The sequence below is a fragment of the Thermothelomyces heterothallicus genome (genome assembly GCF_042370625.1).
Source record: "Thermothelomyces heterothallicus CBS 202.75 unplaced genomic scaffold P884_scaffold_33, whole genome shotgun sequence".
Lineage (NCBI taxonomy): Eukaryota > Fungi > Ascomycota > Sordariomycetes > Sordariales > Chaetomiaceae > Thermothelomyces > Thermothelomyces heterothallicus.
Genome location: NW_027192594.1, coordinates 1 through 101,661, shown reverse-complemented (window position 1 = coordinate 101,661; position 101,661 = coordinate 1). Strand labels below are relative to the sequence as shown.

Below are 101,661 nucleotides of genomic sequence, written 5' to 3'. Positions count from 1 at the left end.
GGGGGGGGGGAGGGTAGGATAGACTGGCGCAATCGGTTCTGTTTTTGTTTCTTCATAGGTACCTTGTTGTTGCAATGGTCATAAGGTAGGATCCGGTTTCCTTCAGGGTCTGAGGTAATACCCCTGAGGGGGGTTCTCGCTACGGGGCCCTCGCCTTATTGACATCGGACAGTAATAGACAACTTATGTATTCCTGGACGATTGATTCGTACGGCATGCAGCAGGCTTGTCAATCAAATATTGTAAAAAGGGAAGAAGACAATAAAGACTGGATCTGCTGGACCGTCCAACCTGAAGCTATCACAGGGTTAGGGTCTTGGCTCGGAGAACCCCACATTATTTCTTGCTCGGCCTTGAGGACTAGCGATCCGGGCGGAGGAGGAATCGCATTCCCAGACCGCGACCCTGATCGCGACGACGAATTGCGCCGACTCCGATCTTTGTGGCGATTGACGAGCCTCCCGGTTGCAAACGAAGCGAGAGAGCCCTGCCGATCGAACACGGAAACAAAAGGAAAGCTTTGAATCACTATCCCAAGATGAGGCTCACGGCAGACCTCATCAACAACTCCCTTTCCTACCTCAACCCGCTCAAGGAGCGGGAGCTGGATCTACGAGGTGCGTTGAAAAGAACAGATACTTGCACATTGATCTTTGTTCCAATCAAGGCTTTCCGAGCTGTGACCATCAAAGAAAACCCAATCATGGACGGATAATCTCAACGTTGTGTTTATCTTCGGTTCGCGCCGCAATACAGGTCATAGAATACCCGCGATCGAGAACCTGGGTGTCGCCGGCGTAAGTTGTCTTCCTTTCCCTCCCCTCCATTTTCTCCGTCTTTCTCTCTTCCCTCTCTGCTCGACTGCTTTCCCCCCGGAGACCGAATGCGGAACAGAGACACGTCTGACCAACCTCTTCTACTCCTTTTTAGCCGCACGACGCGATAGACCTGACCGACAACGACATACAAGTGCTGGGCAACTTCCCGCTGTCGCCGCGCCTGCGCACGCTGCTGCTCGCGCGCAACCGCATCACGACCATCCAGCCGACCCTGCCGAACGCCATCCCCAGCCTGCGCAACCTCGTGCTGACGAGCAACAACCTCAACGAGCTGGCGGACCTGGACGTCCTGGGCAAGTTCCCGCGGCTGACGCACCTCGTGCTGATGGACAATCCGGTGACAAAGAAGGAGGTACGTGGCGCTCCGTTCTTTTTCTTTTTCTTCTTCTTCTCTCTTTTCATTTCCTTCTTCTTTTGGAAGCCGGGTTCGTGGCTTGAGGACAAATAGGCGAGACGGAGTCGGCTGACCAGTGTCTATCTATCTGACACAGCATTATCGGTACTGGGTCCTCTGGCGGTGCCCCACGGTCCGGTTCCTCGACTACCAGAAAGTCAAGGATGCCGAGCGGAACAAGGCAAAGGAGCTGTTTGGGACGGCTGAGGCGCCGACCGAGTTGGCTTCACAGGTGAGAGAGAAAGATTGGCTGTTTTTCTTTCCGGAACAAAAATGAGGGTATGAGAGGGGGGCGGAATGCTGACAATGCCATACAGATCATGGGCATCAAGACCAAGACGTTCGACGTGGGCGCGACGAACGGCCCGGCCCCTGGGCAAGGGTCGAAGCTGTCGCGGCTGAAGCTTACCGACAAGGAACGCAAGAAGCTGCAGGAGATGATCAAGAAGGCCGACAGCCTGGAGGAGATCATCAGGCTGGAGAAGGCGCTCAATGAAGGGCGGCTGCCGCCGGGAGTCATGGTGGAGGACTCGATGGAAGAGTGAACGAGTGACATGGCCATGATGAAAAAGAAAAAAAATTTGGGGGGGGGGGAGAGGCTTGGGGATTGCGTGACAAAGGTAACGAAGCACATTTGTCGGGTTTACGCGTCTACATTATGTTTTTGGAGTTGGCTGTATGGATTGAAAACTTGGGAGAAGGAAAGGAAGGAAGAAAGAAAGAAAGAGGCAGGGGCGTAGTCGACGAATAGCCCTCAATTTAATCCTGAAGCCGGACAACGCAAAGGCGTTACGCTGGCATTCTAACCCGTCATGTCCACATCCCCATCGTGATGCTGCTGTGCCTGCCTCATCTCCGTCTCTAGCTGATCGCTAGGGTCCGCGGCGTCAGAGGACTGAACCCTCCCCCGCGATGCGCCGTTGGCTGTTGCCGAGGGCGCGGAGCCGTTAATGGTGGACTTTGACCTCTTGCCGTTGGGCAAGCCGTCTGTCGGCCGGTCCGTCTCGGCCGACGCTGTCGCGGCGGGCGTTTCGCCGTTGATTCGTGCACGCGCCGCTGCGGCCTTGCTCTTGACTTCCTTATATGAGGCCGTCTTGGGAATCACGTCCTCGAGAAACTCGAGGTTGTCTTTGTGGGCGACTGCATTGGCTGTATGTTTTTTTTCCCTCCTCGTCAGGATGGATACTGAGCGAGAGGCGGGGAGGTAAGGCGAGAAGGGGGGGGGGGGGGGGGGGGCCCTTACCCATGTCCTTGTACTGGATATTCCGTCGAGGCTTACGCTCCAGCTTGGCCATGTTCTGGGCCTCGCCAGTGAGGTACTGGACGAACATCTCCTATTCGATCCCCAGGATCAGCCATCGCGTCGCCGGTGCGACCACCAAAAAATAATGGGCTGGCTTACCGTCGCCAGGGTAATGACAAAGGCTGCATTGTTTGAGCAGACGGTGATGTCAGGGTCGACTGCAATGATCTTCTTCACTCTCGTAACTGGGGACATGCGTGTGTCAGTCAACAAAAGGTTCGCCAGGCTGGCACTCGGTCGATACCCACGCGGCAACTGGGTCTGGCCCGTCACTTCTTTCCGAGGAGGGATCGCCGTTGTGTTGTATGGCATCGTGCTTGATGGATTTAGGGAACCTCCGTCAAAGAAGTCGATTCGGAGAAGTCTCGAAATTCAACTCAGACGGTGATCAAGAGTCCCCTGCTGAGTGTGACGACGTTATCTTCAGGCCGTTTGAAGCTGGTTTAGGAAATGGAAGGGGTCCAAGAACTATTTCATTTAAAGTGGACGCGGTGAGACGCGGTTGGAATGGGACCCACATGGCTTAGTTACTCTACTTTATGTCCGGGCGGGTTTGCCTGCCCCCACGTTGACTTGCCCGGGTTCGCTACGCTAGTTAGTGTTACAGTACATACATACAGGTACTGTACATACATCCTCCGGAGCAAGGCGAGCGACAAAGCCAAGCTGTTTTCATAGGCCGGCTGCCAGAGCTGAGCAACAAGCCGTCTTTCTTTCAGCCTCGCGGCAAGCAGCGAGGTCGGTGCGATCGACGGTGACTCGGATACCGCTCGAGAACCAACGGCGACAGCGCCAAGGCCGGCCGAATCAAAAATACACTACCAATGCGACACCCGTGAACAAAACACCCGACAGGCGGCCAGAGGAGGGGCGCCATGGATGTCCCATCGCGCTCCACATCGCTTTCCGTCGTTGTCCCGCACGAGCGGCCGCGGACCTCGGTGAGCTCTCTACGGCCATCCGTGAGCTCTCGACTTTCGTCCGCCGTGTCCATCGCCGAGCGCGGCGAGATTGCCGATGGAGAAGGCGTTGCAGCACAACACGAGATAGAGGAGGAGATCGCAAAGATCAAACGCTACGAGGTGCGAGACTGTCTTTCTCCCTTTCTCCCTTTCTCCCTTATTATCGGCGGGCGGGAAAGGTTCAAGAGGGTTCAAGAGGGTTCACCTCGACTGACAGCTCTCGCCGTTGCTAGGACTTCACCACCATCGGTATGCCCGGCCTCTGACTCCCCCTCTTTCTCTCCTTCCCCCCTCCCCAGCTCGGACGGACGGACCGGCTAATGCGATACGACCAAAGACTGGGTTCAGGATGCCGCGCGGGAGCAGCTGCGCAGGGAGGCGCGGAGGAAACGGCAGGCCGGTCTCTACGGGCCCGGGCGCTCCGGCTGGAGGCAGAAGATATGGGAAGCCTACGACGCGGCCCAGGGATGGATTGTCGTCACCATAATAGGTGCCGCGATCGGGCTGAACGCTGCCTTCCTCAACATCATCACCGAATGGCTGGCTGACATCAAGCTTGGCTACTGCACCACCAAATTCTACCTCAACGAGGACTTCTGCTGCTGGGGCGAGGAGAACGGTACGGCGTCCCCTGCCCCCGGTCGAGTTTCGCTGGGAGATTGGGAGATGTGAGTGATGTGAGTGATGTGAACGAGGAACGCTAACGTTCATCCACGCTCAAGGCTGCGCCGACTGGCATCGGTGGGCCGGCTTCGAGCCCATCAACTATCTAATGTACATCGTCTTTGCGGTCGGTTTCCCCCGGTGTTTCCCATCATGATCCCGGCACGACACACCTAACTTTCTCTCATAGACCCTATTTGCCCTCACCGCTGCCAGTCTCGTCAAGTCGTATGCGCCGTATGCCGCCGGCTCGGGCATCTCCGAGATCAAGTGCATCATCGCCGGCTTCGTCATGAAGGGCTTTCTTGGCTTTTGGACCTTGGTTATCAAGTCTCTGGCCTTGCCCCTGGCCATCGGGTCTGGTCTCTCCGTCGGGAAGGAAGGCCCCAGCGTCCACTACGCTGTCTGCACCGGAAACGTCATTTCTCGCCTCTTTGCCAAGTACCGCCGGAACGCGTCCAAGACCCGCGAGGTGCTGAGTGCTTGCGCTGCCGCGGGCGTGGCCGTCGCCTTCGGCAGTCCCATCGGCGGAGTCCTCTTCTCGCTCGAAGATATGTCGAGCTACTTCCCCCTCAAGACGATGTGGCGTAGCTACTTCTGCGCCCTGGTTGCCACCGCTGTCCTAGCCGCCATGAATCCCTTCCGGACCGGCCAGCTCGTCATGTTTCAGGTCAAGTATGACCGGTCGTGGCACTTCTTCGAAGTGCTCTTCTACATCCTCATCGGTGTCTTTGGCGGTCTCTACGGTGCATTTGTGATCAAATGGAATCTGAGAGTCCAGGCCTTCCGCAAGAAGTACCTGGCCAATTACGCCGTGCTCGAGGCGACCCTGCTGGCCGTTGCCACCGCCATTGTCTGCTACCCCAACGCCTTCCTCAGGATTGAAATGACAGAGAGCATGAAGGTCCTCTTCCGGGAATGCGAGGGTGCCCAAGACTACCACGGGCTGTGCGACCCCGAACGTCGCCTCGGGAACGTCGTCTCCCTCATCTTGGCTACCATCATCAGGATATTTTTCGTCATCATCTCTTACGGCTGCAAAGTCCCGGCCGGCATCTTTGTTCCCTCGATGGCCATCGGCGCCTCCTTTGGGCGGACCGTTGGAATCATTGTGCAAGCGCTGCACGAGGCGAGCCCAAAGAGCGTCTTCTTTTCTTCCTGCGAGCCCGATGTCCCTTGTATCACACCTGGGACGTACGCCTTTCTCGGCGCTGCCGCGGCCCTCAGCGGGATTATGCACATCACGGTCTCCGTCGTCGTCATCATGTTTGAACTGACAGGAGCGCTCACCTACATCCTCCCTACCATGATCGTTGTTGGCGTCACCAAGGCCGTCAGCGAGCTGTTTGGCAAGGGCGGCATCGCCGACCGCATGATCTGGTTCAGCGGCTTCCCTTACCTCGACAACAAAGAGGAGCACAACTTTGGCGTGCCCGTCTCGCAGGCCATGATCTCCGACGTGGTGTCGATACCCTCTACCGGTATGACCCTCAAGGCCGTGGAGCGCCTCCTCACCAGAGACAACTACCAAGGCTTCCCCATCATCGAAGACGAAACCTCTAAGATCCTCCTCGGCTACATCGGCCGCACCGAGCTTCGCTACGCTGTCGACCGCGCAAAACGCGAGCGCAACCTCAGCCCGCTCGCGAAATGCACCTTTGCCGTGCCCTCTCATTCCTCGACGACGACGACGACGACGACGACGACGACGACGATAACCAACCCCGTCCTCACCCCAGTCACGCCGACCGCCCCACAACATCCAGCTTCTCCCCTAGACTACGCCACCTCCGCCTCTACCACACTCGACTTCACCCCTTACGTCGACACCACCCCGCTGACCGCCCACCCGCGCCTCCCCCTCGAGACCGTGATGGAGCTCTTCCGCAAGATCGGCCCGCGCGTCATCCTCATCGAGCACCGCGGCCGGCTGGCGGGGCTCATCACGGTCAAGGACTGCCTCAAGTACCAGTTCAAAGCCGAGGCGGCCGAGGAACAACAGCACCACTACCACCACCAGCAACACTCGCGAGACGGCGATTCGGGCGGACCGGCGTCGCAGCAGCAGCGGCGGCGGCGGCGGCGGGCGGAGGATGAGTTACCCCAGGAGGAACGCGTGTGGGAGCTGATCAAGGCTGCGGCCGGCTGGGTGTCGGATGCGGTCGGGAGGGTGAGCGGAGGGAGGGTGAGGTTGAGGGATTCCTGGGAAGGAGAGCGGGATGACGCCGCGAGCCAGGGGGCGAGAAGCAACAACGGGTTTGGGCGAGAGCAGGGGCGAGCGCAAGGGCAGAGGCATGGGCAGGGACAGGGGCAGGGACAGGGGCAGGGGCAAGGCCAAAGACAAGGAGCCATATTGGATGGGACGGAGGAGGTGACGGGGGATGATGAGGATGGGGGATTGGAACTGGAGGACAGGCGATGATGTGCATTCCCGAGAGAAGAGCGGCTTGGCGATCGCAACGATGATAAGGATAGATGGGAGAAAATTCATTCGCAAGGCGAGCGCTGGGTACTACACTACACTACGAGCAGGGGCTTGCTGGATTGAACGAGCATGCTTTTTTTTTTTTTTTTTTTTTTTTTTTTTTTTTTTTTTTTTTTTTTTGGACGATGCAGACCAGGCGTAAACATGTGCCCAAGATCATGTCGGTGCCTCGTCAGCCCGCGAGGTACATACATACACGCCACTTCGAATGCTTCTCTCTCTTCGTCTCCAATGTTGGATTCTCTGCTCGGAGGATCCTCGTTGTCGTACAGAATGCCTGCACATCATTCCTTCTCGGTTACTGCTTCATTTCTCAGTTCGAGATTGGAACGCCTATGATACGCACGATTCGTAAATGGCATTGAACTCATCAAGTCCCGGACGGCTGGGCAGCAGATTGCGAGCATCGCGGGAGCGCGGCGAAGCCTATGAAACTGCTACACCTGATCGAAAACGCCGGGTGCATGTACCTAATTTTTTTGACTTGCAAGGCAGCTAGGTGAATTCCATAACAACCACCACGAGTGTCGCTCTTCCGGAACTGGGTAACCGATCCATGTCCTCAATTGATGCATCAGTGACTAGGAGTGCCGATTCTGGCGATGCTCAACCTCTGCAGCCAAGGTGCCGAGAAAATCGTCGCTGCATCGTGCAACACGCCAGCTGCTGATGCTGCAAGATTTGCAGTTTCCGTTATTCACGCCAATCCGCGTATCGACTCCCCGTTGTCTGACTTCCAGGGCTTTCCGCTAGGTCACATGGTTGCGGTGCAGGTGACGGGACCCACCAAGATCGGTGCGGGCAGCGCCGTAGCTCCGGATGACCTCGCGTGCGTGCGAACACCATCGGAAAGGCTTAGTCGAGAATTCTCTTCCGACACCGCCAGTCTCCAGCCCTCAAGCTCCTCCACGCATCCCCATCTCTCCAGCATTCCATCTCAATAACCACCTCTATCCTCCACAGAACAGCCACTTGGGAGGCATCACGACATCGATAGCAGCAGTCCGTAACCAACGCTTCGGCATTCATCGGCGGCCATCGACCCACAGAACCTGAGCTTGGACCCACCGAACCCGGAAATCATTGGCGTCCCAACAACCAGAGTCTTTCCCTTGCACCATTGTTCCATCAATAGGCTGAGGTACCATGAACATGGCGGTTGGTCTCATCAAGAACTCCGTGTCGACGAGCGAACCTGTGGCGTTCGCCTGCCGCGGCACTGTCGACACCAACCGGTTTGACGACCTCGTACTCGCTTTGAAGGAGGCCTTGGGACCCAGCTCGGGCCTCACTTCGGACGATGTCGACGTCGGCCACCTCACCCGATTGATGCGGGAGTATGACTCGGATCCGAGAGAATGGTCCAAGTTCGCCATGGGCGATGAGAGCCGTGGATACACGAGGAACTTGGTCGACGAAGGAAACGGCAAGAGCAACCTGGTAGGTCTGGAGCAGAACGGCGGCCTGGCCCGGGTCGACCCTTTTGTTTACTTTTGCCCCTGACTGACCAAAACAGCTCGTCCTCGTCTGGACTCCTGGCAAGGGGAGCCCAATCCACGACCACGGAAATGCGCATTGTCTGATGAAGATCTTGCGCGGAAATCTGACGGAAACCAGATATGAATTCCCCAAGGGGGATGAAGAGAAGCCGATGCGCGTCATCTCAGAACGGGTCCACAAGGAGAATGAGGTGGCATACATGGCAGACGAGCTGGGCGTGCACCGGGTTACGAACCAGGGCAGCGACTTCGCCGTCTCCCTGCACTTGTACACGCCGCCAAACGTTGCCAGAGGGGGGTGCCATATCTTCGATCCCGAGACAGGCAGGAAGAGCCATATCAAGAACTGCGGGTACTACTCCACATATGGGAAGAAGTCGGGATGAGAGAGGCGAGACGGGGTGTGGTCTCGGAGGTTTGGCAAGAGAAAAACGGGAAGCAGGCGACTTCGCCAGCGGAGTCTGGGTTGTTTTTGGGAAGCGGGATCTTGGTATGAAGGGTATGAGAGGTATCATGAAAGAACTGCAGTGTGTAATGCGAGACAGCAAACAGAATGAGATGGCTACTTTCCTTTTGCACAGCGTCCGTCCATCGACCACAGCAAGATGCAGTCGTCGCTGCGAATTGTCACGCTATGGTGTCTGGCGGGACTCTGCTTCTCCTCCAAAAACGGTAATAGGGGCCACTTGCGTGGACTCGACGTTGGACGACCCGGCCGGCATCCGGATTTCGAGAGAAACCGCCCGCGCAACACGGCAAAAGAGAACTCGAGAAAATGCGATGGTCAAGGACGACAGTCGGTGATTCAAGGTTCTCAAAGGAGAATGAGAGGAGGAGAGATTAATGTCGTCAACGCCGTGAGGAATTGCTTTTCAACCTAATGCCACTTTAGGACTAGCGTGGATTGCACCATTTGATCCGCATTCTATTGGCCGTCAGAAGGAGCGGGTTATGGAGAACAAAGCTTGGATCACGTTACTCTTCACGTGATAATTCACGTGCTCTACAGCCCAGAGGAGTCGGTATTGCTGGTCCACGCTACACCTAGGATCCGAATCTGAGAAGCCATCCATCCCTGCTACACAATCGGAAGTGGCTGATTATACGGACGTATAACTTGGGTTGCGAGGTTTCGGCATCCTTCGGGCACTCCAATTGTGTATTACCAAGCGAGCTTCCACTACGACAACTGCCGGCGTACGGATTGCATTACCCTCCTGTGGGGAATAATCCGTACATTTTTGTGACTTGAATGGAAAAGTGTCAGCAAGATTAAGCACCTCGTTGTTCGCGCGTTGGCTTTCCGAAACTTTACGGAGTACTGGCCCTCCTTGGTTTGGATCCCCTGCTGAGTGTCGAGCCGAGCTCTCGCAAGCATCGGTTACGGGTGACGGATTACCCGTATACAATAGGTTTACAAAGTACGGATTACAATAGGTTGGGGTCCGGGCCCCCAGGTCCTTCGGCCCCTCATGAAACTACCTACGCATGCAATAACTACCAACTGTGCACCTTACGAATACGGAGCGAACCAGACTCTATAGTATAATCCGTACTCTTTGTGGATGCACTCCGTACTGCGTGCCTTCGACGTACATACACCAAGAGACTTGATAGTAGACTCATGAAGTGCACTGATAAATCTACATCGTGCAATGTTTCCACTATTGTACAGTACCACAGTCGAGTCTCTGTTGGGTCTGTGCGATCGCGTCCCTCCCCTGGTCTTTCGCTCCGGCCCCTGCTTAGTTAGTTATTCCGCCTAAAAATCCCTGCATGCTCCATCTCTCGCTGCAACACTCCGCACAGATTGCCCTTGTGATGAGCCAAGGCTACACTAGACTTCCAACAAATCGCCTTCTCCGATCGTCCCCGATGCACCGCCAGGGTCCGAGCAACGCACTAACTACAGATTACTGTGTACACAGACCGGCTGATGCTCGCTCAGCCATTTCCTTGCACGGTATGGACATATAACAGATTTCCATGGACCCAGCGCTTCCGACTCGTCGAGGCGGAGCTCCCTCAGGTTTCTGTTCGGAGACGGGTCAGCATTTTCGAAAAAGGGGCACATCCATGCTCGACCCGCCGCATGACTGCTAAACTCCGCCACCAACGTACACACACTACGGAGTAATCCGTAGTTATTTTTCGGGCTGGGAGTTGACGCAACCGACGCGTGCTTGTTGGCGGGTTACATGCATCCTTATCTCGTGTTCTGCTGCTTCTAGAAGCTCTAAAAACACTGATACATGCCCTTGGGCGTTCCCCAGATTTTTCTTGGACTTTGGATGTTTGGTCGATCGTGATCTTAAGCAACGCCCTTCCCCCGCGCTCCAGAGGGACGGAAAACAAAAATCAAAATAAAATAAAATAAAAAAATAGGTCGACCTGTTTTTGATCGTTTTCCCCGCGGGATCTCTGGCTTTCATCAGAGCACCAGCGTCCCAGGATGAGGGCGACGGGAGCCTGCCGAGCAGCTCCTGTCCGCGCGCGTACATGATGGCAGACGACGGTCGCCCTTCTCTGGACAGCGTGAGCGACGACCTCGACCCGCTCCCGCCCGTGTTCCGCCGGGGACTGACGGCGCTCGCCGTCATGTCGTGCCTCTCTTTCGTGTCTTCCCTAGTCGTCCTGGTCTATCTCACCGTCAAGCTCGTGCGATGGCATCTCCGGACCTCGAGGCGATCGCGCCATGCCGCCGCCGGCCCGGCCGCTCCGCCCGACCTGTCCCTGGGGCTTGCCGAGGGCCTCTACATGGGCGAGAGCGCCAAACACCAGCAAGAAGCGCTCGCCCGCCCCCGGAAACGGGGACGCCCGAACCAGTTCTTGGTCCTCATATACAACCTCCTCCTTGCCGATATCCACCAAGCTGCGTCCTTCCTGCTCAACGCCGTATGGCTGGGCCGCGGCGGCATCCACGTCCGGACGGCGACGTGCTGGGCCCAGGCCTTCCTTATCCAGGTTGGCGACCTGGCATCGAGCTTCTTCATCACCGCCATCGCCGTCCACACGTACCTGGCCATTGTCTGGAACTACACACCCCCGCAGCCGGCCGTCTACGCCGTCGTTGTCTTCTTGTGGGTCTTTAACTATCTCCTCATCATAATTGGCATTGCCGTCACCAAGAACGGCAACGAAGAAGGCGGTCTCTTCGTCCGGGCGACCGCGTGGGTACGTCTTTTTTACTTCTCTCTCTCTCTCACTCTCACACACACACACACACACACGTCTCCCAAGGGGTCTCCGAGCCGCTCACGCCTTCTTCTCTGCAGTGCTGGATCAATATCCGCTACGAAAAGCTACGCCTACTCCTCCACTATCTCTGGATCTTCCTCGCTCTCGCCATCACCGGCATCCTCTACACCCTCATCTTCCTATCTCTGCACAACAAGCGGTGCCGTGCCCAGCGGAGCGATAGACTGCACTCGGCAGCAGGTGCGGGAAAGGGGGCGGGTCCGACCGAATCAAGGACTAACATCCACAATCCCGACGACATCACCGCCGCCGCCGCCGCCGCCGCCGAGCAAATCCTCCCTGGCGTCGACCCGGGCGCCTTCGGAGGAGGGGGTGGCAGCGAACACGGCCGAGAAGAAGCGGCCGACGGGGCCGACGGGGCCGGGGGGGGCGGAGGCGGGGCCGGGCACCCCAAGGTCTTCCTGCTGTACCCGCTCATCTACATCGTGTGCACGGCGCCGCTGGCGCTGGGCCGCATCGCCAGCATGGCGGGGGTCGACGTGCCGCCGGCCTACTTCTACACCGCCGGCGCCCTCATCACCAGCAACGGCTGGCTCGACGTGCTCCTCTGGGGCGTCACCCGCCACCGGCTGCTCTTCGGCGCCGACGTCGACGCCCAGGACTCCGGCCTCGACACCTTCGCCTTCATGCGCACCCCGCACGGCCGCCGCTGGGGGAACATGGTCTGGGTCGAGGGCGGCGGGGGCCACCGTCGACCGGCCGGTGGCGCCGCTGGCGGCGCCCGTCACGGGGAGGAGGCCGAAGGCGAGGCGGGGAAGCTGGGTGGTCTGGTGAAGAGACGGATGGGCTGGCGGCCGCTGTTCGGATTTGGCGGCGGCGGCGGTGGCGGCGGCGTTGGCGGTGGTAGTCATGGCGGTAACAATGGTTGTGGTGGTGGGGCAGGGCAAGGGGGGGAAGGACGGAGGAGGAGGGGGGCGGGCCATGACGGGGCCGAGCTGGCGGGGAGGGAAGACGGGTTGGCGATCCAGATGGACATGGTCACCACGGTCGTGGTTGAACAAGCAGAGGGCAAACAGTGGGAACGTTGGGAGCCGGGCAGGAGCACAGGGCATATCCCGAGCGCGTCGGCGGGGAGTATCAACAGAGCGTACGAGGACCTGGAGCTGGATGATACCCTTTTGAAAAACCTCGAGTAGATAGATACATGAATATGTATATGAATATAATTATAAGTCAACAACCGATGGCTGAGTGACGTATTCCCACCCACTCCTCCCCCCCCCCCCTTTTTACCCTCGCCTCCCCTCTGTGGACATCTGCGAGCTTCTGAGGAGACATGGAGAGCACCCCCATGGTCAATCTCTGCAGGGATATGTTTTCCATCCTCGAAAGCCACGAATGTTTCTCTTATTCTCGATCAAACGATCGGCCTCCATTGTTGAGGATCTCGTAACCCACTTAAGTGACCTGCTTGCAAAGGTATGCACCTCTTCAGCTATGATTATTTCAAGGATGCTGGACCTCCCCGTGGCCGCCGGCCTCGGTGCTATGGTGTTCTGCCATGTCCTGGTACCCTGGTATATGAAACCAACCCCCCTTTGTTCGAAACCTAGTTATCGACTCGGGACTTGGAAGATTTCGCAGTGATCGGTGGAGAAGGTGACGTTTTCTCTGCTGTCGCACGGGCCGTACCGCGAGCCGAAGAATCCCTGGTGGCTAACGGCGAGCCGGCATGGTGCGGGTCTTGATGGAGACGCGAGTAATAGTACACCTCCTCCAGGATAAATAATCCTAGTGCGATACACGCCCCACAACTAACGCAAATCAGAAAAGTGGCCAAGAAGTCCAGGTACACCCAACCCAATACAAATTTCTTTAATATAAAAGTATCAATACCTAGTCTTGCCCCCCTGGTTTTCAATTACCTTTGCAAGCCGTCGGGGCATTGAGTGTGCCAGGCACTGAAGAAACTCAGGGGGCACTGCCTCCCACGCCTCCAGAACAGCCAGTCGAAGCCCTGTAAGGCTCAGCGATTGAGTATCGTAGCGATGTTCAAGCCAATCCTTCATCCAGTGCCATACATTCTCAATAGGGCTCAAAACTGCGCTTCGAGCCAGCCACTATACTCAGCTCCTAACCTAGGGATTTTATCTGTAAGTACCTTTGTATAGAAAATTATTAGGAGAGTGACATGGTGTGATGATTGTGTAAGTGGCTTGCAAAAAGGTGAAGAAAAGTGGGGCATGTATCGCACTAGGATTATTTATCCTGGAGGAGGTGTAATACATCGCCGCCGGGGTCATGCAATGTGGGACCGATCTGAACCCACGTAAGTCCATAGTAGTTCGCCAACCGGTGCGAGGGCAGGCCCCCGGGTTGTGAGAAAACACCTGCTGATCCCACCAACTCATGCTTTGCTTTGACACGTCCCGACCTACAAGGTCACGGGCTAAGTTGTTGTGCTGGATGCAGGTATGTACATACATACCTACGTATGTACTCGTGCAATAGCAGCAGGTCAATCTGCCTTGTAATTGTTCTATATGAATCCTTTCAAGTCCTCGAAACAAGTTTACCCCTAGTTTTACTTGGGCATTTTGATTGTTTTCTCCAACCATCTCAAACGAGACCGTTCATCCTAGGTGCGACCTCTCTTCGCTGGATCTCGTTCATCGGAACGAGACTTTCCTGTGAATTCTGGGTTGCAATGTGCATCATGTAATTAACACAGCGACTGGCGTGAGACAGGAACGTATGAAGGCTGTCTCTGTTACATCTCGTTAGCAGAACAGGCAGCTCACCGGTTTGTTGACGCTTGGAAGACGCTCGTTTAGTCAACGATCACTGGTTTGTCCCCAGCCTTAGCCTCGCGGCCTATGGGTGCTAAAGACTGCACTAATTAATTAGAAGCCACCATCGTCCGTTATGCCACTCAATCTCCTTGAAATGCAACATAGACGGCCACTTGCTTGCTTGCTTGCTTGCTTGCTTGCTTGCTTGCCATGTCATAGAGAAGAGGCTAGCATTGCCCGCGCATACACTGCCTCAGAGCTCATTGTGATATGGCCAGGGTGGTTTGGTCAGCAAGTCATGGAGCATGCAGCCATGGCAGATTAAGACTCCCCGGTTGAGGATTTGAGGCCCAGCAAAAGTGTAAGTAGAAGAGGTTAGCCCAGCAGGGCGACGACTGTTATACCAGGCTCACTTAGCATCAACCTCTCCACCACAAAAATCTTCTTCGATCTGTCGAGCAGGCTAGTCAGTGATTCATTGCACACGGCCTATATCGAGCTGAGCAACGACAGCAACGAAAGCAAGCACAATAATGTTGACGTGTTCTCCTCTCCCCAGGGCCGTCAAGCTTGCGGTACCAGGGCAAGTCGAACTGCGTTCGCAGGATTTAGAGGATGGATCTTATGACACTGGTACACACCAAATAATTATAGCCGGTCCCAGCTAGACAAGAATCTCCTACCCGGAATGATTCCCGGGCAGACTCGGTTCTGAGATCCCAATTAATTTGTCCGTTTGCTACGCGTGGGCGCGACAATCAAATTGATCCCCAGATGCTGCGATCGCCAATTTGAAGGATGGCGCGTGCTCGTCAAGGTTGGGTAGCAATGACATGTTGAGAAAACAAATCAAGAAGAGAGAAGAAGAAAAAATAGCAGAAGCGGTGTAGAATGTGCCGCTGGGCTGCTTTGCAAGGCGCGGGATTGAAACGCGATGATAAAAAGGCGGTGGCTTCCTTCGGGTGCGCTGGAAGCTTTTCAGCCCGGTTCTAGCGTAGTTGCGGTCGTAACTTGCAAGTTGGAAGCATTGTCCGCTGACAAGCGTGCATGATTGTGCCGTATGACTGCTTGACTACTTGGGAGCATGCCATTTGCTTGTTCTTTCTTCCCTTTTTTTCTCTTTTCTCTGCCTTTCTTTCCCTTCCTCCTTCCGTGTGGTTTGCACTTGCTGCGGTTGTTGAATTCAATTCCTCCTGAGCGTGGAAGACCGGTTAAGCCAGTTGAGATTAACTCGTGACTGTATGTAATACGGATTACGGATTCTTACTCTCTTAAGCTTTCTCCTTTCTCCCACGATTCGTTGATGTTTGGGCATTGTGAACGTGACGTAATTCGTACATGCAAAAGTTGCGTTTGCCGTAGTTTCATACTGGCAACAATGATGAGCCATTGCAACTACCTACGTGTTGAAGCCGGGATGTATGTATGTACATATGTAATCCGTACATACATACAAGTACTGCGTACATAATGCAGTGTAGTACCAAATGCTGATCCCCAACTCGGCAGTGGCTGGTTCAAGATCCTTGGCAGAGAAGCAGCTAGGGCCTATGCAAACGATTGGTCAATCGGCCGGTTCGGTCGACATGAAACACTTAAGTCCGTCCCTTCCAATTTTCCAAAAATATTCCGTGCTCCGTGCGACAAGCATTTGAGGAGGGACCTGCACGCAATCGCCCAATCTGAAACAGTGGTCATGGCCCTCGATGCCCGATTGCAGCCTCGCCGCGGTGGTTAATTCAAACCACTCGAGCGGCAAAATTGCAAGAATCTTCCTCCTAGCAATCCCTAGCCAAACTCATCCGAGGCGGTCAACCGCGCAGGCGGGCAACATGGATCCAGAAGGACGGTTACTGCCGGATCTGATGTTTGGTGTAGAGGCACGGCCGAAGCGGGCCATTCCATCTTCTGACTTGTGCGGCTCAGTCAATGTTTTCCTGCTGTGCCACCACGGCGCGAGCTTGTGGCAGATGTCTTTTGCATTTTTGCATTAATTATTAGCGGCTGAAGGCGGGGGGACATGCAGGTGGAACCAGTCCCTGAGGCGGGGTGCCCAAGAGATGTGCGGAGTACACTACGGATTACTCCGTACATACGGAGTATCCAGATGATGAATTGAATCATCTAGTGTAAGAGGGCCAAGAAGCGGCCCCGTGTCGGGTTTGACGAACCACAGCTTGCGGTTTCCGGATTTCCGTCCGGATAAGTTAACGTTACCTCCTGGCTGTTCTTGGCATTGGACCGCATGCGGCGAGGGCCAACGAACATGGTGGGCTTCGATCCACGCGCTACAAGCCTCCAAACCACCACCACCACCACCACCACCACCAACCCCCCGCCGACGGCCGACTAACACGAACGTGCGCGGCGCGCCAACAACGCCGCCGCGAGGCCTGCACCGGACCCAATGACTGGTGCATTCGCATTCTGAGTGAAAACAAAGCACAAAAACAACGAGCTATTCCTCGGCCCGTGACCCGATTTGTCGTGCCTGACCACCAGACAGTCGTTTCCTTGTCGAACGGGCCGTTAAAGGCGGCCGCGCTCCAGTAGAATCTCGTCCAAATCATCCGGATCGCTAGGTCTTCTTCGGGCGGGCGGTCAACACAATAAACAACCTACATATCCGCTACAGATTACTTGACGAGAATTTGATGATAAGGAGCCAATGTTCCCCCTTCTCTGCCCGTCCATCTCCTACCCGCCTCCATCCAAGTAATCGCATCGGACCCCTGAATTGGTCAAACAACAGTGCGTCGATCTAACGCGGGTCGCTTCTCATCTCGCATCGGACCTCGATCCTCAAATCTCGGAGGGGCTGAGAAAAGCGGCAGAATAACAATAACTAAGCACTCGGTGCAAGGAGACACTGCGTCGGCGGGAAAATCTTGAACTCTTCAAAGCAAGCAATTAGGCAGTCGGCCACCACCATGTGGGATAGATTCAAGATTGTTCCCCAGAACGCGGGAAGACAGATCGACCACCCGCTCGACGACGACAGGATACGCGTGGGCCTCGGAATCGGCTACGGTGGCCAGAATGCACCAAAGGGATACAGCTACTCGATCAAGGGCGGCCCAGCCCCTCCGCGGCCACCTCGCGAATTCTTCGAGTCTCAATAGTGAGTGGCTAATTTTTTTTTTTTTTTTTTTGACTTGTTTGCTTGCCTGTCGCGAGGTTCTGCCATCCGGCGCCCTGGACTCCCTAGGTCTCAGCTCCTGTTGCTGCTGCTGCTACAGCAGCTGCAGCTGCACGGACATGCCACGGTGCCCGAGTCCATTGGAGCACCGCCTAGGTGCGGGGGCGCCTTTTTGTTGGTGGGGGGCGCTTTTAGGGCCGGAGTTCTAGGCTGTGCCGCAGTGGGCGAGCCTGCAGCTTGCCCGTTCGGGCAAGGCTTGGAACACTGCCAGCGACCCTCGAGTTATCCATCAACTCTCGTTCCCACCACCTGACCTGCAACCTGCCCTTCCGCAAGGCAAAACGGGCGACTTTGCAATCCAGGCGCGTGTCGGCTGCAGGGTTCGCACTTGGCTCTGCACGTCTCCTGCGCCAACGGCAACGGCTGCGCCGACCTGTTCCTGCCTGGCGCATTAGCACGCATCGATGTCCGAGTTGTTGCTAACATCGATCGTCACTTCGAAACTTGCAGCGAGACCGTGCCCGCAGTGAAGGAACCGCCTCGTTGCAGCCCAAATCGCATCGCGGCCCGGGCTGCGAATCTCCGCCCTACCTCCTCCGTCTATTCTCAGGACTCTCTCTCTCTACCATACGTTCCGAGCTACGCTGCGAACTACACCGCAACCGTGGCGACCAAATACAGCTATCGGTACGGCGGGGCCGACGAAATCTCGCCGCCCAGCTCCCCGGAGGCCGATGCCAGGCACGTCGATCGCTTCCTGCCGGGCGACGTCTCGCCGATAGACGAGGATGACGGGCCGGAATATCACCATACCGCGGGGATTCCTCCCGGCACGGGCGCCCCGATAAATGACAGGTCGGCTTGGTCGTATGCCCCGGACCCACGGCCGGCGCCCCAGAGCCCGCCGCGCAACCGTGGGACAGCCAGCATTCCGGCGATGCGCCGCGAGCGCAGGAGACAGTCGGACGCCGCCACGCGCGACTCGAGAGCGAACCAGCCCGGCGCGACGCCGCAGCAAACCCGGAATCCACCACCCGCCCGGGAAGCCCCCCGGTGGGACCCACTCACGGGGGAGCAGACCAACAGCGCCCGCGGCCGGCCGGCGCAGGTCAAGCCCGCCGAGTACGCTCAAGGCCCGGGCATCCCACCGCAGGCATGGACCGAGCCGCGGAAGAGCCCGACCGCGCCTCCGCCGTCCTTCACCGATCGAGTGAAGAGGATAGCCAAGAAAGCCGCGGCGGCGAGGGAGGGTAGCACGGAGCCCGCCGCTGGCGCTTTCACGTCGTCACGCCCCGGCTGGCGCGGCGCCAGCGGGCGCACCGCCATCGTCGACCCGGTATATGATAACCCCAATGTCCCCCCGCTGCAGATTCCCGAGAAGAGCAGCAAGAGGAACGTCGCGGTCGCAACCGGGCCCAAGTCCAACTTGACCCCAGAGGGTCCGGTCCGCCGCGATCAGACCCCGCCCGTCAGCTCACCCGCATCTGAAACACCAACCCGGTCTGCTGCGCGGGAGGCCATCAGAAGAATCCTGCCCAGCGCCCATTCCCCGGCCGCGACCCAGACTCAGCACCAGACCGGTCAGGGGTACCCTAGCCCCCCTCTGCCGGAAAACTCGGCGAGAGACGATACCCCCGCTGTTGCGGCGGCCCGGGAGCTCGTGCGTGATGGCCACTACGGCGCGCCCGCTCATCCCAATCCGCCCTTGCAATCACCCGACTCGTCGAACCAATTTCGCCGGAAACCGCCGCCGCCGGTACAGACAAACCCGCAGCACCAACACCAGGTGTCTGTCTCATCGGTCTACTCACAGCAGACCAACGCTCCCCATCCTTCGCCGCTGCCATTACCGGACGACCCGCATCCGGCGGAGAATACGGAAGAGCCCTACGTGCCCCCACCCTCCCGCTTCAGCATCACCACCTATGCCACCAGCAACACGGGCACTACCCGCGACGATGCCGACGAGCATCCCGACGAGGACCAGCCGCCCGTCCCATCTCTTCCAGCTGACTATCAGCAGCAGCAACACGCCGACGGCGACCGGCCCTCGTTCGACCATAATAGCCCCGCGACCTCGCCGCCACAGCCCATCCCCCGCAGTCATCCGTCCGCCACCGTCGCCCCCAACCCAGCCGTCGCCCGCGCCCTCGCCCAGGACCGCCCGTCGTCCCGCGCGTCGGACATCAACAAGACGCTGCCGCCGGCCCCGCCGGAGCAGAGCGCCGACCAGGCCCAGGACCGCGTGGGCCTGCTCAACGCGCAGCTCCGGTCGCTCGCGAACCGGCGCATCAACATCAACCGGTCCATCCAGCAGATGACGCAGCTGATGCCGACCGACAAGCTGATGAACTCGGCCGAGGTGGTGCGCAAGCGCGAGATCGAGAAGCAGAAGGTCGACGCCCTCCGCCAGGAGCTCGCCGACGTCCAGCGCGAGGAGTACGAGCTCGGCCTCAAGCTCCACCGCGCCTACAAGCGCCTCGACCGCGAGGCCGAGTGGGAGCCCACCACCCTCTGGGTCCGCAGGGTCACTGGGTAGTGGCAAGTCTGACGTGCGAGACCCGGACTTTTTCTTTCTTTCTTTCTTTCTTTCTTTCTTTAACTCGTCTTTTCCGGGTTTCTTCTTCTTCCTTTTTTTTTGATCTCCCTCCCGATTGGGGAGGAGACAGTACGTGGAGGCCGAAATTGTATGACGAAGCTGTGGAAAGGGGGGGGGGTGAGGGTGAAAGGGGAAAATGTCGCTGCCACGTTTATGTCCTCGCCTTTCCTGCCTTTATTTTATTACTCTTCTTCTGAGCGTGGGAGTTGTCGGCTCTTTTTTTCTTGTTTTCTGGCTTTGGAACCTCGTTCTTTATCCTGAACGAAGGAACGTAGATCGTGGAGCATTTGCGGTGCTTCTTCATTCTCTTCTTCATCTTGCCCTTCCCCCTTTTTTCCCCCCTCCCCTCTTCCTACTTGGCTCGCCACCACGCACATGCATTTTCCGGTCGGATGCGCGTGGACGAGTTACGGCTATGTATAGAGTACGTAAAAACATGACGCGGCGGTGTAGGACGGTACTGTACATATATACATACATACATACATACATACATACATGACCATGCCCAGACCTGAAAGCGAACAAAAAGTGTACATGCTTGCTCTCTTCTTGCTCGGACAGCTGGCAATGTGGGAAATGAGACAGCCTGATGCAAGCTGTCAGGGAGCTACCCGGCCATGCTTCCTGTCTCCGGCGGTTCGGATAAGCATAGAAGAGAGTCTCGTAGGACGAAGGACGAACGAGCCTTGCGGATTCACACCTTGTTCGTTTTTACCTTGGATTCACGACAGATGCTTTGAGCAAGGCCGGCGTTTTGGAAGGTGGACTCAGCAAACTGGCATTTGGCGTTGTATTTACAAGCCTTGGTTCCTCCGGCCCCGCCTTTCGCACAACGGCCAGCAAAGTCCACCCATACAAACCAATGAAAAAAGAGGTATCAACTTGCTTCTTCTATTCGATCTTTTCTACCTTCCCCAAATTCAGCATAGGTACCACTCGATTCGAACCCTCCCCGTAAACCACAAAGAAAAGGAAAAAGAAAAAGAAAAAAACACCAATAACTCCAGCTCGACGAGATCCGGGTGACCCACGGGGCAGCCCAGGCGAGCAAGCCGGGGGTTGCGCAGTGGGCAACAAACAGTGCAGGAAATCTAAGGTATTGAGCCGAATGCGAGGAGACGTGAGAATGCGGCCATGAGAGAAAAAACCGTAGAAGCCGTAGAAAGAGAGAGAGAGAGAGAGAGAGAGAGAGAGAGAGAGAGAGAGAGAGAGAGAGAAAATGGGAGAGAGAAGGGGAGGGAGCAAGGAGACCGATACTATACAGCAACGTAAGAAAGGCGAGGGGATATAGTTATGTAGAAGAGAAATGAAAGCGCTTAATTTATCGATTCGGTGTTCGAGCGCCGGTCGACCCTTGCGAGGAAACTCCCCCACTACGGAGTCTGCCGGCGCGGGGAGGTGGTGCTCTTCGACGCCAGGCTCTTCCGGACGTGGGTGGGCAACGTTGAGGGGATGTCCTCCTCGTCGTCGTCGTCGTCCGAAGACGAGACGTCGTCGATGACGACGGGCTGGTTCTCGGAGGACGGAGCGCGGGTGGTGGAGCCGGCGTCGCGTCCGTTAAAGGCTGCGCGGTCGGAGCCGTTCGGGGTAGCGGACTCGGGAGCTTGTCCGGCGGCTGACGGCCCGTTCGTGGGCTTGTCGGTCTCGGACGGCTCGTGGATCTCCACTCGGGCGCCCGATTGCTCGTAGACTCTTGTCGGCTGCGACGCGGCGGGGGCGGTCGGGTCCTGGGCGGAAGCGGGCGCAGATGAGCTCCCTCCGGCGGCCAGGGACCCTGACTGAGTCTTGCGCGTCGGCGTCTCATCGGCCAGGGATTTGTACGGCGACTGATAGCCGCCGCCGTCATCGGTCCGGCGGCGCTTGGCATCGTGCTCGTCCCAGGCGGCGTTCGCCCGCGGTGTGTTCGCCGCGGTCCACCCGCTGCTGCCTGCGGGGCGCGAGGCCGAGTCCGCGTTGGGCGCGTTGGGCGACGGACTCGAGGTGTGCGGCTGCTGCTGTGCGCCGCGGGCCGCCGCCCTGGCCAGCTCTCTCTCCTTCTCCTTCTCGGCCTTTTCGAGGCCGAGGCGCTCGCGTTCCGCAAGGATCTCTGCCTTGGTGCGTCTCTCGCGCAGGCGGACACCGAATTTCTTGCGGATCATGGATTGCTTGGTGCCGAAGCTGTTCCGGAGTCCCTCGATCCTTAAACGCCGCAAGTTTTCGTCGGCAATAAGGTTCGCCTCCGCAAAGCGGGGGGCGTACTTCTCCTCTGCCGCCTTCAGCTCCTCGTTCATGAGCCGGATCTGACGCTCGCTCAGGTGCCCATATGGGTCGGCGGCAATGCCGGAGCCCGCCGAGCCGGGGGTTGATGCCGCGGGCCGGGCCAGGCTAAAGTGCGTCGGAGTAGACTGCTGCAGCGTTCTGGGAGTCCCATTTGCGGGTGCCGGTCGGGCACCGGACGGAGTGGTAACTGTTGGTGGACCGGCCTGGAATACCAGCGACGATTTCGGCTTTCGGCCGCGGCGGGCCTGTTGTGGCTGCTCTGGGTTTCCGCAGACTTGGTGATGGAGATGCTATGGCAAATGTACGCGGCGGGGTTAGCCGTCAGGCATGCGAGACCATTCGCGGCAGGTGGTAAACGTTTTACGTACCCCTTGAAGTTCGACGATATTCGTGAAGCCCTGCCCGCAGTGAGGACACGAGTGTTCGAAGCCATTGGTTGTTGGCGGAATCTGGCTGCAGACGTCGTGTCTTGTATGCTGGATCCGAGGATCGAAAAAAAAAAAAAAAAACAAGGTAAGCACTCTGCATCTTCCGGGCTGCCAGAGACGTCAACTTACGTAGTCGAACGCCGAGGTGTGCACAAACGTCCGGAAGCACTTCGTGCACTGGAGCTGGGCTCGCCCAGGCTGCGGGTATAGAGGGTGCGCTTGAGCTGGGCCGGCGGGATGGCCATTGGCAGCGGCGGTTGCTCCAGGGTAGGCTTCCTGAGGCGTCGCCCGCTCGTGCTTCTCATCCTCAACTATGTCGCCAGGCTCGTACCCCAGGCGCTCGGCAGCGGCGAGAGCGTTGATGAGCGGTTTTGCCTCGATGGTCAAGAGGCGCTTCGCAAGACATTTGTCCAGAAAACTGTCGCTCGCTTTGCTGATGATGAGATCGGCGACCTCGTCCAGCGCTTCGGTGGTAAAATGGCCGATGATCTCGTGTTTTGACTCGGCGACCATCTTGCCTCCGAAGTCTCGAACTGCGCGTTGCGTAATGGAGGGGGTTGCATGGTGAATGGAAGCATTCAGCTTAAACCGGGTTAGCGGGCGCTTTGTAAGGGGGGGCATGAAGTACGGTGAGTCGCCCATGTCGGCGATTGACACAAGAAATGGAGATCCTGCTAGTATTGAGTTCGGTGCTGTTGCGTGTTCATCATTCTCTTTTTCGAAAGAAAAAAGAAAAAGGAGGAGAATGATATGCGCAACGCGAAAGAAACCCGGCGAGTTCGGCCACTTGGGATGAAATTGAGAACAATACACAAATCATAGTTCCCCCGCCCCCCTCCCTTTCCGTGACCAACTAATTGTCTGATGTATATATGCACCGAGCTTAGGGGGGGGGGGGGGGGACGAAGCAACCGCAAAGCGCGAGAAAGGGGTTAAGGAAGATGGCGACCGGGTAGTTCAGCAAAAAACATTGGGAAGCAGAATGAGACCGACGACTTACGATAAAGGCTTGGTGGAACTCGGAGCCGAGCAGACACTTTTCCCAGTGATCGCGGACGACACGACGAACAGCCTCGGGCACGCTCTGCTGAATGGCAAATTTGATGCGGGTGCAGTCATCGAGGAACTTGGGATTGAGAATGGCGTAGTCCTGTGTCGGCGAAGGGAAGGCCATGGCGGGGGCGCGGTACTGTGGCTGGGCTTGTTTCCGAGCCGTGGGTGGGTCCATGATGACCGGCTTCGAGATGATAGCGCGATTCACGTCATGTAACGAGTGCGACCTCTGCTGGGACTGGGACTGGGGCTGGGGTTGGGGTTGATGATGATGGTAAGAATGAAACTGTGGTGCGTGCGAAGGGTGCAAAGGTGCCGAGGGTGTGGAGGGCGTCACGGGCGCGGACGATGGCGGCGGCGGCGGCGGCGGCAGCAGTGGCGGTTGATGGTGATGAGGAGGATGGTGATGTTGATGTTCTTGAAGTTGTTGATGATGCGACTGCTGATGCTGAGGCGCAATTTGCATTTGCGCGTGTGCCTGTGGGTAGGGTGGGGCCGACTGTTGAATGTGCGACTGCGACTGCGACTGCGACGGCGACTGCGACAGCGACTGCGACGGCGATGCATGCGAATGGAGTCGCGCGTCGTGCTGCGGGTACTGGTGTGGTTGCGCACGCGGGAGCAGCTGCGGCGGTGACCGCGATCGCGGACGGGATTGTTGTTGCAAACCTGACCCGGGCTCCTGCTGGAAGGCCGGGGCCGGGGGCGGGGGTGCCGGCACCGGCAGGTGCTGGGGCTGCTGAAGATGGTGCTGTTGTTGCCGCAATTGTGGCGGCGGCGGGAGTGGCGGCCCCGGGGGTTGTTGTTGCTGTGCATGCTCCAGCGGCCGCTGTGGGGATTTGGCACGCTGAGAAGACTGGGCAGTTCCCGGCCCGTCGGCCGTAATCGTGATTGGGTCTATCCAGCGCAGCGCTTCTCTATTCGCAGCCTGGCCTTGAAAGCCCTGGCTTGCTTGGCTCCGGCTGGCTGTTGGCGGATTGGAACTCGGCGGCATCGGCTGGCCCGCGGAGGGCTGCTGCTCGTCTGAGGGTGTCTCCTCGCCCGCAGTCCGCGGACGGAGTGAGGGACTTGCGGGCGCCGTGTCCGTGGTGGTCGCCGGATCTGCTGGCCGGGCTTGCGGTGTCGCGCCATCGCCATCGTCCACGGCTGCCGCGCTCGCTAGCGGACTCGCGGCCGAGGTTGCAGCTTTCGGTAATGCCGCTGGCTCTCGCGCCGCGTCCGATGCGACCGCACCCGGCGAATCTGAATCGCGCTCCCGCGGCTCTCGAGTTGGCGGCGGCGGCGGCGGTGCTGCAGCGGCGGCCGCTTCCTGTTGCTCCCTTGTCTCGCCTTGTGCCGCTCCGTCCATTGTGACAATTTGGTGGTGTCGCCTCCCCCTTCCGTGTCGCTCAAGTGGCTCGGCAGACTCGGAGCAGAGGTTGTTAGTTCTACGGCGCGACCTCGGCAGCCAAACTTCGCCTGCCTACCTAGGCCTTCTTGGGCGGGAGGGCAGGTCCAAGGTTGGCCCTTCGCGCGACTGCAGGGTGATCGAACTCGCGCGCTTCTTGGCCCTGGAAACCAGGACCTTGACCCCGGGACCCGGAAGTGGTACCCGAGCGTGGTAGAAGGGGCAAGAGGCCGAGCAAACTCGCGCACACCCAAGTCGACGACCGGCCCTGTGAGAGAAAACCTCTTGGCCGATCTTGGAGGGATTGCAGCTGGCTTGCGGCGCAAGAAACCGTTCAGGGTTGTTCGGCGGCTTGGAAGAAAGTAAAAGTAAGAAAAGTACGACCAACGTTAAGCTAACAAGGTAGCGCTGCTAAACCCCCTTCTTCTGTCCCGCAAAACTTTTTCGGGTAAATGGGGGTACCAGCTCGTTTAATAGAAATTAACAAAGTTAATTAAACCTTGTCATCCAATCCGACCAACTTCCCCCAAGAGATGGTACACTAGACGTGCTAACGAATTACCAATACTTTGCTGACTCTTCTGGCGCCGGGCCGAGCCCCACAGTTTCGACCGTTTTCTCACATTAACTAGAGGCCCCACTTTCCTCTTTCGCACTTGCAAGAATGCGCTACCAATCGTTAGCGCGCTAGTTACGGGGTACGAATTAGATCAGGTAACTAGTTAGTTACACTAAGGTCTTGCTGAGCTCGTCTCCGCCCGGCCTGGCGCGAGCCCGAAAGTACCGAAAGTAATCCGTAGTAATTAATACGAATAACCAACGTTCCATTTCTCCAGTTCTGCAAGGTCTACTCTACGGACGTACATCGTGGATGCACAGTGCATAGTGGACCGGCTAACGCAGCTGATTGGAATGGCTGATGAGGATTTCTCTCCCTAACGTGAGTCTCGCATGCTGAGACGGCGTTCCGCGATAAGATGCGTGCTATGGCCTGCTTCGGAATCTGCGGGTGATGTTGCCTGGCTGCTGCGACTCGAGCTACTCTTTGGGCTGCCAGATCTCCCAACGCCAACTGTGGGCCGAAAATGAAGACGGAAGCGCCACCGGGAGACTCGGCCCGGACTGCTGACGGATCTGGAGTAGGGATACAGAGTACGGATTACGTCCGTATATACTGCGTACTGCGTCAGGACTACGGGTGCGGACTACGAAGTATAAGTAGTGGCGTGTACCGTACTGTATGTGTGTACATACATACATTCTCCCTTCATTCATGCTGCCGCGAACGCAATGCCGAGCTTTCCTGCCCGAGCCTAAACACGCTGCATTGATTGGATGCATGCATGTGGACATTGTTTGCCTGCGTGGCCTGCGGTCTGCAGCCAACCGTCTAACTCTGGAGTACTTCATGCGACTGGTTAAGACGAAAATTTGGGGACGCCGTTGGGTATTGTTTGCTGATGCTCCCGATGTTGGTTGGCTCGGCCCCGATGCATGTCGCTATATTCCATCGCAGTGAGAGGGAGTCTCGGAGCCGTGCCGCAAACCGCCCTTTTTACTGTCTCGAAGAAAAAAGCGAGAAAGAGGAATAAGCAAGACTAGAAAAGGAATTCGCCTTGCACACAGCAGGTCTTGCTTACCTGGATTACCAAGTACGTACCGGGAGCCTGACATGCAGCTCAAAGGAGTGTGGGTCCCTGTGGAATGAATGTTGCTCTCAAACTCCCGTCGCGCGCGGGTAAATGCGTCAAGGCACCGGAGGGGTCCCAGAGTTCGTGTGCCTTGCCCCGGGAGCACAACGCGGTCCGGGAATCGGATAGGCTGCTCGATGCTTTTACCATTAGTTGTCCGTGTTTTAAAAATTTCATAATATGTAATTATATCTAGGTACTACTGGACGCGCGGTCAGGTGCGTCGCTTCTCGTGCAACTCTACGTGAGTCTGATTTTCGGACGATCAACCAGTTCCGAGAGAGACCAAGACTCAGGAAGAGGCAGGAGGACCTCATGTCGCGAGAGTCGAGGAAAAAAAAAAAACTTGAAACGTTGGTTCCCGCCTGCTTAGACACGCTCCCCAATGCATGCCAGCATCAGCCGCTCATAGTCGCCGCTCGTCTCTCCCTTGATCCTTGACGCCAGGCTGCGGCGGTACCGCTTCTCGTACGCTCCGCGAACGTTGGCCATGTGGTTGCGGTCCCAATCTAGACAGGGAGACATGGTTAGCAGCGCGACCAACCAGCAGAGGAAGACCCCCCGGGGGACTTACGGTAGCGAATAACACGGCTGATGAGGAGATAGTCTTTGGTGCCGGCGCCAGCCATGGCATCTTCGAGTAGTGTCGCATGGTGCATGTACTTGTCGATCGCGTTGCGCAACTGGAACAGCAGCGCGTCCTCCATGTGGCCCGAGAACTCCTGTTTTGATCCAACTTGGGTTAGCAAGGGCAAGTTTCCGAATCGATTCCCCTCCTCACCTTGCGGATGACGTCCTCCAGGTTGCGCGCAAACTTCTGCTGGTACTCGTACGCGATAGCGCGGAGCTGGTTGTCGTTCCTCGTGCTCAGGATGCTGCACACCTTGATCTCGTCCGTCCCAATCTTGCCCTCGGTGGCGTTGTACAGGTCGTTGATGTCCCGGTCGATGTCAGCCTTCACGACGGGCGCCGAATCCTCGGCTCTCTGTGCCTGGAGGACAATCATGAAATGCCTCTCGGTCTTCATGCTCAGGTCGCTCCGCACGTCGTCCTCCAGCCGTCGGTGGAAGACCCGGTGGTACTCGCTCTTGATGGCGTTGATATCCGCGTTGGACCGCCCCAGCAGCACGTCGTTGAGCGCCTTCTCCTTGGTCCCGATGCCGGACAGGGCCTCGCGGAGCAGGTAGACATCGCTGAGAAGCGGGCCGCGGGCGAGGGAGACGAGCCCTGCCTCGAACCAGCCGCCCGTTTCGCTCTTGATGTCTGCCACGAGGTCACGCCGGTGGATCCTCGCATAGGCGTCGCGTATCATGTTGATCTGTAGGGGATCCTTATTCGACAGAATCCGGATCAGCGCCTTCTCGTCTGTGCCGAATCCCTTCATGGCCGACCTCAGAGCTCTTGCATCCTCGTCGCCGCTCCATGCTATGATCTGAGGAGGCCCGTATCCGAGGGAGGGAGGGGTCGGCGGGTAATGTTGCCCGTACGGCTGGTATGGTTGGGGAGCGGGCTGGCCGTACGGCTGCGGAGGAGGGGGTTGCCCGTAGCCTGGCTGCGCGCCGTACGGCTGCGGCTGCTGCTGCTGTGGCGGTGGCGGCGCCCCGTAAACTCCTTGAGGTGCAGGCGGGTAGTACTGACTGGGTGGAGGACCGGGAGGGGGAGCGGCGCCGTAGGGTTGAGGAGGTGGTGGAGCTCCGTATGGATGGGGAGATGGAGCTCCGTATGGTTGGGGAGATGGAGCGCCGTAAGGTTGAGGTGTTGGGGCTCCGTACTGCTGAGGCGGGTGCTGACCATAGCCCTGAGGAGGCTGCTGGTAGTATTGACCTTGGGCAGGCGGAGGCGCGCCGTACGGCTGGGGAGGAGGTGGTTGTTGCTGGTAGTATCCCCCTTGCGGGGGAGGCGGCTCTGGTTCGATTTCGTCAGTCACCTTCTTGGTTGGATCAGCTCGGCAATCTGGCCGCGATGCGATACTCACGGCCGTACGGCGGGTAGCCGGGGTAAGACATCTCAGGAAACGATGATTCGCGCGCGATCTGAGTTGTACTCAGTGTTATCTTTTCCAAGTTTCTGGAGGTTCGGGCAGTCGCTCGTTTCGCAAGTCAATCGAACACTGGAAGAGTGTGGCTCGGCGTTCTCGGTTGGGGAGAGCGGGGGAGGGGCAGCTCCCGTGGTGGAGGAAAACCGGGTTTTCGTCCCAGCACTTGTGCGTTCGAGATTGGGCAGACAAGAAAGATAAGCATCACGGATCCTCGAGGTGTAAATAAATCAGGTGCCGAATCTGGGACCTAATATCATCTGATCCAGTCGCGCCCCTCGCGCCGACGCTGACGAGTTCTGGCCACGAGGCCGCCCCGGGCAGTGCTGTCATAGTGTGGCTCAGCCTTTGGCGCCGAGGTCGACTTTCCGCCAGTTAGCGGCTGCGGAGCGGCTAGATCGGGCAGTTCTCTCGAACATCTACGTGAACAAATTTGGAAACAGCACTTGGCAGCAGTGCCTGAATTTGAAAGAGGCTTCAATGAGGGACAAGCCATCCGCGTGGGTACGAGGAAAAAAGGACATCTTGTCATTTGTGTGAAGGAGGTAACTCCGGGGAAATCTAGAAGCCTTAGTGGGGGCAATGGGGCTGCCTCAGCCAGGCACCTTTCCACACAAGTATTTTCAAACCCCTGCTAAGAGGCGTAACCTGAGGTTGTTGCAATTGGTAAGAGCGAGAGGAAAAAGCACTTGCCTGAAGAAGAACATATCTTAAGCTGTTTTGGATGGGCGGGCGAGGGGGAAGTCTGCTACGGGAGGCTGGGTGCTTGTGGTGGGGCAAGTTCGGCGCCTATTCGCGGGGCGCCAACCTCAACCACCCGATTTTTTTGTTTTCCATGATTAAGCTCCCTCGCCCGTTACACTGCACACAGACAAGACTCGAGTCCAGAACGGTCTTCAAGGAATCCAGCCATCCTGATTTCCAGCCCTAGATTGATTTAATGCCTTGGATGATCATTCCCTGACTTTTCTTCATGTCGCTATCCGTCCGTCCCTTCCGTGTGTTGCACCCCTGCAGCAAATCAAGACCTCGCACTCCGTCATAGTATCCCGTCATCGGTTGCTTTCAACCGGGGAAATAGTGTGTGTCAAGATGCTCTTTGGCCGGGGAACTGCCCTTTTTTTGGTGTCCTCTCTCTTGGTACTGCCGTGTTTGTCCTTGCCCACCAATGAGCAGCGACAAGCGGGGTCGCAACAGCTCGGCGCAAGGGCGACCTACTCGGTAGTGCCCATCGATGGCGGATCGGGTCCGGGTGGATCCGGCGAATCCGGGGGTCCCGGTGGGTCGGGCTCCGGCCTTGGTCCGGGGCTCGGGGGCTCGGGAAGGGATCCTGTGACGGTCACCGTAATCAAGACCCTGCCCCAAGAGACATCCTTCCGGACCGTCTACGTCACGCCGCATACCGAGACTGTCGTCGTCACCAAAACGATCAGGGTCGTCGACATCGGCCCGGCTCCGACAAGCCTCACGACGACTGCCTCGAACACTTCGACACCCTCCACCAGTGGAATCGACCCAACATCGTCGATACCGCCAGTCGCCTCACCATCTCCAACTACGGCGGTGTCAAGGCCATCGTCCGCTTCAGCCAAAGCCCCTCTTCAGACGGGATTCACCAGCACCGGTGTCAGTGCCAGCATCACCAGTACTTATGACGACGGTAGATGGCACACATCGCACCCATTCCAGAACGACACTGTCTGTCATCAAGTCTCTCGGGACCGGCGCTGGCTGCGGCAATTTGTGTGATCGGAATGTTGAGTCGGCCAGCGGCCACCGAAACACATCTGAGGAAGTTGTGGTGGGGCTTCTCCATCTACCCTAATAATGCATGTATATAAATATATAGATACTTGATACCCTGGACAACGCGAACAGAAGAATGGGGAGAGCAGGTGGTGTCGTGGAGAGACACTTGGGCAATGAAGACGGTGGACCGGGCGCTGGTGAACCACGGGCATAGACTGTCTTGATGGCAGGGAATGCGGAAGACGGTCATGTTGAGCGGCGATGAATGGGTACCTGTAGATGGATGGGTAGGTTCCTTTGACTCATGCCCGACATGTCTGAATAATCAGAAGGCAGTTCCGACGGGTGTTCTTTCTGTGAATACGGCACGAAGTGTCACAGGCAGATTGCGATTCGGCCTTCGCGGAGAAACAGAGTTGGTGGAACGGCGGATCTGCGGGTCCAAGTTGTCACAAGTAGGTAGTCGTATTGTCAGAATCGCTTGTGACACACTCATCCTGTCCAATGATCCTCTACCAGTGCGACTAGCAAGAGAACTTCCATGACATCAGCAAGGCGCGACCATCAACGGAGAGCATCAAGAGAGACTTACAACTCTAGGTCCCGGGACGACATAGTTGGTGAGAGGATCGTTGTAGATCTGCAGGCAGTGGTCAGTACCTGACCACGTTCAGATCAAAGTAGCAGCCCCCGTTGCTGTTTCAGTTCTTGAGGAGGCATGAGGCCGAGCTTTTACTTACATTGACAGTCAAGCCAGGGTCGCTGCTGTGGAAGGCTCCCGGAATCTGGGCGGTCGGGGTCGGATTGGTGCTGCCGCCGTCGACGACCTTGACTTGGGCGCAGCTGATGTAGAACTTTTTGTCCCGTGTCAGTGAGGGTGCGCAAGAGGAAGCAAGCCTGGAAGACCACGGAAACCAAGGATCGTACCTGTGGCGCGGCGCCGGGGTTGTGGAGCCCGATCTGCTGGATGCGGAGGAGGTACTCGCCGTCAGGGATGCACTTGGGAATTCTCTGCGTGTACGTGCCTGGATGGACGGGTCAGAAGAATAATACTCTGCCAACAGAACCAGCACAATGGCAAGGACAACAACACCAGTAGTAATGATGATGATGATGATGATGATGATGATGATGATGACCATAAGAAAAGCAATCATAATGGCACACGTACCACTCAACGTCCAGCTCGTCCCCGACGGACCCCAGTCGTAGATCTTGAACCAGGCCCCGCTGCCGTCGTAGTCGGCCACGGCCCCGGGCGCCTTGGACATGTAGAGCGAGGTGGGCCCGGCATGGTAGACGGGCGTGTCGAGGATGAAGCTGAACTCGTCGCCGGCGTTCAAGGTGATGGTCTCGGTTCCGTTGCTGACCTGCCCGCCCACGTTGCAGCGCAGGTCGGTCGACGACAGGTCCGTCACCGGCCCGTTCTGCAGCCAGTCCGGGTTGGTGTTGCGGCGGATGTACTTCCAGGCCGGGTACTTGGTCCCGCCGGCCGCGAACTGCTGGAAGATGTAGTGACCGGCCGCGCTGTTCACGGCAAAGGCCGCGGCCGCAGCGAGCTGGAGGAAGTAATATCTCATCTTTAATTATCTGGGGGCAGCGCCAAGGTGGCTTGTTACGCGGAACGGTGTGTTCTCCAGAAAGATAGACCGTCGCTTGGGCCGGGCCAAGGCGACGAAGTGGCACAAGCAGTAGGTCATTTTATACAAAAGCCAGGAGACCCCTTGGCTTTGCTCTAATTAGCCCTGAGAAGAGGGGGTTGGGCTCGGCTGCTTCAGGTCCCAGCTCGGCGTTCACCATCCAGGAGGCGTTCCATATCCTCCTACGACGGAGCGGAGGCACTCCAGGCTTCCCATTATCGTCCGAACGGCGACTCCAATATACCGTTCTACTACGTTTGGCCGGTGCAAGTCACCGTACATATTTTCAGATATCGTCATCACTGGTTGTGCTTGGCAACGGACTCGTGCCTCCGAGGAATCGACGAATCAAAAAATCCGAGTTAATTACTCGGCAGTTCCCTGACCAAATAAGGGACGGCAAACCTAAAATTGGCCGTATCTGGCGAGCCACACTCACAACCAGGACCGATTTGGTTGGCTAGGGACGGACCCCAAGAACTGCAGCGACGGGAATCTGCGCGTGGATTCCGGGTTGATGAGCTCAGGTGTTCCTTGGCGAATGGCGAAAGGATCGGTAATTATCTGTGAACGTCTCGACGCCTTGGCAGCTAATGAACATAAAATCGGTCGCTTGGATGACAGCGTCCTCGGAATTTGCGTCGAACAAGGTATGAGATAATACCTGAGGTAATCATAAGTAACCTCGGCTTGGATGCTCGCGGCTCGGCCACGAGCCCAGGGAAGAAGGAAAGGGTAGCGGGATGGGCTCTCGAAAATAAAGTCCGGCGTTCAGATGGTAAACCTCATCTCTCCCTGGATGAGTCTGATGGTGGAATATTGTGCAAACGGGTGACTGGATCACCTGTCTTGAGCTCGCACCCTCACGTCCCGACCCTTAGATAGAATTAGCGGGTTTTTTTGTTTCTGGGGTTCAACCCCCTATTGTCCTTTACCTAGTACATACCGGCTTGACTCCATCAAGCTCCAATACTGCTGCTGCAATTCCGTCAGTCCAGCGCCCCAGCCCCACTGGGTAGCCAGCTTGCTGTGCGAGCCTGCAACACGAACGCGCCGCGCGTGAGGCACCGGGGAGGACACGGGGAAGAGTGTATGTCTTGCACTTAGCTGGCGGCAGCTTGTTCTTGCTTGCGGCCTTCTGCTGGAAGTTCTGCCCCTTCCGATTCACTTGGCTTTGCGACTCCAGCCTTCCCCACGATCCCAGTCCCTCTAAACGCAACCAACACCACGGCCAGCGCGCTGATCCCCAGCCCAAAGTTCCACCACTCGGCGGCCCGAAGGCCCAGCAGCGAAGCCCGATCACCCACTTCGACAGAGCCTGCCTCCTCCACGCTCACTCCTCTCTCACTGGACATGACTGTCGTCTGGATCGCCGTCGCTACCGCCAGCCCAATGGCTCGGCCGACCTGGCCCATTGCATTGACGAGCGCACCTCCGAGAGCCTGGTCTTGGGGCGGTAATGAGTGGCTGGTGAAGAGAACCAGGCACGGCCACGTCGTATCGGCTCCAAAAACAGAAATCATCATGGCCGGGAACGACCAGGCCCAGTACGTAGTATCTGGAGGGATGGGGGCTGCAAAGAGCAGCGCCGAGAGGGAAACAAAGGCGTTGCCGAACGCCAGCAAGAGGTACGTCGGCACTCGCGCCAGTAGCTGCGAGACGATGGCGGCCGTGATGGAGCCGCTGATGCCGGTGGGTAGGAACCGCAGCGTCGTGTTTAGCGGGGAAAGCCCCTGGTAGTCCTGGTAGAAGTAGGTCGCGTACACGAGAAAACCGTTGAAACTGCTAAAAAAGAGTGCCATGGTGCCCATGGCGGCGCTGAACTGTGGATTTCGGAAGTTGGACACCTTCAAGATTGGCGCCTTTTTGTCCGTCTTTTCGAGGTGGTGCTGCCAAAAGGCGAAGAGGGCGACGAGCATGACGGAGACAACGATAACCACGGAGATCCACGGCGTCCTCCATCCTACGACGTTCCCCTCTGTCAGGGCCAGGAGGAGAGCCAGCAGGCCGACGGTAATCAAGACGGCCCCCAACCAGTCGACGGACGGCTTTTGGGCACCCCCGTCGCTGCCAGCGCGCTCAGAGGACGGGATGACGAATACTCCAGCTGCAGTAATGGCAAAAGCTGCCAGAGATATTGCCACAAACACCCATTTCCAAGAGACGTACTCGGCGATGATGCCACCAAGAATATTTCCAAGCACCGCGCCGAGCGGAGCACCGGCGGCTGTCTCACAGACATTGACGTCAGCACTGTCACCCCAATTGAGTAAAAAGGTAGTAGACAAGCAACGAAAAAGTTGCCCATACCGTAACAACTGAAAGCATAGTTCTTGGCCTTGCTGGGAGGAAATGTTGTGCCCAGAATTCCTATCGCCGTCGGCACGCTTGCAGCAGCACCCTAGATCGTGAAAAAGTTGGTTAATTAATTAATTACAGGACGGGAAGGGACCAAAGGCAGGTCAAAGCCTGGCTTGCTTACCAGTCCTTGGAGACCTCGAAACAAATCAAACGCGATCTCGTTGGGCAAGAAGGGATTGACAAGGGTTGTGGCAGCAAACCAGGCCGAGCCGGCGACGAAGATTTTGCGTTTTCCGTAGATATCGGCTACTCGCCCCCAGAAGAGCAGAAAGCATCCAAAGGCGAGTGAATACGCTGACAATACCCACTGCAGCCGCGACTCCGGGATACTGAGCTCTCGGCCGATTGTGGGGAGAATTATGACCACTGCTTGCCCTGACATGCTCTGCCGAGAAAAATTAACCCAGAACTATGACCAAGATCTCCGCTTAATTAATTATGAGAGGAAAACAAGCAGCGAGAAATGTGGGAAGAAGGCGGAAGATTGGGGGCGAGGGACGAGGGATTGAGAAAAGCTCGAGGGGGAAACAAAACAATCCGGCTCACACTCACATTCAAGAAGCTGGCACCCGTCAACGTAGCCACGAGGCCAATGCATCGCGCTTTCGAAAAGGGAAGGCCGGACGTCAGGTTCTCGTTGTTCTCCTGGGTAGCCACGGCGGCATGGCTTACCTCCGAGTTCTCCAAGCTCGGCGATGGAAGGATTGCCGGTTCGTCCTTGTCCTGAGCCGGTTCAGGTGCTGCCCGCTCGGGGCCGTATGTTGAAGGCGTCGACGACATGTTATACTAGGTCGAGCCTGAGGTGCACCCATGGGATGTCATGGGGAACCGCCACTTCAGGCTTGGATGGCGGCGGAGGAGAGTGGGATGAGCGAGAACATTCATGCAGATGAACAAGAAAGGGACCTTGCCATGGGGTAAACGACATCCTCATGCTCCACTGCCAATGGACACCGCCGGGGGAAATAGTGTGCGCACCACGGCTAGCGGCGCTCGGGCTAAATTCCCGGTCCCGGCGATAACTAACGGGGGCTAGCTTCCTCCTTCGGCAGATTGTTGGACGAGAGGCCGAGCTGTGGGAGGAATATTCCGGCTAATGCACACACCGGCTTTCGGGGCTTAATTAAACCAAGTATATTAACCAAGTTTCGAAGCGATGAGGAAGGATTCGAGTCGAAACATCCATTTATCACTATTAATTATATATAATTCGTTGCGAGTGCTGACATACCGTCGGCCTGCTCTTAGGGTTTTTCTGTGTTCCATTGGCGGAGAGAGAGAAGCTTACGGTAGGTACCTTGATAGGCTCATGAGACAGACTTTGAATTCGATGAGGGAGTGAAGAAAAGGGCAGGAGCATTGCTGCCTGGGCCAAGGAAGTGAGACGGGAACTTTTGCTCTGAATGAATCGCACCTGAGCACCCAAGGCATTGCACATCAAAACTAATTATGATGCACCAAACTAAGGTAAGCACAAACCAACATGCCAGACGCTGAAGGCAACCGTACCATCACAAACCACGCCGTTCGCAACGGCCGAGAATTCATCTCCTATTCCGATTGCACTTCGTACACACGGAAACTCGACCGCCTGACGAACCCACCGCTTACCGATTGGACCCCCGTTGAAACCGCCATCGATGACAACCTGAAGGCCTCGGTTCCAGAAACCAGCCTCCACCTCTCCGTCGTAGCAGAGCCCCAAGCCGAGAACGAGCCCAAGCATTGGTGTCTCTTCTCCCACATTCCCAACGAAATGAGCACTGGGCCGTGCCATCTGTATGCCAAAATCCCTGATAATTCCAAAGCTGTATCGAGAGCCGCATTCCTTTGGCGCTGACCTCCCAAATTTCCATTTTCTTTGTCTTGTCGCTGGCAAGTACAGGTGACGCCGAGCTGATGCACTTTGAGCACGCCACGGGTGTTGACAAGCTGAGCTCGCCGGACTTTGCATTGCATCAGGTTCTGAATAAGGACCTGAGCGCGGCGCAGCTGGCGACGGTTGATGCAATTGCGAGGGAGGAGAAGCCGCCGAGAGCTCCGAACCGGGCTGCCGTTACAGAACATTGCCAGGGCTGGACCCTGAGGGTTGTGAGGCGGTTAGTAGACGAGAGGATCGTTGAGGCTAGGCTGATCGGGGTATTGGAGGGCTGCATGGATCCTACCCAGACGCAACGCGGGTCTTTCCCGACTTGCGTTCTCTATATTTAATGCTTTTCTGTGGCCTCTCATTCCCTAAATTCTGCCGACTGTCAACTAAACAACTATGCTCTGGTGTCAATCTCGAGCTGCTTCATGAGTTGCATCCCTACAATCCCGATTGACAAATATTGCTTTCACTATAGTTTGTATTGGCTCATCAGCCAAACCCTTGAGCATCCGGCCCCATCGGTTAAGCTGCGGAAGTTGGTGGAGTTACTACGGTAGTTAAGGAACATGATGGTCTAACTTCAGTCACAAAGAATTCAGGAAATGTAAGGGGCAGTAGAATTATTATTAGAACTGTAAGTTCTCCTCAGCCTTGACAGGAAAGTCAAACCGAAGACTATTGACGACACATTTACATAGAGCCAACCCGGTCTTATACAGGTTCAAGTTGTTACAGCATATGGCTGTCAGTGGGTCAGATCCGACGGACCCACCAACAGGGGTGATGAGCCAGGGGTCATCGGCATGTATTTAGACAGCATCCCCAAGTGCCTCTAGCACTTGGAAGAATCAACGCATATTATCACCACTTCTGCAGACCCTAACTGTTGGTCCAGGAGTGCCGCCCACGGCGCGAATACCGCTGTGGTGTCGTATCTTGCAGCCTGTCCGTGCTGTAGCCATTTGCAGCCATCGAGCTGTAGCACAAGTGATCATATTAATTATCGGAATACACGGGCTATTTAGAGAACAGGGACCTCTACTGAAGCAAGACAACTACTCCTCCTCACTAAAGATGTTCCCTTATTGCCCTTGTTTAATTAGAGGTGAGGCAACATAGATTAGTTTACCGAGGAAGTGCTATAAAGTCCCATTACTCATTAAATTAATCAGACAAAGAACTCCTACGTAAAGCTGCTATCATTTGTACATACATGACCAAGACCTAGCACACTCCCGTAGAAACTTTATTATCCGTACTTTCCTTTATTAAGTTGACAAGGCCAGTTGAAGGATCAAAACAAGAGCACCTTAGGGGGAAGGAACATAGAACGCAAACGCGGTTGTATAATTAGGGCTGAGCACGGCAACCAGCCAAGGGTGATAATTTACATATAGTCAAACCATCCGCTCTGCGAATCTTCTGATTTACGGTCAACCCTTGGATGACGGGTTCGCAGTTTCGACAGAAGCTTGGTTCTGCTGCGATAATTATCTAGGAGCCGAATGCCCAGCAATGCTTAATCAGGTCATCATGTCCTCCCCAAGATCGAACCTAGACACCATTGAGTCGCCAAGTCCCTTTGCGCCCTTCTCGACACCTCGGTTGGTAACCGGAAGCAGCCGAAAATGCACCGTGACGCCTGGGACAACACCTCCCAACCTGCTTTCCGCCAACCAAGGCACCCAGCCCGTGCCCGAAAACGAGAACCAGAAGTCGAAGCGGTGCTCAGGCCGCGGAGAAACCTGGCGTACAGATATAGAAAGACAACGTCTTGCTGAGATACTGCGCCTCGGCCTCGACAAATCGCCGTCCGAAATAATAATGAAGGGGGAAACTGCCGCTGATCAGTCCAGTGTCGATACCCCGAGCACAGTGATTGTTCCACCCGGACAGCACGACATTGGTGATGAACATCCCCAACATGGGATGAAAGCACACTCGCCGTTGTCGAGAGCTCCTGCCCGCCGGTGGCCAATCTGCTCTGGAAAGGATGGAAACCGGTTGCCGGCAAGCGTTTCTGCCTTGCAACCCGCCCGTCCTTCCACTAGCACCATGGGCTCCAAGACCCAATCTCCTCAAAACCGCTCCTGCTTTCCCTTTCCTCGAACCTCGAATCCCAGCCAAGCGCTAAGCGCTTCGCATTGGACTCCTCAGACTTCCAACTCGCTCTCCTCAATTTTCGATCCATATTCTCAACGATTTCCGGTCAAGCTTTGGCAAGCCCCATTGTCACCTTTGGCGATTCATCCCAACCGGGAAACACGAAACAACAACATCAAAAATTGTGACCCTTTTGGTCTTTGGACTTCCGAAGTGGAGGGAACAGATAACTCCATGCCAAACCAGGCTCCCAACGGCGACAAACCAGCAGCTATGGCGCGCCAGATACCGACTTGGGCCGGCCGCCACCAGAACGCGCAGTATCCATTCTCTGCGCTGATTTCCCCGGCCTCTAACCGGCTGCCTCTTACCCCTTGGTCGCTCGACCCCATGCAAAGCACTGCTAATCCGCCCTCTGCTGACAACCTCCACCCGGATGGCTTGTCATTCGACTCGTCAACCTTCCTTCTGTCCCAGACATTGCCCCCATCATCGCTGGGCCACCAAGAAGACCGGACACTCTCGCCCAGCCTCGACGGTCCCTCGACCTGGAGTGCGGCTCAGCTTGGTCCGGCCGGCGGTTCAGCCAGCACAGGCCGCGGCCTAGCCTCGCCAACCATCAAGAGTGTGTTCGACAACGCCACGTTTTACCATCCGATGAACCGCCGGTCACCCAATCACCCACGCACCCAGGATGAAATCCACGCCTTGCTTTTGAGGGGCTTCTCGCCAAACTACCGCGGGGACCCAGAGCTCGCGCGCAACCAATCCGCCACGATCCCTCCCGAGGCAAACTGCAGCCTTTTTCTTGTCGGTCTAGCCCCAGACCTGACTACCCACGAACTTCTCTCGGGCATCCGGAACACGGGACGGGTCTACGCGACCCACATCAACCCTCCCGATCCCGAGAGAGGCCACAGCCACAGCGCCGCAAAGTTGATCTTTTTCGAGCGTGCTGGCGCTGGCAAGTCTTCCCTCGCTCCCGTTCGCCACCTCCCAGCGCGCACCACGCACGAGAGAAACTGACCGCCGCTCTTATACGCACAGAACGATTCTTCTCCCGGTACTCCCCGACGGGATATGCCACCCCGCGGAACCCGCACCTGCGCGCCCGCGTCACCTGGAACCGAGTGCGCTCCGCCGAGGCCGACGTCAACGGAAGCCGCTCGCGCGTGCTGCTGGTTAGCGGGCCGCCAGGCATCGTCAACCAGGACTTTCTGTTCTCCTACCTGGGCACCAAGATGGTGTACCAGGTCGACGACGTCCTCTACCACGGCCAGAACGAGGACGGCAGTCGCGTCCTGCTCGAGATCCGCTTCGGCAGCTTCCGGTGCCAAGCCGAGGCTGCCCGCATGGCCTTGATGAGGGAGTTCCGCGACGCCGGCGTCATATGTGACTACGGTAAGCCGTTCTGGGCGCTCTGTGTTTATGAAAGGACCTCTGGCCTCTCTCTTTGGATTTCTTGATCCGTCTGATCTGACAACATAGCAGGTTTGGACCCCTGTGACCTCGACGGCGCCGCCATCCCTTAAGAACCCCAAGTGTCAAGTCAGCAACAAAAAAAAACCCTTTCAAGAGAATTTCGGCCGTTGGAAGGCGGATCAATTGGCGGGAAAGATAAACCCCTTTAATTGTCTTTCTTGCGGGCGGCCAAGAGTTGCAAGTGCTCTTGGTATTATTGGTCTTTGCTCTGTGGTCAGCACTGACAGGCCCTTGACCTTTCGACAAGTTGTCCTAAATTTGCAACAAACAAGAATAATCAGTTAACCCAAGGCTCAGATATAGGGTAGGACGTAGGCATTCGAATCTCGGCCGGCGCAGCTCGGGAACAGCGCGGCCCATGTTCGTGGTCCTACGTCCTGAGTATTCGTATTCTCTACACCCTAAATTATTTAATTAGTGCCAACCGCTGTTCGTCCTTCGTCAAATCATATTTAGCTTCAAGTTATGCTGCTCTTCTCTCTGTGACGTTACGCGTAAACTGTGAGAGCCAACCCATTGTGATGCCAGTGTCTGAATTCCTCAGCTGCTTGCTGTTGCGGTATGCTCCTCTCGACGATTGGCTGCAGGGTCTCATCGTCGATCAAAGACCTACATCATCGTTGCGGCGAGTTCGCAGCATGTTGTTGCCTTCCTACGAACCACATGCATTACGTCACTTTGGCCGGACCCCTCCTCCCCTAAAGCTAATTATAACTTACATGCTCAGACAGTTGGCCACTTGCTTCTGATCCTTTGCGAACATTGACTGCATTGATTGACCTTAGCAAGCTCCCCCAAGGCGGTTCCGTTGGCCAAACCGGGCATTAGTGACGTCCTAGACCCGCCACCGCGCATAGCTTCCCCGACCTTTACCTTCTACGCACCCGCCCGTTTCTCAATACCTTAACCCCTTCCGACGTTTTCATTTCTGAACTACTGCATAGGTCGATACCTGGAGCAGATAATTCCCAACCTAGCATCCGAAGAATTGTCATCCAACCACGCACTAATTAAACACTAATAAGTGAACGAGGAAACGAACATTGCAATGAGGATCGCTAAAACGCTCCTCTCGTTGGCGCTTGTAGCCAACGCTGCTGTTGCCAGCTCGTGGTTCTCGAATGCCGGTGCGCAACAACCTCGCTCTTCGTTGAGGTGCCTCTTAACTGACATACCAGGAAAGCATACAATAAGTGGCACGAGACGGAGCTTGAGCGCTGGCTTTCGGACCATGACGTTCCCTATCCAACTCCGGCTGACCGCAAGGAGCTCGAGAAGCTTGTGCAGGAGAACTGGGACGAGAAAGTCGTCGAGCCATACCGCTCCTGGGATACCCAGAAGCTCACTGGCTACCTGAAGCAGAAGGGCATCGAGGCCAAGGAGTCAACTGAGGACACTCGGGAGTCTCTCCTGGACCGCGTCAAGGGCGCCTGGTACGAGTCGGAAGAAAAGGCTCAGAACGCCTGGTCCAACACCAAGGACTGGATTCTGGACACTTGGACAGACAGCCAGCTAAAGGCTTTCTGCGACCATCATGGGATCCCCGTTCCTCAGCCCCGCAAGAGGGATACTCTCCTCCAAAAGATCCGTGAGAACTATGATGCGATTGCCCAGAAGGCTGGCGACGCCGCTGCTTACCCCGGAAACTGGTTGTATGAGACTTGGTCTGGTGCGCGCAATCGAACACAATACCTGAAATACCAAACAAACGCTAACAGCTGCACAGAATCCGATCTGAAGGAGTGGCTTGACACGCACGGATTCCCGGCACCGCAGCCAACGACTGTATGTCCCTCCGAACCCGGTCGTTGGAATGATCGACGGGCTAATTAACACCCACCCACCAGCGCGACAAGCTCATCGCCTCCGTTCGTCGCAACTCTCGCCTTGCCTACCTGCGCATGCAGGAACAGACCGAAAGTTCCAAGAAGAGCGCCCAGGACGCGTACTCTGCTCTGACTGACAAGCTTATCGATTCCTGGGGGGAATCCCAGCTGAAGGAATTCTGCGATAAGAACGGCATCAGTGGTTGGTCTTAGCTTGAATCGTACATTTCTTCACATTCTAACCTTGCCCAGTTCCCCAAGGTACCAAGCTCAACCAGCTTCGTGCGCTTGTCCGCAAGCACCGCGCCGAAATCCTGGGCGACACCGTCTCGGGCACTGCTGCCTCTGCGTTCGGTGCTGCCACTTCCAATGTCGGGTCCGCCGCTTCCAAGGCCACCGACGCCACATATCAGGCTGCCCAAGACGCCTTCGACAAGGCTATCGAAGCTTGGTCCGACAGTCGCCTGAAGGGTTATCTGGATGCCCGTGGAGTGGTATGTCGCCGAGAAGAAATGTTCCGCTGTATCACCACCTTTCCGTGCCTCAAACTAACACATCTGCAGCCCGTGCCCCAAGGCTCCAAGACCAACGAACTGCGCGCCCTCGTGCGCAAGCACGCTCACAAGGCCGCCACCGGCTGGACCGCCTGGACCTGGGACGACCTGAGCTTGGAAAACCTCCGCAGCTACCTTGCCTCGAGTGGTAACGCCGCAGCCAAGAAGGTCGCGGAGAAGACGGGTGCTACGCGCGACGAGCTCGTCGAGGCCGCGCAGGCCGCCTACGCCTCGGCCTCCTCCGCAGGCGGCAGCTCCTACGCGTCCGCGACCAGCTACCTTTCCAAGGCAACCGACACGGCCAAGGCCAACGTGTTTGACACGTGGAGTGAAAGTGAGCTGAAGGCGTACCTGGACAGCTACGGCATCCCGGTACCGCAGGGGTCGACGCTCAACGAGCTGCGCGCGCTTGCCCGCCGCCAGCACACATACTTCAAGTACGGCACCACAACACCCACCGACACGCTCCTCGCTAAGGTGAGGGAGAACGTGATTGGAGGTTGGGACTGGGTCGCCAATCAGCTGGGCATCGGGTCCGGCGCTGCCAGGAAGAAGGCCGAGGAGCTAACGGAGCAGGCAAAGGCCAAGGGCGAGAAGGTGCATAAGGAGCTCTGAACGCCAAGTTTTACCTGAGATTAGTCAATCTGCTCGAAACTCAAAACTTTGACTAGCGAGTGGACTCTTGAGGTTGGCGAAGAGGACGGAAGGGTAAGAGATTAGGGAAGGGACAGGACGACAGCCACCGTGGCAGGAAGGGCGGAGAAGGCGACTGCTGTGGACACTTGTTGAAAAAAATTTTTTTTGCAATCACTGAGATAGGGATGAAAGGAAGTGCGATGGAATTTTGTGTCGTCAATGTTCTTTTCATTTTCATAGGTCTGTAATGCGGAATAATACAATGTTGCACTTTTGCACTCTCCGGGCATCTGTCAACCCTCCAAAGCTCAACAAGCATCTACGGAGTAGAGCTGCGAAGGAAACGATGTGGACAGATCGCTCGCTGAGCATGGCAGAAATAAGAAGAGATGTCGGGAACCTTAAATTGCCTCGGTCTCGGTCAGGGGTCCGACGGCCGCCTACAGACCTCGTTCTCGGCTGTCAGATGCGAAGACTTTTGAATCCTTTCTTCTTTCTTTTGCTTAATTACTCGCGATATGCTATTTATCCTAGTCTGTCAAGAACGCACACCATGAATTTGGTACGAATATCCCGTTCCGCGGACATAGTTACACATAATTAACACGACGCCACGTCAAGTACCCAAATCAAATATGATCCTATAGGTCGATTGAATCACAAATCACACCCTCGCAGTTCCGGTACCGCCATGTGGACCGGGCAATCGGCCTTCTGCATGAGCATTGCCGATTCTGTCGGCGGACGATCCTCATCATGGCCCATCTCCGAGACAACGGCGCGCTTCCTTACGGTCACGGCGCATCCGCACTCTCGTCGGCGGTGGGCAATATGGCGATACGATGGGCATCTCTTAATAGGTTAAACCCATCTCCCTTGTTGACCCCGACAGTCTGTACGACCCCACGGCGCAAAACGTGTACGACCACGGCTGGATAAGTTTTGATTCCTTGGAAGGAGGCAACTAAGTTTAGGAACTCTCCGACTGTGTGTAGCTCGTTTTGGTACTGCTATTGGTGGTGTGAACGAACAGTTAACTGGTCGTTGACTCCAATACCGTATTATCTGCTCGGAACGGTGTCAGAGTATGCCAATCGTATAACGAAGCATCAGGCTTAAGACCATAGAATAAGTCTGAGGCTGTACGGAGTACATACAACAAGTTTACAGCCTAGTTAATAGCTTATATCCCGAACAGGCGCGTTGTTATCTCGGTCTGATGTTAGCGACTCTTCAGTCTGCCTTGGCCACTAATTAGCCGTCTCCTTGGCAGGGGCTATGCCCTGAGGATATGGATAGACTAGACTGACATTTCGGGGTATAACTAAACGCCATCGTGTCATATGCCGAGACTTCCTTGGCGTCTTGTTTCCTGCTCATTTATGGTCACATTTCGCTTTAACATACCTTCAACGCCACGACCTCAAACCATGGGATGCTCTGATCTCAATACACATCTGAAGAGAGCCTTGCAAGGCTCAAAACAGTGCACCATTGACCGGCGGGTGTGCTATGGACATAAAGAGGCCCCTGCGGTGTGGCTATGTAAGAAATGGACTGGTGAAGTTGCTTTCGGTGCCACGGGACATGCTTCATCTAGACAGGAGTGTAACCGTTGACTGGGATTGTTAGTTAACTTTCGGGCATGTCTATTACAAATACGCACAAAAGCAAAGGGGTGTCTCTTATGACTACCAAAGCTGATCGGTGATCGTTCCCAAGCCGCGTTACGGATTCAATTCCCCGCTACCTTGTTTATCCAGGCGTGAAACGTATCGTCATCAGCTATCCCGGGCACTGGCTGCGTAGGATGGTGGTAATAATATGTCGTAATCTGTCATCGACGTTGCACCGCGCGTATGGCGCTTATCGGTCAGCATGCCACACGTGCAGGAACAAGAGACACAACGCCAAGCAAGGGCACTTGAAAGTGGAACACCCAGAGGGAAGAGCTCTATGGGTGTGAAACCGGGGTTAAGGTGACACTGCGCGACTGAAGAGAGAGCTGAAGAACATCCTAGAAGGGGTCAGATCATCGTTACGTTTGTGCTACCAACCCCTTAAACCCCGCGAGATTGGACTGGTATAGCGGCGACCCCGGTGCTCAATCTCACCCGCTGCAGGACGGAAGGTCTGAACATGCTGCAGCCCCTAGCTTACGCCGTAGGGGACATGACACTGCAGCCGGGGGGCGCATCTGGTGTTTCTGACAGGTTGCCGCATCCCACGGGCGTGGAGTCGGGACCTACGGGATGGATCGACCTGGAGCAGGGCGAGCTGTGCGCTTGCGGGTTCCATGTGCTTGATTAAGTTTCGAAAGCCGACATCCCCTAGTGCTCCACCACTAATTACAGGGCATTGCTGGTCTCCGCACGCGCCCGCGTCGCACGGCATCTGTTGTGCGCGAAAGGCGAATTGGGTTTAATGCTCGCCACTATGTATGTACATACATCGTACATGTGCAGTACATCGAGTACCGGTCCCGAGTAACTGGAAAGGAGCCGCGCTCCGATTCTGGTTGGTGAGGTGCTATATCTCAAGTAGGAAGCTTATGTAAGGAACCAGGGTAACGATGACAAGATGACCATCGAGCACTTGGCGGGCCGCGGGCGGCTGATGCCAATCTTCAACTGGAGTTCCGTATCGCACTCTCCCACGAGCTTGTATGTATTTGATTGAGTATTTGCGGGACGGATGCCTGGCGCCTGTCCTCAAAACGAGTCATGATCACATGCCGTTCGTTCGCTAAATGGAAGGAGCGATGGTGTATGGGATAATGGAGGCTAGAGCCGCGATTGAAGGGCTTCAGTGGAAGAGTCGGGATTCAGAACATCGTGTTTGAGGACAATGTGGTATTTCCGCCTGTGCTGCCTGGCGACTTCCACATTTGGTTCAATAGATCGCACCGGCAGGGCCTGCCTGGATCGCTAAACAGGCAGGCTCAAGGGTCACCGCGGTTTGCTGGTTAGTTAAGTCCGATCAAAACGATTTTTACCGCGAGAAAAAAAACAACCGTCAACCTTGCACCCTTGATATTCCTATGTCCCAGAACTGAGAAACTAATTAGTTTTTCTTGACCGCTTTATCTCCTCGACACGCGGCAGACGGCAGGGAGGCTGAGGCCAAGTCACAGGGTTATAGTTCTGAGTCTGTCTCCCGGTCCCGACCGCGGGGCTCCGTCCCGATCTTGAAATGTCGCAACACTCGCATCGGATGTGGAGATGACATGCCTGGCCTGGATGATGACCCCGCCAACGGTCCGCGGCTAGTCAGTCACCTGCGCGTTCAGATCCGCAAGCGCCAGATCTTTGCTCTCCCAGAAGTTGCGCTTTCTCAAGTGCTACTGCTCACCTCGATCCCTTTTTCATGCGTCATCTTCCTTGTTCGTCGTTCAGAGCTTGGTTGTTGGCCAGTTGCCTGCGAGGGCTGCGAGGAACTTGTGCAACACCAATGGGGTGGACGTTTGGAGTGAACAAAGTTGGGAGGTCCCACATCTCCCGGACGCCGCGGCACCTATTCCGCATCGCGGCCATCCGGCAAGGGGAACCAGGACTTCTCGAACAGGCGCAAGGGGGTCATGCTCACCCCACCTTTGCCGTCTTGTGGGTGAGGCTTACCGGAGGGCAAACGCCGAGTCATTCTTTCCCCTGTCTCCATTTTTAACCTCCAACTTCGTGGCACCGGCCACCCTTTGGTGTCACATCCTCGCCTACTTGGCCCCCAGCTGCCTAGCCTCCCTCGCCGTGTTGACAAGGCACCGAGTCTGGCCCGCTCTATCCTGCCAACAAAAAGTGGCCGTACCTCGGCCATGTCGTCGCGACTTTTTGCAACCATGATAGAATATAAGTTGTTCATGCTGCCCGGGCCTCGTTTCCCATCATCAGCCTCGCAACGTGGATCAGCAACATATTATCAAGATATCGGCATTATCAGGTGAAGCATCACGTACGGACACACAGAGGGCAACACAACACGTTGCCAACTATGGACGCATACTACGGATATGGCGAGGCCTCTCAGCCGCCGCCGCCGGCCGCATGTTACCGGCCCTCCAAGCCTGAGGACTGGGAGCCGTACCGCGACATCATCGCCCATCTGTACAACACTCTGAACATGAAGTTGAAGGACGTCATGTCCGAAATGCAACTGACATACAACTTCAAGGCTACGTAAGCACACCTAGGACACCTGGATGGTCTGGTCAACTCTTTAACAATCTGTTTGGTCTAGCGAGAAGCAGTATAAGACGCAATTGAAGAGGTGGAACCTCGACACAAAGTACATCAAGGCGTCTGAATACATGTTCATGGTCAAGACAATACGTGAACGACGAGCCGAGAACCCGCCGAAAGAGACACGCTTCGTCTTGCGGGGAAAGGTGGTAGACCCCAAAGACATAGCCCGGTTCGAGAAGCGGGCTCAGAAGAAAGGGGTCCTGAGGGAAGAGGGTTCAATTGAATGTGACGGTGAGCTGAAAGACACTCCGAGATGTCTGACTGGTGACTTGGTTTCCAACTGATGTCCGTCTCTCCAGAACCAGTCGAAGACTTGGTGTACGGTACACCACCTCCCGAAGAAGCATCCTATCACCGCGCGGCTTATGTTGAGGCTTATGCATCCTATCAATGTATGTACATCATCTCCAGCCGTCCTATTTGCGATCATCTGGCTGACTTCTTCGCTCCTACCAGACGACCCAGCTACCGATTATTCGTACTCCTATTGAGTGAGATTTCCCGAACAAACCAGCCCTTTTTTTCGAACTGGAACCGACCAAGATGAGCCACCACATATCGCGACATAGTCGAGCGATTTTAACACTCCCACGTCATATTTAAATTTCGACATGTAACAACACGATTTACGAGCGAGACCTGAGCATTACACAGCGTGGGATGCATGGAATAGACTACTAGCATATAATCGCTTGCCTAACATCTATAAAGGTTTATTTGTGTAGCGGAATTGCCTATCCTTTTTCTACTCTTCTTGTCTAAGCAGAGAGTCTTTCAACTTGATATACCTGATATACCCCGTTTATCTTTGTTTTGTTTTGTATAAAAAACAATCTATTTCTTCCTTCGCCATCTTCCTTGCTATGATCACCATCCGAATCTCGGGCAGCGACCCTGTTCTCTGCTGCTGTGATGGGAAATCATAGTGACCTTTTTATCTCCGTTTCCGCTTATAATTACTGCAAGCCGCCAAGTAACCAACAATTCCTAATTACCCCTGGTTGCCTAAGCGACGCGATAACGTAGGACTAAGTGGCGCATATCTGGCCGATAAAGACAAGCTCAGGTGACTTTGCCCCAACCGAGAAAGCTCACATGACTCCCCCCTGGGAGACCGCAATGTAGCGGCGCAGACGGCTGGATCTGTGACAGGTTACACAAGGCTCCACGAAGTTGCTTTTGTCTGCAGCAGGTAAGATCCAAGCCAGGCCCTGCTGCTTAGCCGACGCTCGAGCCTAGTGGTTGGTTCGTGGATTCAGGATTCAACTGCGGCGCTTCCCGCGTCTGGGCCGTAACATCAGCCTTAATCACACATTATAAATGGTGCTCAGTACAGAGTATGAGTGCTGAGTGCCACTCGCATGCCTTTCGCCGATGTATGTCAGCGAGGCTCCCAGCAACCTTGTTCTAAATAAAATTGAACCAGAAATATTAGACGAAGAGGATTAAAACGGTTTTAACCTTGCTCAACCACCTGCCCACTACTTCCAATACTGTTAATTAATATCTGGGCACCAATCCTAGGGTAGTATTAGCCCGTCAACACAGCCACGCCTCCTCGGTCAAGACTGGAGCCTGATAATATCCGCACCTCCTCGGAGGGCCCAAGCTTGACCGGTGAATCAGAAAAGAAAAGAAGAAAAAAAAAAATCAAAAAATATTACAACTAAGGTGCCGCGTTTCGTTAATTTTCTGTCTTTAACCCATGCAACTCCCACAGCCTGGTCTTCGGCAAATGAGACTGATAATTATGGATAACGAGCCCGGGGCATGAGTAAAGAACAAAGCAATTCACGGAAAGCTATTGGGACATGGGCCTTCGTTCAAGACCTATCTAAGCTTGCACATCCAGCTACCTTCTTCAAACCGGCCTAGGCGAGAGAAATCAAACTAGCTTGGGAAGTCAGCAGTCCCATTTTCCGGGGACATGCAACTCTGGAGAGACCAGAGGTAGTATTAGTACTTCGAGGGGCATACGAAGGACGATCAATCGATAAGGCATGGTGTGGCACGGCGAGTACATCGAAGGAGGAGGCGAACTGACAGCCGAGTATGCATTGTGCCATCAAGAAACTGACCATCGTTATCGTTCATTGTACAGGGTAGGCGAGACGCAATACTTTCTACTAGTCTAGAGACTACCAGACGGCTTGAGACTTGGCATTTTGACGTTGTGGGCATAGTGATGGCGTGGCATCTCATGCTCACACATGGAATGGTCACAGATAATTAAGTACCTATCTGAAGGGTTTTTTGGGGGGGGGGGCGTGGCTGTGCTTCCAGTCGGTGGGCTGATACGAGAAAACAGCTAAATGACGGCAGCAACTCGTGTGCCCCGAGAACACTGGTAATATGCACCGCGTTCAAACGAAGATGCGGGGTTATGGGCAAAGCTTGGCGGTTTGCTGTTTACGTGAAGGGAAGAAGAGGCTGATGCGGAAGCAGTCCAAATCGCACGGTTATAGATGAAGTAACTTGGGCAAGCAAAGGCAAATGGCAACGCTAATGCCCCGTCGTATTACACAAGCAGCCCGCTTAATCAAACTAGCAGGCGTGTTTCCATGAACCACATTGAACGTGACGTTGCAAAATCTGCCTGGTGGTCCCAGAGACGTCGGAATGCTCATGCGTAAAAGTTGACGGTCTAGATTAGATGAATTGGTTAGCAAAGTGATATCAAAACTTGAAGTCGTCGAGGCGACACTCACATCCTTCTTCTTGGCTTGTACTTCGGCAATGGCATCGACGTAATGCTCGTGCCCAATCTTGTTCTTGCCCAGGCGCAGGGCGATCATGCCGGCCTCAACACACACGGCCTTGAGCATGGCACCACCAAACTCATCTGTGCTGCGAGCCAGCTCGTCCCAGTTGACATTCTCGTCGACCTTCATCTTTCTCGAGTGGATCTTGAGAATCTGCGCACGAGCTTCCTCATTGGGCAGCGGGAACTCGATCTTCCGGTCGAGACGGCCAGATCTGAGGAGGGCGGGGTCCAGCACGTCGATGCGGTTCGTGGCGGCGATGACTTTGATCCGGTCATCCGAGGCAAACCCGTCGAGTTGGTTGAGCAGCTCCAACATGGTCCGCTGCACCTCACGATCACCGCTCTTTTCGCTGTCGAAGCGCTTGGTTCCAACGGCATCCAGCTCGTCGATGAAGATGATCGCCGGAGCCTTCTCCTTGGCGAGGGCGAAACAATCCCGAACAAGCTTGGCGCCGTCTCCGATGAACATCTGGACAAGCTGTGGCCCCGCGAGCTTGAGGAAAGTTGCATCGGTTTGAGCAGCGCAGGCCCTGGCAAGCAGTGTCTTGCCGGTACCAGGGGGGCCGTACATCAGAGCACCTAGAATCCTTTTGTGAGCACGGCGTCCAGGGAACGGTATTCGGCGCTTGTACCTTTTGGCGCTTTGATGCCAATCTTCTTGAACCGGTCCGCCTCCTTCATGGGCCATACAATGGCCTCGAGCAACTCGTCGATCTGCTTGGTGAGACCACCGACATCGGTGTACTTCTCGGTCGGCTTCTCGTCAACCTCCATGGCCTTGACCCTGCTGTCGTACTCGGCCGGCAGCGTATCCAGAACGAGGTATGAATCTTTATTCACACCAATAAGATCACCGGGTTTCAGCTTGTTGGGGTCGACGAGGCCGATCAGCGGGAGGAAGATGGTTTGGCGTGTGGACGTCTTGATGACGGCAGACTTGCCCACCCGAGTGGCATCGAGATCGATGTTGGCGCCTTCTTCGGATGATTCGGCAGTCGGGTCCAGATCTAAAAGTTCGACGACGTTGCCGACGAGATATGGCAGTTGACTAGTTCACCAGCGTTAACGGGAGAAGCAGAGGGGCCGGAGGGCGGGGCAGCATACCGGTTGTTAGCGATCTTCTCCATGTTCTCCTTGATCTTTTCAGCCATGGTTGCCTTCTCGTGTGATAACCGCTGGTACTCGCTCCTCATGATTCTGGCATCGTTCTCGAGCAAGCGCCGGCGGGTCTTTATGTCTTCGGTGCTCAGGCTCAAGATCTCTGGGTCGAGGACGTCGTCTTCCTCCGGCTCTGCATCCTTCATTTCGGCGTCTCCATCTCCGCCATTTTGGTTCCCCTTGTTGTCATCTTTCTTATCCTTCTTGTCCTTGTCGTCGCGCTCGCGGCGGTCGAGGTCGTCAAGCTCCTCGAGAGTGGACATGGCGATCAGCGGCGGTTACAAGCGATTGTAGGGCGGTTTGTGAAAAGGTGAAACGGATGAATCGCGGGCAGAAATCAAAGATCTATGATCCGAGTGTGGGTAAGGCCTGCTTTCCTGAACCGGGCGCTCAGGATTCGCGAAGCCAGTGCAAGGTGTTGGGATTCGATCGGAGGTTGGCGGAGGCTCTGGAAGCACTGGAACAGAGGGACGGAGCTTAATCGAATCGGCTGGGCGAGTCCAGCGCCGCTGCACACCAGGCAAAAGCGCGACGTAACCAGGCGGCGGGACCCACAGCCTGGGGCCAGCCAACCAGCCGAGAGCCAACCGGCCAGGCTGACTAAACAAAGCGGAAGCTCTCTTGCTTGCACTGTCAAGGGTTTGGGCTTGCTCCATTGAGGACTACGTACGCTTTATTAACGAAGTGAACCAGAAAGTGAGGTTTTAGATGCTTCGCTTTGACATCTGGAGAATGCGCATCATGAAACCTTTTTTTTTAAAAAAAAAAACTGGGCTCATCACAACATATCGTGGGCTTGCGCACTGCATAGCCGTTGACTTAGATAAACCACAACCCGCTAGAGAAAGAAGAGAGACAAAAGGAAGGAAATACTACACGAAAGCCGTCTCTACCAACTCGTCACCATAATAGGTTTGCTTCCAGTGCCAGCGCCAATGTGCTTTCCAAGAACGAACCAACAGTATCAGTTAGAAGGCCAGCCTTGATTGAGAGGCCCTGTGGCAACACATCCCCCACCCAACTCCAAGAATAGAGCCGCCGGTGAAGAGGATATACACATGGGAGTGAGACATGGGAATATCAGTAGTCAAAAAAAAAAAATTCCTCGCCTCCGGACTTTCACCCGGAGATGCCCAGCCCGGCAAATATTAACATTACTCGTCGTCTAGGATGTTGCTTGCTATCCGCCCGAAAATAGGGACCTCGTAGCTATAAAATTGTCAGTGGAGCCCAGCGCGGTATGCGAAACAAAGGTAAGACCAACCGGTCCAAGGTATCGGCATCCCGATACGCGTTGAGCACCAGCCAGGCGATCAGCACCAAATCACCCAGGAACAGCATCCAGCTCAGGAAAGTTGACCAAGAAAACAGCAGATGCACCACAAACAGCGCCGTGAACAGCAAGCTCGACTGCCATGCATGGAACCTACATCGGAAAATCAGCAACCAGCCGTCGTCAGCGACTCGCTCCCGAACTCGTAAAGAAAATGCCACGGGAAGATATGCCCCGGAACGCAGGAAGACAGCAAAAAAAAAAAAAAAACGTACCTGACATAATCACTCTTCCGCTCCAGGATCAGAAGCAGGATCCCCCCGAGGGGCGGCAGCGCCAAGTATGCGAGGCATGCTTCGTAGTCCAGCCGCAGGCCCAGGCTCGTGTCGAACTCGCTCACCATGCCCTCCCTCGCGCCCAGCGCAGAGAAGTAGTCTCCCATCCCTCCGCCGCCGCCGCCACTGCCACTGCCACTCCCTATCCATCCCCCGTTTCCGACCGGCCCCCCCGCCGCCGCCGCCGGAGCGGCGGACAGGGGACTCTGGTACTGCCCCACGCCCTCGCTCGACCAAGCGCGCTGCGGCTGCGGGTGCTGCAGCGGCGGCGGGGTGAATTGGCTCTGGCGGTGCTGGTAGCGGTGGCCGGTGGCGGGGGAGTACGCGCCGCGGCGGTTGCTGTTGTTCTCGAGAGAAGTGCGCGGGGACGCGGTGGCGCTGTGGGTCGGCGAGCGGGTGTGCTCTGGCGGGGAGGACTGGTAAGGCGCGAAGTCCATCTTGCTTCAGTCGGGAAGGGAAGGGGAGCGATGTTTTTCTTCGCGGGCGTTTGTGGTTGCTTTGGCTCTCTGGTGCTCACTGACCCCGCCGGGTGCGAGGCCGAGCGTGCCGTTTCAATCCAGTTCCTGTTGAAGGATGCGCGCCTTGAGGCGACGGCGCCGTCTTTGCTCTCGGGCGACGAGTGTTGATTGTTTGGTGGGTCGGTCGGCCGAAGTTGTAGTCTGTAAGGTACGTTGGTACATTACATGTGCTTCATTGCTTCTGCGGTTCGCAGCTTATCGATCGTGATAACTGGGGCCTCCGTTCGGTCCCACTGCCGAAGGGCGGCGCTGGTTGCCTCGGTGCGACTGGGTAGTGGACTGTTTTAAGCAGTACTTATTAGCACCACCACCGCCGCCACCACCACTGGACGTCGGCTGACTGATCCTGTGCACTCTTTTTTTTTTTTTTTTTTTTTTTTTTTTTTTTTTTTTTTTTTTTTTTTTTTTTTTTGCCTTCCTCTTGTTGGATATGATGGCTGCGCCGCAGCTCTTCCTCGAGTTATGAAATGACGACGCGTCCCGTTTAGTGAAGTTGCAGGCAGGGGTCTTCATCACCGGGGAAATTCTACCCCGAGGGTCACTTTCCGTTCACCAACGCAGCACAGCTCATCGCCAACCATTACCACACTGAATTGATGAGTTGTTTCGGGAAAAAAATAATCAGCTGAACAAAATATTCATTCATAGGTATTTGATACAGTAAATCTACAGAATATCGTATCGCGACTACTGCATCGCGAAATCCGCCAAACACCGCACTGTCTGTGCGAAGTACAGTGTAGAGCCACAATGCGTGATGAGTCCCAACCTCCTTCTTGGCTCATGAGCTCTCTCCCTTCTCGTCCGCCTTGCCGCCTTTCTGCTGCTCCTCCAGGACGCTGCGGCGGCTCTCCATGGTGAGCCAGAGACTCTTGCCAGCACCCTCCAGAGTGCTGGTAAGGCCGAGGCCTGCGCTCTGGAGCATGTGAACGAGCTGAGCGCGCAGTCCGTCCAAACCGCCTTCGATGCCGCCAACCCACTTGACGCCCTCGAGGTCAAACACCTTATCTTCGATCCGGCCACCGATCAGCATAAGCTTCTGCAACCCACTCTGAGCGGTGGCATCGTAGTATCCGGGGAACTTCTTCTTGCTCGGTGGCGGGAAGGCCGGAGGGCTGGGGCAGAGGACACTGAGAGCGGCGGCGAGATGCGCCGGTGAGACAGCTGGGAGGGTGAAGATTGCCAGCGGGCCAGCCAGCAAGGGTGAGAGTTGAGCGTAAATGGAGTCCTCCGGTAATGGTTTGTCGCCCTGCGTGGCCGCCTTGACGGCCTGGAAGGCCGCTTTGGACAAGTCGTGGTTGTACACAACCTGAACCTTCTCGCCCGTGAGCGCGGATACAGTTGTTGGGGCGACCTTGGATGGGTCGTGGAATTCGACGATTTTGAGGGCCACGTCGAAGATGCGAGTCCGGATCACCTGCAGCTGGGCTCTCGAAGCGATCGCGTCTGCCTCTGCTCCTCCGGCGGAAACGTTGCCAAGAGCAATCCTCAGCTCCCGTCTCACGGCAGCCCACTCTACCGCCGTGAGGTTGTTGTGCTGAAAAATCAGAATCAAGGGCGTCGAGCGAAGGAGGGATGTGTAGGTGCGAAGGAGCTGCGACTTCCGCGTGTCGGAGGGACGTGCCGTCGGCGGCTTGGTGGGAGGGACATAGTCGGCCGGCAGTCTAAAGCTCGATACTTTCGCCGCTGCTGCGGTGGCATACTGTCTCGTGGCGGGTGCTGCCGTGGGAGTTGGTGGAAGCAGGAGAACGGCGGATCGGCTCGTTGCCCTCGACGGGTTCACGGCGGGACCCAGGCCGCGAGGGACCGCGCATCGTAGTCTCGGAGGCATTCTATAGGTTATCTCGTTAGGTGGAGGACCAATTGGCTACGATGCAGCTCGCCTACCTGATATCGCGACTGTTTGCCTGGCTGGAAGCACCCGAACTTGCTCGCGATCCTTAAAGAACCGAAATTTTGGCGTCGCCAATCGCTACAACTACGCGCAGGGGCCACGGCCAAGCGGGAACCGGGATGCTAACGCTAGCTTCACCGCCCTTGGTTCTGCCGGGTAACCAGGGGTGCCAACAAACAGTCTTCCGACTGCGGATCCCTGCAGGACCCCGCCAAAACCTCTAGCCATCGCGGGGTTCTTCTTGCGCTTTGCAGGTGGGCTCCCGGATTTGGCAGTAACGAAACCTGAGCGTTTTGTATTCGAACCCAAAATGAGTCAACTTCCGCACTGCCTTCCCAATCTCTATTTTTGGAGATTGCTGGCACTCAATTGGTGTTCCGAGGTCACAGAAGGGGCTTGAAATCAAAATCCGCCATCCATTTCCCCTCGCATCGCAACCCATATATTATCACACCCATTGCCAGGCGCAGACATGGAGCCATCAACACAAGCCCTCCCCCCCGTCGACCTCAAGCCATTGCTCGCAAGGCTCTGGCCATTGGGCCACCCGAAGCCCGTGTCGCCAACGGAGATCGCAGAAGCCATCTCGTATTTTTTCACGAACCAGGTCTCCGACGCCCAAGCCGGCGCCTTGTTGATATGTCTGCACTTCACTGGCCTCGACCGGCAGGCCGAGGTACTGGCCAAGACAGCAGAGTGCATGCTGAAGGCGGCAGCAAAGATCGACCAGTCTGCCCTGCGAGCGGTCGTCGACGCGAGGCGCAGAAAGGAAGGTCAATACCAGGGTGGACTCGTGAGTTCTCCGTGCTTGTGGGTTCGGTTTGCCACTGGAATTTAACTTTTGGTCGACCAGGTCGACATCGTCGGAACCGGAGGCGACTCCCACAACACCTTCAACATCAGCACGACCGCCTCCATCATCGCCTCCAGCCTCCTCCTGATTGCCAAGCACGGCAACAGGGCCTCGACTTCCAAATCCGGCTCCGCCGACCTGCTGAACTGCATGCAGCCGCAGCCGCCCCGGATCGACCGCGTCCGCCCCGACACCATCGCCGAGCTCTACAGCAACACCAACTACGGTTTCCTGTTCGCGCCCGTCTTCCACCCTGGCATGCGCTACGTGGCGCCGATCCGCAAGGAGCTCCCCTGGCGCACCATCTTCAACCTCGTCGGCCCCCTCGCCAACCCGACCGACCTCCGCTCGCCCGCCGACCGGGACAACGCCGACCCACTCCTCGAGGCCCGCATGATCGGCGTGGCGCGCAAGGACATCGGCCCCGTCTTCGCGCACGCGCTGCAGCTCGTCGGCGCCCGCAAGGCCCTCGTCGTCTGCGGTGACGAGGAGCTCGACGAGATCAGCTGCGCCGGCGACACGCTCTGCTGGCGGATCCGGCCCGCCGACGACGGGACCACCGTCACCGAGCACTTCTTGCTGCACCCGCGCGACTTCGGCCTGCCGACGCACCCGCTCTCCGATGTCTCCCCCGGCAAGGAGCCGCACGAGAACGCGGCGATCCTACGGCGGATTCTGGACGGCCAGATGCCCGAGGACGACCCGATCCTGCACTTCGTGCTCATGAACGCCGCCGCCCTGTTCGTGGTCTCCGGCGTGTGCGAGGCCGACACGAGCGATCTGGGACATGGGGATGACGGCGTCGTCATCAAGGAGCGTGGCCCCGGAGGCGGGCGCTGGAAAGAGGGCGTACGGAGAGCGAGATGGGCCATCAAGAGTGGTGAGGCGGCCAGGCAGTGGGCCAAGTTTGTCCAAGTAACGAATGGCTTTAGTGAATGAGGTTGGCCCCCCAAGTCGGCTAGAACTCAGCGCTGCAGTGGGGAAATGAAGGGTCTCTGGGCCACAGATGGCCCTTGCGGAGTCTCGAGAACAAGTGCTCATCAAGGAAGCATGAAGAAAGAGGAAATTTCAGTCAATTCTATGATAATAAGCCACATTCGCCCTCACGAACGACTTAGAAAAAGACTTCTTCTTTCCTCTGCGTACGTATATCTGGGTGGGGCTAAGCTTCAAGATACAGCTACTGGTCTCCAGTTAGGGGAGTAGAGATATACAGTCCAGATTCAAGAAGGTGAGGGGGCCACACCTTTCACCACCTCCCATCCCTCATTTCCGCTTTTTTCACTTTTTCCTTTCTTCCAACACGACGTTTTCCACCCCTCTTACGCCTCCCGCCGCGCAGTAAATGCCCTCGCTTGTCCTATCTCGCCAAGACACCCCTCACGGCGCCCCTGATGAGCGGCTTCCCTTCGATCAACAGCTCCCCAATCCCGGTCTCCTCTCCGCTGCCAACTTTCAGCCACCTTGCCAGCAGGTCATTGCTCTCCTTAGGTTTGACCGAATCATCTCTGGTGCCCACGGTGATGTGCGCCACACGGTTGACGCACTCCCACTTAGGCTTTGCTGGCAGCGCCGGATTGTCGGCGTTTATGTTCTCGTCCTCCGGGTTCGTAGGCACCAGGCGTACGACGATGGCCATGATGCGGTCGTCAAATACCACGCGCTCGAGCTGCACGTCCAGCTCGCCCAGCCGCCCGTCCGGGTGGATCGCACCGTCCGTGTCCTGGAGGGACGTGTAGCGCTGCCAGAGTTCCGGGTGCTCCTTGGCTGTAGCACGATGCATCAGTGTGACGTGGAACTTTGCCTGCACGCGGCGAGTGCCTTGAAGTTGTTTGAAGAAGCGGGTTTTCGGCGCCGGAAGGTCCTGGGAGAAGGTCTTTTCGAGAGCCTTGAGAACGTCCGCGGTGGGGACATCAACGGACATGTACTCGAGTGGTTTCTTCTTTTTGGGCTTCTCGTTAGCCTGCTGCTGCTCCTGCTGCTGCTGCTGCTGCTGCTGCTGTTGCTGTTTATTGTTCTTCTTGGAATCGTTCTTGGAGCGGTCGGGAATATTGTGACGCAGGTCAGGCTTGTAGCTGTCGATGGCGTTCTGGATGGCCCGGTCCATGTCTTCGGCAGAAGGAACTTCCTTGACAAAGTTCGGAAACTGGCGATGCAGTTCTCTGATCACGATTTCGAGGTTCTCCCTGGATCCGGCAGTAGGATCCAGGTCGATGATGGCATCAAAGTCGGAATCGGGCTCACGCTCGGGATCACACGGCTCAAACCGATGAATGAAACCCTCCATGATACCGACGACCTTGTTCATGTCTGTGGCAGCCTGGATAGTCTGATGGTTGTCACCGCGGGCGAACACCCGCTCTCGGGTGACTTGACGGACGGCATCCAGGTCGTCGTGCACGAAGTTGAGGGCAACCAGTTTCGCCGCCAGATGATGCATCTTGACATCCGTGAGCATCTGCTTTCGTTCATGTCTCATGGCGTTGTTCCGGTCGGCAAAAACTGCGGGATGCTCCTCAAGCTGGTCCAGGACCGCCTTCACGAATCGCGGAGGTCGTTTGGACCCAGTGATGTTGTCGTTCTGAATATGACCCCAGCCAAATAGGCTGGTGAGTGCGAGGCCGATGGTTGTCTTTCCGCAGCCGATCGTCGCAATTGGAACAAGGATGACATCACGAGTCACGTTTGAGGCACCGCTGTCGTCTTCGAGGTTGGCGGCGTCAGACCCCTTAAGGTTTTTGTACTCGAGGAAGTCGTTGCGCAACTTGATGATTCCATGATTCTGGCAGTAAGCCTTCCTCAAGTGCGGATCAGCAGCCAGGCGTTGACGAGCGTACAGAAGGTACTCCTCGGTGATCTTGACGTGCTTCTTGAGCTTGAATTGCTTTCCGGAGATGAGAGCCTTTGTCGCTTCACGCCACTGCCGGTACATCAAGTACGGTTCCTCGAACTTGTACTTGAAGAACCAGTCCTGGTCGGGGACCTCTCCCGGTTTGCTGGATCTCTTGCACCTGATGACGAAACCTTCAACGTCACGGCCATCGTGGGCTCCCGTCTCGGCGACCTCCTCCAAGAAGGCCTTCACTTCGTTGATGTCGTCGATCACAATCAGGCCGGTCTTGATGAAGCCCCAGTCTTCGGCGAATTTCTGGACCAGTGGAGATGGATAGGTCATAAACTCGGGGATGTTGATGTTGATGCCGTGCAGATAGAGACCGGCCTTGTCTGGACCGTAGGCTAAGATGTGCTCCTCGAAGCTGTCGTCGCACAGCTCGGCAACGGCGGTGGCATTCCGTTTCCTCAACTCCCGCGCCAGATCCTGCTTGGTCTTGCCAATCTTCTCTAGCTGGCGTTCGAGATGCTGCTCACCCACCCTTGCGTGACTGGCAACGACATCAGACCTGTCACCGGTCGAGTGTTTGCTGCAGACGAGCAGTGTGTCGTCTTCAAGACCGCTAATGAAGATGATGCAGCCATTCTCCTTTAGGCTGAGCTCGTAAGGGCCTTTGGTGCGCTCCTTGATATGCTCCCAGGAGGTTTCTCGGACCTCGTCAATGTTGAAGAACTTGTCGTAGCCGCGAATGGCAATCTCGGGGACGTGTTGCTTCGTCTGAGTAGTGAACAAGCCGCGAGCATATGTTGGCAGGTCACGCCGCTTGTAGTCCGATTCCTGAAATCGCCACGAGTCGACCGTGATTCCGGTCGGAGACGAAGATACGGCATACCTAGTCTTTCTCGCGCCGCGGTTCTTCCCCTTCTTGCTGCACTCTTCGAGGCCGCGAATCATGGTGGCGATTTCGTGCGCATCCTGGCTGGCATAGGGCACTTTCATGCCCTCGGCATCTTTGGCGTAATCGGTCGAGGCCTTATACCTCGACGTAAGCGGCTGATTGAGCGCCTCGGCGTCGTTTGCCATGGTGCTGATGTGCAGTGATGCGGTAGTGGAAAGTGGGCGGTTGGGGGCAGTGACAATTCTGTGAGGAGTGCAGCGGGTGCTGGTGTGGTGGATACGTCGACCAGAAGCTTCCAAGGGGGATGCAGAAGCAGATGCTGCCCAGTTGCAATGGGCTGCCTGATGGATCAGATATGGAAGCCAGAAGTGAAGCTCTCCCCACGATGTTTTGCGTCGAGAACAACGCCCGAGGTCGAGTACAGGTCTTTTAAGCATGCACAAAGCAGCGGGAAGCTGACACCCAGAGGCAGCCACTTCCAGTAACCCGGGCCCGGTCTTGCCTTATGAGTCAACCGCCGAGTTTGTTTTGTATTAAGGACGGAGACGATGCAAGTCAAGCCACCCAAACAATGGCGCAATCGATAGCCTGAGCACCGAAAATGGTGAAGAGATTATCCTGCGCTCCAGGAGCTCGCCGGAGAGAGTCATGTCATGAGGCTTCAGCCAACGGCGGTTGCAAGGGGTTGAGTGTTGGAGGGGGAGGGGTAACAGAAGGTACCTGAATTACAGTGCAAGTTTTTCTGAGGACTGTGCGATTCCTGACGGAATAAGATGTTTCAGGTATCGAGCCTTTTGCTGTCATTGAGGTTCTCCGCTGCGCCTCACATCTCCCAGGAGGTCAGTGTGAAAATTTTGGAAACCTTGAAATCAGATGCCAAGGTGAGAGCCTATACAGTGAAATCGCATGAGCACATCCAGACCATTGGACACTCTCGAGTGACAATGTCCCAATTCTTTCCGAAGGAGGTACAAGACGCGTATTGGCCCGAGCTCTCCGCACGGCGCACTGTTGACTCGATCGGTGCCCCGCCATGAAGCTTCTACCCCACCAAAATTTTGCTTTACCACCTTCCCGAGCGACCTCAGGTCCCCTAAAATCTGGGGGCGGCATTCAGTCAGCAACAAGCACCCGCCGAGAAGACCCTCAACATGGCCCCCAATCCGTACCTCCTCGCAGCCGACAACCCAGAGGCTTTGCTCTCTCTCTTGCGCCAAGACCCCTCCCTAGCTTCGGTTCAAGACGAGCACGGCTACTCCCTCGTGCACGCAGCCGCCAGCTACAACCACCTCGACCTCCTTCGAGCCCTGATCCGCGAGTTCAAGGTCCCTGTAGATATCAAGGACGAAGACGGCGAGACCGCGCTGTTCGTGGTCGAAACTGTCGAGGCCGCCCGGGTCCTCGTCGAGGAGTTGGGCCTGGATGCCACGATCCGAAATGATGAGGGCCAGACGGCCGCAGAGAAGATAGAGGCCGAGGCGGACTGGCCCGCGGTAGCGGAGTATCTCCGCGGTCCAGATGGGGGCTCGTCGGCTAACAACGGTACGCCGAATGGGACAGCATCGAACGGGACAGCATCGAACGGGACAGCATCGAACGGGACCGGCCTTCCCCCCGTCCCGGAGGGCTTGCAAGTCACAATGGGTACAATTGATGAGGCAGAAGTGAATGGCCAGCAACCCGATCCCGAGTTCCGCAGACGGATAGAGGAACTAGCCGCCAGGGAGGATTTTCAGACACCTGAGGGTCAAGCCGAGTTGCGGAAGTTGGTCGAAGAGGCACTCGGCGGAGGGGTCTTCGGCGAGGAGCGTAATGTTCGGCCGCGTCAAGAGTGAGCTTCGGCAATAGGCACCAGTCCCTTCCTCATTCATGGGCTTTGACCTCCCACATGAGGTATTCCCCCGACGAGTTCGGTGGTCGGAGGATCGTGCACTCGGTATTGTCGCCCGTCAGGCCTTTGGAGAAGGTGGTAGTGCTGAAAGAAAACCAGGCCTTGTGCGGCAAGGCGGTCACGATGTCAATCAAGGTCTGCCGAGACCATGACGGCGCGAGAAAGCCCTGCCAGCTGATCTTGCAGACCGTGTTCTTCTCCCCGCCTTCAGGAACTTGGTACCGGGACAGGTACGGGTCGATCTGGTCACCAATTTCAACCCGAGGACTCTGAAGGCGGACAAGGGAGAGCCACTCGTACACGCTGGTCGAAAAGGCCTCAAAATCTTCTCTGCCGCCGGAAGAGAGGAAGCTGACGTCTGGAGTGAGATTCGGCATCATAACGTCAATGGCTTCTGATATGCTTGGGTTGCAGGTGTAGCTGACAGGAGAATGCTGTGAGAGGGGGTCGGGGTTGGGAACTGCAGCCGGTGTTAGCAAAGAATTTGCACCCTCTAGCCGGGGTCCATGGATACTTGTTGTAGAGAGGTTGCAAAACAGCCAGGTGATGGGCTCGGTAAGAGCATTCTTGCTAGCATACACAAGCCGGTCAAACCCCTTTTTGCCCGGAAACATTGACGGAGCCGTAAGATCAAACTCGACAACTGAACGTGTCAGCAAGACGCGTAAAAGTCCCCTGGGTTTTTACACTTACTCCATCGTGGCTTCGTCCCCCGCTTCCCCTTGGGCCCGTCCGGTTTCCCAACCAAACCCGCCCGCTCATAAGCTTCCTTGTCCAAGAACATGGTAAGTATACCACGTCTCAGGGTGAAAACATTGTCGATCCCCCTGCGTCCTTCGGACAGCATAAGGACATCCCCTGTCCTATAGTTAGCGGTGGCGCGTTCAGGAGACACAGTGGCGGCTCACCCTTCTTGACGTACTCGGCGAAGAAATCGCCGGAGAGTATATCACGCAAGGAGAGAACCACACGCTTGAACTCTGGCCCAGTTCTTCCCTCGATAAGTCTTTCTCGCACCGATTCTAACACATCGTGGGGGATGATCAAGTCTGCCTAGAGGCCTGTTAACCCCTCCCGTATCATTACAACATTTTGAAGGAAAGCATGAATAAATGCGAAGATACAACAAAACTCACTCTGTGCACAAAATCTTGACCTGCAAGTGTCGCCCACGGCTGGGTCTTGGACGGGGGCTGGTTTGGGTCCAAATGGCTCATTAGCCCGTACGTCACGAAACACTTGGCGGCTTGGTGTACTGCATTTTCAGTGAAGGCCAGCATGCCGGGCTATCTTTCTTCTCGACTCAACTCATCTGTCCGCCTCTCAGTTGCTGGTCGGCGGTGGTTGAGTGGGCCGCGAAGTTGAAATGGAATTGGAGACGAGAGACTCGAGAAGAGATTGCGGGGCGTGAACCTAGTAAGGCTCTTAATTTGATTGGTACAAAACGGTCCTGCTCCCCAGAAAGCACTCTGGATGCACGCCATGGTGGATTTAGGTTAGGCACAAACCTCCTCATGCAACTAACTCCTCATGCAAACGGGCAAACTTAACTCTTGCACTTGGTTCGAATTAGAGAGCTGCATATCAAGATCCCGAAGACTCGGACTCAGCTGCGGTTGGTCAAATGATGTTGAGCGCAACAAAATACTCTGACCTCGCAAAGTTCAGAACGATCAGGAGCTCAATGCAAGTTTGCGCTCCTCGGAGGTGAAAGGAAAGAGGAAAGCAGAAAGAAGGAAGAAAAGATGGACTACCTCATTCGCTTTTCTCAGTCTCACGAGACTTTCCGTCTCCCCGAGATGCAAGCGCTGGCGCTCATCGAGGGCATTGACATGAAAGTCATCTCATACAGTCTCGAAGTCAGTCTTTGGACCATAGACCTTTGAACCCGCTGTTTGTGTCTCGATTCCCATTTTTTGTTTCAGTCTCTCTCCAGTTCTTCCTTCCCTTCGCACTCACGACCCAAAGACAATATTCTAACCCGTCTTCTTTTCGATTTCCCAGTCCCCCTTCTGCGTCGTTAGCTTGCCCTCGGAAGCGGCTGCGCGTCGCCTGATCCGGCGCTCCATCCTCGCCATGTCGATCCACGAGCTCTGGGGCTCCGGCGCGGACTTGGCCGCCGTTCACGTCTCGGTGCGCCAGACGACGCAGCCGCTCTGGTCCAAGTACCTGACCTGCTCCTTCAAGTTCACCATCGACTCGTACCAGGGCTCGCGCAGCGCCGACGACAAGGTACGCATCATCAACTCCTTCGCCTACCTCGGCTTCGAGGGCCCCATCCGGATGCGTAATCCGGACGAGGAGTTCATCCTCTTCGAGGACTGGGAGTTCAACTCGACCCCACTGGGCATCCCGGACCCCAAGTATTACTATTTTGGGCGCTACCTGGCGTCCGGGGCGAGGGACCTGCCCAAGAAGCTGGACCTCAAGAAGAGGAGATACATCAGCACCACCTCCATGGACGCCGAGCTGGCCCTGGTAACGGCCAACATTGCGCTCGCCGCCCCGGGGAAGATCATGTATGATCCATTTGTGGGCACAGGCAGCTTCCCCATCGCCTGCGCGCAGTTCGGCGCCCTGACATTCGGGAGCGACATCGACGGGCGGAGCATCCGAGGCGACGAGAAGAAGAGGACGCTCAAGGCCAATTTCGAGCAGTATGGCCTGCTCGCAGGGCTGGGCGGCATGTTCACGGCCGACCTGACCAACACGCCGATCAGGAGAGCCGAGTTGCGGTACGATGGGGACGGGGTGACCGGAAGGCTCTTTGACGGCATCGTGTGTGACCCGCCCTACGGAGTGAGGGAAGGGTTGAAGGTTCTCGGCGTGCGCGACCCGGAAAAGTCCCCGTGGGTAATAACCAAGGGGAAGGAGATGTACAAGTGAGTGTTCTCGACGAGCGGCGAGTAGAAAGGGGCGAAACTAACCAAACACCTTGCCCATCCAAGGAGCCCCGACTTCATCCCTCCCAGGAAACCCTACAGCTTTCTCGCCATGCTGGATGGGATCTTGCAGTTCTCTGCCCAGACACTGGTCGACAACGGCCGGCTATCGTTCTGGATGCCAACTGCCAACGACGAAGATCAGGAGATACCTGTACCAACACACCCTTACCTCGAGATCGTTGCTGTTTGCACACAAACCTTCAACAAATGTTCGTTTTCCTTTGCCTTCCCTCCTCACCCCTCCCCCCCCCCCCCCCCCCCCCCCCCCCCCCCCCCCCCCCCCCCCCCCCCCCCCCTTTTTTTTTTTGGTTCATTTATTTCAATCTTTCCCCTTCTCTTCTCTGACGCAGTTCACGGACAGGGTCCCGGCGCCTGATAACATACCGGCGAATTCCCGACGCAGAAGTCGATCAAGAGGCAATGAAGGCACGAGAGGAGATGAAGCCAGTGGGAAAAACGGCCGATGAGCTGAATCCGTTCCGCAAGGCTTACTTCAACGGATTTGAACCGGTCGAATGAGCATCTAACGATGCCTCTTAGATACCCAAACAACCCAACCCCCCCCCCCCCCCCAAAAAATAAAAAAAAAAAAAAAAAAAAAAAAAAAAAAAAAAAAAAAAAAAAAAAAAAAAAAAAAAAAAAAAATACATATAGAACCTGTTGCGCGTCTGATCTGAGAGGTGTACAATCCACCGCTAACATTAGCAGCCCATCGAGACCCTGCCAACCGGCCGACGTCGCCTCGTGATTATGCTCCTGTTCCCCCGCCCCAGTAATGATCTCGTGTGTCCAATGGCATAATTGTGTTGTGAACCCGTACCCGTTATCCCAACAAAACAATATGCAAACGCTAATAAAATTAAAACCTTTCAAAACCAAAGACGACGAAGGAACCTTCTTCCCCCGGGCACATGCGTAAGCTCTTAGAATCCCCGTTCTCTTTCTGACAGCTGATCGTCGCAATCATCGGAACTCCACGGCGCCAAAACACCCTCTGTTATCCACGTATTTGAGCTCCAGTTGTTGAAATCTGTAGTAGGAGTTAGAGGAGTGGTTAGGGAAAGACAAAAATAACAGGGGGTCGTAGGACTGACTTCTCGCTTTTACTGTGGAAGTAGATACCGCTCACCTCGCCCTTAGCCTGGTTGAAGCAGATGTAGTAGAATCCCTCAAAACTCGCGCCGTTAATAGTCCGAACGCGGTGATCCGGGACGAGAAAGTGCTCCTTCCAACGCATGAATATGTTCTCCCTCTGGTCCACGTCGTGAATCACGGTGTGGCTGCCCTTGCGAGCGCGCTTGAGGTATGGCTGGAACGCAGTGAACTTGGACCAGTGCGAGAGGTCGATCTTCTCGTTCGCACCCCACCCTTTATGTTGGGTGATGAAGCCATATTTGGTGCCGATGATCTCGCCCTCAAAGTACGTGGTAAGCGTCGGGTGATCGTCGGTCAGGCCTGGCACGAGGGACGGGGTCAGCTTGCAGAGTTTCGAACTTGCTGTACGCAGTGGCGGGTGTGACACACCTTGGATCTTGAGGTATCCGCACAGGAACGACTCGCGCATGTCCACATGCTTGATCTCGACCTCCACATCATACCGCTGCCGCTCCGACTGCTGCGTCCCGACAAACCTGCTCCCCGGTTGCAGATACAGCGACGGCGCCGGGGTCATGACCCTCATGTGTGAGTACTCCAGGCCCAGGCCCATAAGCCCACTGTCCTCCGCCCACCGCGGGCCCCTGCCGACGGGGCCCCACGCATCGACTTCCTGGATTTCGCCCGGACCCGGTAATACTTGCTCCGCCCTCGACCTCCTCTCCCCCGACGGTTCGCCGCCAACCGCCGTCCCCGATCCCTCGCTGTTCCCACTGGCCACCCCGCTGTGACGGGCGTCGCCACCACGCGAGGGCTCGTCGACCACCGGGCTCATCTGCTCGTCCACATCCGCGGGCTTATGTCTCTCTCCGTTATTGTCCCCTGCCGTGACCATCGCCTCCGATTCATGTCTCATTCGTACGTCACCAGCGTCGGCCTCGGTCTGCGGTCCCGGCGACATGGCGGCGGATCGTGACTCACCGATTATGGGGGCCTCGGGTCGCGTGCCGTGGTCGTAGGGGTAGGTGGGTGGGGAGAGTGGCCGCCAGCTTGATGGTGACTGGGGGCTAAGAGAAGTCGGATTGTCTCCCGAGGTTGGCTGCAGAGTCGGCTGCTGCTCGTCAGGGTCGGGGCATGACGAGAATGGGTAGAAGCGCGGCGATGGAGGGTCCGGCCTGCTCGAGGAGGGCGTGGGCATGACAGATGGTGTTTATCCGGTGAGTTTCCGCGATTTTCGCGGTTCTTCGGTCGACGAGGAAACGGATAGCCGAGTCACGGTGATGGATCACCGAGGTATCTGGCGACGGCGAAGCCGTGTGCGAAGCGGAGCAGCGACTTTGGACACGGGCGGCGAACAGGGTCGCAGGAGAAGCAGGATACGCAGGGTCGCTACCCAATGCGCAGCGTGTCTGGTATAAGGTAAACCACGATTTCCCGGTAACGGTGTTGGGATTCGAACTGGCCCTTTGCGAAGGGCAACCGAAGTCGGGCTGCGACGGTCTCGTGGGCGCTCTCGCTTTGAGTGGAGCTCAGCCGAGCGCGACAGATTCCACAGGGATGATTGGGCGGTATGTCTCCGGAAACAGCTTGTTCTCTCGTAAAATCAACCAAATGAGAGCATTTGTGGGCGTAAACAACAGTCGGTGAGGGAATCGCGAACTGTAAGCGATAATGCAATCCGTAGCGCCAGAAGGTTCAGGATGACGGTTGCCATTGGGGATCGCCCCCCAGTTAACCATGTTCAGCACGCTCACAGGGATCCGTTCCGGGTTTCTGAGCCTAAACCGGCACTGGTCTTGGCGCCCCGGCCCCCCGCCTGTGGCACGGCCGGGCGGGTACCTACAAGTATGTACAGTACACCTAGTGCTTCTAGCGTGTTCCGTACACCCGCAACTCTGCGCATTCCCCGTATGTTGATAAATATCGTAAGGTATATGAATACGACCTACTTGGGAGGTTCTTACAAGGTCGCTAGTGTCGTTTCATCACGGTTGATAGCTGATTTTCTCACTCACGCTACGGTCAAGAGGATTGTGTGCCTGGACACGTTAGATGATATGCTCTCCTCTGTTTGCAGCTGGGTAACTCCGCCCCGGCATAGTTACAGAGACAGGATCCTCCAAGTCACACTTTGAAAAACAAGCATGCAGGCCACACAGATGTCAAGAACTGATTGGCTTCACAACGGTCTGGGCCCGAGATATTGTTGGACCAATCATATGTTGGCAGACAAGAGAAAGCTATCAAACGCCATCTCCAGCTAGTCCAGGCGAGCATGAGCCTTGGTGCGGTGGATGTTGTCGCGTCCCAGCTTTTGCCTAGACGCTCGACGCTGACGACCACCAATCCTTCAAAACTCCCCCCCCCCCTTTTTTTTTTCCGCTGCCATCATATCTCTCGGGGGAGCAGTTCAGCAGAAGACTCTCACTCGGCCAATATGCACCTTTGTCGATATCCTTCGGGTAGGTTGGCCGGTTTCACGTAGCCTCGTTGCAACAGCAAGCAAATTTTGAGCGTTCGCCTCAATTCGACTCCACGACCGACACCTTTACGGCCTGTGGTGGGCATCTTGAGGACTCAGATGGGCTTGATCTTGAAGTGGAGGGAAATTAGACTAAAAACCAACGCCTTGAGATCCTGAACAAGATAGTAGAAGACGCGGAGGCCTTCGGGATCTGCAGATTCTGTCACGTCGTTGATCGAGCCGATCTTGGCCGTCTGCGCCGGGTTAGCGATACATCGAGAACATAACCGCCCATGGCTCTAAGCCTACCTCAAAGGAAATGTGCTCGTTCCCAAGGCGAATTTCCAACTCCTGTCTTCCGTCCTTGTTCTTGGTCGGCCACTTTGCGTCATCTTCCCTGGTGCGCTGTCAGCCTTCTTTCTGCCTTGAGCCCGAGGTCGAGCTTTGAGCCGTACTTCATGATCTCGCTTTCTCTCACTATCCTCTTGATCTCTTCCACAACTATTGAGCTCACAAACACTGCGATGAAACTCGGGAGTCAGCTACGCCAGTCCTAGTATCGCGGAGTAGATTCGTTCGTCGTACTCTCTTTCCGAATAAGACTGTCATTCCTGTAGTTGGAATTGTTCGCGTAGCGGGCAGTAGCGCTGCGACCATCTCCAACAACGCGGAAGTCGAACTCTGAGTACCGCGACGAAATCAGTAGTGTTCAGCGAGCTTGTGTGACACGCGATGACATACCGAGGAACTCGTGTCCGAAGCGGCCTTGATGGCCCGAGCTGGCAAGGGATTAGCTCTGTCCTATAGCGATTGGAGAGTGTATCGTGTCTTTTTTCATCTTACTAGTATCGGAGGTAGAACGGCTCGTTCAAGTTAGACATGGTGCTTGTAGATTGCGACAACGCGAAATGGGAACCTTCGCGGCTGCTAGACGACTTCGAGACGAGCTCTTGAAGCGTGGCGGGGCAGAACCCCACCAGACCCTTGCTTGCTGGCAGCTGCACGTGATTCTGCCGCTCTCCGGCAGCTGCCACGGACAATTTGGCAGCAGGCCAGTAATGCCACATCTCCCATGAGCGCTGCTTGTCCCTTCGAATCCATATTGACCGACCATATCGGGGTGGACTCCTCTGGCTCTCACCGACGAACACAAAGGTGGTGCTCCGGTCCTCCGCGCTGCCAGCGGCCCACGAATCACTTCAATCCTACCTGTCGACGGAGCACTCTACGCGCTGGCCACTGCTCGCTTGAGCAGAACCCGTACAAACCCTTTGACGAGAGCTCAGGAGTAGCCCAAATCCATCGATCCACCCCTCGATCGGATCCGGTCTCGAAATCAAAGAATCGCCCGCCCTCCGCACACCTAACCACTCCAGGCCCGACTCCCGTTTCACGACGATCGTACCCGGCTCGTCGCCGCCCGCTGCCCACCATGTCCTTCCTCGACAATGCATACACCCTGGTCAAGGACAGTGCCACCGAGGGCACGCCGACCTTGGCAGAGTTGCGGACACAGCTCGAAAAGGGCACCGACGAAACCAAGGTTGAGACAATGAAGCGCATCCTGACCATCATGCTCAATGGCGACCCTATGCCACAATTGCTCATGCACATCATCCGTTTCGTCATGCCCTCCAAGTCCAAGCCCCTCAAGAAGCTGCTTTACTTTTATTACGAAATCTGCCCCAAGCTCGATGCTCAGGGGAAGCTAAAGCAAGAGTTCATCCTAGTATGGTAAGGCCGCCTCTTTCTTTTCTCTCTCTTTCTGGCCCAAAGAGATTTTGCCATTAGCTGACCAGCCTCCGCAGTAACGGCATCCGTAATGACCTCCAACATCCGAACGAGTTTATCAGGGGCAATACGTTGCGCTTCCTCTGCAAACTCAGGGAACCCGAGCTCCTCGAGCCTCTCCTCTCCTCGGCCCGGTCGTGTCTCGAACACCGCCATGCCTACGTGCGCAAGAACGCAGTCTTTGCGGTAGCGTCCATCTACCAACACTCGCCATCGCTGATTCCCGACGCCCCCGAGCTCATTGCCACGTTCCTCGAAGGAGAGAGCGACCCGACATGTAAGAGGAACGGCTTCGCTGCCCTGTCTAGCATTAGCCACGAGAAAGCGCTTGCCTACCTCAGCACGGTCTTCGACGGTATTCCGAACGCCGAGGAGCTTCTGCAGCTGGTTGAGCTCGAGTTTATCAGGAAAGATGCCATCCAAAACTCGCAGAACAAGGCGCGCTACCTGCGGCTCATCTTCGACCTGCTCGAAGCGAACACGTCCACAGTGGTTTATGAGGCAGCGTCATCTCTCACAGCACTCACCAACAACCCCGTGGCCGTCAAAGCCGCTGCCGCCAAGTTCATCGAACTTGCGATCAAGGAGGCCGACAATAACGTTAAGCTTATTGTGCTCGACCGTGTCGACCAGCTGCGCCAGAAGAATGAGGGCATCCTTGACGACCTCATCATGGAGATCCTGCGCGTCCTCTCAAGCACCGATATTGATGTGCGCAAGAAAGCCCTGGACATTGCGCTGGAGATGATTTCGAGCAAGAACGTGGAGGAAGTGGTGCTCCTTCTCAAGAAGGAACTGTCCAAGACTGTCGACCAGGAGTACGAGAAGAATAACGAGTACCGCCAGCTGCTCATCCACTCCATCCACCAGTGCGCTGTCAAATTCTCGGAGGTCGCTGCCAGCGTGGTAGACCTGCTCATGGACTTCATTGCGGACTTCAACAACGCCTCGGCTGTCGACGTTATCAATTTTGTCAAGGAGGTGGTTGAGAAGTTCCCATCGCTACGGCCAGCCATTTCGCAAAGACTGGTCGATACTCTCCGGGAAGTGAGGGCTGGCAAGGTCTACCGCGGCATCCTGTGGATCATCGGCGAGTACTCGCTGGACGAGAAGGATATCCGGGATGCCTGGAAGGGTATCCGGGCCAGCCTTGGCGAAATACCCATTCTGGCGTCCGAGCAGAGACTGCTGGACAACATGGACAATGAGGAAGAGAACAAGGGCGAAGAGCAGGTCAACGGGCATCCTAAGCCCAATCCTGGCGGCTCCCGGAAGGTCCTCGCTGACGGGACGTATGCCACCGAGACCGCCCTCACAAGTCAGTCCGCTGCGGCTGCGCGGCTAGAGGCTGTCAAGGCATCGTCCAAGCCTCCACTCAGGCAGCTCATCTTGGACGGGGATTACTATCTTGCGACTGTTCTTGCTGCCACGCTTACCAAGCTCGTTATGCGTCACTCTGAGATCTCCTCGGAAGAAGCCCGGACCAATGCTCTGCGGGCCGAGGCGATGCTTATCATGATCTCCATCATCCGCGTTGGTCAGTCACAGTTTGTCAAGGCGCCCATTGACGAGGATTCGGTGGACCGGATCATGAGCTGCGTGCGGTCGCTGGCCGAGTTCAAGGAGCACAAGCAGCTGGAGACGGTGTACCTCGAGGACACGAGGAAGGCCTTCCGAGCAATGGTGCAGGTTGAGGAGAAGAAGCGCGCAGCGAAGGAGGCATTCGAGAAGGCCAAGACCGCGGTGCAGGTCGACGACGTGGTTGCGATCCGTCAGCTGTCCAAGAAGAACGCGATTGACGGGGCTGACGCCATCGAGCTCGACTTGGAGCGGGCAACGGGCGGCGATAGCAGTGCTTCCGAGGATCTGACGGGCAAGCTCAGCCGTGTTGTCCAGCTTACCGGTTTCTCAGATCCCGTCTATGCTGAAGCGTACGTCAAAGTTCACCAGTTCGATATCATCCTGGATGTGCTCCTCGTCAACCAAACCACCGACACATTACAAAACCTTACCGTTGAGTTTGCCACGTTGGGTGACCTCAAGGTGGTGGAGCGGCCCACGAGCCAGAACCTTGGCCCGCACGACTTCCACAACGTACAGTGCACCATCAAGGTGTCGTCGACCGACACGGGCGTCATCTTTGGCAACGTCGTCTATGAAGGTGCCCACTCGACCGATACCAATGTAGTCATCCTAAACGACCTTCACGTGGACATCATGGATTACATCCAGCCGGCGACGTGCTCCGAGACGCAGTTCCGCACCATGTGGACCGAGTTTGAGTGGGAGAACAAGGTCAACATCAACAGCAAAGCCAAGTCGCTACGCGACTTTTTGGACCAGCTCATGGCGTGCACCAACATGAACTGTCTGACGCCGGAAGCGAGCATGAAGGGCGACTGCCAATTCCTGAGCGCGAATCTGTATGCCAGGAGCGTGTTCGGTATGTCTTTCTCTGATCTATTCGCAGCCTGGGTTTTGGGGACCGCTAACTCTTCCCTAGGCGAGGACGCTTTGGCCAACCTGAGCATCGAGAAGGAGGGCGAAGATGGCCCGATCACTGGTTTCCTCAGGATACGCAGCAGGTCGCAGGGTCTGGCGCTCAGTCTCGGCTCGCTCAAAGGGCTGAACAAGATTGGCTCCGTTGCTGCTTGAGGGGCGCGTGCGAGTGGCTAACATGGCGACCCCATCCTTGTTGTAGGTGGCCGCAGCAGTCTCCCGAAACGGACCTCTCGTTGCTGTCGTTGCCGCTGTTGCGGAGCGAAGCGCAGGAAACGGAGTTCAGACGGCTGGCGTTGCGTCGCTGCAATGCTTTCCGAAACTCTAGGGAAATCAGTGTATGGGAGAAAGGGGTAGTGTGCAAGGAGTTCTGGTTGCAAGAGGATGGAAATTTGGGACCTGCAAAAAGACAGGCTGCCGAAGGGCGATGGTTATCGGGCGGTAGTTTTGTTCAAGACTACGACTATACAGCCTATGAATTTAACTGTTAGTTTGGACCGGGTAAGGAACTGGAGTTGCTCATGATCTTCGGTATCCTGTTTCACAGTAGCAGTCATGGGAGTCTGGACCTGTTAAGCAGGTTGAAACATGGAAACGGTGCTAAGTTCACATGATAATATTAAGGTGCTTTATAAACATCCCTCCCTAGCGATGTTGACGTCTTGTTTGTTTCGATAATTACGTATGGAAACCAAACATACCCGGGGGCCGCATGTTTTCGATGACGTGTTTGAAAAATCGAAGACTCTCTCAGACGACTCAGGATGCAGCCTATCGTTGTCTCGTTGCGCCATTTAATGGGTACCTAGGTACCTAGTTGAGTACGACGTTCCAATTTGGACAGTAGGATACGCTCTGTTGCGTGTCTCGAGCGGCACAGGTATGTATGTACATGTACAAAGGGCTCGAGACATGTTCCCGCATGCTCAACGCAGGGATTGTCAAGCATACTTGCTGATATCGTGGGTAGTATTCCGTGCTAGTAGTATCTTCAAATATTACCGTTTGAGGCGGAATGCCTGGGGTCATGTAGCATATATGCTGCGATTCATTGACCAAGAACTCATCGAGACCCAGAGAGTATCCGCCTGCCGACACGCATTCTCGTTGGCCGACCCGAACGCCGCCGGGGACTCGAGTATGTGTTTGCGAAGGAGATTAGGTGTGAGCCAGGCCAGAAAAAAAATCCTGTTGCCAGGTGGAGAGCGCCCTTACGGGAAGGAGAGTTAATCCGCACAGAAAATATAGTCGAGGCTCCTCCGGTGATTGACAGCTGCGCCAAGGTACCACTGGAGGGTGGCTTTTAGACCGGTCTCAATGGAACCGGTCTCAATGGAAGGAGGGATGGAAGGATTTGTGCCCCGTAACGCAGTGGAATGGCTCGCATGTCACACAGGCCTCTCGGTGCGCCGCCTGAACGGCCATTGGCTCCGAGAAGCAAAGCGAGTCGGGAAGGGCTGATCCGTATCTGGCAATTACGGAGGCATGGACAAGGCCACCTCCGGGGAACACGTCCCGGAAAATCGGAAAAAGTGCAAGTCGGTTAGAGGCGACAAGTACCGTGCATACACTATTGGGTATTCGAGCTTCTCACTGGGACTCGTGCGGTAAATGAGGAGGGGCAAAAAGCAGAATACCTCCTACACGCTACTGTGGATGTTTGTGGTTTGTGTGGACGATCTCGAGAAGAGCTGAAGGCGACCCTGATTGTTTGAGAGAAGAACCCGGCTGAGACATTGATCTGACTAGCGCGCAGTGCTAATTGGCAGTTTGGCATTCTTAGCGTTGGTGGGAACGGGGTCCTACGTACTCCGTACCCGAGAAGACAAAGACCCCTGGTCCGCTTGCAGCGGCCTAATCCCACTTTTGAAGTCAGCTTACGCAAGGACTTGGCGCCTTAGTCCCATCGCAGTGGGCCGATTCCCAGCATTCCTGACGAGGGCAGCGTTGCGATGCAATCACAGGAGCTGATCTGGGCTGAAGTTCGTATCCGGGCCCACCTGCCCACTCGGCGGAAGCTTGTTTGGCACTTTTCTATCCGTACTCTGTATTCAAGTAGCGTAGTGTACCCCCCCTTCCTTTAACTCACTCCACATGCCCACCTCACAAGTCGAGCCGCCGCGTCACCATCGCGGACAGGTTGGTCGCTTGTTGTACTGCGGTACGCCCTCATCATGTCCCAACGTCCGAATGAGGTAGCAAGTCCCTCGTTGCCGGCGCAGCTGCTGCACCATGTTACCCGTCGCCGGCAAAGGTTCTACGGCGTCATCGCCATCGCCCTCGTGCTGTTCGCCGCCCTCACCTTCATCTACGGCAGCTTCGCTACCGGCTTGGACCTGACTTCGTACGTGCCACGACCGAAGGCCCCGTTGCCGCCCGCTCATGCCGGCGACCACACAGGCGCCGGAAATGTTGCTCAGGGCGCTGACGGCGAGAACGGGGACCAGATGGCCCCGGACCCCGCCCCCGCAAGCACCATCACCACCTCGACACAGACGGACTCGGGACCCCAGATCGCCCCGACGGCCACACAGGAACCCAGCACAAAGTCCGGCGACAATGCGCATCAGCCGACCGAGACCGAGGCGGTCAAGGTGCCGCCCGGGATTCCCCCCAAGATCTGGCAGATCATGCTGCCCAAAACCGACGTCAAGTCCAAGGAGGATTTCATCGCCGATCCCAACGTTCTGTCTGAAACACCCTCTTGGCTGGCCATGAACCCGGACTATCAATAGTAGGCAAAACCATCTCTCCCTCTCACCCTCAGTCTACCCCCGACAAACGGATCAACCCCACGGTCTGCGGCAAACAACCTCTTGGGAGGTTTTGTCATACAAAAGGGAATGAAAAAAAAAAGAAAGGAAGAAAGGATGGAAGGATGGAAAGAAGAACAAAAAAAAAGATGATTTAACTAACTCTCCCTCACAGCACGCTCGTGGGCCACAAGGGCGGCGAGCAGTTTGTGCGCAAGCACTTCGGGCACGACGCCCGCATTCTCGATGCGTACCTGCACATGCCCAACGTGGGCATGAAGTCGGACCTGCTGCGGTACCTGCTGCTCTCGGCCGAGGGGGGCGTCTACACCGACACGGACACGGTCGCGCTGCGGCCCATCGACGAGTGGATCCCGCCCCAGTTCCGCAACAAGGCGGCCGTGGTGGTGGGCATCGAGTTCGACCGGCGCGACGGCCCCGCCTGGGTCGACATCTCGCACTGGGTCCAGTTCTGCCAGTGGACCATCGCCGCCGCGCCCGGCCACCCCGTCTTCGACAAGATGATCGAGCGCGTCCTCTCCTCGCTGCACCGGCTCGAGCTCGAGCACGGCATGCCCTTTTCCGAGCTCAAGAAGCTCGGCAGCTTCGAGGTCATGAACTCGACCGGCCCGGCCGCCTGGACCGACGTCGTCTGGGCCCAGCTGCAGGAGTTCGACAGCTCCCTCACCGACATCAGGAACCTCTCCTACATGGACGCGCCCCGCCTCTACGGCGACGTCGTCGTACTGCCCATCGACGGCTTCGGCATGGGCCAGCCCCACTCCGAGAGCACCAACGACGGCACCATCCCGCCCGATGCCCTGGTCAGGCACCTCTTCAGCGGCTCGTGGCGGGGCGACAAGAGGAAGAAGAAGCGGCGCAGCCAAGACTGGTGGATGGCCTGAATAGGACCACCTTTCAAACGTGATTTTTGGGTGCACATGAGCGGCTGGATTGGCATGATGATTTAGACAGACTCCGCCTGTATTATTGACATCTAGAGCTTCGTTTTCTCGGTTCGGAGTTGGGAACGGGAATCGATTATGAATCGGCCATATGGGGATGAACGAGAGCAGTAGCAGCAGCAAGGCTGAGTGAGTCATCTCTGAAAGGATCGTCTTGGTTTGGCTTGACAAAACGTGTTGAATATTGTCATGCAAAAATTGAAGGCATATCAAAATTTCAAAAAAAACATGGGGTATTTCCAATCGTTGTACGCCTGAGCAAGACCGCCTCCGTGAATCAACCAACCGACCTCAACCATGGTGCCATCATGAAGTCCCAGATGAGATTAGAGAAACGGTAAAAAAAAAAAAAAAAAAAAAAAGAAAGAAAGAAAGAAAAAAGAAGAAAAAAATATTCCACCCTCACCGAACTTTTAGCGGACCTCTTCGGCCCACGCGACGAATTTAGACGGTTGAAACTGTGGGAATCCGCCTCTTCACCACAGGACCACAGAAAACAAGACGCACAACGCAAATACAATGCCAACAAGATGGGTATGTGTCGTAAACAGCAGATTACGGTGGTGAGAGGGGTATGTCAAGGGAGCTGTTGGAAATGCAGAAGCTCGGCAACCTGCGAAGAGCATGATCGATATCATCATACCGGCCAGGTGCTCGAAATAATAGTGAAGGGTCTCTCTCTCCCCTTGGAGCGTGCTGCGGTTATGCGGTGACGGATGTTATAATATGACCACGCTTGCAAACAACCAGGCCGAGCGGGTATCGGAGAGAACCTGTTCGTCAGCCTCGCCGGCGCGTTGCTGTCGATAGCCACGGTGCAGCCTTGATGCACGACGGGCTCTGATGGCTGTGGTAGTGCGCCGACAGGGGTGTTCGTTTCTGTGTTCCTGCAACATGGGCTCATGTGTGTCCTCGCCGAGGAGTTCATTAGTCGGATGGGGTGGCCGAGTAGTGGCCAAGGTTTCTCGGTCGCGAAGTCCCTCGGCCGCGCCTGCTCGTGGGGCCTACAGACGAGAAGGGTGTGCAGTCCGTTCGAATCGGCGGTAACCGGGTCGTCGATGCGAAGACAAGTAGTGTGTTCCGATGTCAGGGATGGCCGGCGAGGCTCATCCTTCAACCAAGGCAACCAGCGGTTCTAACGATCGAACACCAAGGCATTGACGACATGTCCTTGCTTCCAGCCCTGATCCACCAGGGAAGAATTCTCGTGGAGAATCTTGCCCATGTATGCGATGCGTATTTTCTTGGTGAAATCGAGCTTTTGGTCGGTCCACTGTCAGCAACGCACAGCTCTCGCTCTCTGTCACCATGCCCTGCTCACCTTTGCCTTCTCTGCGACAGCCCTGGCGACACGCCGGACGGAGTCCCCTTTGTCCACCGCGACGCAGACGTCCCGAGACCCGTCGCTGAGCCTTGCCCGAACCGTGATCTGATTCCGGATGTCCACGACGGCCTTGCCCTTCTCCTCGCGCCGCCGCTCAGCCTCGTCGTCGCCACACTCACGCTCCGTCTCTTCGTCGGCTGTCAGATCGGCTTTGCCGTCGTCGACATCATCTTCCTCGGCCGAGTCAGGACTCCATACCAGGTTGGACGGATCCGAGACGACCTGGTGATTCAGCTGGTAGAAGTTGCCAAACGCGTCATACGCTCCGTTGTACAAGTCGCCGGTGGGCAGCGTGATATCGGCCGCATCGATTATGCTCTGTGCTGTTGCCAGAGCCACGTCCGGGTCTTCCTCGCTCGGCCCCCCATCCTCGCTCATCCGGCGATACCTGCCGGTGCGGGCCGCCTCGTCGGCAGCCCACAGAACCTCCAACGCCGCACGGATAGCTTGCCATATCTCTTGTCTCCCGGTCACCCGCGTGTCAAAGAACTCGGCCCTTTCCCTCCGCAAGGCCGCCGGCGTCCAACGCCGGTCATGGCTGGTCCATTCGTGCCGCCGCAAGGGCTTGTTGATGTGCTGGTCCAGTGGTTGATGGGAATGCCTGCGCCGGTGCCGGGACCCCGAGGGGAGAGGCTCGTCGACGCCGGTTTGCGAGCTGGACGCCCCGGCGGCTGGGGCAGCCTCGTTGATTGCTCGGCCAGAGCCAGTGGCAGCGCCGCCTGGGTAAGGCGAGTTTTCGCTGTCGTCTCGGGAAAGACAGCAGCCCTATACATCATCAGCACGCACGGCCGATTGCGGAGGGGGTTGCTAACTCGGAAAACAGATGAGGGATGGGCATTGGGGAGTGAGCGCAGCAGTTGGAACTCTTTGAACGCCGGAAGATTGTTCGCCGCAGAGCATCGTGACACCGAAGCCGCTTGGCGGGCATTTGCAGAAAACGGGAGGAAAAAAAAGAGAGCCAAGGAATCGTACCATGGTGTCCGGTCCGTCGCGACTCCGTCGTTTGTTTTGTGATCGGTTTCGCACCGCTTGGCCGCTCGATCCAGCCTCCGGAATAACTAGTTCATGACGGCAGCAAGATCGGGGCTCCTAGAAGAAGCTGGATACGGTCGCCTTTCTCGTTGTTTGCAGTGTGGTAGTCGTCCGGCTGCGACTGGTCTTGTGCCCCGAAACTTCGATTGTTCCTCTGGCGAACCTCGCCCGCGATTTGACGACTTTGCAATGGGGAAGGCTGCGGGGAGATGCTGTGTCGCCTTCCTCAGCTGTAATCTTCCATCCCAAAGTTAGAGGACAGCAGGCGGACCAAGAAGCAAAACAACAACCTGGAAGGTAACGAGTTGGAATGAGCAACTCCGAGGGCAGTTGCTTTTTTTGGGGGGGGGGGGTGATGCGTGTCGCTCGTAACGCTGGTGCGCAAAACCCCACACCGGCCGCGGTCTGTGGTGGGCCTGGCCGCCCAGGCTGACTCCCAGCTTCTCCACTTTCCAGTTGCCAGGTTCTAACTACTAGCCAACGTTCCCTATTCTACACAGACTATAGTAGTAGTAGGTCTTGGCGTAAACCGCGATGCCGCCGCCGCAGCAGTTGAGCCACCAGATACGAGAGTTGGCACGCGGAGTCAAATTGCTGCGGATACACACGGCAGGGGCCTGCTCACTGACGAGCCGCTGTCACTGAGCATTTATCAAAATTGATTCCGATCTTGGGTTAGGAGGAGATCTACCACTCATCCCATATAAGCGCCGAGTGGGTTGTAGTGTAGATGGCGATTCTTTCCGATATCTTACAGCAATGGTGCCACACCGGGGCAAACCCAGAACATTGAATGTTAACCACACAGTCTGGAAGTATGCAATACTAGAAAGTCGCATTATATATTACTTTCAGGCTTTTCCCTTTTCTGGCATCGCAATACGCGTCGTGGTCTCCCTTCTCCTTTGCTGTTCCTTCAAGCCCGGAATCAGGGAGTGCATGCTGTAGCGACTGCAAGCGAGGCATCCGAGCAGACAACTGTCAGTCGCGCAATGAACCACGCTGACTTCGTCATATACAGTGGTGAAAATGTTTCAGAGGACCAATGTGCCCGCTTTGAGCAAGGCAAAGGCACCCAAATCAGTGCATGCTCGTCAAGCTTCACCACAGGAAGCCTCGGCACCGCTTGGTCCCGCACTTGCAGACCGTCATGTCCTTGATCTTGGACGGGTCGTGTGTATCGTTGTCCATATCCTCCAACCCGTCGACATAGTCAAATGTCAGTTCCTCTCCCGCGGGGATATCCCGAATCGCAAACAGAGCCAGGTCGTGGATGTGCTTGTCAGCGTGGTCGCCGACGCGCGCAAAGATGCGCATGTTCGGATCGCAGCTGTGGTTGATAAACCGTGTAGGGCCGCTCATCCACTCCCCGTCCACCTCGAGCGGCGGCGCTGCTAGCAAGGGGTCGAGCGAGTTTGGGTCCGAGAACTTGTCGAGCGCGAAGAGGTACACGTCCTTGCGGCGGGAGACGGTCGCTTCGGCCCGCCGCCTGTCCGCCTCCCGGCTCGAAATGATCTCGCCTAGGTACTTGTCGACGAACTGGCCTTCCTTGATGTCGACGGGACATCTGACGCCCCAGCCCCGATCCGGGGTCCGGAAAATCTGCAGCGGCACCGTCCTGCCTCGCTCCACGACCCGATTCGGACAATTGGGCGAGCAGCTGCATCCTTCGTGGCATTCATAGATGGGTTCGCGGCTCATGAGGATCCTACTCCTCAGCAAGCCGGCCTTAGGTCCGCTCGAGTAGTACGCAAACCGCTTCCGCCGCGGCCGAGTAGCGGAGCCGTCGTTCTCGTCCTCGTCGCTGTCGGGCGCCATCTCGTCGAGGCACTGGCACGTGTTGTACATACAGTCCTCGTCGTCGGCACAGTCACAGCCGGTCCGAAAGGAGTCCTCGGCGACCGGCACATCGTCGGCAATGACAGAATGGTCGATGAAGCGGAATTTGGGGTTCAGTACCTCGTCGTCTTCGTCGTTGACTATTGTAATTGGGATGGTTTTGTGAGTAGCAAAGGAGCGGATCTGGCACCAGTGGCAGTTCTTTTCCTCTTCTGGGTCTGACTGGCAAAAGAGGTTAGGAGTCTGATGATCGCAGGTCAGACGTTCTCTTCCTGTACCTCTGGGAGCCCGTGCTTGAAGAAGTGAGGCCGAATGCTCTTCTCCATATTGGCGGTTGGGACCCGCCCTCGCTCACACAACAAGAGAAAAAAAGAAAAAGAAACGGAGCCTTGATTTTGTCAAAGATGACGTGACAATTCTTGAAAATATCGTGGCGTTTTTTTTGGGCGGGGGGGGGGACCTACAAACGCAAGTCAACGACTTTTGAGGAGAACATGGGAAGGAAGTCAGCATGGCACAACGCGTCGCAAACGTTGGAAACGCGACTGTGGGGCGGGCTTCTATAATTGATATATTGTGGGTTTGTGGGTCAAATCCACGCAAGAGAAGCGGATGGTGGCAGGTCCAACAAAAAGACAAGGGCATCAACTGAACGACAAGTTATGTCAGCAATTCAGAGGCCATGGCAAGCTTGACGAGAGTGCACAATTAGGCATCGCTCGCGATAGCCGAGAGATTGTATTCTGGTTATGAGAGCATCCCGACCTTGATTTCTTCCCTTTTCTTCCTTTTTTCTTTCATTTCTTCCTGTTCGTTCCTGTTCAATTTACACATGATGATCCGCGTCAGAAACGTACGAATTACAGACGTGTCCCTCCTATTGCGACGATGGCGTAGCCCAAACATTCACCACCGCATTGACAGGTAGCGGCAATGTTCCGAACTTCAGGGCTTCGCGAACGACGTCCAACGCCCGCGATCCCAAGAACAGCGGCACCTTGACCCGCTCAGCCTCCTCCACAACCCTCTGCAGCCTCTCGGCGACAGCGTCGAGGCTCAGCTCTCCCTCGGCAGCCGTTGAGCTCCTGGAGTCGACGCCCTGGCGGAGGGCGGTGATGAACTGAGGACCGTACTGCTTCAACATGGTGCTTGATCCGGCCGCGTTTACGCACAGATCGAGCACCTGGTCGAGATCCAAGCCCACGAAGCTAGCAAACGCCAGAGACTCCCCAGCCGCGCACAGGTTGATCCCCCTGAGCAAGTCGAGCACCAACGCCAGCTTCTCCTCGTCCGCCTCGTCCGCCTCGTCCGCCTCGTCCGCCTTTGCCGAACTCTCTCCGGTCTCGCCGCTCCCTGCCTCGGTGTACAGCCTCAGCAGGCTGCTATCGTCGTCCTGCCCGTAGCCCTTGTCGACGGCCTGCTGGTAACCCTCCTCCGCCCTCCCCGTCATCGGCACCTTGAAGCCGCTCCTCTTAGCCTCTGCCGTAATGATCTTGGTGTCCTTGACGATGATGTTGACGGCGCTGGCGATGGGCTGGAACTGCGTCAGCATCCGCGGCGTGCGGTGCTCAAACATCCAGTTCCACGCGTCCGATCCGAGCACCGCCTTCTGCGTCTGGGCCAGGTCCAGGCCCAGCCGCGCCGCGAACCCCATGGCCTCGCTCGAGGCGAGGATCTGGCACGCCGCCAGCACCTGATGCACCATCTTCATGTTGCTCCCGGCGCCGACGCCGCCCTGCACGATATACAGCTTGGCCGGGTCCGCCATCTCGGCCAGCAGCGGGCGCGCCTTGTCTAGCGCCGCGTCCGACATGCCCGCCATGATGGACAGGGTCCCGTCAGCCGCCCGCGCCGCGCCGCCCGACACGGGGCTGTCCACAAGGAGGATGTCGCCGCGCCCGAGGCTGCGCAGCTGCCGCTCGAGCGACTGCACGTAGTCGCAGGGGACCGTGGAGCAGAGGAGCAGGGCGGCACCCTTGGGGAGGGCGTGGATGGCCGCGTCGGGCCCGTCGATGAGCACCGACTGGGCCTGCTGCGCCGTGGCCACCATGCAGACGCAGAAGGGCTTCTCGGCGACGGCAGCCGAGGGCGTGCTGGCCGTGAGCCCGCCCGCGGCCGCGAAGCGCTCGAGGGTGGGCGCCCAGACGTCGAAGCCCGTCACCGGGTAGCCCTGCTTGACCAGGTGGGTGGCCATGCCGAAGCCCATGGCGCCGAGGCCGATGAAGGCAATGGGAGGTTTAGGCTCGGCCATGGCTTATTGAGACCTCTTGTTGCGGATACGGGTGCAGAAAGAGGTTTGTTTGGTTTTGTTTGTTTGGTTTTGTTTGTTTGGTTTTGTTTGTTTGGTTTTGTTTGTTTGTTTGGTGGACTCGGCCCCTGAATCCCCGAGATGAGCAAAACCAAAGGGATGCCCTCTCGTCTTCGGTGGTCAAGCCCTTGAGAACATACATGATTCAAAACAGATTCAAAACAGATTCCAGCGGGCGGGCAGCACTCGGCAAAGCAAAGGTGCCGAGCCCGACACACTCAACTCACTTCTTCATCACTCACGCCGATACCGCCAGCCGGCCCCCTTTCGAACACCAGGATGCCAATCGCCCCCCCACATCAGTGAATTCTACTCCCCTCGACAGCTCGTGATGCCCCTCATTGGCAAGGGGGGCCAATGATGACGTTGCTTAATCACACCCCACCGTGCCAACCGCGTTTTCCGGCTAAACTCGAGCGCAACAGGTTCCCGCCGTAGCTCCTTGGCACTCCTGAGTGGGGGCGGGCACATCCCGATCGGGGAATCCGAGTATGTACGTACAATCTCGTGAGCTCCTCGATGACATCTGCCGACCGGTTCACAAGCGTTTTAAGGCTTTTTGCAGTTTGAGGTACTAACTCGGCCTGGCAGTCGGCCGCGAATCGGGTAATCTTAACTACGAGATGGCCGTCTGACATTGGGAGTACGCAGTGAGGCAGTAATTTGGTTTCCATTGGTCGTTGACCTGACCCATCGCCATCCAACCATCTCGGAGTCAACCAGCATCATCTTCAACTCCCTCTTGCGCACCACATCTGCCAACCTACCAAACAAACAAGATCCGGCCGAAACCGCCAAACCCGCCGATAGCTGCCAACATGCCGCGCCCACCCCTCGCGCAGAACCGCACCATGGCGATACTCAACGCCGCCAAAGAGGGCGGCTACGCGGTCCCCGCCATGTGCTGCTACAACATCGAGTCCATCATTGCGACCGTCCGGGCTGCCGAGGCTGCCCGGTCGCCGGCCATGGTCCTGCTCTTTCCCTGGGCGATCGAGTACGCGGGCGAGGCGCTGGTCAAGGCGGCCGCCTCGGCGGCCCACTCGGCGTCGGTGCCCGTGTCGCTGCACCTCGACCACTGCCAGACGCCCGAGCTGGTGCGGCGGGCGGCCGACATCGAGGACGGGTTCGACAGCATCATGTGCGACATGAGCCACTACGACAAGGAGGAGAACCTGCGGCTGACGGCCGAGCTGGTCAAGTACTGCCACGAGCGGGGCATCGCCGCCGAGGCGGAGCCGGGGCGGATCGAGGGTGGCGAGGACGGCGTGGCCGAGACGGCGGACCTGGAGGGCCTGCTGACGACGCCCGACGAGGCCGAGGAGTTCGTCAACACGGGGATCGACATGCTCGCGCCGGCGTTTGGCAACGTGCACGGCGAGTACGGCCCGCGCGGGATCCAGCTCGAGTACGACCGGCTGCGGGCCATCAACGAACGCGTCGGCGACCGGGTGCGGCTCGTGCTGCACGGCGCTGACCCATTCGACGAGGACATCTTCCGCAAGTGCATGGCCGGCGGGGTGACCAAGGTCAACATCAACAAGGGCATGAACAACCACTATGCGCGCGTGCAGGAGGAGATGATGGGGAAGCCGCTGACCCGCGTCATCGAGGCAGGCACCGACGCGATGCAGAAGGCCATTGAGCGCTACGCGGTGTGGCTTGGGAGCGCTGGGAAGGCTTGATGGGCTGTAAGGAGAGAAATGCCGGGAGAGGGAAAAAAAAAATTAATGAAAATAATAAAGAAGAACACAATTTCGATTTTTGATTTCTGTGATGAATAATTATTTTTCCTACCATGCTTCCTGCACTTTCCAAGATACCCACGATGTGGTAGACTAGATAATTAAGGTAGGTATGCGAAGTATTGAGGAAGGAACATGCTACAGCTCGATGGCTGCAAATGACTATAGCTCGGACAGGCTGCAAGATACGACACCACAGCGGTATTCGCGCCGTGGGCAGCACTCCTGGACCAACTGGTACGGTCTGCAGAAGTGGTGATAAGATACGTTAATTCTTCTAAGTGCCAGAGGCACTTAGGGATACTATCTAAATACATATCTATAACCCCTAGCTTATCATCCCTATTAGTAGGTCTATTAGATCTAACCTATTAATAACTATATATTATAATAGGTACTAGGGTTCGAAAAGAAAAATATAATAACCTATTATAACTTAGTAGATATATTAATTATTTGTCTATAGTAATAATCTTAGTAAGTGTCCTATTTATCCTCCTTATTATTAAATCTATCTATCCCTTAGTCCTTCTTCCTAGTAGTTCCTAAGTTTATAATAAATGCCGATATTATAGATAGATACTTCTAAGGGGGCTATATAAGTATTCTAACCCTAGCCTAGGCGTCCCTAACCAGGGTATAGTTACCGTAGACTATATTAGTAGCCCTCTTATACGAGGGGCTCTCCTACGCTAGCGTGTCCGAGTATAGGCGTTTCTAGCTAGTAGCTATAGGTAGCGGTAGGTACGCTACCGGCCTAGTAATTAAGCTTGGGGGAGTACTATATCTAGTAGTAGCCGGTAGAGGTAGGCGAGCTATAGGCTCCTAGCTCCTAGAAGCCTTCTATAGTATAGTAATTATTATAGTACGCTTGGTAAGCTAGGCGATCGTTTCTTCTAGCTACTATATCTTCTCGTCTACTCCCTTCCTCTAGTTAAGGGTGGCTATATAGTTATTATTTATGACCATAGAAGCCTCCTTTAATTACTTAAGTTCCTCCTTGACTTGGTTAAGGTCCTTTTTAATACTACTAATAGCCTTAGTAGCTAGGTACTAACGTTTAGCAAAGTCTTTATTAGTCTTGTTATCCTTAGTAGCATTATAGGCTATAGTAATATATATAGGTATAGAGTATAGGCCCTAGTAACCGGTTAGGTTATAGTAAAGGTAACTAAGTTTAAATAGATAGTATCACGATTTGGCCGTATAAGGCGACCTGACAAGGCATATAGAACTAATCAGGAACCACAAGACCTAAGGACCAATCAGAAAGTGATCGCAATGATCGCACTTCGATCAAGGCAAGCACCCGAACAATGATCGAAGGATCATAGCAGCGATCACACGATCGGAATCTAAGGGGGAACACTTAGGAATAAGGGAACTAGACAAGTATATTAGATAGCTAGTCACTCGTTCTAGTAGGCTCTAGAGTTTACTAGTGATAGTAACTTATAATTATAGTACTCCTAATAGTATCGTACTACTATAAGAGATAACTTTATTATTATAAACCCTTTGGCTTTACCGAATCCCTTAGACGACTTGTATATTTGTCCCGTGACACTTACCTTCGTCTAAACCCTTTTAGAAGAAGTCTAAGTTAGGTTCGTTATACGTTGCTATTACTCCCTTTGTTTTATTATAGTTTAGAATAGAGGTAACTTCGACCTTGATATCGATATAGTTACTAGCGTTATAGCCGAATAGCTGCTTACCTAGCTTGGTTAACTCTAGTAGCAAATCTAGGAGTTAGACTAGAGAGACAAGGCTACTTAAGCTCGAATCAAGGAACTTGAGAACGGCGAAAAGCACTTATAGAAACTAGTTAACGAGGCCTATACTAAAATTAAGGCGCTCGAGACTGCTAAAGTAAGCTGTATTAAGATCGAACTACCTAGCAAGTATAGAGGGACTAAGGAAGACCTTATAGGGTTTTTGACTAACCTCTGATCCTACTTCCGGCTTAATGATAACAAGTTTCTAGATAATAAAGCCAAAGTCCTCTATATAGCTATAAGACTAGAGGGTAAGGCACTTAGATAGTTCGAACCTATATAGAATGACTATCTTACTAAGGAAGACGAGGATGATCAAGACGTGTTTACGTAGGTAGTCTTTCGATCCTATGACCATTTTGAAGAAGAGCTTTAGAAGGTTTTTAGTGATAAAGACGAGAAGATTTATACGTAAGAAAGACTTACTAATCTCTAATAAACCAAATTAGTAGCCTCCTATACTATATAGTTTAGATAGGATATATTTAAGTCTTAGCTTAATGATAAGGCATTGATATAACTATTCTATAATAGCTTAAAGGAAAAGGTTAAAGATAAGCTATATAAGTACGACCGGCCTGAAACTCTAGATAAATATATTATATAGGCCATTAGAATTGACGATCGGCTCTATATATAGGAATAATAGAAACGAGGTCGAATAAATAGAACTATAGTTAAAGCTAATGATAAGAAAAAGCAAGTATACGTTAGTACTTTATATAGGATATATCCTAGAGCTATAGATATAGATATAGTATAGAAGTAGGATAAGAAGAAGATGTCTAAAGATAAGTCTAACGCTACCTACTATAACTATAGAAAGAAAGGACACTATAAGCAAGAATGTCAAAGCCCGAAGAAGGACTAGAAACTAGTCCTAGGAAAGGAAACTATAGTTATCGACGAAACCACTAAGGATATTACCAAAGTAGCGGCTATAAGCTATAGGGATAGTAATATAGATAGTCTTGAACACGATAATAATAGCAAAGACAGACAGACACTATACTCTAAACTAGTTACTATAAACCTAGAAATAGGTACTGCCGAATGGGACATAGTAGGGGAGTATACACTACCAATTTCGATTCTCCTAGTCTTAAGGTAATAGGGTTTTATAGTTATATAGAGGCGGGATAGATTGTAGATAACCGACACCTAAGGAGTTAACCAACCCGGACCGAATATCTTGTTCCTTTAGGAACAGATCGAATGGTATCGTAACAAAGTTTTCCGGCTTAATATAGAGTTACGCGAACGAGATAGACGCCTGACTTGGCTCGCCTAGTAGAGCGATAAGATAAGGGATAAAATGAGGGAACTCTGACATATTATAGAAACTATCAAAGGGGAATAGCCTGTAATATACGATAGACTTGATAGTTATACTAAGTACTTTGACAATTAGTAACTTAGCTATGACGTATAGAACCTAGAGTACTAGTTTATATACGCGAACCACGGAAAAGACAAACATATATAGGAAAGCTACTAGAAGAAATATTCTTACCTTAGTATTAGGGTACCTATAGTCTATATATAATAGGAAGGATTTGGAAAAGAATTCTAATATCTTCTAGGTAATACCATATAACTATACCCTCGATATAAGGTATATATATAAGTGCCCTAGTTCTAGTATATAGTATATAAATGCTAATACCACTTCTATAATAAATTCGAAAACAATTACTAGCTAACCTGATAGGAAAACGGGGACGGAAGTTTATACCCTGTAGAATAGGTCTACGACATAGGAAATAGAGCGGCCGAATTACTCTAGAAGATCGAAACCCGGAGTCTAGAAGGCATTATAGTAGTTCTAAGACAAGCCTGGCCTAGGTACTACGGAACAGGACGAGACATATAGGACTTATACTAGAGTAACGATTATCTTTATTACGAGGACGAAAAGAAATCGCGAATTCGGGAGCTTTAGATAAAGCTATAGCGTATACGATGGAAAGTAGAATGGACCTAATGGTAGGAAGTTATAAGCACTTAATAGCTTACGGAAATAAGTACGATTAACGAAGCCGTCATTAGCTAAACAATCGAAGAGGTTAATACTAACCTAAGAAACGGGTTAGGGCCCTTTAAGGGGCTTAAAAATTATTAACGCTAGTATAATAGCAAGTAGTAGTATAGTATAAGAGGAACTAGTATAAGAGACTACTATATTAAGACCTCCTAGTAGAAATATAGGAAATCGCTATAATCTTTAGATAACGACGACAAGATAAGCGACTATAGATAACAATATAATAGAAATAGTACGAAATGCTTATACTAGTAGATAATAGAGTAGAGATAAACCTAATCTTACTAACACTTGTAAATTAGCTATAGATACCCTAGAGAATAAAACGGAAGTATAGTATAGTCAAAGGGCTATTCCTAACATAATAGGTATATAGAGAGACCGAACCGATTAATATTACTATAGTAAGGAAGACTATAGTAGTCATATTTAATATTATAGATATAGGCGACGATAAAGATATAATACTAGGATTACTATAGTATAAAGACTATAACCTAGATATTAGCTAGAAGAATAATAGCTACCTACGACCCCAAATAGAGTTATATTCGGCTAGCATAATAGGAAGTATATAAGGATTACAACAGACGGGTGCCTAGGGAGAGGCACGTTCTACGGATCCACCGCAAGAGATAGGCAGTGGCAGACAGACTACTACAGACTCTAGAAGAAGCGGTATAATAACATCGATACTATAATAGGAGGAACGAGCCGAACCGCCGATAGCTATTCTCTCCGTTAACGTATATAGAACATTATAACTAGAATAGTAGATTGAGATAGGAGAAATCGCTAGCATCGCCATAGACAGAACCAAGTTCGTATACTATCAGAAAACCGAGAAACGAGACAAGACTAGGGAAGTACCGAAGGAGTACGAGGGACACCTAGCATTCGAACCGAAGCATCTAGAAGGATTACTAGAACACGGCCTATAGGATTATGAGATTAAGCTTAAGGAAGGAGTATAACTAAAGTTCTTTAAAATTTACTATATAAGTTAGACGTAGAACGAAGAACTTAAGCGATATTTAGAGGAGAACCTTTAAAGAGGATATATCTGCCTATTGATATTACTAGCAGGCTACCTAATCCTATTTGTACCTAAGAAAGATAGAAAGCTATAGTTATATATTAACTATTAGTAACTTAACGAATAGACTATAAAAAACCGATACCTATTACTATTAATCTTATAGCTCTAAGATTAGTTAGTAGGAGCCTAATATTTTACGTATCTTAACTTGCTATTAGCCTATAACTATATATAGATTAAAGAAGGCGACGAGTAGAAAATAGCCTTTAGGATACCTTATAGCTATTATAAGTACCTTGTTATACTATTTAGACTTACGAACGTATTAATAACGTTCTAAGCCCTAATTGATCAAGCTATCTAACCCTTTCTCGACAAATTTACGGTATATTATCTCGACAATATACTTATCTTCTCTAAGACGATAGACAAATACCGGAAATATATAAGAGTAGTACTAGACGCGTTATACGTATACAAGTTATTAGTTAACAAGGAAAAGAGTAAATTCTATATTAAGAAGACGGTATTTTTAGGATATAAGATATCCCTAGGATAAATCCGGATAGAACCCTTAAAGGTTAAAGCTATTAAGAATTAGCTACGACCGACGTTAGTTACGGAAGTACGAAGTTTTATCGGATTTGTAAACTTCTATTAGATATTCATTAGGAACTTTAGAGCGATCGTACGACCATTATATGAACTTACCAAGAAGAATACTAAATTCTAATAGGGAGAGCGACATGAGCAAGCACTTACGTAGATTCGTGACGCTATTACCAAGGATCTAGTGCTAGTATTGCTAGACCCTAAGAAGCCATTCGAGGTAGAAACGGACACGTCAGACTATACTATCGGAGGATAGTTAGGATAACGAGACGAACAAGGGAAGCTATATCCTATAGCCTTCTTTTTAAAGAAGCTTGATAGATTATATCTTAACTACCTAATCTATAATAAGGAACTACTTACAATTATTAAAGCTTTTAAGGAATAGCGACTATACCTTAGTAGTATAGTTAAACTAGTATAAGTATATATAGATTATAAGAACTTATAATACTTTATAATGATAAAGGAGCTTAATAGACAATAAATATAATAGGTAGAATTCCTTATAGAATTTAATTTTGAGATCCGCTACTAGAAAGGCAAAGAGAACGTACGAGCAGACGCCTTAAGCCGACAAACGGATCATATAGAAGGATAAACGGAAATAACGCTACTATTATTTAAGGAACGAATAGACGGAACGCTACATTATAAAACGCAGACACCCGTAGAAGATGATCTACTCGACTCGTTCCTAGAATGTTACATAATCTTCCGAGAAGAAAGGATTAACGAGGTATAGTATCAAGTAGCACCTAGACTAGTGGCACCTAACGGAGTGGAAAAAAAAGATAGGAAACTCTAGTACCGAGGTAAAGCGTATATCTATGACAAAGACTAATAGCTATAAATAATTCGAGAACTCTACGAGTCGAAGCTCGGAGGATATAAAGGAGTCATAAAGACTATCGTATAAGTCAAGAAACACTACGACTTCCTATAGCTAACGGTATAAGTTAAGGAAGTCGTATAGAGCTACGACATCTATAATCGAAGCAAGACGGTACAATATAAGCTATATAGGCTACTTTAGCCACTGCCAATAGCTGACAAACTATAGAGCTTAGTTATAATAGACTTTATCACGAAGCTACTAGAATCTAAGGATATAGCTATAGGAGTAATCTATAATAGTATTCTCACTATAGTAGATCGCCTGACTAAATAGGTATACTTCTTTCCCTATAAGGAGTCCTAGATAGCTAAATAGCTAGTAGACGTAATCTATTGGCAAGTTATATTAGTATACGCTTGGCTATAAGAATAGATTACCAATAGAGATACTAAGTTTGTATCGAAGTTCTGGCAAGCGTTAATATAATAATTAGGTATTAATAGCAAACTGTTAATAGTATATTACCTATAGACTGACGGACAAACGGAGCGATTAAACCAAGTTATTAAGTAATACCTCCGTTCTTATATTAACTACTAATAAGATAACTAGGTTATACTATTACTAATAGTATAACTCGCTTATAATATAACGCTAATAGAAATAACCAAAGTTATACCGTTCTTTATAAACTATAGATACAAAGTAGACCTAAGGCAAGGACTAGAAGTTATAGTACTAAGAGCGGTGGTTAAAGTAGAGCAGATATATATACTATATAAGAAACTTAAAAAGGAACTCAAGTTTATTAGAACCAGAATGAAGAACCACTATAACAAATATAGGCTCGAGGGACCTCGCCTAGAAAGGGGAGACAAAGTCTATCTAATTACACGAAATCTACAAACTAAGTGACCAAGTATAAAGCTAGACTTTAAGAAGGTCAGACCCTTCATTATCAAAGAACGAATTTCGACATCTAACTACCGACTATCGTTACTATTATCTATATAACTACAGACAGACGTTTTTTATATTTTACTTTTAGAACTAGCGCTAAAGAACGCCAAAATTACTACGAATATCGAAGCGGAAGACAAAGAGGAAGAATAGGACATCAAAGAAATTCTAGATTTATATATTATTAATAGGGAACTATAGTATCTAGTCAAATGGCTTGATTTTAGACTAGAAGATAACTTATAGGAACTAGTTAAGAACCTAAATTACCCTAAGAAACTTTAGCAGTTCTACTAGAGGAACCCTAACCGACCGAAAGTGATAGACCTGAAACTAACCCAAAATCGGCTAGCAAGGACGGATCTAAAGGAACTTTAGGATATATAGAATCCTAAAGCTATCCGAAATCGGCAGATAAGCGAGATAGGGTCGAAGAAGACATAGTAACCCTAGAAGCCTCCGCTGCCGCCGCCGCTTTAGCCTCCTTACGTTCTACTCGCTCTAACTCCTTTATACTATTAATACCCCGAGCGATAGCTCTTATTATCTTCTTAAACTATATTCGTTTTTGTTTCCGAAGATAAAGGACTTATTTCTTAATAGCTATAAGCTTATCTTTAAGTTTTTAATACTAAGCCATAATAGACCAAAGCTAAGTAAGAGAAACGCCAAGAACGTTACAATTTAAACACTTATTATAAACGCACTCTATATATCGAGAAGAATCGCTTTTCGAAACCTCGTATAAACTAAGGCCTTTAGACTTGTATAGCATATAAGAACATATCGTTAAAAGATTATTCGAGGAAAGAATCGCAGCTAGAAGATGGTTAATACAAAGAGTCGACGTAGTAGGCTTAGACTTCGACTTCTTTCTTATACGATCAGTCATCTTAACAACATTATAAAGGAAGGAAGGAGGGGGATTAAGGAAACACGACTATATATAAGAAGGGGGGGGTATTAGCGCTATTTAAAACGGACCTAAGTCTTTCGAGGACGAAAGACCTAGGGGAGGGGCATCGTGTCACGATTTGGCCATATAAGGCAACCTAACAAGGCACATAGAACTAATTAGGAACTACAAGACCTAAGGACTAATTAGAAAGTAATCGCAGTGATCGTACTTCGATCAAGGCAAGCACCCGAACAATGATCAAAGGATCGTAGTAGCGATTATACGATCGGAATCTAAGGGGGAACACTTAGGAATAAGGGAACTAGACAAGTATATTAGATAGCTAGTCACTCGTTCTAGTAGGCTCTAGAGTTCACTAGTGATAGTAACTTATAATTATAGTACTCCTAATAGCATTGTACTACTATAAGAGATAACTCTGTTGTTATAAACCCTTTGGCTTTACCGAATCCCTTAGACGACCTGTACACTTGTCCTACGACACTTACCTTCGTCTGAACCCTTTTAGAAGAAGTCTAAGTTAGGTTCGTTATACCTATAGGGTTGAAGTGAGAGTATCTAAGAGGTTAGTGAACTAGATAAGACTTATATTATAGCTATAGAAGAGGTAACTTATATTCGTTCTGGTTACTATTAAATTATAGTTATTAATTATAAGCTAGTAAGCTAGAAGATATTTAGGCTAATTGTACTAGGCAAAGGAAATAATAGTCTATAGGATAATCTATATCTCCTAGTTTATATATTCTATACCTCTGTCTATCTAGGGGTAATAGGTAGTTAATAGTAATTGTTCGATCCTGATAATCTTATAGAGAGAAGTCTAGAATTAGCTAAGCTAGTCCGAGCCACGGTTAGTAATAATCTACATTAGAAACCTATAGAACCACTACTATATATTATAGAACCAAAGTATATATGCTTTAGCCCCTATCGAAGATATAGCCTTAAGCTAGATATATTTCGATAGTTAATCGGTAATTACTATAAGGTAATAGGGTAAGTTCTTATCTTACGTTAGGAGATCGACTATAAAGTCGATAGAAATTTGTTTCTAAAAACGGTTAATAATAGGTAGGGGTTAGAGGAGTCCCTATCGTAGTTATCATAATACCTTAGCCCTTTGACATATATGATAGTTCCTTATAAACCGCTTTATATTAGAGGATATAAGATCCTAATAATAGTCCTATTAAAGTATCTTAAATAATCTATTCCTTCCTAGGTAACCTAATATAAGAGAATTATAAATACGTTAGAGGATAGTAATAGTAAGTAGTTCCTACGTAGGGAGCTAAAGTCTCCCCTGAAACTATAAAGCGCCCTATATACTTAGGGAATAGTCTATAATCTAGGTTTATATTGTATTCGCCTTCTTAGGGAACTTCTAGGCCCCTTCTTAGATAGCCTAGAGCTAGTGTTTATAGTGTTTATCCTTAAGGATTCCTTTATCCTAAAGGGCTATAAGCAAGCTATCTATAAAAATGCTACTCCCTTTAGGTAGGAGAAACGCTTCTAATGACTCTAAGGTAGTAGAGGTATCTAGTTAAATAGTAAGGAGAAGTTATATAGTATACTATATATCTTTAGGGAAGTCTTATTTGTAATAGGACAAGGCGTTAGGACAAGATACCTATAATCTAGGATAGTAATAGAGTTCGAAGTTAAAGAGTAAGAGTATCTTAGCCTATCGGGCTTATCGTTTGCTAATTAGATAGGGCTAGGTAAAATATTCGAGGTTCTTATAGTCGGTTAGGATCTAGAAAGGGGCTATAACACTATAAAGCTCTACTAACCAAGCCTTTAAGTAGGAGATAATTATAAGTAATTCCTTATTATAGATTATATAATTCCTTTCGGCTATAGTCAACTTTATAGAATAATAGGCCATAGGATATAGAACCCTATCTTCTCCTCATTAGGAAAGGCATCCGCTAAGAGCTACCCTAGAATAGTCTACCTCGAGGACTATCTCCCTCTCGGGGTCCTATTATACTAGGATTAGCTCTAAGATAAAGGCCGTCTTAAGAGCTTTGAAAGCCTCCTGCTCCTCCCTTCCCTACCGAAACAGGGTATTCTTACGGGTTAACTATATTAGGGGTATAGTCATTTCAGAGAAGTTAGGGATAAAGTCGTAATAGAAGTTAGCAAATCCTAAGAAACTCTATACTCCCTGAACTTTCTATAGCGCCTCCTAATCGCGGATAGTAGCGAGCTTCTCGGGGTTAGGACGGACTTAGGTACTAGCCTTAATAATATAGTTAAGGTATTTAACTTCTTTTATAGCAAATATATACTTCTTAAGGTCAAGAGCTAATCCTACTATCTATAGCCTCTAGAGAACTTCCCTAACTCGTTTTAGATAGTCTTTCCTACTACCTATTATATATACTAAGATATTATTAAGGTATACTATTACAAAGTCTCTAAGTATCAGACTAAGAGTATTATTAATATATTACTAGAAAGTTATAGGTATATCTACTAATCTAAAGGGGTAGACTAACTACTTAAAGAGTCTAAACTAGGTTCGAAATACTATCAAATACTCGTCCCCCTCTATAATCCGGATATAGTAAAAGGCTACCCTAATATCTAGCTTTGTAAATTACTAGGCCCTAGCTAAGGAGTAAAGAGTCTCTTTAATTAATAAGAGTAGGTATTAATCCTACTTTATAATCTTATTTAGGGCTTAGTAATCTATATAGAATCTCTATCCCCTATTTACCTTCTTTACTAAGAGGATAGGAATAGCGGCTAAAGAGGAACTTACTCGAATCTATCCCTTATCTAGTAGATTAACGACCTATTTCCGGACCTCTAATAGATAATCTTGTAGTATATTATAAAGGGGTCCCTAGGGGAGTTTGGGAATCTTCCTATTAGGACCCTCTTTCAACTTGATATAGTGGTCGGTAGCACTATAATATAGGGGTAATCCGCTAGCCTTCTCCTTATTAAAGAGGTCGGCAAAGTTACGAAGCTCCTCTAGTAGGGTTACCTCTAGTTCCGGGTGGTTATTCCCCTTTTCTATTATACCCCTGTCAAGTTTATACCTCGATTCTAAGATAATTGTCATTTTACGAATACTTATAACTAGGAAGGTATTAGAGGTCTTCCTTTTCCGTGCTCTCTAGACTAGGCCTATAAAAACTATACCTATAATTTAGGAGATTCTTATCTTTTTAGTCTATAAGGAGACTTCCTAGATAAATAGTCCTAGCTATACCCTAATCTTAAGGATACTAGTACTTATATCTAGTTTAACCTCCTAATATTCTATCTATAGAAGGCCTAATATAATGTCTTATATTAGTCTAGGAACTATATAGAATATAGCCTAACTCTCCTATCTATCGATATCTATTATAATATAGATTATCTAAGTAATCTTCTAGTTAGGATATACCCCTATTATAATACTAAGGGTATAAGGGGTTAATAAACTAATTTGCTTAAGTCTAAGCTTCTAATATATCCTTTTACTAATAATACTATAACTAGAATATCTACTATCTACTTAGGCATTTATAAAGCTAGTAGAGTTAAGGAAGACTAGAATAAGAAAAGGGGGTCTATCTATTCTCCTACTAATCTCTATAAACTTGCTTTCCTAGTAGTTATAGTCTTCTAGCCCCCTCGTGAGACTTTGCTTAGGGGCTATTCTTTTCCCTACTCTCTATCTTCCTCGTCGGACTAGTCGCTTTCCTCTCTTTCTTCCTTAGCCTCTAAGGTATAAATATTAGCCCTTGGCTAGTTCTACTATACTAGTCTTCTAGTAAGGGTATATTTATACTTAGTAATAAAGTAACCCTTCTATCTATACTAAATATATATTCTAGCTACCTATTATACCGCTTATACCTCCTAGCTAACCTATTTCGCCCTTAGGGCATCTCCTCTACATCCCCTTAGTTAGTCCTTACTAGGACTCTTCTTCTATAGGTTAGTCTATACTAAGTTAATACCTATTATCGGTATATCCCTATCTATATCCTTCTCTCTCTATAGCTTAAATATTACCTATTATCTTTATATCTGCTAATGTCTCTTGCCTAGGTAGAGGGCCTTAAGGTCTATCGCGATTTTATAGTATCTCTCTACTACTACTATATAATTATCTTAGGGAATTCCTCGTCTAATAGCTATATACTTAAGTCTTAGGGAGAGATATTATTATAGTTTAATTAGGTATATCTTATCATTTTAAAGAAGACTACCTACCTTCGAGAGTTTTACCTTAAACTAAATAATAAAGGTAGAGAACAGCTTATTATCTTTCTATTATAAGAACTCGAGCTCTAATAGGGCGATTATCTTCTTATAGGGATCGGAAAAGATACTCTTAAGGTATTAGAGGAACTAGGCTAGGTTATACCTAGTCTTTAGGCCTATAGATTTATAATAGGCTACGACTCGAGTCTAAACCTATTATATTAGGTTTCCCTAGATAAAAACCTACTAGTTATAGTTAGAACCGATAAAGTCTCTATCTACTATAAGGATATATTCTATTGTACTCTTCTAGGCTGTAAAAAGTTCCTTCTTATCATCAAAAGGTTCCCCGGTTAGGAGTCATTTCCTTTAAGGCCGCTATCTCTCCGGGGACATCCTAACCAAGTTAGGGGTTAGTATAGGTTAAGTCCGAGACGCCTAGAGGGAGTCAATTATAGCGTTCTACTATACTACCGCCGCTTAGAGGGAGTAGACGAGTTCCTATAACTCCTCTAAGCTTGAAGGCATATATACTCTAGATTCTACTATAACTAAATCGTCGGTTGTTCGTTTAGGAGGGTTACTATCAAAGGAAGGTAGTTAAAATATAATATACTAGCCTTATAGTATCTATAGATAAGTGTATAATATTTTATTTAATTACCTTAAGGAAAGAAAGAGGGGAAAGTAAGTATAGGTGCCGAAAGGGGTTCCGTTTCTTAACCTAGGGGGTGTATACGTGCTCTGGTTAGGGTTTGGTTAGGCTTCGGGTTAGAGCCTAACTAGGTCCTGAGCGCGTGCCCTACGAACGCCCTACGAACGTATATAGGTCTGGTCCGAAACCGGGTATAGCCTGTTATCGATTAGCCTAGGTAGAGCCCAGGCCCGTGATAGTATATAGGTATTTAAGGTATTTTTCCTTGGTTTTGCTAAAGATAATAATATCGTTAATATATACCCTAATAAAATGGCGGTATTTTAGGAAAAGTCTATCTATATAGCGCTATATAAAAGCTGGTATATTCTTAAAACCTATAAGTACTATATTTGATTTCTTTAGGCTATAGTAGCTTATAATGACTATATAGTCGCTATATTCCTTGGCTATAGGGAGCTAGTAGAAAAATCCTAAAGTATCTAAGGCTATAAAGAATTTATTACCGACTATAGTAGCTATAATGTTATCCTAGTTAGGTAGGGGATAAACATCTAGGACTATAATTACATTTAATAGTTATAGGTTAACTATACTTCGGCTTTTCCTAACCTCTACCCTAGGCTTTTCGGAAACTTTCCTCTATATAATAAAGGCTAGGTATATAATTAGGGTAGGTTTATCTATAAAAGTAAATCTTCTAGATGCCTAGAGTTGATTATAATGCTTGTCAAGGGCTTTATAGTCTTTAAGCCCTATTAGGTACGGTCTGACTATATAGACTTACTTTTGCCATCCGTTAACTAGATTAATTTATATCTTCTAGTGTTCTAGTATTAATACGATTCCCCTATCCTAGTAGAGGTCGTATTTGTCTAGAAGTTCCTTTACCTTAAGTATAAATTTGGGATTTATATTAGCTATACTAACGCTATCCTTGCTTTTAATGGCCAGAATATCGTTAGGTTTCTTGATACTATATGACGGGGTATAAAAACTCGTCCCGTTTGGTAGCGGAAGTTCCTAGTCGCTATTAGCTTTTTCCTAGTGGTATATATATTAGGCTTCTTCTAACCTCCTCTTTAGCTCTTGCTTAGTGATTCCGTCCTAAACCTCGGCCTATATATCTTTTATATCCGTTATACTAATCTATATAACGGTATCCTCTCCCGAGTATTCTGATAGATAGCCAACCTTATCCCCTTTTTAGATGATTATAGGGGCATTAGTATCATTTTAGACGATTACTACCCTTAGGGTATACCAGGTAATTATAGCGTCCTAGATTCCTTCTTGGCTAGTGGTAAAGTAGAAGTACTTGTTCTCTAGGAGGTTATCGGGTAGTAGAATGAAGTATATCTCGAGTAGCTAGGTAGAGTATATAGGTATAACGTTATACTAGGTGGTGGTGACTTTCTAAGAATAGGCTTAGGGTTCTTTTTTACGACGTCCCTATAGACCTTTATATTAGCCAATGATCTAAAGGTATAGATGCCCTTGACAAAGTTAATCTTAACACCGTAAGTGGTTATAAAGTTAGTACCTAGTAGTATCTTTAGAGCAAGTTTATCGATAATATCGGCTATAACGTAGATATACCTATTAATAGGTATATTCCTAGCCTCCCCTAGGATATAGAAGTTAAATTTGACCTATTTGCTAATCCTAGTCTTCGAATTAACTCCCTTAAGGGTATGGAGTTTGCCCTTAATTTATTAGGGATTCTTTACCTATTAGGTAATCTATATCTAGTTAACCAGGTTAGTTAAACTACCTATATTAAAACAGATATCTATAGTCTAGTCTCCTAGGTTAGCTTGAATTAGAATACGTAGGTAAGATGTCTTCTTTAGCCGGTAGAAAGGTATTTCTATACTTAGGTTAGCTTCTACTACTTGGCTAGGTTCGAAGGAGAGGAGTATAGTTTCCTATTATTATGGTTCCTTGGTCAATTCTAACGGTATAGCCACTCCTTCTACGAAGTCCTACTCTACCTAGGGAAGGTCTTCCTTTAGTAGTTTAGGTAGGCGTAGTTTCTTTCTATAATCCTGACATAGGTAGCGATATAATGCTTCTTAGCTTACAAATGACTATTTATAAAGCCTATAGACATTGCTATCTTCCTAGATATAGTCTTCCTTAGCGGTACTAAGGAAGTACGCCTCTCTATTGCTACTATCTCCGTTAGTCTTAGATTTATAATTACTAATTAGGAGATAGCTAGCGGCTTTAAGCTCCTTATATTCGGCTTTAGCTTTCTTATCCTCGCTAGATACTACTATAGTATTATAGTAGTAGTAGGTACTATCCTTATTAATATACTTCCAGCTATAGCGGTAGAACCGTCTAAAGTAAGGATTCCGGTTGTTATATCTGCCCTTTTCCTAGGCTCTGGTACCCTATAGGTAGCTATTTCTAACTTAGTCATTATACTCCTTTAGTCGAGACTCCTAGTTATAGCTTCGGAATCGCTCCTCTTATAGGAGATACCTATGTTTCTATTCCTCCCTTCTCTTATAATAGTTAGTCCGGTATCGCTAACCTTGACTACCCTTTCGGGGGTTAGTATATAACTAATTAGCTTATTCCTTGTCAGTATTATTGTTATTATTACCACTAGTCCTATCTAAGGTATCATTAATATTAAATGTAGCTACCTTCCTTAACCTCTTTTCGGCTCTAAGTTCCTCTAAAAGGGCTTCCTATTTTTTAGAGGTATAGAGGAGGTACTAGTTAATGGTATCTATCTTATATAGCTTAGGGCAGAGCTTATAGAGTAAGGGAGTTATTACTAACTAAAGTCTGGTTAGAAGCTAGTGGTTTATCTTGTCTTCCTAGACTTAGGTATAGTAGAAGAGGTCTATAGCGAATTTATAAATAGATTTGCCTAAGGCTAGGTTATCTTTAGTATAGCTATTCTAAACTAGTTATTAACCTACCTAGTTAAACTAAATGCTAAATCATTCCTTAATCCTCTAGAGCTATATCTCTATACTTAGGTATAGGGTTTCCTTCTTAGTTAGCGATAGTTATTACTTATACTACTATAAAGCTAACCTATAGAATAATACCTATAGGTCATTTTATAGGAGAAGTTCCTTAGAAATATTATTATTATTATTATTATTAATCCTATACCGCTATACTAATAAGTATACCAGAGCCTCTCTAGTTATATACAAAGGAAACTATACCTAATAGGCCGGATAAAAACCTCTATCCCTCCTTTAACACCCGATCTAGAATACTAATACACTACAAAGAAAAGGAGAAGTGGCTAGTATAGCCCTAAAGAGGCCTTGCCTCCCGGTCTAGCCTCCTTACAAGGCAGTATTCCGGGAGCCTCCCTAGGTCTATTAGCCACTATAGAACCCTCCTTGCCAAACGATAGTTACAGGTCCCTATACCCTGTAAAACGAGGTCTAGGTCCCTTTACGACTATATTTCCTAGGATTCCCACGTTCGGCTTCTTGGTAGGTTTAGGTACCAGATAACTAGGTGCTCTATAGTCTCCCTCCCTTGGCTATAGGTATAGTAGGGGGTATTAACCCCTAGGACTTGAACCCTAAAAAGGAAGTCGCGGAGGCTAATAGCCCCTATACGGGCCTATACTAGTAGGGAGCTCTAGGCCTTCGTTAGGCCCTGGTGCCTTTACAGGCCCTCCCCTATAAAAACCAGACACGGGGGGTCCTTGTTAGATACGTGCTATATCCTCCTACCGGCTTGGTCAGCCCTCTAACGGTTACTCCAGCTAGCTACCACGGCTAGTTCCGTAGCCTATAGCCTTCTTTATAGGGTCTATAAGGGGGGTCGACCCCCTCTATAGCCCTCCTAAACCTATTGCTAGACTATCGACCTTACTACCTCTAGGGCTATAGGCTTCGGCTCCTAGCCCCTTGCCCTGGCCCTCCTCTTCCGGAACCTCTAGCTAAGCCTATTACAGGCTTGTTAGATAATAGCCCTTATAGGGACCCGGGAGGCCCCCGGACCTACCCCGGTCTATAAGAGCGGCTGGTCGAGTTTAGCTTCGAAGTTAGCCAGCCTCTTGTTAAGATAGAGGTCGAGGGGTAGTACCTAGGCTTCCGTCTCGAGGCACCGGATAGGGGTAGCCTTATAGGCCCTAGTAACTACTCGGAGGGCCCTATATTAGGCCTTCGATAGTTCCCTAGTAGGGCCTTC

The 101,661-nt window shown here is 53.0% G+C and overlaps 29 protein-coding genes across 29 annotated transcripts; 15 read left to right on the top strand and 14 right to left on the bottom strand.

The window, feature by feature from the left end:
• Positions 1-538: 538 nt before the first annotated feature.
• Positions 539-2,025, top strand: P884DRAFT_317237 (leucine-rich repeat-domain-containing protein; the record flags this gene model as incomplete). Its single annotated transcript, XM_069445307.1, is given in 6 exon segments — positions 539-617; positions 678-679; positions 693-797; positions 931-1,191; positions 1,331-1,465; positions 1,551-2,025. The coding sequence occupies 6 exon segments, from the start codon at positions 539-541 to the stop codon at positions 1,776-1,778; spliced, it is 810 nt and encodes a 269-aa protein (XP_069293994.1). The 3' UTR covers positions 1,779-2,025.
• On the bottom strand, positions 1,989-3,000 carry P884DRAFT_264429 (histone-fold-containing protein). Its single transcript, XM_069441846.1, has 4 exons — positions 2,785-3,000; positions 2,636-2,721; positions 2,477-2,567; positions 1,989-2,382 (listed from the first exon to the last, which is right to left on the bottom strand). The coding sequence occupies exons 1-4, from the start codon at positions 2,846-2,848 to the stop codon at positions 2,036-2,038; spliced, it is 588 nt and encodes a 195-aa protein (XP_069293993.1). The 5' UTR covers positions 2,849-3,000; the 3' UTR covers positions 1,989-2,035.
• A 236-nt stretch (positions 3,001-3,236) lies between these two features.
• Positions 3,237-8,948, top strand: P884DRAFT_287729 (voltage-gated chloride channel-like protein). The gene is made up of 7 exons (XM_069443895.1): positions 3,237-3,618; positions 3,732-3,747; positions 3,836-4,117; positions 4,221-4,288; positions 4,352-6,417; positions 7,837-8,086; positions 8,163-8,948. The coding sequence occupies exons 1-7, from the start codon at positions 3,412-3,414 to the stop codon at positions 8,529-8,531; spliced, it is 3,258 nt and encodes a 1,085-aa protein (XP_069293992.1). The 5' UTR covers positions 3,237-3,411; the 3' UTR covers positions 8,532-8,948.
• Positions 8,949-10,237: 1,289 nt separating this feature from the next.
• On the top strand, positions 10,238-12,539 carry P884DRAFT_250992 (uncharacterized protein; the record flags this gene model as incomplete). Its single annotated transcript, XM_069440673.1, has 3 exons — positions 10,238-11,319; positions 11,421-12,249; positions 12,301-12,539. The coding sequence occupies exons 1-3, from the start codon at positions 10,645-10,647 to the stop codon at positions 12,537-12,539; spliced, it is 1,743 nt and encodes a 580-aa protein (XP_069293991.1). The 5' UTR covers positions 10,238-10,644.
• Positions 12,540-16,877: 4,338 nt separating this feature from the next.
• P884DRAFT_86376 (uncharacterized protein) lies at positions 16,878-19,911 on the top strand. Its single transcript, XM_069446129.1, has 2 exons — positions 16,878-17,256; positions 17,785-19,911. Exons 1-2 carry the CDS (start codon positions 17,066-17,068, stop codon positions 19,811-19,813), a joined length of 2,220 nt encoding a protein of 739 aa, XP_069293990.1. The 5' UTR covers positions 16,878-17,065; the 3' UTR covers positions 19,814-19,911.
• Positions 19,912-21,075: 1,164 nt separating this feature from the next.
• Positions 21,076-25,453, bottom strand: P884DRAFT_86360 (uncharacterized protein). The gene is made up of 4 exons (XM_069446128.1): positions 23,564-25,453; positions 22,693-23,145; positions 22,504-22,611; positions 21,076-22,425 (listed from the first exon to the last, which is right to left on the bottom strand). Exons 1-4 carry the CDS (start codon positions 24,962-24,964, stop codon positions 21,250-21,252), a joined length of 3,138 nt encoding a protein of 1,045 aa, XP_069293989.1. The 5' UTR covers positions 24,965-25,453; the 3' UTR covers positions 21,076-21,249.
• A 1,407-nt stretch (positions 25,454-26,860) lies between these two features.
• Positions 26,861-28,118, bottom strand: P884DRAFT_231463 (uncharacterized protein; the record flags this gene model as incomplete). Its single annotated transcript, XM_069439823.1, has 4 exons — positions 26,861-27,203; positions 27,269-27,416; positions 27,476-28,012; positions 28,086-28,118. The coding sequence occupies 4 exons, from the start codon at positions 28,116-28,118 to the stop codon at positions 27,064-27,066; spliced, it is 858 nt and encodes a 285-aa protein (XP_069293988.1). The 3' UTR covers positions 26,861-27,063.
• Positions 28,119-29,741: 1,623 nt separating this feature from the next.
• On the top strand, positions 29,742-30,595 carry P884DRAFT_86334 (uncharacterized protein). The gene has a single exon (XM_069446127.1). The coding sequence runs from the start codon at positions 29,822-29,824 to the stop codon at positions 30,476-30,478; it is 657 nt and encodes a 218-aa protein (XP_069293987.1). The 5' UTR covers positions 29,742-29,821; the 3' UTR covers positions 30,479-30,595.
• A 460-nt stretch (positions 30,596-31,055) lies between these two features.
• On the bottom strand, positions 31,056-32,058 carry P884DRAFT_280642 (glycoside hydrolase family 61 protein; the record flags this gene model as incomplete). The annotated part of the gene is made up of 4 exons (XM_069443460.1): positions 31,056-31,118; positions 31,219-31,332; positions 31,406-31,503; positions 31,650-32,058. The coding sequence occupies 4 exons, from the start codon at positions 32,056-32,058 to the stop codon at positions 31,056-31,058; spliced, it is 684 nt and encodes a 227-aa protein (XP_069293986.1).
• A 1,163-nt stretch (positions 32,059-33,221) lies between these two features.
• On the bottom strand, positions 33,222-35,259 carry P884DRAFT_280641 (major facilitator superfamily-domain-containing protein; the record flags this gene model as incomplete). The annotated part of the gene is made up of 4 exons (XM_069443459.1): positions 33,222-34,345; positions 34,429-34,519; positions 34,601-34,864; positions 35,032-35,259. The coding sequence occupies 4 exons, from the start codon at positions 35,257-35,259 to the stop codon at positions 33,222-33,224; spliced, it is 1,707 nt and encodes a 568-aa protein (XP_069293985.1).
• Positions 35,260-35,962: 703 nt separating this feature from the next.
• On the top strand, positions 35,963-36,906 carry P884DRAFT_280640 (uncharacterized protein; the record flags this gene model as incomplete). Its single annotated transcript, XM_069443458.1, has 3 exons — positions 35,963-36,258; positions 36,360-36,534; positions 36,877-36,906. The coding sequence occupies 3 exons, from the start codon at positions 35,963-35,965 to the stop codon at positions 36,904-36,906; spliced, it is 501 nt and encodes a 166-aa protein (XP_069293984.1).
• Positions 36,907-38,725: 1,819 nt separating this feature from the next.
• Positions 38,726-39,966, top strand: P884DRAFT_317204 (uncharacterized protein; the record flags this gene model as incomplete). Its single annotated transcript, XM_069445306.1, has 2 exons — positions 38,726-39,436; positions 39,472-39,966. The coding sequence occupies 2 exons, from the start codon at positions 38,726-38,728 to the stop codon at positions 39,916-39,918; spliced, it is 1,158 nt and encodes a 385-aa protein (XP_069293983.1). The 3' UTR covers positions 39,919-39,966.
• A 1,016-nt stretch (positions 39,967-40,982) lies between these two features.
• On the top strand, positions 40,983-43,203 carry P884DRAFT_250980 (uncharacterized protein; the record flags this gene model as incomplete). Its single annotated transcript, XM_069440672.1, has 6 exons — positions 40,983-41,061; positions 41,118-41,603; positions 41,661-41,719; positions 41,782-41,962; positions 42,013-42,254; positions 42,324-43,203. 6 exons carry the CDS (start codon positions 40,983-40,985, stop codon positions 42,927-42,929), a joined length of 1,653 nt encoding a protein of 550 aa, XP_069293982.1. The 3' UTR covers positions 42,930-43,203.
• Positions 43,204-46,934: 3,731 nt separating this feature from the next.
• On the top strand, positions 46,935-47,469 carry P884DRAFT_210662 (Clr5 domain-containing protein; the record flags this gene model as incomplete). Its single annotated transcript, XM_069439012.1, has 2 exons — positions 46,935-47,119; positions 47,181-47,469. The coding sequence occupies 2 exons, from the start codon at positions 46,935-46,937 to the stop codon at positions 47,467-47,469; spliced, it is 474 nt and encodes a 157-aa protein (XP_069293981.1).
• A 2,339-nt stretch (positions 47,470-49,808) lies between these two features.
• Positions 49,809-51,370, bottom strand: P884DRAFT_210839 (P-loop containing nucleoside triphosphate hydrolase protein; the record flags this gene model as incomplete). The annotated part of the gene is made up of 4 exons (XM_069439027.1): positions 49,809-49,829; positions 49,894-50,528; positions 50,582-50,997; positions 51,054-51,370. 4 exons carry the CDS (start codon positions 51,368-51,370, stop codon positions 49,809-49,811), a joined length of 1,389 nt encoding a protein of 462 aa, XP_069293980.1.
• An 827-nt stretch (positions 51,371-52,197) lies between these two features.
• On the bottom strand, positions 52,198-53,439 carry P884DRAFT_231449 (uncharacterized protein). The gene is made up of 3 exons (XM_069439822.1): positions 52,656-53,439; positions 52,372-52,533; positions 52,198-52,316 (listed from the first exon to the last, which is right to left on the bottom strand). Exons 1-3 carry the CDS (start codon positions 53,150-53,152, stop codon positions 52,262-52,264), a joined length of 714 nt encoding a protein of 237 aa, XP_069293979.1. The 5' UTR covers positions 53,153-53,439; the 3' UTR covers positions 52,198-52,261.
• A 414-nt stretch (positions 53,440-53,853) lies between these two features.
• On the bottom strand, positions 53,854-55,355 carry P884DRAFT_294802 (mitochondrial 54S ribosomal protein uL10m; the record flags this gene model as incomplete). Its single annotated transcript, XM_069444300.1, has 2 exons — positions 53,854-55,065; positions 55,255-55,355. 2 exons carry the CDS (start codon positions 55,353-55,355, stop codon positions 54,015-54,017), a joined length of 1,152 nt encoding a protein of 383 aa, XP_069293978.1. The 3' UTR covers positions 53,854-54,014.
• A 244-nt stretch (positions 55,356-55,599) lies between these two features.
• P884DRAFT_210657 (glycosyl transferase) lies at positions 55,600-56,919 on the top strand (the record flags this gene model as incomplete). Its single annotated transcript, XM_069439011.1, has 2 exons — positions 55,600-55,920; positions 55,981-56,919. The coding sequence occupies 2 exons, from the start codon at positions 55,600-55,602 to the stop codon at positions 56,917-56,919; spliced, it is 1,260 nt and encodes a 419-aa protein (XP_069293977.1).
• A 421-nt stretch (positions 56,920-57,340) lies between these two features.
• Positions 57,341-59,896, bottom strand: P884DRAFT_210750 (fungal tRNA ligase phosphodiesterase domain-containing protein; the record flags this gene model as incomplete). The annotated part of the gene is made up of 1 exon (XM_069439021.1): positions 57,341-59,896. The coding sequence occupies one exon, from the start codon at positions 59,894-59,896 to the stop codon at positions 57,341-57,343; it is 2,556 nt and encodes an 851-aa protein (XP_069293976.1).
• A 966-nt stretch (positions 59,897-60,862) lies between these two features.
• P884DRAFT_210780 (uncharacterized protein) lies at positions 60,863-61,546 on the top strand (the record flags this gene model as incomplete). The annotated part of the gene is made up of 2 exons (XM_069439022.1): positions 60,863-61,253; positions 61,287-61,546. The coding sequence occupies 2 exons, from the start codon at positions 60,863-60,865 to the stop codon at positions 61,544-61,546; spliced, it is 651 nt and encodes a 216-aa protein (XP_069293975.1).
• Positions 61,547-61,574: 28 nt separating this feature from the next.
• P884DRAFT_250959 (ribonuclease P 40kDa subunit-domain-containing protein) lies at positions 61,575-62,957 on the bottom strand (the record flags this gene model as incomplete). The annotated part of the gene is made up of 5 exons (XM_069440671.1): positions 62,739-62,957; positions 62,511-62,655; positions 62,296-62,460; positions 62,117-62,245; positions 61,575-62,062 (listed from the first exon to the last, which is right to left on the bottom strand). The coding sequence occupies exons 1-5, from the start codon at positions 62,880-62,882 to the stop codon at positions 61,575-61,577; spliced, it is 1,071 nt and encodes a 356-aa protein (XP_069293974.1). The 5' UTR covers positions 62,883-62,957.
• A 444-nt stretch (positions 62,958-63,401) lies between these two features.
• P884DRAFT_210743 (S-adenosyl-L-methionine-dependent methyltransferase) lies at positions 63,402-65,066 on the top strand (the record flags this gene model as incomplete). Its single annotated transcript, XM_069439020.1, has 4 exons — positions 63,402-63,461; positions 63,607-64,484; positions 64,551-64,756; positions 64,909-65,066. The coding sequence occupies 4 exons, from the start codon at positions 63,402-63,404 to the stop codon at positions 65,064-65,066; spliced, it is 1,302 nt and encodes a 433-aa protein (XP_069293973.1).
• A 135-nt stretch (positions 65,067-65,201) lies between these two features.
• P884DRAFT_250953 (vacuolar import and degradation protein-domain-containing protein) lies at positions 65,202-67,312 on the bottom strand. Its single transcript, XM_069440670.1, has 3 exons — positions 66,072-67,312; positions 65,642-66,002; positions 65,202-65,577 (listed from the first exon to the last, which is right to left on the bottom strand). Exons 1-3 carry the CDS (start codon positions 66,838-66,840, stop codon positions 65,511-65,513), a joined length of 1,197 nt encoding a protein of 398 aa, XP_069293972.1. The 5' UTR covers positions 66,841-67,312; the 3' UTR covers positions 65,202-65,510.
• A 442-nt stretch (positions 67,313-67,754) lies between these two features.
• P884DRAFT_250950 (Mago nashi protein) lies at positions 67,755-68,987 on the bottom strand (the record flags this gene model as incomplete). Its single annotated transcript, XM_069440669.1, has 6 exons — positions 67,755-68,360; positions 68,416-68,503; positions 68,562-68,625; positions 68,692-68,787; positions 68,848-68,885; positions 68,950-68,987. The coding sequence occupies 6 exons, from the start codon at positions 68,985-68,987 to the stop codon at positions 68,220-68,222; spliced, it is 465 nt and encodes a 154-aa protein (XP_069293971.1). The 3' UTR covers positions 67,755-68,219.
• A 551-nt stretch (positions 68,988-69,538) lies between these two features.
• Positions 69,539-72,552, top strand: P884DRAFT_210842 (adaptin N terminal region-domain-containing protein; the record flags this gene model as incomplete). The annotated part of the gene is made up of 3 exons (XM_069439028.1): positions 69,539-69,840; positions 69,915-72,340; positions 72,401-72,552. 3 exons carry the CDS (start codon positions 69,539-69,541, stop codon positions 72,550-72,552), a joined length of 2,880 nt encoding a protein of 959 aa, XP_069293970.1.
• A 2,018-nt stretch (positions 72,553-74,570) lies between these two features.
• On the top strand, positions 74,571-76,432 carry P884DRAFT_250943 (glycosyltransferase family 32 protein; the record flags this gene model as incomplete). Its single annotated transcript, XM_069440668.1, has 3 exons — positions 74,571-74,764; positions 74,870-75,130; positions 75,325-76,432. The coding sequence occupies 3 exons, from the start codon at positions 74,571-74,573 to the stop codon at positions 76,052-76,054; spliced, it is 1,185 nt and encodes a 394-aa protein (XP_069293969.1). The 3' UTR covers positions 76,055-76,432.
• A 985-nt stretch (positions 76,433-77,417) lies between these two features.
• On the bottom strand, positions 77,418-78,473 carry P884DRAFT_280625 (uncharacterized protein; the record flags this gene model as incomplete). The annotated part of the gene is made up of 2 exons (XM_069443457.1): positions 77,418-78,263; positions 78,471-78,473. 2 exons carry the CDS (start codon positions 78,471-78,473, stop codon positions 77,418-77,420), a joined length of 849 nt encoding a protein of 282 aa, XP_069293968.1.
• An 841-nt stretch (positions 78,474-79,314) lies between these two features.
• On the bottom strand, positions 79,315-82,727 carry P884DRAFT_231411 (uncharacterized protein). Its single transcript, XM_069439821.1, has 3 exons — positions 81,274-82,727; positions 80,648-80,719; positions 79,315-80,591 (listed from the first exon to the last, which is right to left on the bottom strand). The coding sequence occupies exons 1-3, from the start codon at positions 82,618-82,620 to the stop codon at positions 79,632-79,634; spliced, it is 2,379 nt and encodes a 792-aa protein (XP_069293967.1). The 5' UTR covers positions 82,621-82,727; the 3' UTR covers positions 79,315-79,631.
• Positions 82,728-83,495: 768 nt separating this feature from the next.
• P884DRAFT_210849 (ketose-bisphosphate aldolase) lies at positions 83,496-84,362 on the top strand (the record flags this gene model as incomplete). Its single annotated transcript, XM_069439030.1, has 1 exon — positions 83,496-84,362. One exon carries the CDS (start codon positions 83,496-83,498, stop codon positions 84,360-84,362), a length of 867 nt encoding a protein of 288 aa, XP_069293966.1.
• Positions 84,363-101,661: the final 17,299 nt, after the last annotated feature.

Excerpts from the sequence above, each read along its gene's own strand:
- P884DRAFT_231411 (XM_069439821.1), bottom strand. The coding sequence starts at position 82,620 with ATGGCCGAGCCTAAACCTCCCATTGCCTTCATCGGCCTCGGCGCCATG. Across the intron at positions 80,720-81,273 it reads CTGTCAATGCGGTGGTGAAT|CGAGGGCGGGTCCCAACCGC; the intron begins GTTTGGGCTACG and ends TTGTTGTGTGAG. Across the intron at positions 80,592-80,647 it reads TCAAGCACGGGCTCCCAGAG|TCAGACCCAGAAGAGGAAAA; the intron begins GTACAGGAAGAG and ends CTCTTTTGCCAG.
- P884DRAFT_86376 (XM_069446129.1), top strand. The coding sequence starts at position 17,066 with ATGTGGGATAGATTCAAGATTGTTCCCCAGAACGCGGGAAGACAGATC. Across the intron at positions 17,257-17,784 it reads GAATTCTTCGAGTCTCAATA|CGAGACCGTGCCCGCAGTGA; the intron begins GTGAGTGGCTAA and ends CGAAACTTGCAG.
- P884DRAFT_231449 (XM_069439822.1), bottom strand. The coding sequence starts at position 53,152 with ATGGACTTCGCGCCTTACCAGTCCTCCCCGCCAGAGCACACCCGCTCG. Across the intron at positions 52,534-52,655 it reads CGGAAGAGTGATTATGTCAG|GTTCCATGCATGGCAGTCGA; the intron begins GTACGTTTTTTT and ends TTTCCGATGTAG. Across the intron at positions 52,317-52,371 it reads GATGCCGATACCTTGGACCG|CTACGAGGTCCCTATTTTCG; the intron begins GTTGGTCTTACC and ends ACAATTTTATAG.
- P884DRAFT_287729 (XM_069443895.1), top strand. The coding sequence starts at position 3,412 with ATGGATGTCCCATCGCGCTCCACATCGCTTTCCGTCGTTGTCCCGCAC. Across the intron at positions 6,418-7,836 it reads GGGGCGAGAAGCAACAACGG|CGAACCTGTGGCGTTCGCCT; the intron begins GTTTGGGCGAGA and ends CGTGTCGACGAG. Across the intron at positions 8,087-8,162 it reads GAAACGGCAAGAGCAACCTG|CTCGTCCTCGTCTGGACTCC; the intron begins GTAGGTCTGGAG and ends TGACCAAAACAG.
- P884DRAFT_86334 (XM_069446127.1), top strand. The coding sequence starts at position 29,822 with ATGCTCTTTGGCCGGGGAACTGCCCTTTTTTTGGTGTCCTCTCTCTTG.
- P884DRAFT_250953 (XM_069440670.1), bottom strand. The coding sequence starts at position 66,840 with ATGCCCACGCCCTCCTCGAGCAGGCCGGACCCTCCATCGCCGCGCTTC. Across the intron at positions 66,003-66,071 it reads CGGATACCTCAAGATCCAAG|GCCTGACCGACGATCACCCG; the intron begins GTGTGTCACACC and ends CCCTCGTGCCAG. Across the intron at positions 65,578-65,641 it reads TTCCACAGTAAAAGCGAGAA|ATTTCAACAACTGGAGCTCA; the intron begins GTCAGTCCTACG and ends CTCCTACTACAG.
- P884DRAFT_86360 (XM_069446128.1), bottom strand. The coding sequence starts at position 24,964 with ATGGACGGAGCGGCACAAGGCGAGACAAGGGAGCAACAGGAAGCGGCC. Across the intron at positions 23,146-23,563 it reads AGTTCCACCAAGCCTTTATC|CTGAATGCTTCCATTCACCA; the intron begins GTAAGTCGTCGG and ends ACCCGGTTTAAG. Across the intron at positions 22,612-22,692 it reads ACACCTCGGCGTTCGACTAC|CATACAAGACACGACGTCTG; the intron begins GTAAGTTGACGT and ends CCTCGGATCCAG.
- P884DRAFT_264429 (XM_069441846.1), bottom strand. The coding sequence starts at position 2,848 with ATGCCATACAACACAACGGCGATCCCTCCTCGGAAAGAAGTGACGGGC. Across the intron at positions 2,722-2,784 it reads GGGCCAGACCCAGTTGCCGC|TTACGAGAGTGAAGAAGATC; the intron begins GTGGGTATCGAC and ends GCATGTCCCCAG. Across the intron at positions 2,383-2,476 it reads TATCCAGTACAAGGACATGG|CCAATGCAGTCGCCCACAAA; the intron begins GTAAGGGCCCCC and ends AAAAACATACAG.